At 41.0% G+C, this 109,422-nt stretch overlaps 7 protein-coding genes, 1 long non-coding RNA gene and 6 other non-coding genes across 15 annotated transcripts; 2 read left to right on the forward strand and 12 right to left on the reverse strand.

Annotated features, from left to right (window-relative positions):
• Positions 1 to 4,137: 4,137 nt before the first annotated feature.
• On the forward strand, positions 4,138 to 4,886 carry gpha2 (glycoprotein hormone subunit alpha 2). The gene is made up of 3 exons (XM_033610310.2): positions 4,138 to 4,266; positions 4,463 to 4,647; positions 4,740 to 4,886. The coding sequence occupies exons 1-3, from the start codon at positions 4,146 to 4,148 to the stop codon at positions 4,842 to 4,844; spliced, it is 411 nt and encodes a 136-aa protein (XP_033466201.1). The 5' UTR covers positions 4,138 to 4,145; the 3' UTR covers positions 4,845 to 4,886.
• Positions 4,887 to 7,007: 2,121 nt separating this feature from the next.
• On the reverse strand, positions 7,008 to 9,249 carry LOC117246494 (glycoprotein hormone beta-5-like). Its single transcript, XM_033610436.2, has 3 exons — positions 9,193 to 9,249; positions 8,057 to 8,258; positions 7,008 to 7,280 (listed from the first exon to the last, which is right to left on the reverse strand). Exons 2-3 carry the CDS (start codon positions 8,255 to 8,257, stop codon positions 7,092 to 7,094), a joined length of 390 nt encoding a protein of 129 aa, XP_033466327.2. The 5' UTR covers position 8,258; positions 9,193 to 9,249; the 3' UTR covers positions 7,008 to 7,091.
• Positions 9,250 to 15,677: 6,428 nt separating this feature from the next.
• On the reverse strand, positions 15,678 to 64,237 carry ppp2r5b (protein phosphatase 2, regulatory subunit B', beta). Its single transcript, XM_033609751.2, has 13 exons — positions 62,790 to 64,237; positions 39,163 to 39,359; positions 36,594 to 36,695; positions 35,289 to 35,381; positions 34,601 to 34,731; positions 33,032 to 33,091; positions 28,738 to 28,846; positions 24,162 to 24,215; positions 21,185 to 21,235; positions 20,828 to 20,947; positions 20,505 to 20,632; positions 19,375 to 19,476; positions 15,678 to 16,789 (listed from the first exon to the last, which is right to left on the reverse strand). Exons 1-13 carry the CDS (start codon positions 62,980 to 62,982, stop codon positions 16,552 to 16,554), a joined length of 1,578 nt encoding a protein of 525 aa, XP_033465642.1. The 5' UTR covers positions 62,983 to 64,237; the 3' UTR covers positions 15,678 to 16,551.
• A 7,360-nt stretch (positions 64,238 to 71,597) lies between these two features.
• batf2 (basic leucine zipper ATF-like transcription factor 2) lies at positions 71,598 to 79,889 on the reverse strand. The gene is made up of 3 exons (XM_033651856.2): positions 78,034 to 79,889; positions 76,562 to 76,678; positions 71,598 to 74,738 (listed from the first exon to the last, which is right to left on the reverse strand). The coding sequence occupies exons 1-3, from the start codon at positions 78,109 to 78,111 to the stop codon at positions 73,623 to 73,625; spliced, it is 1,311 nt and encodes a 436-aa protein (XP_033507747.2). The 5' UTR covers positions 78,112 to 79,889; the 3' UTR covers positions 71,598 to 73,622.
• Positions 79,890 to 80,534: 645 nt separating this feature from the next.
• Positions 80,535 to 84,045, forward strand: arl2 (ADP-ribosylation factor-like 2). The gene is made up of 5 exons (XM_033651798.2): positions 80,535 to 80,754; positions 81,063 to 81,173; positions 82,829 to 82,991; positions 83,224 to 83,304; positions 83,424 to 84,045. The coding sequence occupies exons 1-5, from the start codon at positions 80,690 to 80,692 to the stop codon at positions 83,556 to 83,558; spliced, it is 555 nt and encodes a 184-aa protein (XP_033507689.1). The 5' UTR covers positions 80,535 to 80,689; the 3' UTR covers positions 83,559 to 84,045.
• A 1,169-nt stretch (positions 84,046 to 85,214) lies between these two features.
• Positions 85,215 to 90,313, reverse strand: LOC117272661 (uncharacterized). The gene is made up of 15 exons (XR_004502957.2): positions 90,251 to 90,313; positions 89,626 to 89,659; positions 89,332 to 89,363; positions 88,958 to 89,007; positions 88,720 to 88,776; positions 88,491 to 88,536; positions 87,937 to 87,987; positions 87,661 to 87,705; positions 87,400 to 87,455; positions 86,926 to 86,971; positions 86,528 to 86,589; positions 86,291 to 86,353; positions 86,021 to 86,068; positions 85,611 to 85,664; positions 85,215 to 85,382 (listed from the first exon to the last, which is right to left on the reverse strand). It is a non-coding gene; the product is annotated as an uncharacterized LOC117272661 (long non-coding RNA).
• LOC117246535 (small nucleolar RNA SNORD31) lies at positions 85,449 to 85,523 on the reverse strand. The gene has a single exon (XR_004500743.1). It is a non-coding gene; the product is annotated as a small nucleolar RNA SNORD31 (small nucleolar RNA).
• LOC117246537 (small nucleolar RNA SNORD31) lies at positions 86,137 to 86,209 on the reverse strand. The gene has a single exon (XR_004500745.1). It is a non-coding gene; the product is annotated as a small nucleolar RNA SNORD31 (small nucleolar RNA).
• On the reverse strand, positions 86,419 to 86,494 carry LOC117246536 (small nucleolar RNA SNORD31). Its single transcript, XR_004500744.1, has one exon. It is a non-coding gene; the product is annotated as a small nucleolar RNA SNORD31 (small nucleolar RNA).
• On the reverse strand, positions 87,178 to 87,304 carry LOC117246538 (small nucleolar RNA SNORD22). Its single transcript, XR_004500746.1, has one exon. It is a non-coding gene; the product is annotated as a small nucleolar RNA SNORD22 (small nucleolar RNA).
• LOC117246534 (small nucleolar RNA SNORD30) lies at positions 87,529 to 87,598 on the reverse strand. Its single transcript, XR_004500742.1, has one exon. It is a non-coding gene; the product is annotated as a small nucleolar RNA SNORD30 (small nucleolar RNA).
• Positions 87,818 to 87,882, reverse strand: LOC117246533 (small nucleolar RNA SNORD29). Its single transcript, XR_004500741.1, has one exon. It is a non-coding gene; the product is annotated as a small nucleolar RNA SNORD29 (small nucleolar RNA).
• Positions 90,314 to 92,367: 2,054 nt separating the features above from the next.
• Positions 92,368 to 98,506, reverse strand: LOC117272688 (uncharacterized). Its single transcript, XM_033651710.2, has 3 exons — positions 98,355 to 98,506; positions 95,919 to 96,672; positions 92,368 to 93,826 (listed from the first exon to the last, which is right to left on the reverse strand). The coding sequence occupies exons 2-3, from the start codon at positions 96,606 to 96,608 to the stop codon at positions 93,671 to 93,673; spliced, it is 846 nt and encodes a 281-aa protein (XP_033507601.1). The 5' UTR covers positions 96,609 to 96,672; positions 98,355 to 98,506; the 3' UTR covers positions 92,368 to 93,670.
• Positions 98,507 to 103,025: 4,519 nt separating this feature from the next.
• On the reverse strand, positions 103,026 to 109,222 carry b3gat3 (beta-1,3-glucuronyltransferase 3 (glucuronosyltransferase I)). 2 transcript variants are annotated; one of them, XM_033651626.2, is made up of 8 exons: positions 109,044 to 109,222; positions 108,538 to 108,645; positions 107,288 to 107,459; positions 106,979 to 107,162; positions 106,666 to 106,827; positions 106,444 to 106,530; positions 105,867 to 106,070; positions 103,026 to 105,588 (listed from the first exon to the last, which is right to left on the reverse strand). In XM_033651626.2, exons 2-8 carry the CDS (start codon positions 108,629 to 108,631, stop codon positions 105,490 to 105,492), a joined length of 1,002 nt encoding a protein of 333 aa, XP_033507517.1. In that variant the 5' UTR covers positions 108,632 to 108,645; positions 109,044 to 109,222; the 3' UTR covers positions 103,026 to 105,489. The 2 variants fall into 2 exon arrangements, with proteins under 2 accessions (XP_033507517.1, XP_078020276.1); XM_078164150.1 differs by having other exon boundaries at positions 108,538 to 108,637; positions 109,044 to 109,183.
• Positions 109,223 to 109,422: the final 200 nt, after the last annotated feature.

Below are 109,422 nucleotides of genomic sequence, written 5' to 3' on the forward strand. Positions count from 1 at the left end.
GTACAGGCGAACCCCAGATTGTCTCTCATTTGGCATTTCATCTCATCTCTCTATATTTGCATTGTTTTATTTTTTCAGCGCTGTGTCCCATGGATGCCTGCTGCTTACAGTCTGGCACCTGGCCGCTACCTTTTTATAAAACCCTGACCTCACCTGAGTGCTACAGGAGTACACACCCATAAATGTTCTGAGCACAGAAAATAAGAAGAAAATTAAAAAATACAGGCAGTCTCTGCAGAAAAATACACCACCACACACTTAGTGACTCATAAGTGATGATTGAGAGGGATTACTTTTTTTATGAATGTAATGTATACATTGTTTTTCAGAAAATCCTACATAGTGTATCTTTAAGAAAATAAGGTTTTAGGACTGAAATGTGGACTGATTTTTTTGCAGTGTAGAAAGAAGCTTAAATGCATCAATCAGGTCCTATTGTTTCCTGGATGAATTGCTTATTACAGTACTGTTCCTCTGGGAATTGTTTAGAGGGTTCAGCTTTTGTCATTTCACTTGATTAAAGGTCATAACGAGCATCTGCAGCTTGCATTTAGGAGCTGCTGCTGTAAGTGAAAACATACAGTGAAACAATGATGGTTATTGCATCTGCGATCAAACCAGTATAGTAAGTTTAAAGTAAATGTGACGTGCTGGTTTGCCTACTGATTTTATCATACAGCGAGGTCTTTGACCCCTTGAATCAATTCTCTTGGCAGTTTAACAACCTCTGTCAGAGACAAGGATGGTTATTTTAAAGTCAAGTCATTCATTTTTATAGCCCAGTATCAGAGGGCTGTAGTGTCTCAGTGGGCTTTAAAGACCCACAATGGCAATGATTGCCAACCCAGCCCAAATTCTCCTGGGAGACATTAAAAAACCCATTGAAAAACCAAAAAGTAACCTCAGGAGGCTCTGACTCTTGCTGTTCCAGTAAGTAAAACATTTGTTCCTTCACCCTGAACCCACTTTCTTGTGGATACTCACCACAACAAGAACAAAGGACACCCACTCTGGCTCTTTGGCAACACTTTTTAAGTAATCTGTGGTCTGATCTGGCAGTTTGTGACCTTTGTGACATGTCACCAAAGTGTCCAGAAAGTGCTGCAAATGGCCAACAAATAATCCAAGAGTCTATTAACGGAATGTCTTTACCCGCTGGAGTTTGGACAGGGGTGGTTGCTAAGATGACTTCCTCAGTTCAAGACAAGAAAGATGAGAAGCAGAGCCAGGCAGGCGTTCCCCACAATATACCCATCATGTGCCACACACACACACACACACACACAGTTGACCCAAACCAACAATATCTTCTGACCCGACCCTGCCCTTCCTCCTGCAGCCACAAATGGAAAACCCAGGCCCACTTTGTGTGTGCATGTGAGGTCTCCCATTCAGTTTATGTATTAGTTCACTGTATCAACTGGCAGCCGAGGCCCAGAATATTATTCTTTTGTGTTCAATTTTACGTGCATGCATAGAAGTGTACTTTTCTGTGTGTGCGTCTCTATGCATGCGCGTGTGGTAAAGCTGTGTGTGTTCTTACTATTGTGGCGGTGCGTTGATGGAAAACCTATCTAGTTTTCCTCTGTGTCACAGCAGCGGTCCCCCTAAGGTTGAAAACAGAGAGCGAGGAGGGGGAGGGCGGAGGGACAGAGAGACACTAACACACTCCAGGAGAAAGACGTTAAAGAAAGAAAGTTTAAGGGCATTTTTTAAAACAGTTTTTAGACAGTTTCCCCTTTTTGTGCAGGTAAAACGAGTAGAGAAGAAAGAGGGACCTGTGGGGGGAAAAGATTCACACACACACTCAGCTCTCTAATTGTGGGTGTGTCCAGAGCTATAAGTGCCTTTGCTCTTACCTGTGTTACTTATATCCCTGCATGAGGCTCAGAACAGACACACTCACACACACCTGTCAGTCGACACACCTGCCCTGCACTCCAGAAGCTGCACTCTACTCTGCGTCCTCAGGTAAGACTGAGCTCCTTTTTACACCTAAAATAAAATATAGTGCATCAGTCTATATGTTGGTGGAATAGACCTTTAAATCCTGTGATATTTAGGCTATGATCTTGAGATTGTTGCTTTCTCTATTTTTTAAAAATGACAAGAAACTTTACTATACGTCAGATTAAGTTGTAAATTTGGAGGAAAATACACCTTTAATTTTTTATCGGTCCTTTTATTTCTTTACATTCAGATTTTTTTCATGTATGTTTATAATAATAATCATATTACCACTTTTTGCACATGTGTAATTTGTCCATACTAAGACCATTTACTTGTTCTTGAAAAATGCTTATGTTTTGCCGTGTTTGGGAGATTTTATTTTGCAACTCAGCTGACTTTTGCTTTCATCATAATACGCATATTTGTAAAACTAAGCAATATTGTGATTAAGATGATAGACTAGATTTTTTTTTATTATTGGAACATTATGACAGTGACAGATGAGACAAATTAAAAATCTTGTCTGTGGTATTTCTAGACTGTATTTTCCCTGTCATTAAGGCTGTTCACTTTTTACACTGGTACATATAATGTACAACATGTAAAAAAAAATATTACATCATATTGGCAATTAGTGGAAATTTCAGGTTCTTGACATTGCAAAAAAAAAAGCAGATTGCACTTGAAATCAGCAGATGGTCCAAGCTCCATTTATATAACAGTAATTTTATAGTTTTTAATTCAAATAAAATTGTCTGCTGCGACTTCTAAATCAGCATCTAGCCTCTTCTGAATTGTTTAAACAATGAAAGTTCAATTTAGGAGGTCAGAGGATCATTTGGGTGTTTTACACTGAAATATATTTCCTCTAATACTTGCAAAATGCCTGTGCTTTTAACTGTTTTCCGAGAAAGTCTTGGTTCTTTTTAGCAATATTCAGTTAAACGGCAGTTTTTCCATAAGATTCTTCTATGCAGTTATACAATTACAAGAATGGTCCACAAAAGGGGGGGGGGGGCACAGCACTTACATAATAAGAGACACAATATGGTGAAGTTAAATTAACTGATGATTTTAAGTTTTTTGTTTTCATGGAATATTTTTAAAGATCCTACATAAGGTATATGTTCTTTATGCTGTATTGGTGGTCCTCCCACTATCACTTCCCAAAGCGGGGTGTAGCATATTACAACCCACTTTCCTCAAATACAAACCAAACCTTCAGGCGTGGAAACCCCACATAAGAGGAAAAAGCCGGGCATTTCCCCTGCCCTACCGGCTGACATGGGGTTAATGGCCTCACACACACTCACACAGTCCTGACCCGTTAATTTGTCCGTACCAGCAGCGCTAATGGCGTCCCCAGGGCCGTTCCACCATCACCACAGAGGCAGTTCCCAACGCTCTGGTCTGGGGGTGGTGGTGTGGTGGCGGTGGGGGGCGGGGAGCTGGAAAGAGCTGCCATTTTAGAGGTCAAGGGTCAGGATCACCAAATTCCCAGGAAAACATGACTTTATTGTTTACACACGTGTGGGAGTGCATGTGCAAGGGGGGCATGAGCACGTGCAAGCATCGGACACTCGCTCAAGATCATGCATGCATGTGTGCATGTAAAACGCACACAGGGTCCTTCAACCTTTCTGTATTTTAAGGAAACTTTAATTCATGTATAGCTTCTGATGTGCTGCTTCGTGTACGAGTCGGTGTGAGCTGTGTACGTACGTGTGTCAGCAGGTAGCTGTTAAATGAGGCACGTTGAAAAGATAAAGACAGCATTGTTTTTATTCACATTAGCTGTTACTCAGCTGAGTGACACACAGGCAGATGTGAAGGGTGGGAAATCACCTCGGTGGATAACAGAGGGGGCTCTGGGCAACGCTTTGATTTAAGGGGAAAGTTCAGCAGGAGAAGATCACCTCGGGTTGAGTGCTTCTTCACTTTCTTCAGTTCAGAGAATTAATTAAGATTTCCTCAAAAGCCTGGATCACTGGTTTCCAAGCTTTTTGATTTGTGACATTTTATAGCCAAGCAGTGCCTCCTCATGAGCTCATCACAGATTAAAAATGATCTGTGAGCAACCAAAAAATCACTCTTCTTCATGGTCACATGACCAAAAGCAAGGATTTGAGAAAAGCCCAAAAAGAAGTTCTTACATGCTTTGTTGTTCTGTTTGGACCCTCTAGGCTGCCATCCAGATGTCGCTGTGCATGACCTCACATTTCTGCCTGCTGGTCCTACCAGTGATGTCACTGCTGCTGCTCTTCTCTCCTATCGGTTGGAGCCATGACGGCGTCACCCCAGGGTGTCACCTGCATCGTAAGTAACACGCTGTTTCAAAATGCATTCACAGTGTCCCCTACAAACAGCATCCAGACCATTTAGGTGCATATTATCAGGGAGTAGCAGGGCTTATGGGAAATGTGGTCTTGAGAACAGCAACAGCACTCGCACACATACAGTACTAGTTTCCCTTCACCTTCACTCATCCTTTCATCTTGTCTCCTGTCTCCAGCCTTCAACGTGACCATCCGCAGTGACCGTCGTGGCACATGTAAGGGCACCCACCTGGTCTACGCCTGCGTGGGCTACTGCGAGTCCAGCGCCTTTCCATCCAGATACTCTGTGCTGGTGGCCTCAAACTTCACTCACAACATCACATCTGCTTCCAGATGCTGCACCATCAGCAAGGAGGCTAAGGTGGGGGGAACTGAAAAAAAGGGGGGTTAACTACTGCTTCTCGTTTTAAATCATGTTTGCTAGATGCTCATGTCCTCCTTTTCTCACCAAAGGTCAAAGTTCCCCTGGACTGCCCTCAAGGTCGTCACCATGACGAAATTGAGATCCTGACAGCGAAGGCTTGTCGCTGCGACATGTGCCGCAAGTCCCGCTACTGATACATCAAGATGATATGCTGCATACCAAAAGTACACCAGGATCAGAACCAAATTTAGTCAGTTAAGCGGTACAAGCTCTGGTAAATGATTGAAATACAAAAGCTTTAGTGATGAACCACTAACTATCCTTTCTCTACGTATATGTCGACTTGTTATGAATGTTGAAGAAAATCTTTAACTTATTTAATTGAAAAAGAATCAGCTTTCTGCCAAGTTACTGTCAAAACCAGGGTTTCCTTCATTTGTGTTCTCAAAGGATGGTGGACAGAAAAGGCTCAAAGGCAGAGTGGCACCTGCTCTGGATCAGTCGCCCACAACCTTCACCCGCTTTGATTGTTATCAGCCCACTAAATGCCTGTTATCAGTTGTCATCACAAGCATAGATATGAGGTAGTATGGCCCAACTCTACCTCTCATATTTACCTGTAATGTTAGGCTGTGACTTCTAGTGGCCAGAATAATTGTGGTGGGAGCAAAGGAGTAAGTTTGGTGATGTAGTATAGAGAGAAAAAAGTCTGCAAAGAGGAGGTTGGGGTGAATACATGGGTAAAGCAAACACAGGACTTTTACCCTTCTGGCCTACTAGTATGTGCAGTTTGCACCGTCTTAAGCATTATAACGGTAGAGATAACAACTGAAAACGGCCATTTAATGGGCTGATAATATTGGAAAGGGGTGGTATTTTAGGATTGAAATTAAAATGGAAAATTCACACTTTTAGATGTCTCTAAAGATGTGTGTATGTTTGTGTGTGCATGTGCATGTGTGTGCGAGCCTGCGTGTCTTAAATGTTATGTAAGGGATGTTTTTCTCGAAAACTTGATTGATGCACATTTGTGTTAAAGGTTGTATAAACCATTCTGTCACACATACGTCGAAAAAACTGAACATTTTTATTTTATATTTTTTCCTTTGAGGCTTGGCTTGGCAGACACTTGACTTTGTAAGCAGCTACAAATAAGAAATAGTCACATCACCCTTCATATTTAGTTACTCAGTAGCAAGTGTAAGTACACAGAGACTCCAGGATTATAATCAATCAAACTCATTATCCAAAAATATACTGTCAAACTTTGGAATCAATAAAAAGGTCATATATACAGTTTCAATCTTTGCAATAACCACTAAACACAGACAAGAGACCAAAGAATGTACAAATTTATTTATATTTATGAATTTGAATTAAAGGACATTTTGTAAATAATATGAAACCAAATAATGTTGGAAATGTCAATGAAATGAAACGAGAAAGAATGCACTGTATACTTTGTGATTAATTTGTTTTTCAATAAATTTCTATTCTGCAACTGTAAATTCAATAATGTGGACATTTGATTTCTCTTCTTACGTTATACACACACGTGAACTTGTTTCCGTCACTTAAGGGGACATTACTTACCTCAACCTATAGTATGACCACCACATGCCTAACCCTTACCTCTAATATCTGACTTTATCTTAACCTTAACCTGAACCAAGTCTTAAGCCTTAAATGTAATGATAAACGTTGTAAGCTTGACTTTGTCCCCACAAGGGAGATGTGTCCCCACAACATCATTGTGGGTCCCTGTTCACCTCATCACCACCATCTCTCTGTACAATGTGAATGCATCATGTCACCTTCAACTGAACTACTTAAACAGATTTTTATAGAAATATGCACCATGTGAGTACAATAAAAACTTGATGATTAGTTATCAATTGTAAAAAAACAAACCCAAACAAAATTGTACTGTGTCTAATTACAGTAAACTATAATCACAACAAACCCAGGGCTTTTGGATCCCTCAGAGTGTTGGGCCCCAGGGTTCTTTTTCACTTGGTTTGGTTGGTAATCGATACTATACAACAGCTGGAATTCAGAATGTATGTGATGCCAAGATCTATAATTTTAGACAAGAATCATAACTAACCATAGCTGCAGTTGATATGTACTTCAATTTGTTTATGACTTTATCTTTGTGTTCTTAAATTTACTATTGTGGCCATCACAGCAAAGAATCCCAGAACTCTTATTTTGAAATGTAATGCTTGCCCTGTTATTTCTCCTTTCTTACATTAAGACACATTTAACAGATATATAACTATACACACGTTTTCGTCAGTCTACAGAAAGACTCATTTTTAGGTTACTAAATGTCAAGTATCACACTTACTCAAATGTTTTGATGTCATCATTTTATTCAGAGTCATTCATATCAGTGATACTGTTGATTATATTGTTTGCTGAAAGCAGTGTCCTGCCCATCAGAAGGTCTCACACTCCGTGTCCTGTGTGGAGCAGACGGCACAGTGGCAGTGCAGGGCCATGGGGTAGTGGTAGAGAGGGGAGATGTTGGGCTGGCAGCCCGGCAGGCGGGCGGTCATGTGGCGGGTACGACTGTACGTACACACGCGGTGATGTCTGTGGATGTAGGGGGGATCTGGCACAGGTTTCTGTGGGGTTCAGACACACACAGGTGGTACACAGGTTACTTTGCTCTTCATTGATAGGAGTGAATGCAACAAGTTTGTGAGATCTCTACATCTACCAGACATTTTCGATTACATTTGTTCATTCTTGAACTCAGAGTCCACTTCCTAGCTCTTCCCTAAGCTTTTAACTATACGTCTCACTGTCTTCTGTGGACAGAGGTATGTGGACGCAGTTGAAAACTCCACCTACTAAAAAAAAAAAAAAAAGAAGTTAAACTCTAATTGTGATGAGGACCATGAGATGCTATTGAAAGTCTATGAAAAAGTAATTGGTCTCTGAGTTAAGATCTTTTTAATCCAACGTGGATTATAAAATCTAACACTGAACCTCTGCCATGTGACTGACTCAGCTCTGTTGCTGCTGATTCAGAGCTTTCTCCTCTAAAGGCTTTGAATCTGACCGAGTTCCCCTAAACTTGGTTTTTCAATTAACTCAGAGGTGAAATCTGAATCCCTGCAAACTTGAATGAGTTCGGCTAAAGTTCAGTGCCTGGAGGGATTTAAGCACTTCTTACGACAATGATGTATTGGTCAGAGCCGAGAATTGGTCATCGGCCTTCTTATGGTTTGGGTTGAGTCCTGGGTCATTAATCATTTATTTGATGTCTCAAAAATCCAGTATTATGGAACTTTTCAGAAATAGCAACAGAGAAAAAAGTGGGACTCTTTCATTGGCTGAATGTAACTGATGCTCACTTTACTGTGTGTTAGTGTGTGTGTTTGTATATGAATGTTACCTCCCAGGTGTGACAACGCCCCCAGCAGGCCTCTGTGGTGATGCGCAGTCCCTTGCAGCCAGGCTTCTGGGCCACGAAGGAGAACTCTCTCACAGCGCAGCCCCGGAAACCGTGAAGTGTGGTTGTCACAGTAACGCACACCACGGCTGCCCCGGCAACCAGGAGGAGAAAGCAAGAGAGGGACAGGGGATGGAGATGCATGCTGGGAATGATGGGTAAAGAGAGAAAAATTAAGTATGTATGTATGTGTATTTATTATTCCTCAGCTACAAGTGACCTTCTGTACCTGGGTGAGATACAGTTCACCTTAAAATAAAGATGTCCTGTTTTTGTCATGTTTACAGATTAAAATATTCAGTTTGGCCTCTTTAATAAAATAGATAATGAACTTCTGATGGTTTTATTGTCAACATTTTATATCTAAAGATGGAGATGATCCACAGGAGCTGGCACAAGACTTCCAGAGCGGTAAACTGTGACATTCAGCATGACTCATAACCCCCTCTAGTGTTCATTATGGCTACCTCAGACAATAGTACCAGAGACCTACTGCATACACTGCAAAAAAAAAAAAAAAAATTTAAAGGGGAAATTAATAACTTAAACTAACTTTCTAACGAAAAATAAACAATAACAAAACATTTTTAGTGACAAATGTGAAATATAGTTATTTAATTTCACTTCCATGCATAAAAAGCTCTTTTTCTTTTCTTGTTTCAATCAGAATCAAAAGTCATTTCTTTAAAACTACTGGAGACATCTGCTTAATTCCTCTTCCAGTATACCACTTAAACTGTACTAAACTGGAATCATCTTAACTCAGCCAGACTGCAAAGTGCTTCACTTGTATTAAGAAATATAACACTGAAATAAAAATACTTTCTGCATGAACACAATGATGTGAATAGTTTTATAGGCAGTGTGACCACTAACACCACACTGTCTTCACTGAGTACAATAACTCCAAGTATGCTATACCACTGTATCTGTGGTATAACATAGCCTGCTAACACAATTATGTATACTCTTTGTCTTTAAAGAAGTATAAAATATCTTAAAAATGAATTAATAGTAAAAATGACTTCTACATACCTGCCCTGCATTACATAATGGATGTTTAAAGAAACACTTCTCACCTTTTCAGCTGAAGATCTTGCAGAGATTTGAGCTGCTGGACTCCGGTGTCTCTCTGCCCGGACAACAAGCAGTGAATGGAACCAATCTGTCCTTGTTGTTATTTTTTGGAAGGCCATTAGGGCGGACGGACACTCTGACATCATAGCAATTACAATGAAATACCATTAGAGACCCCAAGCCAGAAATAATGGAGACTCCCTGGAAAATACTGATGCTTGTCTATGTTTTCTTAACCTCAGCCTGTATCTCTCTGTGTGAGTGTGTGTGCAGTTCTTTATCCAACTCTGGTCTCCTTTCAGTGATGCAAGGATTGTCAGTATTCAACTTGACAAAGGACTGGTAATATGAACACAAAGGACAGAACTTTTAAAACTCTTACTGGGTAATTTAAACCCCTTGACACCATATAATTAGACAAAAGGTACACTGGCTGTGACTTTAAGAAGCCCTGTCAATTCCAGAGTTAGGGGATTAATCCAGATACTGTGAACTCATCTGAGTAATTGTCTCCTCCGCTGTTAAAGTTCCATACCATACCAGTGTAGTGCATTTTTTTTTAACCCATTTACTGAAGCTTACCTATACTTTATATCACAGTTTCCCATTTTCCAAACCATGCTGCTTTAGATTTTTTGGGTGTACTTTTCCAGCTGTTTCATGCAGCCACTGGTTTCCATTTACTGCTCTATCATACTGCAATGAAATATCAGGTAATTGGTCAAACTGTTTTGCAGATTTGATGTTCATTGTGATGAATTCCACAACTTGATTTACACGTGAATTACACAGTGATCGATTTTGACACCATATGGAAATTAATGGGAAAAAATGGTGACCATGACCATGGTGTAGCCTGCACTGAAAATATTCAGCAAAAATATAAAAAAAAAAAAGGTTTGTAAAAAAGGAGTTAACACCTACATGTAATTCAAATACACTTATTAGCAGATTAAAGCAGGACTTTTTTCGCCAAACAAGATTGACATATTATCACAGTATGGCTAATGTACAAGTTAACAGTTGATTATTAACACATCCAATAGATACAAACATCTTTTTTGAATGTTTTCAACCCATTAAATGTCCAGTATCAGTTGTTATCACTACCATTATAATGCTTCAGACTGGGCATATTGCACCAACCAGTTGGTACCAATGCTTGGTTAGGTTTAGTCACCAAAATTACTGGGTTCGGTTGAGGAAAGGGTCTTGTTTTGGGTTAAAATGAGTACTTTTGTTGCGTGACATAAGTTATATACGAATGTTAAGTACATTACATATATTATGTAAGAAAACTTACATAAGCCAGTTAAAGTAAGTCAAAGCTGACTTGGGCTCCTCGCTGGTCAAATATAACGATCTGTTGGGTCAAAGTCTTGTGTTTGTTTGACCCATCCATCCAGCCTTACCTCCTCCTTACATAGACTTTGTCACTCTTTTAATATACATCACCTGACTTCCTTCTTTGCTCCCTTCATGATTACTACGGCCACTAAAGGTTGCAGCCCAACATAGAGGTAAATATAGGAGGTAGAGTAGGGCCTTACCTCAAATCTATGCTTCAGATGACAACAGCCATTTAATGGGCTGATAACATCTGAGGCAGGTAACACAAAGCAATATCAGCATTCATCTTAAGTTGGGTTTTGTTGTCGGATGAATGTTAATCCTACATTTACTCTCCTTTTAGCTCTGCTTTGATCACCACCAACTCACAGGAAATTGAGCTTGTGGGCCCAAAAAACAAAACAATATTCTACAAGTTGAAGAATTGAAAAGTTGAAAATTCTCAGTGAGTTTGTAATACAAGCGACACACTGTCGATATAGGATTATATATTGGTTCAGCTTTAAGTAACATGAATTATGCCTGTTGATCAAAATACCAATAAAAGGAAGTGGAGTTAATATTACTGAGATCATTATTAAGACAAAAGAGGTGACACACAAAACAGCACAGACTCTCAGAGTGTTTTCTCAAAGTGAAGTTTCATTTTTAGCACATAGTTTTTTTTCTCCATTCTACACCCCCCTGTAATGTTACGTACAGTAGTAAGCCTCTCTACATTCAAACCCCCCACCGCTGTGTTGGTCCCCAAAATATACATCTTCTTCTTCTTCTTCTTCTTCTTCTTCTTCTTCTTCTTCTGCATCGTCTTAATCATCTTCTCTAAGGTTTTTCTTCAACACAACAAACACAGACCATTGGGCAGACAGTGCAAATCTAGAAATTCAGTGAAATTGCTACGTAATGCAGTTGTAGGTTTCGGTAACATTATATTCTCATTCTGTTACTGTTGCTCTGACTTATTGCCATTCTATCGTGTCTAACTCTACGTCTTTTCTTTCCTCTGTCTTTCTCCTCCTCTGTTTTGTAATCTTCACTGGCTGCTTTCATCAAGTCCATTCACACCACCCCTCTGATTTAAAGCATACGTTTACACTTGGCCACATGAAAATGGCCACAGAGAGGAAATGTGACAGTGAATGAAACCAGCGTTCGATGGCTGTCTGTGAGGCGATACCCAATCTCTCTACGAACACTCTCTCTTCTCTCGCTTCCTGTTCTGGAGCAGTTCTAGAACGTACGACAGAATTCTAGATCGAGGAATATTACTATTAATCAATAAAAGTGAGAATTCGAGAACAGTGGGAGCTGGGGTTCTGTTTTTCCCGAGTCAGCTGACTGACTGACAATAACAATCAAGAGGGTTTGTGTGTAAGCGAGCCAAAACAAAAATCAGAAAGTAAGCTGAGTTTTATGACAGCGAGGTCAAGTTTTGTCTCTTTTCAGTTGTGTTTTTTGAGTGCCTGAATCAAAACGTTCGAAATCCAACCAAATGGATTTTTTTCTCTTCAGCATGCCAGCCAGATGGTGTTTGCAGGTGCAGGTTTTGAGGTGTTTTCTGGTATGAGGCTGCTATTACACCTAATCCATCATTGCATTATCTGTGGCTGCCATGGAGCATCGTTCATGCAAATTTGTGCACTTTTCTTCAACACTCCCATTGTGTGAAGAGAGAAGAGAGGCACATGTCAGTGGTTTCCACCCTAAGGGTTGGGGCCCCTTCAGGGGTCCTGAGATAAATCAGAAGGGTCACAAGTTAATTAGAAGAACGGGAAAACAAAATAAGACATTTTTATATACATAAAAGTATATAATTTTTCAGATTTTCCTCTTGCTCTTTCGTATTTCTTCTGATTTGTATTTTTGAGGTTGAGCACCTAATTGTAACACACACATTATTTCTTTATTAATTTTTAAATTTTTTCTCTTTTCTTGAGAAATACTGGAAACTTTTACCTCTTGAGGCCTCTAAAAAAAAACGTACATTCAAAACTATTTAAGGAGGGAAAACACTCTTTGGTTGAACTGCTTGCAACTCATGTCCTTATGAAGGTCAGGGGGACGTTGTTTGCTCTAAGGGGTCACAAGCCAAATAGTTGGGAACCACTAGCACGTGTAATGATGGTAACTCAGGTTCGAATTTCTAGCGTTTTCTGGAGCTTTCAATCTTATCTCACAGTCTTCATCAGCAGATGGAGTTTACTAGGGATGTCAGTTTTGGTTAAGTTTGCTTTCAATAGCCCCTAACCCTAACCCTTACCCAACACTCAATACATGGGAACTAACTGGTTGATTTTCAAGCAAAATGAGTTCATGCGTTCTGTTAACTCACTGAGCTTTAGCGCTGCATTTCATGCATTATCGATTTAAAGGGTGGTAAAATTGTATGTTTTGTGATGTAAATGTCTTTCCCCCTATTTTTTACTATTGACTTTGCTGACAAGATAGATGGCCAATCACGTTAACTTGCTGAAACATAGTGCTCACTGCCCGACTTCCAGTTAGCTAGCCTTGGCCGCTCTGCACTGCGCATGCCCTGGGTTGGGTGGGAACAAGCTAACAGCATCACTCATTTGGCATTATGTATGAAAACATGGTGGCCACCCTCCAGTCCCCGCCTCCAGGTAGCCCCGGTGAATAAGTGGTTTCATTTTGAGCCGTAAAACACCTTTAGCATTGTAAACTATATTAGCACCACACTGCAGAGCTAACGGTGGGTGCTAACAATACTAAAGGGGGTTTGCGGCTCAAAATTGACCCACTTACTCACCAGGGTGACTCTAAACACCTGGTACAAAAGTTCCATACTTCAGTCATATAATGACTACTGAGCCATCTCCAGGACAACCGAGCAATGCCATCCCAGATGAAGACCATGACATGTGACAAGCTGCAGAAAGTTTGACGTTGTTAATGTCACTACAACTACTGTTTCCAAACTCAGCACCGAACTTTTATGCACAAATTTGAAAATATTTGGTTTGACTGACAAACGTGTTGGAAGTTATACCCTGAATGTTGAATGCAACATCTGCAAATGAAATGAAATGCAAAGCTGCAGTGTCAATGTTTGAAAGCAACAACCTCTTTTGTACAGAGAAGCAATGGTAGATTGGGTGTGAATCAGTCATCAGCAGCTCAATAAAACTTGAAATACCATTTTGAGGGCTGCAAGTCAAATGGATTTCAAAACCTTGTTGACTCAGGCATGATTTGAAGTGAGTGTTTTGAAAAACTGCTGGTCTGAAGGGTTTCTGAATGTTTGGTTACGAAGCAGCCGACAGGTAGCTCTGCGTCTCAAGCGTCAAAAAAACAATCAATCGATTTGTTTCACTATACATTCGGATTCAAACCCTGTCCCTCAGGAAGGAGAGAAGGAGAGAGAGAGAAAAAGAAACAAAGAGAGAGCTGCTTTCTCTCGTTCTCTATCGCTCTGTCTACGCACATCTCCTGCTCACTGATTCACTCACTGGATACACACCGATGCGTGCACACACACACACACACGCACACACATACACACACACACAACCTGACCATCTTCAAATAAGGTTACATTTCCTGATCAAATAGAAAATAAATAGCATCAGTATCAGTTTTCCACAAAATGAACAAGATCATACAAAAACCAAGAAAAAAAACAACATAATTACAAAGCAAAATCATTTTTCATCAAATAATTTTACACAGAAAGTACCTTTAAGACAATGTGAATATCAAGGACGCAACAGGAGTAAAAACAAGAGTGGGGGGTAAACATTTGAGTGTGACACCCACTTCCTGTTTAACCCCCTTAAAACACACAGATTATCCTGAAAGAATGAAAATATTGCTAAAATAATTTTTTTCTGTTTTATCCCACCCCCCCACTCTTTATCCCGTCACTCTATCGTAATGATCAGACAAGAATAAACAGATTTTTCTTGGTTCACACCGAAAAAAAGTTATCATCGTCATGGTCGCCATCTAGCAGCATCAGGTCTGCTGAGCCTAAAGGAACAGACGCTCCGGGTTCAGAAATCCAACTGGATTAATGTGTTTTTCTTTTGGTCTGAAACACTTGTGGTGCGCTTTATTTGTCCTCCAGTAACCTCTGGGCTGGGTGGGGTTTACTCGTCTGCTTGGATACATTTTTGGTAAGAAATTGGGGGGTTCTAAACTTCAACTTTGCACAATGTAACCTAGGAAAAATGAATGACTTTGTAAAACTTTTCACCCAAAAGTCGTCACTTCTTTAAAATTAAAGGTGCCCTGTGGCATTTTTGACCACTAGTAGTGCTATAGAGCAATGTTTTTATGAGCAGGTCCCCATTATGTTTGTATTGCGCTAAAGGTTTCACATGTATGCACATGGGCACATGGGCACATGGGCGATGCACTTGACTGTTTTTATGTTATTCCACTGATTTGAAACTGATGGCGGTAAGGTGCAAAGAAACTTTTCAATATGCCAACAAAGGCAGGGAAGAAGAGAATTGCGAGCAAGTAAACATTTATGTAAACAATGCAAGAGTTAAAATAATTTAAAAAATCAACTTTACATATGTCTTATGATGAAGGGAATGCATTCAAGACATACACAAAATGTGTTTTGGTGTGTAACACTGAATGTAAACATAATTTTGTTTGCAAAAATCTCCAAAGGGCACCTTTAACAAACAAATAAATAAATAAATAAACCTTTAAACATGGAATGTTTTGGGATATTTTTTTTTACGCAACACCCCTTTAGAATTCACCCAACGCACCACAAACACCCCAGAATTTCAAAATAAAAGAAAAACAGCCACAGCCAATCCAGTTCATTCCTCCCCTCTTTAAGGTCTGTTAAAGGGGAATTCCGCTGAATTTCAGCACTCACATTATGGCCTCATACAGTTAACATGTGATGTGAATCCAGAATTCAAGCCGGCCTTCCCCTTTATGGTATCTGCTACACTAGTGTTTCTCCCATAATACACTACAGAAATATCCAGAGACATATGTATATATATAAAAACATTATCATCATCATCATCATCATCATCAGTAGTACTTAGAGTAGAGTAGAGTAGTAGTAGTAGAGTAACAAGTAAGAAGAAGGAACAGTATTGTACTTTATATCATTATCGTCATCTTCAACAGTGGTTATTTAACCTTGAGGGACTTTAGGCTCGTCCTTTGGTGGAACCCGACAGAATGGGAGAGTTAGCGCCAGAACCAGCGGTGTGTGTGAGTGTGTGAGTCTGTACGTATGTGAGTGTGTGTCTATGTAAATTATTTAAAAAAAAAAAAGTTTGAAATATTTTGGTGCGTCAATCGAGTGTTGGTGTGTGAGCTTCGTTTGACCTGGATACACTTTCACTCTGTAGCTCTGTCTACTCACATTTACAGTAAATATGTACCTGCGTCGGTGTGTCTGTGTGTGTGTAACGGTTTGTGTGTCTGGTCTGTGCGTCAATAGTTTTGGGACATTTGTGTGAAATTGCTTCTTTTGTTTATTAATGTATTGTGCTATCCACGCAAGAAATAAGCATCTCTGACCAAAAGATAAATACAAGGCCACAGTACAGACTCAAACTCGGTTGGTTAAATATCAAGACGAGTTAGACACGTGTTAAACTTTGTTAGTGTTGCACCAAAAGAGAAGTTTCATCTCTTATTTTGAGGCTGATTTGAAGCAGGCCAGCTACCAGTTTTGGATACTGACCTGCAGTTTATAAACCAGCCACTAGTTAAAATGACAGTCTGCACTTTTGGACAATATTCATCTTCTGATCTGCAACATAATGTGTGTACAGCAAAAAGTGAACCAGTTTCACACAACTCTGTCAGAAAAAAAGGTGCAGTCTTTACCTCAGATCACTGAGTTTGTGCGCTTTTTAAAAAAAAGCCACGCCCTCGATGATACAAGATAAAAAGAACAGTGGATTTGTTTTGTACCTTTTCTCTCCCAACACTTTCACCATCAGCCTCATGTCTTCTCCCTGTCCCCTAACCCCCCGTGCTATCCAATCTGTGTGGAGCAGCACCTAGGTGGCGCTCTCCCCGGCTCCAGAGGAGGAAGAGGAGGCCCCGCTGGGCTTGGGCTCGGGCTGGTCGGAGTGAGCCGTCTGCGGGGACGAAGGGGTCGGTGGGTCCCCTCTCTCGCCTCGCTCCTGGAGGTTGCGCTGGTTTCTGGCCGCCTCGGTGAGCATCTGCATCCGGCGCTCCTGGTGCTCCTCCAGGCCTCGCCAGAGGTCTGCACGCTCCCTCTCTCGCTTCAGCTCCCTGGAGAGGCACATTGAAGGGAAGAAGAGAAAAAGGAGGGATGGAGAGAAAGGAAACAAGAAATGAGCTGTTGGAAAATGTTTCAGATATGCCCAAGGATCTTTATTGAATACTTCAATTTAAAGAGCATTGTCTGAAGACTGAACAACTTGAGCAATTACTAACAGGAAGGCATTAAGTATAAACAAAAATCCAAAGAGAAAGGATGGAGTGAGTTGGAGCTACCATCACACTTTTTCCTCAAATGTCTTCTAATGTAATTATAGTTGTAATAGACCACCAGCTGTGAAGGATGTGCTCTTTGATCATTTATCTGACATTGTAGAACACAATGGATGGATAATGAATGTAATGAAATTCTTAATGGGCAATTTTAATCTTAATTAGTTAGACAAAACATGTAGGAAGAAAATTAAAAGACAACACTAATTGGTTTCAGTTGACAGAAATGGTCATAAGCGCAATACAAATAACAACATTCCCCAAACTGTGCTGGGTATAATTTTCATGAAAGAAGCAGACCTTCAAAGACATAAAATCTATTAACAGGCGTGTAAGATCATAATCTCACATTAGTTGCAAGTAAATTGTCTAAGGTCCAGTATAGAAACACATTTCATATATTCCAAAGAAAGACTTTGAGAATGCCATTAATTATTTGAGAAAAATAAGGCAAAGTAAATGTAATATTCCAGTTTTTGGTTTAAAAAATGTGAACAACAGCTCTAAATTAACTATAAACTAGTGCTAGAGTGCAGATCTCTGGCAGGTGTATCGGGGAACATGTGGGTGGGAGCAGTGAATATCCTTGACAGTAGTTGAATGAATGGGAGCCAATACACAGGTTACATTATCAAGGTCTAACCAGAGTAGACAGGAGACAGGCTATAAGGAGACAACCCTCAGACACAATGTCCAACAAGACCCCTCTCCCCACCTTCCTCTCCCCTCCCAAACAAAGACTTGAATCTTATTCAAACTTCCTAACAGTCGAGATGGCGGCAAGGATAACAAAAACAGCAATTTATTCATCTCGTAACTGGCCTGAATTTAGAGGATCAAAACTTATCAGGTATGGAATTACTCTGCAGATGCTTCAGTTCAAAATATAAAAAACCTTTTCTATGGATGTCAGTTTTTTTAGCCACAACAAAGGCCAAAATGTGGCCTGCTACCTACAACCCAGGGACAGACTTTCTGACTGAAAAATGCAGCAAATGCAAAGTGCAAAAACTGCAGTTCCTCTGACAGCCACTTGAGGCTGGCTCCAAAACAGAATAAATCCCCATATTCATCCATGTTAAAATGCCCAACTTTACATAAGAAATAAACAAGTTCACAGTCTGGAGCAAAAAACACTTTTGTCTCTGTAGCTAATTTCAACATTCATGACCACTGATGAATTTTTATATAACTTGCCCATTAACATTGTATTACGGCTTAAAGTTATGCAAATTTAGGGTGGGGCTGCTGACATGCCAAACTCAGGACTTCATAACAGCAGTCCACAAACCAATGGGTGACATCACAAAAGCAACGTCCATTATTATATACAGTCTATGCCTGCAACAGACTAGGTAAGGCTTATTGTTGACCACTTGCAATAAAGCAGGTTTTTCAAAAATTGTGAATCAGTGCAACCACAACAGGTCTTTGAGCATACAATCGTAAAATATGCACAAAAAATATTAGGCTGATTGGTCCAGTAGTATGTGAGATTAGCTGCGGACAGATAGACAGACAGACAGACAGACAGAGAGACAGAGAGACAGAGAGACAGATACACACACGTAGGCACACAAATAAACCCATGACCCCCTCCAGGCTTACACCTGGTGGAAATAATAAAATCAAGCTTATCTAAACTAAGTTATTGACAACGGCTGATTGACAACCTATGGCATTTGATGACGACAAGAGATGCAGCCTTGAAAAAATTAATCAAATTAAGTTTTGTAATTGAAGAGTTCAAATATAAAGGTCTTAAGACAAAAAATTGATTTGGCCTGAACTGCATTGTAAGTGGAAGCATGAAAAGTGCAGTTTTATGAGGATACTAATGGTTGCTGCAAGGCTAAATCAAACAACACAGGCCATGTAAATAAGTCAGCTTTAGAGATGTTGGTAAGCATAATTTTTAAGCTTTGGATAGAGCAAGGCTAGCTGTTTCCCCTGCCTGTCTTTATGCTAAAGTTAACCACACCCTACCTTTTACTGAATTCACAAATATGAAATTGATATTGATCTTCTTATCTCACTCGTGCAAAGAAAGCAAAAATGTTGAACTGCTCCTTTAAGTTTTCCCAAGTATCCACTATCTTGACTTTGAAAACAGAGTCATGAATAAGTGGAATCATGATGTGATCCATGTTGAAAAGATGACCTAAGCGATACATGCTCACAATGTGAAATATAATGTGATGGATAATGGAACAAATACCGTTTAAAACATGACTTAAGAGCCCTCTGTTTCTTCCTCTTGTTGTCACTGTTGTATCCAGTGACACAAACACACACACACATACACACACACACATACACACACACACACACACACACACACAAAGAGAGTGAGTCACACTCACTTCTGTTTCTCCACTTTGTAGGAGGCAGTGAGGTCATCAAACAACTTGCTGTTCATCTCCATGAAGGTCTTCAGCACGTTGTAGATCAGAGACACAATGGTCCTGAAGAGATGGAGTGAGAAGTTTAATGAACCTGGACTGTCACCAGTCCCGTGGCATTACGGGTCACGAGATAGAGGTTAGAAAAGCTTGTGTTTTGGAGAGATTAAGCCATTAGCAGCCATAAGTGTTGCCTGGATAATAACATGAGGGTCATTCACGTGTCCCTTGTAGACTATTAGCTCGAATGCTAACTTTTTTCATACACTGTTCGAGAATAAAAGGCTTGCACATATTTCTCAGTGTCAGGAAATAAGAGTTTGCAGCAGCTGTGAAGCTAAATGCTGAGTGAAATTGTTATGCATTAGCAGTGGTGGAAAATAACTAAGTACATTCACTCAAAGGACCAGTGTGTAGGATTAAGGAGGATCTAGTGGCATAGTCATAATCATGTGTATAATCACCTGATAGTAACAATTGTTGTGTTTTTGTTAGCTTAGAATGAGCTCCTCATAAACACATAGGGAGCAGGTCCTCTTCCACAGAGCCCACCATGTTGGACCACCATGTTTCTACAGTAGCCCAGAATGGACAAACCAATCACTGGCTCTAGAGAGGTGCCTTTTGCATCCCTAACTTTTAACAAGATCTGAATCACGGTGGTGTGACGAGTGTGTGAAGATGAAGGAGCTGCCAGCTCCAGGAGCTCCCCACCCGTCCACCAGCCAAAATCCATTTCGCATCATCTGACAGATTTTTGCTCACGGCACAGGTGGGGAGCTCCCAGCACTGCCAGCACGGCGGGGTAAAGCCAAACACCATTCATCTGCACAAACTCCCCACACCATGGTGACACTGACCTGGTTGAAAATCAGCAAAGTATCCCTGTAAGTGAAATTCTAAAATCAAGACTTTTAGTCACAATGCAGAATTTTTACATGATAATTTTAATTCAAAAAAGGGATCCGAATACTTCTTCCACCATGCAATCAGTAACAGCTTGAGGTTACACCCACACTGACGCAAATCTCAAAATCAAAAGCTCTGAGATATGAGCTGTATTCATTTGTATGTTTGTGTGAGCCACTGACTGGTTCCAGTGCTCCTTGGAGACTCTGTAGAGGGTGGCGAATACCAGCGGCAGGATGACTTGACAGTTCTCCTCTATCAGACTGAGGATGTATTCGTTGTTCCAGAAGTAAAGAGCCCGCTCCGCTACCTAAAACAAACACACAGACAGAAGAGTTTAAGAAAGCTGTAACATGATTCTTGATGTGACATGATGAATTTGTAGGCGGGTTTATTACTCCCAAAACTGTTTTAGTTGGGGTTTTCCACTATTAAAATACATGCTTTAGATGATATCTTTTCAACATTTCAGCATTGTTTAAATGTAGGAAGGTACATTGTATACCTGGAAGTGAGGGCTGGAGATACAGGCTGCGATCTGTTTGAAGAGCGGCTCCTGGACCCGGATGAACTGAGACGGCTCGATCACATCCAGGATCTCCTCAATCTCCCCCAGAAACATCACCTACATACACAGACATTTTTATAATCGATACATAAAGGACAGAAAAGACATTCACATGACTCCCACAACACTTTGAAAAACACCTCACACTATAGTCCTACAAGAGTCCTGCAAGAGCAACAAATATTTAAGAAATCACAGTATCACATGAGAAAATATTACAGCTGTTTTTGGTCAGTGACTAATGAGAGAAGCTGAGAAACATCAGCGTCTTTTTTTAATTATCTGCTGTCTCACCTCTTTCTGCGTGCAGGTTTTTGGCCAGTATTTGAGCAGCCCTCTGATGATCTGCAGAGAAAAATATGAAGCGCATTAATATGAATAAACACTGCAGCCATTAGCTCAGCAGGGTAGCTGGCTGACGTCCATCTGCGCCATCTCCATTAACTCATATTCATACTCTGGATAGTGCATTAAGAAATATGTCATTAACTTTGTATTGAGTACTTATTTTGTAGTTTTGGCCATCATTTCTGTCAGTTATGATAACACTGTACTCACTGAGGTAAATGCTGAGATTCAAGATTTTGGTAATAGCTCCTCATTGCATGGGAAAATTACCTACAATATGTCAAAGTTGATTCAGGGAGTCATTTTGTAACTGTGAGGGATGTTTACAACACAAAGACTGGGTAAAAATGTTACTGTTCCACCTTTGTTTTCCAAGTGATTTACTTCTGAATAACTAATTTGGAGCAAGAGTTCGTGCAGTAGAAATCTGTGTGGAATAGAGTTCTCGCCCATACTTCACTCCGATCAATCACATGCAGCATTGTTGATTGTGAGCTGTCAATCAGGACGTCAAACCCCCTTTTACAGCATGAAATAATTATTTAAAACCATCCTTATCAGAAACACAGACACTTGAACATACAGCAGTGTGTTAAATAGTACCTAAAATTAAAGAAATCATCTCTGAGAAAAATTTATTGTACTTTGATCTTTGTGTACTTTGATCCCTGTTGGCCCATGTCCCATCTGCTAACATGGAGGAGGTGGGCTTTACGACCTGTACTAAAGCGAGCCACCAGATGCGATCGAGATGTTTTAGGGAGCTGTTATGTCGTCCATTGTTATATACAGTCTGTAACTGTCACCAATAGCAGTTCAAGGCACATCAATGTAAGCACTGCCTGATTTTGCAAGTTTGGCACATCGTGCGCCTGGCGCAGCTACTCAGCTACTGAGAGTTTACTCAGTTTGCCATGGCAGAAGACAGCAGCAGCGTCAGACAGCCAAACTTCTCCCAGGAGGAAACTGATGTTTTGGTCCGGGAGGTCTGCTCGCAGTGTCCGAATATACAGAACTGCGAGCAGACCTCTACTGGCTGATGATGCAAAGGTAGCCTGGGAGGAGGTCACCACAACTGTAAATCAATGTTGCGTTTCTCTCGTGCACGCGTGTGCTCTCTTTCTTTCTCTCTCGCAGTCTCACTCTGTTTGTTTTCTTTTGACTTTTCTAAGATGACAGATGCTGAATATATTCTCCCTATCTGATGCTGTGGCTGTTTGTGGTTGGCTGAGAGGGATGTGAACTCATTAGTTTGCAGCTGTGTTAATCAAATCAGGTTGGGTTTCCATTACGCGTGCCAAACGTGCCAAATGGTGCCAATCCCCTTTGATCTGACATCAGATGTGACAGGACAGTCGATATAGAGATACATTTATGTGCTGATTGCAAATAGTTGCATTGAATAGTGGTTTTGTGGCTATTTATTGCATTGTTAATGTGCCTGATATTCTGGAAACCTGTCTGTGAGGTTTTGGTGACATGTGCGCACTATCCGCTGGTCAGTCAAACTTCGGCTTACACCGGCTGCGCTCCGCCTGCACTGACAGAGACCTGATTTCAGCTGGCGAGCTTTTAGCGCACCTTTGGCAAAGCCTTTTGGCACGAAACTGTCACTGCGCCAAGCTGGATCTGTTGACACCTCCCCCTGCTGTGCCGCCACACCCATCTCAGCGCACCTCGGTCTGCCAAACTACCAAACTGAGTGCGCCTCGGGTTGCGCTGCTTGAAACTAGCTCTGCGCGGGGTTCGCCACCCTGCGCCACCCTGCGCTACGCCGGGAAACTAGAGCCCAACGCGTTACGATGTATTTTGCACAATGAAACACAGGAGCAACATGTCCACAGAAGTGCTGATAAACAACTTTCACTACTGTTGATGCATGGAACAGTCATATTGGATTTTTCATTAGGGGTTGATGAGGTTCCTCCAATTTTCCGAGTTGAAAATCTGACTTTAGGGGCAATCCAGTCTCACTGGGTCTCACTAAGTCGTCGAAATTTGGTGTTTGGGCAGTGACTTCCTGCATCAGACACCAACAAAAAAAGCTGTCCTTTCACATTGGCATGATACATGGTCGGTCACTGTTATAGTTTAACAGCGCCAAGAAGCATCAGGGGGAAACGTGACAGGACAAGAAATAAAGTTAAGGTGGCAAAAGTCCAAGTAGGGTGAGCGGGAGGGGTGGTAGATGGGTCCAACAACCACCTGACTGTCACCTGGGAGGGCGCAGTTTGTGTCCCATAAGACTGTAAAGCCAAACCTTGTTCTTTTTTCCTCAAACCAACCACATGATTTTGTTGCCTAAACCCAACCACGTATGTGCATTGGCAAAATGAAACAATGTGCATTTGTTGTTGAAGGAAGAAAAATGTCAATTTGCAGTGTTGTACCGATTTAGTGTGTTTATCTTGAAAGAGACTGTATGCACACTGTACATTTCCTGTGAAAAAAAAAGACAATGAATGTACCAGGCAGAACTTAACATGGCGTCCCAGAACCTCAACAACCTTGCACGTCATATCTGGATATGGAAAGTCCTTGACCAAACATTAATATGTGACGAGGTCGGAGTGAGAATGTGTTGTTAGGGGTGTTCCAGTTGAAATTTCTGATTTGGAATGTCAAATGGAATGCACCATAATTCTCTGTAGGTTTGTCACCACGTGAGACAACTGTCAGGTTACATGTAGTCATGTGAGCCACTGTCAAGGCGAAAATACTGATTAGCGCAGCTACGTATAGGATTATTTCTTTCCGTGTCTGACATCTTGTTAGTGATGTCACCATGGTGCAATATCACAGCAGTTAACTTGGCAGATAGAAACGGTGGCCAAAACTACAAAATTAAGAACTTATTAACCTTTAGATTTACATAGCAAGTGGCTTGTTGTAAGCACAGTAATGTAATGAAAAAAAGTCTTACATATTCAGTCACTGTAGCATCTTTCTCCATAAACTGCACCACACAGTAGGCCAGCTATAAAGACAGAGGAGACCTGGTTAGAACACACACACACACACCAACACATAAAAACACTCACACATTCCCTGAAGCTGTCAAGGAGACAAGAGGGATCTTAGCACTTATCCCTCAGGATTACACTCTGCTAAAGATCGGAAAGACAAGTTTTCCAAGGGGAGATGTGTGTCACGTGTGTGTGTGTGTGTGTGTGTGTGTGTGTGTGTGTGCGCGTGTGTACTTCGACATCAGCTCTTGTCTCCTCTTATATGATCTGCAATCATTTCCCATTATTCAGCGAGTGTGTGTGCGCGTACGTGTGTGCGTGTGCATGTGTGTGTTTTGCGGTTGCCCCCTCCGCCCAGGCCGGTTGCCGTGGCGAGTGGGCACCGTGGCGACGGAGACTGTGTGTGCGTGTGTTTACTTCGGAAGGAGTGATGTCACACACACGAAGTCCCTTAAGGGCAATGTGAGATAGAGTTTAGACCTCTTGTCTCTGCCTCTCTGTCTTTCCTCCTCCGTCCTATTTATACCTTTGCCTTGTTGAAATTATTACTGTACTCGTCTATTTTACAACTTCTAGATAAGTAAGTTCAAGTGTCATCAATATAAAAGTGTGCTGGATTCTCCAATTGTATAGCTGCAGACAGTAGAGGTTGTGTACTGTCAGACTATTGATGGTTGTTTTCGAACTTTTTGTAGGACATCACTTTTTACTTTCTTTCTTCTTTTTTTGTTGTCTCTGTCTTTGTTTCACTCCTGACCTGTAGCACTATCGTCTGTCTCTCTGTCTGTCTGGCTTTCACATCTTAAACAGCTTTCATCTTTTTTCCCGTCTAATCCCTTTTCCTTCCTGCGGAGCACCTTTCTTGTTTGTCTTCTCCACTCGCTCCATCCCTAACTTTCCTGTCCCTCACTCGCACCACAACATGGTTACAGAGGCAGAGGGAAAGAGGGAGCGGAGGCTAAAAAAAGGGACTGGTGAAAGCAGGGATGTCAAGTTTGAAATAAAAGTAAAGTAGGAAAAAGAGGAGGATTAAAATAAAGGTGCTGATCGGTCAAACTATTTAAAGTATTAGCGAAGCATTAGAGAAACTGCTTGGGGTAAATATGATGTTGGATTCTGTTGTCAGGCCGGGCTTTGTGAGTGCAGGAGGCCGTTGTTAGGCTAAGGATTATGGACACTGTAGTCTTTTTTGGGCTGAGACTTTACCAATATTGATCTGTCAGGGTGACAGGTCAAATTAGGGTCTATATTTGAGTATGAAGTCATTCGAGAGATCTCTAATGTTGGCCCTTTCACTGTAAATTTGTTAAAATCTGCACATAAAAAAATGCTTTTAAACTACTTTTAATTATGCCGGGTTCACACAACACAACATTTTTGTCTGTTCCGATAGACACTATGTCAGATTACGTGATTGTGGAGTCATAAAATTGTGCCATGACTTGGCCGACAGACATGACAGACACGATGGTCCATGACGAATAATTCCTAGTCGTCTTTTACGTGTGATGTCATCGAATTATTCTTGTCCTAGTTTTATTATTATTTCAATTATTTCAGTCACTGTGACTGTTCATGTGCCAGCCAAACTGTTGTTGTAGTAACGTAAAAAAGACCACCAGATGGCAGGAACTGCATCTGAAGCACTGCATGTAAACTATGCAAGTCACTGAATCCTCCACAACACAACACAAAAGGGGCTTTGGCATTTTCTTTTGCTCAACTTCAACTGCGAGAATGAATTGCACTACACCAGACCAATAAACGCTTCCACTGGTGGGTGGCGTAATACGAGCTTGGCCTTTTTGTCACAGGAAACAATATGGCAGCCTGCTGGTATGAACAGTATGCCAAAATATGTTCCTAAAAACATTTCATTTGAGATGTAGGCAACACAGTAACAGAATTTTGGTTCATATTTTATCCGCACAGTTAGTTTTATCATTTGATCTCAGTATTTTCAGCCTCCATTTTTACAATATGGGAAACAGTATGGCATCCACTTCCTGTTCACAAATTCTCACATTACAGCCAAACAGTGCACTAAACTTTGCTTCTGAATACATTTTAGCTTAGAAATAGGAAACACGATAACAGAATGTTGGTTTATATATGATCAGCACTACCTTGTATTACAGTTTGATAGTAGTGTGGGAGCGAGAGAGAGCAGTGGCTAGTTATCTTAGTTTGCTGTTGCTTTTACTGATTCCCACTAGAAGTTACATTTTGCTTGTGTCATGTCATTTGGCAGCTCCTGCACACTCAGTGTTGTGTTTGTTCCACATTATACCATGAAGGGGGGCAAATCAGTGCTGGGTAAGTGGAGCAGAGTGTCAAAACTGACCACTGTCGCTGCAGAGATGTAGATGAAATTGAAATACCTGTATGTTCTTTTTAATAATTGCAGTTTTAAGCAAATCAGTAGATAAGTCAAACGAACACCAAGGATATACTGGGGTCTTGGCAAAAATTATTATTTCAGTTCAGATATATAGTAAGGGAGTCTGATATGTTCTTTCATACATAATCACTGCATTTGCTTTTTGATATTTGGAACCATGATGTGTAACCATGTTGTGGCTACAAAACATAGCTCCAACTGCTGTTACTCTAATTTAGTGGCATGAATATAAATGAGAAATGCCTTCATAGGGCTACAGGAAGGATGATTCAAGTGTTGAAAAACCTTTTAGATGAAGAAAAGATGCTGCTTTGATATTTTATTTCGATATTCAGATCCAGAACTGGGTCACTTCCGCGCAGCCACACCTACTGAGCACAAAACTGCTGTCCACTCACATGTGTCCCCCGTGACCCCGTCAAACTGAGTGTGTGTGTGTTTGAGTGTGTGAATAATGTATGTGTGTGGACCACAGGGAGAGAGACGGGGAGGAGAAATGTAGGGCACGGTGATGCTGAGACCCAGAATACACACACACACACACACACACACACACACACACTTGCACACATACCTCTATAAAAACCCTACCTTGCGCATAATCAAATAATGAGTGGCACAAATAAAATGCACACACACGCACACACAATAGACTGGCTGCCATCTGTGTCATCAAATATTATGATAACCCAAACACACATACTCATACACAAACACTCACAGACTGAAAAAACCAAAGGCACCCATGCTGAGTGTGATTCAAAGGTGAGCGCATTTCTCTGCAGTACTATCTGTGACCAAACTCTGCCTCCTAGTGGTACATTTGACACATTGCAGGAATCCCAAACTATCATTTGAGACATGTTCCTGTATGGCTGATGTTTCAGTGTAGGAAAAACATCTGGAGCCTCATTACAGACACTTCCTGAAATCCTATCTTATCTCAGTTTGGGATGACATTTAGGGTTTCTGGTATTACAGAAATATGTTTCCTGACCGCATTTAGGAAACAAATCCTATCTTACTCACAGAACCTAACTGCTAAAAATGGCAGCAGCAGTGTTGTTGGTTCTTTAAGGCAATGATAATGGAGATGGGGAACAAAATGAACCCTGAAATATAACGATTGAGAGGCTACTCCAACTGTAGCATGGCTCTTTAAATTTTAATAAACAATTCAAATTAATTCATTTAATAATTAATCTAAAAAATTGACACGATTAGTGCGTCTGACTTCTCGTAGCTAAAACTGAACACCCATCTCTTTTTGTCCATGACAGCAAGCTAGCTATAATAAGCAACTGAGAGCCTATGATATTATGGTTGTCCATCTTAAGTAGCACACTGATACATTCAAATCAAAGATACAGGCAGTCTCATGTAAGTTACACACGGATACTGGAAGGAAAGGACGAGTGGGCATCGAAGAATCAAATTTGCAGTTATAGTCAGGATTTTAAGTTAAGATAAGAGAGGAGGTCTGAGATAGGACACAGCAATGAGTTTAGGTATTGTGTCTGTAATAGGAAGATCTTTTAAGATAAGACCAGCAGTAAGGATTATTTTCTATAATCAGGCCCCTGAATATCTTCTTAGTAGAGAAGCCAGAAGATAAACTACACCTCAGTGTGAATCTGATACTTGGAGGAGAAAGGTCTCTAAAACCTACAACAACGCATGCCTCAGTCAGAAGAACTGCAAAGCCATTTGATAGTTGTAGCTTACTGAGATCTAAATATAGTTTCAGTGACGTTTACACCCTGGCATAAACATAATTCAGTGTTTGGTTGCTTAGTTTGAAAATGGGGAAATTACAGTCATAACAATAGTACAATATACCAGTAAACGGGATCAGTGTTGGCCTTCATAAGCACATAAACACACATGAAAAACAGTTGTAAGGTACAACAGACTTTCAAATACACATATGTCCCTGCATGTGGATGTAGGCATGGCATCAAACTATATCAGGAACTGTGTAAACTGGTGTTACACAGGCTAAAAAATGAAGGGGTGTCAAAAGTTTTTAACTTCAGAAAAAGAAACTGGTGGTAATACTAGAGATTACGAAGTAGTGTAATATACAAACAAATACATTTAAATAGTGGATGTTGCAGGAGAATGTCACAGACCTGTGCGTGGAAGATGGAAAGGGACTTTGCCGTGTGTAGCGGGATGAGGACCCGAACCAGGAACTGCTTGTGTTCGGCCTTCAGGGGCAGGGCAAAGCCATTTATGATGCTGGAGGACAGGAAAGGAAAGTCACAGTTATATAGGTGTCACTGAAACTTGGATATATCTTGGACAGCGTCGTGCAACCATATTATTCTTTCTCTATATGCTCATCCGGCAGAGCAGAAGACTCTGGCAAACAAAAGGAAGGCAGAGGCGTGTGCTTTATGATGAATAAGGACTGGTGTGACAGTGGGAGTGTGAGGTGCTATCCTGTTCCTGCTCGCTCTGGGTCACTGTTAAACGCTGTTCAGAGGCAGCTGCAGAGCGTAGTTGCTGCCTGTGTTCAGTAGGTGCAACCATGCAGCCATCTTGTTGAGGTCAAGATATGTATACGAACTATGATGCATCCCCCCAGTGGCGCAAGAGATGGATCCAGTTTGAGTTTGGAGCAAGTTCAAGGATACCATCATCCTTTGTCACGGATGACATCAATGAATTCATTGAGTCTGTGGTGGATTTAACAACGGATGCAACTGTACCCAAAACTACAGTAAAATAATTCCACAAGCAGAAACCATGGATTACCAGAACCATCTGGAAACATGGACAGTTATAAAGCAGCAGCCTAGAATTTAAGAAGAGGCAAAAAAGGCACTGAATTGCGATATACAAGTTGAAGGAGCTGACGGGATCGCATTTAACTGAAGTTGTATCTTGCATGACGTTATGTGACAAATACATGATTACAAGTGACGTACTTTCACTGTGTACCATATGAACTCTTCTTTTTATCAAGTTTGTGTTCTTCCTGGCAAAAAACAACAAGCTGACGTAGTTGGTATTTTAACTGAATAGACAGCAGCAAAACTGACATGTATTTACATAAAAACATCACGTGCGCACATGTGCCTTTGTCTGTGTGGTGGAATCTATTCTTGTACTGTGTCCATTTCCAAGTGAATAGACAAATGCGTGGTCTGCTGTGCTCATTGCTACACTGACTGACATAGTGGTAGTTCAGCCTACGGTGGAAAGAGCATGAGCTGTGGAAGAGTGGGAACTAAACTTGGAGAGTACGACTCTTATTTAGCAGCACTTAATTTATCTGTTTGTCTCTGTATCAGTCTACCTGTCTGTCTGCCGTCCTTTTCTAATAGCATCTTTGTTTAATTTCTTCAGTATCTCCCTCCTGCTGTTCCTCTAATCTTCCTCTCTGCCTCCTGTCTTCTTCCTCTCTCTCTCTCTTTCTCTTTCTGTACAATGCATCCTCCCTCACCCATCTTTCTCTCCCTCTCTCCATGTGTGGGAGGAGCTATAAATACCTCTGTTACCACCAACATGAATACAAACCTCTCTCTCTCCTCTCCTGCTTCTCCCTTCTCCTTCCTCCACTTCTGACTCACTGTTAACTCACTCGTCCTCTCTCCATCTCTCATCCCTCCTTTCCTTCCTCTTGTTTTCACACCTTGGATTCATCCTCTCCTCGAACTCCCTCTCTACATTAACCCAAAGCTCTCAACCTCAAAAGTCAGCGTTCAGTTCTGATTTCACTTTTTTTTTGGATCAGCTGACATGATGATTGTGGGTGGCAAAAAGGTTTCAGATTTTGTATGAATCTCTTTAACCTTTATTATGTTGGCAAAAACCAAAAAAAAACCAAAACAAAACAGTATAAGTGAGAGTCCAGTCTCTCCAAACCTCTCTGAATTCATCCCTCTTTTTAACTCTCTTTATTTTCTTCTATGTTTAACATCAGTGAGGATTATTTGAAGGCACCTCTGTCTTATTAGTGTCGAATAATGAAGACAAAGACAGAGGGCACATGCTAGAGTCAGCCACCAGAACGCCCTTGAGAGAAATTAATATTTATTGACTCTAATAATGATTTCTTTGTTTGCTTTCTGATTTCCCATCTTCCATCGTCTTTTGTTTATTCTCTGTCTCCTTCCATCTCTCCGTGTCTCAATCTTTCCGCACTATCAACATGTCTGTTTATGTAACAGAAGTATGTCATAAACTAATGTCATTGCTAGTTTGGAGTGATAAAGCTGTGTTATATCTACATCTTAAATACTTTTATTTGCTTTCTCTGAGAAAGAAACTGCAACTGCCTTTTCCTTTTATCTATGTTAGCATGACAAGGCCATGACCTAGCTAGCCAGCTAACTAGCTAGGTTGTCATATAGCTTGGATTATAACCCTAACCTATTATTCAGCATCAAAGTAAAAAGCCAGTGTTAATGACATTTTGATTTTTGAAATGTTCATAAGAGGAAGACACAACTCTGACAGGAGCAAATAGATTTTGTACTCATGCTAACCAACAGGAGCTATGGCTAAGCCTTGCATTATACCCTAATGCCCTCCTTTTATTCCACTTATTCTATGTAGAAAATTAATTTTAAAAAAATATTTAAAGGCATTTCTGCCTAAATAGTGTTGAATAGACTTAATCACAATGTTTAATTACAAATATTTCCGGCTAGAAAATCCTCACATCGCATACATAAAATGTAAGTAAGTTAGTTTTTAGCCATCTAAAAAATGCCAATATCAGCTTAAGTGTACACTATCTTAAAAATATTTTCACCACATTAGACAGCCTTTTAATGGGGAAATGAAGCCATCAAATTAAAGCCACCAAACTACATTGACAAAAGCAGTCATTTAACTTAGCAGAACACTGAAGTTGCTGTTCTGCCGCTGTGTGGAATAGTTAGTGTGTAAGGTGAAGCATGGCAAATATTCAAATAGAATGTGCACTTACACTAATATTGATTTTTTTTTTTTTTTGGTGGCTAAATTACGCTTTGCTGCACCCGCATCCACAGCAGTCCATTGTTTAGCGTCCGTGCCGGTAGGTTTAGTTTGTTAGAGATGATAGCAAAGCAACAAAGTATATAAAATAAGCACAGCAGAAACGTCAAATGGGTCAGACGACCGTGTTAAGCTATATATCTTTAAACGTTACAGTTACAGCTGAAAATGAAAACAGAAATCAACAAGTTTGCTGATTTCACATATCTCTGCTATTGTCGTCATTAGCGATGATTAAGTCTATAATTAAGCACAAAAGTCACAGCAGATTTTAGCCATTAGAATGTCCTTCAATGAAAAGCAATTATTCACTGCATTCTTCTCATTAGCTAAAGCAAGTAAGTACAACTAGCAGTAACCAATTTTTCAATTAGCTAAACATGGACACATGCTATGTACAGGTGGCTAACTACTTTAGCTAGGGCTGTGAAGTGAGCTTAGATTATTAATTAAAGTGTAGAGCCAATGTTAGCTGCACCCGGCATCTGATGTTTTCAGAAAATGTGCCTCAAAGAAAGACAAATTATGAGAAGAGCTAACAATCAATGCTAACACTAGCTCTACACTGGATGCTTGCGCTCACAACCTAGCCTAGCTAATTAGCCCATTTGTGGTTTAATCAAATAATTTAGATTATGTAAACAAGACAGCTTTAGAGGTGCTGGTGAGTATGTCACAGAAAGAAATTAAGTTATTCCTAAAATGTTGAACCATCCCTTTAACATGATTTTGTATACAGGGGAATTGAGGACATAAACTAGATGACATCATCACTCTTGTTTGTAGTCATCCTCCATTTTCTCCCTCCCTTCCTTTCTCTTTATCCATCTTTCTGTTCTTGTGCCCATTGATTTGTGTATGAGCACAAGCAGAGAGCAAGACATGTTTGTTTATCAGTTTGGCTTCCGTCCTTGCTCTCGCCTCATTTCTATCTTGCTCATATTTCTTTTACTGGCCTCAGAGACACAGCTACAAACTATACAAACCTCTGAATCATTTCTCATTTGTGTCTTTAACCCCCCGTCTTGTTTACGTCTCTCCTCCCTGTCACCCCCCACGTTTACTCATTTCCCCCCATGCCTTGTAACTCATTTCTCACTCCGACAGGCTTTACACTGTTGTGTTTACCTGATAAGAAGGAAGGATGATAATAAATAAAAAATAAATGCATATTGTTTTTTGTGCTGAGCAGTTTCAGTAGTGGTTATGCTTTGTCGCCATTTTTCGTAGCTGCTTAATTCATTGGGTTACCAGCTGTCTCCTGAATAGGAGCAGCTGGCCAAGTGCAGTATGTGTGTACATAAATGTGTGTGTGTGTGTGTGTGTGTGTGTGTTGAGACTCAACTCCAAGTGCATTCATTAAGCCATGATATACTACAAATTATGCTTTCCTCCAGTGCAACAAAGTTTGCTCCAAAGTGTGTGGATACGAACCTGCCGAGGATTTCCAGAAGCTCCGCGACTCCATTGAAGTGCTCAGTTTCATATATGAACCTGAAGATCAGACACAAAACACACACACAGAGTGATTTGTAATGATTCATCAGTAGATCATGTAGCTGTTCTAATCAAACAAAAGTAAAATCAACTTAAAGAAGGACTGCAAGTCTTGAAATAGAAAACATAATCCGTTAACTTAGTGTAAAATTACCAACATCATATATCATGATGTATACTATGTCTGGAATACAACTCTGTTACTTCTGTGATGTCATCATGGGAGAGAGAATTGAAGTACAATAACAGTAAGGGCAGATTTACGCCTATACTGCATTTTTGAGTTGTCAAAATGAACAGTGATACTGAAACCAGTTAACTGAGGCAGAAACATAGCGTGTTGCAGCTCTCCAGTGCTTGAATTATTATTGCAAACACAACAATCCAGCTGCGCTTGGTGAAGGGAAAGATGAAACATGAGTTTGCATCGCAGCACTCTTGTTAGTCAGAGCCGTTTGATCAATTATTTGAGGAGATATGTGTCACCACACGATGATTTATCACTCAAGATAGATGCAGAATGGAGATACATTGCTGATCTGGTCAGTGTCAGGACTGCAAACGTGCACAGTCATGTTTGAGCATGTGGTGGACTTGTTTGTGTGCATGAGAATATTATCTGAGCCAGAAAATACTCCATGTGGCACTTTGTGCCTCCCAAAAATTTAGACAACATGTCCCTTAAACCCTCTCCAAGTTCTCATCTGTGTTGATGCTTATGCCTCATTGACATCACATTGTATAGACCATAATTACGAGCAGCTGTGTGGGAAAACTGTTAAAGGCACAGTTCAAGCATCCTTCTGCGCGGTGATATGTTTGGTGGGTGTAGTTCAGTAGAAAGAACATAGTTCCTACATGAAACCGCTCACAACGAGGTTTGTGGATTATCTAGAGTCATGATTTTTGGAAAGAAACATTGCTGTTGAGTTTTTCAAATTTATTTTTTTTGGCACTTTGAGTACCACAAGCTGAGTGCCATTTAGCTCTATCTGAGAGAAGGCAGACATCTCTCAGCCAATCTCTCCACTCTGCAACTCACACCAAAACAAACCAGAGTGATAAATAGCATTACAGGTCAAAGGAAAAATATATATTTTATTCAGGGTTGAAGTGGCCCTTTAACCCCAGCCTCCTGGGTATAGTTCAGAGTCAGTGACAGAACTACAGAAGCATCCACAAAATGATGTCCAAATAGATGCAAAGCCATAACAACTGGAAGTTACAAGAATCCAGTATTATATAGTATTGATGCAGCTAATTAAAAAGGAGCTGTACGCTGTCTGTGTCTTGTTTCACTTGTTAAGGAACCACTCCACAATTTTCCCGTTTTGTGCTTTAAGATCATCATTAATTAAACTAAAAACATGCATTACAGAAGTCATAAACACTGCCTTCCTCCCTGCTGATGATCTTTGTTGGTTAATGTTTGATTTATTGACGTTACGATGCCATAAATAGCACCCGTAAATCCTGTGCATTGGATTGGTGGAAGACGGCGTGTACCTGAGGAAGATGTTGTTGATCTGTTTGCGGATGTAGGCTCGGAGGCCCAGTAGTTTTCCATAGACACGGTGCAGGATGGTCTTTAGGTACTCCCTCTCCCTGGGGTCCTCACTGTCAAACAGCTCCAGGAGCTACACACACACACACACACACACACACACACACACACACACGATAATTACAGACACAAGTACGGTATGTTTGCATTATAGTTCTTGTGAGGACCTTTTCTGAATGCATTCATTCTCCAACCTCCTCACCAAATCAAGACAACCAAATCCTAACTTTAAAGTCATTTGAACTATTCATAAACAGTAATGTCTTTGTTCTACTATAATCTGTTGTACTTCTTTCATCTGTAAGAATATTTCATGGTGTTTTTTTCCATTCACCACGCAAAATTAATATTACATAAACTGTTTTTTTCCCCGTCAATTTCTAAAATAAAGCAGGATATTAAACGTAAAAGTTGTACGACAGGGACTGCGGAGTCTTTTAGTCAATTTTTTATATGTGCCCCGACTTAGATAACAAAATTGGAGAGCACTCCAGCAGGGATATTACGAGGTTCTGTGATGGCTGCAGTTTCAAAGAAGAGCTTCATTTATTTATACCTTTCCATTTATCAGGATTTTAGAGACATCTTAGGGCTTTGGATTTGACAAACTGCGAGGAGAGAGAGGATTACCTGCAGGACAAACTTCTGGTCGACATAGCGTTTGGCCATGGAGGGCTGGAAGTCCGGGCTCTCCAGGAAACGCAGAAAGAACTCGTACACCAGCTAACGAAGGCACAGAAAGCAAATGATTAGACATCATTTAGTGTCTATGTTTGTCTCCTGAAGGAATAGTATGACATTTTGGTAATTATTCATTTTCTTGCCAAGAGTTAGAAAAGAAGATCGATGCCATTCTCATGTCTGTATGCCAACCACGTAGCTAAGGCCAGCAGCAGTTATCTCAGATTAGCACAAGGACTGCTTGTACACAAATCAATTAGAAGATGGCACAAGAATGAGATAAATTAGTGATGAATTAGTAAGATTTAGAGGTGCTGGTAGGCGCTTTCTTAATCTTTAGACAGAGCCAGGCTAGCTTTATTACCTGTTCCCAAGTCTTAATACTAAGCTAAGCTAACAGACCACAGGTTGTGGCTTCATATTGACTGGGCATATGTAAGTATGGTATCAATCTTCTCGTCTCAGTCTCAGCAAAATAGTGAGTGAGGGCAAACTATTTTTTCAAAGCTGCTCTAGGCAACACAGCATGATGACTGCTCCAAATGGCAACAAGACGTGACTTCTGTGAGAAATATCTGAGCTTAAGAAACCAGGATCTACTTCACTTGCTGACTCAGTGCTCAACTTTATAAAGAGTAGAATGCTTTACACCACAAAATACCAACTGAAGGGAAAAAGATTTTGTTTCATAACAGTCTGGACTTCACGCTTATATTTTTGACTCATCTCTTCCTGAAGGTGCAGAAGTGACTGTACACCACAAACAAATGTCATCTGGACAAACATCACAAGTATTTTTAGAAGCTGTGACGTTCTCCTTTTCTAGAGCTCAATCTTGTGATTCCGAGTGATAAAAAAGTTACATTTGGGCAAACAATGTTGCTTTCAACAGCAGATTTAACTGATCTAAAGGACCTCAGGCTCAGGTACAGTATGTTTATGTGCAGATAATTGCTGAACGCTGCATTCAAAGCAACACCTGGTGGGAGTTGTGTGCATTATGGCATTGTCCGCCCTCCCAAATATAGTATATAATATATAGTAGGGCCCATTTTTCATGGCACTTACTGACACTGCATTGTGTTTCACTATAAAAAACAAAAGCAAGTACATCTCAACAATTCCCAAACTGTTTTTTGCACAAAAAAGACCAAAGTCAACATGTTTTGCTGAACATATCTTTTCCAAGAGAAATTGTCCTTTACCTCTGCAGGGGGAAAATGCATGAAATTATGTAAGTGGTGTATGTTGTACCTGCAGATGCGGCCAGGAGGCTTCGAGTGTTGGCTCATCTTCCTCAGGATCGAACTCTGGATTCTCGCTGGGTGGAAGAGTCCGGAAGATATTTACCGAGATCTGGAAAACCACAGAGGAGGAGAAGGGAAGGAGAGTGATGGGAACAGGAGTGTGAGGACGAAAATAGGAAGAGGGAAATATGAAAATGAATGAGAGGTAAGGAAGGATGTTGAAAGAGGAAGGGGATAAGGGGAGATGAGGGAAAAGTGAAGTGGAAAGGGAAGGAATTGGAGAGGTAAAAAAGGCGGATTAGGAAGAGCAAAAGGACACACAGCACATTCCTGTTAATGTTATGGATATCCTTGACATAATCTCAGGATTGAAAGAAAAAAGACAGATGTGATAGTTATATTTTCAGAAAAAAACTAGGTCTATGACTCTCTGATAAAATAACAAGTCTGAGCAAAACATCCTTTGAGTCATTTCTAGACTCCATCATGCTGATATTTCAACATGATGCACGTCACAGAGTTGTGTCACTAAAAGCTCAATAACTCTCAGGATAGAGCCAGGATAAATAGCTGGTGTTTTTAAGAGCCCTACATTAAGGGGATAGTTTGGATTTTTGAAATGGGGTTGTGTAGAGTGTTTACCCATGGTCATTGTATTACATACAGTACATCTCAGTCAACACACCCCAAGTTTAAAGAATAAGGCTGGAGTCTAACATGGAAGCTGAGCAATGTACTTCTGTGAATGGGGGGGTCAGCAACAAACCGTATTTTAGCCAACTAAAAAAAAGTCCCATCTAAAACAGTCAATATCAGTTTAAGTATATGCTAAGGTGAGAATATTTTCACCGCTTTGTATTTCCATCAGACAGCATGTTTTGACAGAGAAGGTGTTAACATCTTCAGTTCCCCACTAATGCTCTTGTCATAGCCACCAGATTCCATTCACAAAAAACGTAATTTTACCTTTCTGAACATGGGAGCTGCTGGTCTACTGCTGCTTTGATCGGTTAGTTTGTGTTGTTGTGTGACTTTGGTGAATCAGAACTAACCATTTTATATGCAAAAGACACACAGACAAACCACCAGCAATGTTAAATCACTGTTTTTCTCAATGGAGTCTGGCTTTAAAGAGAGCTTTGTAATAGCTTAATTTTCCCAATGAAAATCACTGTCTGACATTAAGTTAAAGCAGTGACAGTATTCTAAATATAGTGTACACTTATACTATTATTGAATTTTTTTTTGGTGGGACTTTTTTCAAGTGGCTAAAAACGTTTTGTTGCTGACCCCTCCCCCACAGTAGATTGCTTAGTTTCCATGTGAGACTCCAAACTGGGGGCGTGCCGACTGACATCTACTGTATGTATTACACTGTCTATGGACAAGTATTTCATACAACCCCACTTCAAAAGATCTGAAATATCCCTTTAAAAGGACAATTACGTGGGTTTCTGTCAACTACATCAAGCAAATACAATCACTTCAGCTGTTATCGGCCATTTCTGAAGCTGTTCTCAGACTGTGTTTGAGAAGAACAACTGGTAAGCCATGCAACCTGGCTGCTTGCAAAGTCATGATTTATTCAACAAATGTATTTCCACTGGCCATTTAGTGCATAAACTACACTGCAAAAAGCAAATGTGGTAAATCCCAACACCCCAATTCAGCATTATCGTCTTCTCCATTCTTCCCTTCTCTCCATTTGTTTGCATTAGTAAAACTTCTCTCTGCAGGAGGATACAGGCTCATTTCACATTAATATATAAATCTTACTTGATTTAAAAAGGTCCAAATCGTTTGTGAGAGAACAACCATTAGACCAGAATTCCACAATATTTCTACGTTTGGGAAATATCATCTGGGGATTGTTGCTCTGTCCTTCCTTCGTTAATAAAAATTAAGCTTTTTTTTAACCTTGTGGCCACACATTAAAGCCTTTGCCCACTTTTCTTTCATCCCACCCTCTGTCCTATCAGCGTTTTCACATCCTCTGGGTATAGTGACTCTATAACATAAGCTATATCCTCTGCTCGCTTCACCTTCTGTCCTCAATCCCTCTTTCCTTTCCTCCTCTTTATATCCTCTGGGACCTTTGGTGCTTTGTGTTGGTGTCCACACTTTTTTCTACCACACTCCATCTTTCCTGTCCATCCCTCTCTTTCTCGCCATCTGTGCAGCCTATTGCTATTTAGCACCCTTTGCAAACAGTCTATCTCTCCCATCCTATCTATCTATCTATCCCTCTCCTCTCTCTCACCACCTTTGTTTATCGTCTCTGCTGGAAATCACACTGTCTACCTTCTCTTTCATCCATCTATTCATTCTTCTTTTATTATCTATTTTCTTGTGCAGTTTCCAGGTGTTGAAAAGATGAGGATTGATTCCATGTGGAAATATTGTTCTGGCTTTCTTTGTTCATCCACATTGACCATTGTTTGTCACTGTCTGTTCTCAAAAGTTCATTTTTTGACATTAAGATACTTAGCATTGTCTTTCATTTCTATCCTTTCATCAGTGCATCCTCTAGTCCATTATCTCCACCCCTAACCTCCACTCTCCTCCTCCTCTCCTACCATCTTTATAGCCTCTGGGTACAGAGGCTCTATGAGGACTCCTCTGCTAGTGGCCACGCTCTCCACCAGCTCATTGAGCGCCGCACGTTTGATCTCCTTCCCCTTCAGGTCGGCCACGCAGTCCAGGAAATCAAACAGCACGCAGCACTGCTGCAGCTTCTTACAGAACAGGTCATGTAACTCTGCCACCGGGGCGTCTGGATGATTGAGAGTTGGGAAGGAAGAAAGAGAGAGAAAGAAAAAGAGGTGTTTTAGACAAATAGGTTAAAGGACAAAAACGGCAATGCAGCTTGGCCAAATCCGATGGCGTTCCTGAAAGATGCTTTGTGCTTAGAGTGTTGTAGTATACAGAGATGTATTCTACAGGCTAGATCTTCTCTCAAAGGTAATGAGGGAAAGAGAGCAGACTATTACTCTACACATTTGTACACACCCACACACACAGGGACTTGCATCCATACACACACACACACACACACACACATGTCCACACACACCTTCCTCCAGAGGGCTGTGTTGTATCTCAGTCCTATTACCTGTCAGATTCGTTCTCCAGGCCTGTTCGTCACAATGAAACAACCTGCTGCCGGCCGTCAGATTAAAACCTTGTACCTCCAAAAAAAATTCACCACTTTTTTGCAGATGTAGAGAAAGTGGCTGATACCCATGGATTACTGAACACATGCAGTGAGTTTTAAATTGATTCCACGGGCCTGAGGGGGTGTGAAACTTAGCAGCTTGGCCTGTAAAGCATCATGCAAGAAGTAAAAAAATGAAGCAAACACCAAAGGAGAGAGCTACGGGCTTTGACAGCAGCCAAATGGGAATCCTTGGGTTTTTTCCTTGGTAACCAGATGATTGATGACTCAATAGCTAAATATAGCAGTGAAATATCCAAAGTTTAGATTCCTATATAAGTGAGATGTGTGTGAGGTTTGGTCTGAACAATAATATGCTGATTTACATTAAGATAAAGGATATGAAAATACACATAAGATCCTCTTTGCAAAGGCTTTTGAGAGATCTCAGCAGAATGTTGCAGACTGTATGTGTATATTTATGACATGATGCCAAACGAAATTTCGTTGTGTATTTTTGTACAATGACAATAAAGCTTCTTATCTTATCTTATCTTATCTGATATATGACCTATAATTGCTATGGAAAAAGGAGATGATCTGGAAAGACATCACAGACAGAGTTTAAAGCTTTGAATCCTTTTCCAGCCATTGTTTGTTTGATACACTACCTTACCTTGCCATGTATGACAGACCCTACAGGAACTCAGTGGACCTAACTGGTTCTATAATTTGATTTCTACATGTAACTAAACACGATGAGAACTGATGGGCAATCTTGGGTTGTAATCAATGTGGAGTAAAGGAGTGGTAAGTGGTGGCCATAGGCACTACAGGCTTAAGCTTGGCCACCAATTGGCCACCACACAGCCCATTCTGAGTCTGAATTAAGGGCCCCAACACACCAAGCCAAAAGTCGGACATAGGTCAACGCCTGGCTGTCAGTGAGCGTCTGTCTCCCTTGTTCTTGCTGTGTGTCCTGTATCCTTGGCACTAGTCAACCCTTGTTGGCTGTTTTTGGCCAACTGAGCGTGCTGAATCAGTGTTAGACCCAGAGGAGCTTGTCAGTGAGAGAAATCATTCTAACGAACCGCTAAAGTCAAGAGGGTGTGAAACTGAAACAAACTTGTTATATTAGGTCAGATTATTTTCAAGCCATTGAGCTCTTAAGCAGAAACAGTTCAGAATGGTTTGTGTTATTGTTCACTAGCGCACGGTAAATATAATTTGTTCCTTCAACATCAGGTTGTGTTGTTTATGTGCTAACTGGCTAACTAGCATCTTGAATCCATTCTGTCCGTTCCCCTTTAATTGTTTACTGTTTATTTGGATCCCTATTAGTTGTTATCAAGCCAAAAGCTACTCTTCCTGGTGTCCATGTGAAATGGCAGATACGAGCTGCCTGCTAGTAAGGAGAGTTATTTCCTCTTAGGCTGGTGCTGAACGTACGTCCTAGTTAGCCATTGGCTGTAGCCTTTGCAGTGTGCTCATGCGCAACATCTTGGCTGACACACAGATGATGTGAGGCAACACAACAGTCAGCCTTTGTTGCCGCTAGTTCTTTGATGTCACTTTGATGTTTTTAGGCCTTAAGACACAAACTCCTGTGCCACACCAAAGAGAAACTGGTCTTAGCCTGGCCACCATGATGCAAATTGTTTGCCTCCACTACTTGTTGCACTGAGTGCAATTCTTCTCTTTTTTTTCAAATTAGGTAGAGGTAGAATTCAAAAGTATAAGGACAAAGAAAAGCTCTGTAATAGAAAATTGTTTAATAACATAAATCTGTCACATTTAATGCAATCCAATACTAGAGCACAGCTAACTACACCCTAAAATGACCATGGAGTAAAATGACTATTGACTCCTGTCTAAGCAGTGTCAGCAAGAAATGTACTTTAGTCTTGAACAAATAATCTCTTTATGTCAGAAAAAAACAATGCAGCTTTACCAATGGCTGGGAAGCAGTCTAGACTGACTGTGCAGTTGGAAAGAGGATGATCCAAGACTCTCACAGACACACTCACTCACACACTCGCACACACACACGCACACACACACACAGCAGGAGCGGATTAGATTTAACCCTTCTTAACCCCCAGGTGGGAAACAGAGGAGGAGTAAGGGAGGGGGTGACTGGAGTTCTTCCAGCCCCAGACCCCCTCACCTCTTATGGGCACACCATGACCATCTGCTCCCTTTGGCAAAAAGCTACATGACAATAGACGAGAGCCGCCCTTTGCTTGATAAGTCAGGTACACACTCTTTTGAGATCACTGAAAGTGGCCTTTTACTCTATCAATTATGACCAACTGTGCCTTCCATAATTTGGATGGTGATGTGACAGAGTATCTGTATTTGAACAGGATTTATTTTAAGTCTAACACATAATGAAACTACTAAGTTGCTGTTTGATAAAGTCCCAGGTTGATGATATGGAAAAACTTTACTGTAAGATTATGATCCTAATTTTCTGACTTACAACTTTATCTATTTGGGGTTACATTTAGTTTAAACTCACAACAAGACTGTCTTCTATTGGGGAGAATATTCTCTAAACTTTGACTTGTCATATATGCAGACGATTATTTGTTGTTTGTGTTAAAAGGATCAGAAAACCAGGACTGACCCGCTTCTTGTTTTTTTTTTTTTTGTTTTTTGGGTTTTGTTTGGTTTGGTTTTTGACAATTCAACATGCATGACATAACCTGTAAAACTTTTTCTGTGACTTTTCTTTAGCCTTCCTTTCTGCCCATTTTACATCAGTGTTGCCATCTATGGGACTGCCCATCGAGCTGTACTGAGTGGTCAATTTGTTCTTGAATTGCAGCCATTTCTCAGTGACTGGACAAACGTGTGACAGACAAGATCACACAATTTTCTGACTATTTGTCACAAAAAACAAGTGTGAAAAGTTTTTGAGAGTGAACTATTTCTTCTGACTTTGCTTTGAGAAAGAATGTGAGTCTAAATCTGCGAGGCAACCACCTCTGTATTTGTGGCTCTTGGTTAGTTTGAGATAGCTGCAGCTTCAGTCCTTTTATCCACCTGGTCGCTCATCACTCTTGTACCATCCTTTCCTTCTTCTCTCCACCTCTCTGTTTTCCTTTCCTTCCCAATCTGCCCCTTCCTAACCTTTCCACCTCTTGCCTCCTTCTCTCCTGATTTCTCATGGCCCCCCTTTTGGCCGTCCACTCCCCCCTCCTGTTCCCCCTCTGTAGACACACTGTGAAGGTGAAATCTAATCCATTTTTAATGGAGAGTAATTGTATGAAGATGTGCCGTGCTGGGACTGAGAAAAAAGAACAGAGAGAGGTGAAAAGATGACGGGAAAGAAAAAAGCATGTATGTGTGTTTGGGACACAGAGAGTGGGAAAGGAGGTGAGAAAAAGAGAGGGAAGATGAAGAGACTTGGTGGGTCATGTGACAGCAAGTGTGGGAGAGAGCAAAGGAAAAAAATGACAGAGAAAAAAGAGTGTCGGAAGATGACAGGCACAGACAGAGCCACAGTACATATTTTAAGGCAAAGCAAATGGGCTAAAACTGGTCTTTGGTTGTCTGCGTTTGCTAAACTGGCCACCAGTATTACCTTGCTGTCTGTTATCACGTCTGGCACTGGCAGAAAATGCTCACATTTGAATGGATAACACAAACTCGGTGCACAATGAAGCAGTGGAGAAGCCAAACTGAGGTAATACTGAGGTGGATTTTAGTTTTCCTCATGGCTGTGCTATTATTAGGTCAATGCAGGTCGCTCCAGACCCATTCATTCAAATCAGCTTTTAATATCATGTCAGTGCAGTGATTAGAATATTAACTCAGATCTTAATCACAGCAAGTGAGTCATTTATGACTGAGCTATTTTCATGCTCCTGACAGTCCAAATTGGTGTGTTGAATGGGTAACAAGCTGTGGCTATAAAATCCAAAACATTAAATGCATGTAGTTAAATTTTACTACTTTATTTATTTCATCTTTATTAACTGAGAAAGTCCCCTGAGATTAAAACTCATATCGTCTACATGTCACATCATTACCAAAGTTACATTACCACAATTATAAAAGCATGTTAAAACAAACAGAAAAGCAATTACGCTCTACATTTATTTTTATATATAAAGAGCAGGCTATCTGTGCTAATACAAAGTGCTTCAAGCTTTGCGTTACTCTTCCTTTAATCCTTTGTTCTTCCTCATGTGACTGTGCAGATAAAGGAGCTTTTCAAAATGCACATGCACAAAGAATGATTAATTTCCCCTGCAGTCATTATCTGAAAACGTTACAGTTCTACTTTTTTCCTTTTTAAAGCTATACCAATCAATGTTTTTATATTAGCAATATATCTAATGACTGTGTAATGTGAAAGAGGTCGCTCGTAGTGGCAAACACACAGGGAATTATCACCAGACTCTGCTGCTCCTCTCAGCTTTACAGTGTTTGAGTGTTTTTCAACTTAAGAAAGTGATCACATGTCAGTGTCACGTTCACGGCTTGTGCCAATGCCCCCAAGAGTAAAAAAAAAAAAAAATACATATAACAACTTCTACTTTAATGTTTACCATGTTACTAATAGTAGACTTTCTTTAACAGAACATTTTAGGGCATTGATGGTTAACCACTTAGAATATTTTTGACCAGTTACCTATGTCGGTGTATAGGTTAACTTGCTACTCGTCAGTTTACTGCACTGCGCACATACCAGGTCTGGTGGGAGCTGCTCATTCGGTGATTAACACTGTGAAAACATTTTGCCTAACCTAGACTTTATCCCCATTTGCCCCAGTTAGTAAGCAGCTCAGTTTTGAACCACAAACCCCCTTTCACATCTTCAACTATGTTAGCTCTGTTAGCACAGTTGGCTTTGTCGGCACGGCTAGTGGTGTTAACATAATTAACAGTGCTACACGGGGGTCTGTGCTCAAAATGAAGTCGCTTACTCACTGGGGCCACCTGGGGGGGAGACTGGAGGGGGGCCATCATGTTTCCGCAGCAGTGCTGTCCCGTCACTGGGATGGCATTACCAACGGTAATTGCCAAATTTGAGTGGCACTGCTAGCTAGGTCCCACATGACTTGCGTGGTACATAGTGCTGAGCGGCCATGGCTAACGTTAGCTAACGAGTGGAGACTGTAGGGTAGGCAGTGTGCATTATGTTTCCATGAGTTAATGTGGCTAGCCGACTATCTGTGAGCGAAGCCAAATAAAAAATAAATAAAAGGCAAGACATTTACATCACATAACATTAAAACTGCACCACCTTCAAATGGACAGCACTTTGAAATGCAACGCTAAAGATCACACTGAGTCGATGGAGGGTCAGAGAAAAAGAGAAGGCCTCTTGTATTCACTTCATTTTGTATTTTGTGTTGTTTTGTTTTCTTAAAAATTAACCAGTGAGTTACCAGTAAATGTGTCAAGTTATCAAAAGCAAAATTAACCGAAACTGACATCCTTAGTAAATTTTAAGTGGAAGTCATTCATGGGAGATTACATTAGATTACACTGGAAAATAGTAATGTCTTCAATGAAGCAATTTGTTGTGTAGGTGTTGATTCTGATGAGGCGTTCTTAAAAGTGTACCAAAGGGTGGATCGCTCACTGAAGGCCAAATTAATAAAGGCTGTCTTAGCTGTCAGCAAAAGTCTGTCCCGAATGTCAAGTCATGTTTATTTGTAAAGCCAGATATCATGCACGTACAATGTCTCAACAGTTCATAAACCAGCCCTGTAGTTGTCTAAGAAGAGTAAAAAAAATCTTTGGTGCATGAGTAAAAAATAATGTGTGAAACCTCTGGAGAGGCAACATGATGAGAGATTCCCTCTCCACGGATGGCTGGAGGTACAATATAAGCCGTAGGTGGTAAAAAAGCAATTACATAAAATGAAGAGAAAGTTGTAATCATAGAAACAGTCCAATTGAGACATACTACGACAAGACCAATAATAAAAAAAAACCTGACATAAGTCCCAAAGCACTTCTTTACATACTGTATGCAGTCTATGGCTACGGGATCATTTTAAATTTTGCAGATACTGAGGACTGCTGTATGATGTTATTGGCCGATAAGGAAACATTAAATTTCCAGAAATCTAGTGGAGTGTAATGAGAAATGCTCTCCACTCCATTCTGCCTTGCTGTCTCTCCTTTCAGCGACATTCCCACTAAGCCCAGTCGCCAGAAGAACATGTTTGCACTGCACACTTCTGCAAATCAAAACTACATTACATTTGTAGGCTTCATACCTATATCAATGTTTTCAAAGTGACATAGTATAAAAGTTGATTTTGTTATTGGGAGGTAGAGGGGTTGATGGATGGTAAGACACACAGGCGAGACAGCTGCTAAGCTGCAGACCACTACACGACACGCATTGGTTTATTAGCAACACTTTGCAGAGTTTACACTGGCGTTTGAGCCACCAAACCTGTGTTTTTCACCGACCAGTCCCTGTTTTTCCAGCAGTTTTTGTGCCAAAATTAACCATAACCTAGTGTTTTTTGTGCCTAAAACTAATCCCATCTTCCCCACAGTGCTGAGAAACATAAAGTTTCAACATATCTGCCACAAAACAATGTACAAATCTAATATATCTGTGGTTTGCACAAAGGTACAATGCAATATTACACAAACATTTTTTTCTAGCCATTGGGTTGTCCCATTTCCCCAGGCCCCTGCATCTCTATTAATAAACTTTACTGCATAAGATAAACTATCTCAGATGAATTATAATTCATACACAGACCCAGTCAGCCCTAAGCCTATTGGTTCCTACAGAAGACATCTAAAGAATCTTTATAAACTGGTCACAAACATTAAGTTGTTTTTTTTTGTAAGTGTAAGTAATTTCCTAAAACAGCTGGGCACGGTAGTGTTTAGGAAACAATAACAGGAGTAAATAGAGCATTTGTTGGGGACTATTTTAGTGGCGGATTAATACACACTTGGCACACAAGTGAATATCTGCAGCAGCAGCACTGTGTGTGGGACAAAATAAACTACAGTGCTCATGTTCACTGTATCAAAGGAACATGTCACCCAGTGCAGCAATGTGGCTCATGGTGTGTATTCATTGTGTTTGGACAACAATGGAACAGAGTAAAAAGACAGATTTGGCAACACTTGTTCATTGCATCAATTCATTGTTGGTTTTGGTCTTTTCATCGGATCTGTCGACAAGTAGGAAATGAAGTCGTATCTCCAGACGTATTCTTTAAATACACTGAGGAAGAGGAGGCTGATGAAAAAAGATGACTTGAAACAATAGAGTGTGACGTAGAAAAGATGGTGAGTGCAAGAAGAGGGAGAGGGGTGAGTGGGTTTGGTGAAAGGAGCAGTAACATATAAGAATGAACAGTGCCAAGCGCCTTGCAACAGCATGAAAACACACATACACAGCTGCACAAATCTAAATATAGTCCTGCTGGAGAGAGACACTTAGAGGAGAGGAGAGGAGGAAGAATCTGGGGAGGAAACAGGGAGGGAGGAGAGGGGAGCAGTATAGGGTTAAAAGATGACATCATCCCCTTCGTCGTCCTCCTGCTTCTCTCTCATCTTTCCATCACTAGGGTACCTCCCTTCTTTTCCTCCCTCTCCTCACTCCCTCCATCTTTCCCTTCATCTACTCCACCCATCAGTCTCTGCGTGGCTTTATTTTTTTCCTCAAATGAGCGAGTACAGTTCTAGTCTTTAAATAACAGTTATTCTGTTTGGGGCTGAGTGCGTGTGTGTGTGTGTGTGTGTGTGTGTGTGTGTGTGTGTGTGTGTGTGTGTGTGTGTGTTTGTGTGAAAGAGAGAGAGACAGAAAGAGAGGAGGACAGCTTCTGTTTTAGCCACCATGCAAGCCGCACCTCTGTCATTAAGAACACGCACACACACACACACACACACATACACTCATGCTCAATTCACAGATAGTGACGCAGAGAGGAAGCAAGGATGGAGAGGGAGGGGGAGAAAGAGATAGAAGGGGATAGAGGCAGATAAAGAGAGAAAGCAAGGGAAAGACAGGTATAAATAGGAGAAGGGAGCATCAGCAGTTATCAGAAGTGAGACACCATACAGTGCAGAAGTCAGGGCAGTATAAATATCACCTTAAGGGGTTTAAGTGACGCTTTAAGTCCATCTCTAAGTAATCTAATCCTCCTTATAACACATCCACAAGACAACAAACTGTCTAGGAAACTTACAACACATTATCTTGCTTATAAACAGCCAGATTAGAAAGGAAAAATGAGGAGGGATGTTGTCCCATGTGATAGGCTACATCCCCCTCCTGTCACCTCTCTGAAGATTTTCAAGCAGACTGAAGAGTAAACAGCAATTTACCTGCTGAGAAAGAACAGGACAATTCATCCCACTGCTTTAAATTAGAGCAGGAAATACTTGGAAGTCGTCACTTGGTGATGGTACCGAGAATAGGTAATAAGACCGGCTGGGTATTAGCATTTAACGTGTAAATAGTGTTGTATGTGCAGTCTGTTAATGGTAATGAAGCCGGACCTGCTGACAGAAATCTGACATGTTTATGTTCTCTGCTGAGGACGTTATGTTTTATGCCTGTCCGTCTGTCTGTCAGCAGGAGATCTCACCAAAATATGAACAGATTTTCATTACATTTGGTGGACAGATTGGTCTTGGGCCAAGGAACAATTCAGTATATTTAAGTTTTTATTTGGATCTGGAATTTTTACTCAACTTACTAAAATAACAGAAATACAGACTGGTTTTCAAATTCTATGGTTCAAAAAAATATATCTCACCTGAAATGAAAATGATGGTGTTTTGTGTGTTCTGTTATTTTGAAAAGTTCATCCTCAAAGTGTTGCTCTTTGTGACAACCCCAGAGAATTATCACCAACTCTGCAGCCTCGACTCAACAGAGAATTTCAGCGTCTTCTAGCTCATTGTTTTGGTTTTACAGCTCACAGCTTTAATGTTTTGGTTCAGTCTCAGCACTCTCAGCTGCCTCCTTTCCAACTGCAGGACACTGTTTTCAGTGAAAATGCTCCAAAAACCCACTGTGTGCTACCTGCTTAGCACCAAATAGCAGAAGGACAAAGTGAGCAACAAGCTGGTAAACATAGTGGAGCATTTAAGCAGCTAAAGAGCCACATATTTGCCTCAGGAGTTAGTTGAGACCAAAAAAACAAGCTAAAATAAGCCTGGATATTGAGCTTACATTTGCTAGACGAACAGAAACACAACTCCAAATGAATCTAGTTGCCAAACTTTTAGCTAAAGTTAGCTGTAACAGGAGACTGCCATTGTTCTGATGGCCAAAAACGGACAACGGACCCAACTTCAATTTGCTGAAGAGGACTGTGAAATTCCATTGAAAGGTAGTGAGTGAAGACGCTTGTAAGTGGACCTTTAGTTTAAGCTAAATTAATTCACTTTTTCAACCACTTTGCGGCAGTGGAACTACCTTATATGGTTGTTCTCGGGTGCCTTGCCATTATTCCGAGAAATGTCCACCTGGACCGAAGCACACTTCTCTGTTAGCCCAAAAGGAAACATTCATTTCTCTGAAGTCCTGTTTCTCCAAAAATACACACTCCCTGCAGTTAGACAACCCAATCATCAGAAAAAATGATAGCATATTTCTATGAACCACCGATACATTACGTTTGTCAACAATGCTGTGGTGAAGGTGTGGTAAGTTGTAGGCACAAAAACCATTTGGTTATGGTTCGGAAAAGGCCGTGTTTTGGGTTAAAACACCCACATTCGGTGGCTAAAACACCATTAGGAAACTCAGCAAAGGGTGGGTGAAAACACCCAGGATCGGTGGTTCAAATGCCCCTGGGTCACTGAAACTAACTGCAGGGAGTGTGTGTTTTCAGAGAAACAAGACTTCGGAGCAATGGCCATTTGTTTTTGGGATAAGAGGCTGCTTTTGGTCCAATGGGACATTTTTCGGACTGATGGGGCTTTGGCACAATGGCATGGCACCTGAGAACAACCATATATGGTAGTTACATTGCGCCAAGACAATTAAAAGAATAGATTAATATAGCTTAAGCTAAAGGTCCACCTACTAGCTTCTTTACTCACTACCTTTCAACTGCATCTCTTCTTCCTTATTTTTCTTCTCGAGCAAACTGAAGTGGGGTCAGTTATCCTTAGTGAACTACCAATGACCATCTGCCATGTGATTACAAGTGGTCATATAGATGAACCAACTTTAATCACTCATGGAAACAGACTAAAGCACAACTATGAAAATCTGAGCATAAATCCAGACATAATTATAAGGACAGTCTCCAGAGTTTTATTCCAAATTAAGACGGCTACCTTCTGAAAAATACCAATGATTGAAGTGAAAGTCATTACTGATTAACAGTGAAAGTGACAGCTACTGTGTCTGAAGACCTTTGCTTCAAAACAGCATTGTAATTTAATGGCAGGGGATTTAAAAACATGGCAGAAAGTCTTTATGTGCTGCATTCAAGGGACGCAGAGACGGTAAAGTCCCATTCTCTCTTTAACAAAGGCACTGGGAGAAGGCTAAGTCATGGCAAAAGATTAAGTGGCGCGCTAAGCCCATCTTTAAATAATCCAATGATACTAATAATACACATTTCCACCACACAGCATAATGAACAGACTGTAGCTGGGTGTTACAGGCTGTGGTTTTTATCTGTATGCTCTGTTGCCTGTAATTTTTTTGTCGCTTGCTCTCCCTATAATTACCTGAATCACTATCAGTAAATATATTTCAATTAGCATCAATAAAACAAGACTATTTCACAGGTCCTTGGGCTATTGGGCCTCTTTTATCTAAGAGTCCAAAATCTCCTTGACCACAGAGTGACTTTCAGGAATTTTAGATGTTGGAATTCTCCTCTGAAGGTAATATTTGCTGTGCAAAATGTAAACACAAATTGGAGACAGTTAGTAAACAAATATGGGAGACAGTTATCCCAGCTGGAGACATCCTCCAACATTTGATTAGCAGCTTTGTAACCCTCACTTGTTGAATAATAATGTGTTGGTTTGCTGTACATGAGGCACGGTGCTTTCCACACTGCTGCAGAGAAAAAATAAATCTCACATTTTCTTGTCCTTGATTAAGTCTGGGCGTGATTTTAAAGGCATATTTTCTGCTTTCAGTATCTCTTTGCATCTAAAACAAATCTTCGTTCTCTTCGCTACTGATTCACAACATGTCACTTCTGCATGTCCAGTATTTGATTTTCTTTATTTACTTAGCTTTGCACTGCCTCAGAACCACAACGGCATATTTAATAGTGAACACCCACCAAGGTGAAACTACTGGTTATTCAATCAGAGCGCTTATTTGCTCAAGCATCTGCGTATTCCTTTAAGAATCAACCCTTTCCTCCATGACACAGCAGTGGTTGTGCTTATTGCATCGCCAGCCGTTTCATTACATCCTCTCCCCTGCAATATCCTCTGCCTTTCTTTTATTTTTTTATCTCGCCATCTCTCCTCCTCCCAATGTTCCTCCTCCACCTGTCAACTTAATGTTCAGTCATTTCCTCTTTCCTCATCCACTCCATTTCTTTCATCACCCCCCTCACTTTCTCCTCCACTCTCCCTCTTAATTGATCAGAGGCCGTCATAGAGCAAAAACTACTCCATGCCTACTGTAACCCAATACCAGGCCCATCCAGCTGGCCTCTGCCTTACCCACACACACACACACACACACACACACACACAGAGTCATCCAATCTCCCACATACAATCTGTGAGAGAAGGTGACTGTTTTACAGTAAACAGCACATTTAAAACAGAGCCTGCCATAAATTCATTATTATAATGTGGACAAACACACATGCTGGACAAGCAAAAAGGAAAACACATCCTCTCAAGTAAGTTAACGTGTGACCTAAATCATGAGACTGAGGCTATGTTACATGTTGCATAGGCTATTTGTCATTTTTGACAAGTACAGACTCACATCGTGGCCTGGAGAAACAACAGAAAGCACATCTAAACGGGGAAATACACCTGAAATACAATGGGCTGTTTGTCAGAGGCAGCTACTTGTGGCAATTTGTACCTAAAGAATGTCTGCAGTATTTCTCTGCTGCAACAAACAGTACACTACAATTGTTTCGCTTTTGACATATTTACGTTGCTCTAAGCAAGGACGCCTCAGTCTTAAAGCGAGACTGTGTCACTTTAAAAAGAAGAAATAATACACACTTCCTCTTACAAATGAAAAGTCTACTTTATTTGCTCAGTTCAAAACACTACGGTTTTGCTGCTACAGCTTTATTTGGTCTAATATGGCCAAAAACTTCTGCTGGCTTATATTAGCTAATGCTTGCAAACTTTAGGTACAGCAAATTTTGCTATATAATGGACATTTCTGGATCATTTTGTTGACTTCATTACTCTTCTCAGTTTGTGCTACTGTATATTATATTTTAACCCCCACCACTAGGTCATCCATGTTCCTCAGGTCCTATGTTCTTGATATAAACCAACATTGTAAGAGATTAATATGGCCCATCCTTAAAAGAAGAGACACTGAAGTTTCAAATTCAGTCAAAAACTGAACCGAAAACTGTCTTGTCTGCAAATTTGAGGACGTGGGGTTAAAGGAGTATAACGGCTTCTAGCTTTTAACGGCTTTGAGGGTGATTTCACCCAAGGAAACATACATTAAACATTTAACCTAGGAAAAAAACATTGCTGCAAACAAAAAATCATTTGAAAGGTTTTGTGTCATTAAGAGGATATTAAACTGGGGAACATAGAACCCTGGCAACATGATACGCTCCCTTTACCAATTTCCTATACACTTATGTCTGTGTTTCTTACATAAGTTTGCTTTAACCATCTGCCTACTGTAGCAGAACACAGTTAGCACTATTAATATTTCTCATTTCTCAGGCATTTTTTTCTAAAACTAAAGTCTGAACATATCAGAAAGTGGTGCAGCAAAATTAAGCCCTGCGTCTTCACAAAATATGCGGTTCTACAAGCTTGTGACATGACTGCAGGCACGGTTAGTTGGTGAACTAGTGTAGCTAGCTGCTAACTAGCCAGCCACAAAACTATCTCTCGGAGCTAACTAGATTGCTAAGTGTCAGTTGCTTGCTAGCTAATGAATTTAGCAAAAGCAGGTGCTTATAAGGACAATAAGTGAACACAGTTTATACAAGAGGCGTATTCGTATGTGCTCCGGTCTCAGACCATGCCTCTCTTGTAGAGTAGAGCACATTATATCGAAGTGGATGGCACATCATGGCTAATACGCTGCAACAGCTTCCTCCATTTTCAGCTCTACATTCCCTCATACATTTCAATGCTACATTTTTCTGTCTTAATGGTGGTGTGAACAATCCTTCACAGTGAAAGAGCAAAGTGAAAACATAATGGGATTCATTTTAAAATTCAAAGAAACTGCCTTATTCAATTAAATGACGGTTCAGGGAAGAATGTGTGAAGTTGCTAGACATCGGTGCAACCTTGGCTTTTTCACTTCAAACACAAGTTTTTACATTCAAAAGCTCACTTTACAGTATTTTGCACCTCTATAAGGCAGCATATCCTTCAAACGATGCTCCCTCATCACTCTGATATATTTCATGAGATAGTCTTTAAGATTTCATAACGGGCATGTCTGACGGCATGTTTTCCTTCTAATCCTTTCATTGTTAGCAGTGAAAATGGCCCATTTCTGAGTAGATTACGAAACACAAACGGCAGTTTATTTTTGTTCTTTCACAGACAGCAGTGGGAGCGTTTTAAATGCATTTCCTATCGTTCCATAGAAACAGAAGGCTTGCGAAAGCACACTCTGACCTGTTAAACAGCATCCAGTGGGATGATAAATGCAAAAAGATTGACTATTTGCTGGTCTGCATTAGGATCATTCTTTCTTATTTAAACGGAGGTTATGAGCACATAAGCAATAAGCGATACTTCACATTACTACTTTGTCTAAAATGTCTAACAACATTTAATTCTTCCAGTTATCTCACTCTGGTTCAACTCACCATCTGTTACTCTGTGCAACAAAGCTCGATTCAATTACATTGTCTGCAGTGCTCGTCTTAAATCTACAGGGTGTTTCATGGCTTTTAGAGCTGCTTTAATGCTAACGCCAACCAGCAGGATGGGTTTCGTGCAGGTACGGGAGATTTAACACTCTCTAAGCTCACACAACATCCTTTAGGGCCTTACTTAGTTATTTGAAGCCACTCATCAGCCCTCTGAAAAGCCACTTCTGCTGGCAGCCACCAATGGAACTGTCAAGGACAGAAAGTATGATGCATAGCTATTTTGTTGTATGGATATTTCTTTTGCATGGTTGAAACAGCAATTAGAAATGCTGGTGTTAGTTTGCACGCTGAAGGGTGTTTGCGTGAAACATCTATCAATTACTTGATGGGAGTGCTTTCCTATTAATGATTTTTCTGTTGAGCTGTTTTGAGGATTCAGCACCCAGATGAACATACCGGAGCCAAGCATGTTGATTCATTTTCAAAACAGCAATTAGGCCCTGCTGCTCTCCTGCTTTCACATTGGTGTGGGAGATAATAATAAACAACTAGGTATCAATTTTTGATGAGAAGAAATCCAACACCACAGTTGACTGTAAGAAACAGCTGTGGTAAAAAAATTGGACTATAATTTTTATTTTTATTTTTTTGCATCATCTGCTGCTGTTTTCAAGATCAGATGAAGCGCCTGACAAAATTTAGTTTTCTTTTAACTAGGACGACAAAACTAGAGCCTCCCGTGACACACAGTTTACAGGAATAGTTTTAGTATGATCATCTTGTGACTTCCAAATACAGATACATGTATGCTAATGCCCTCATTTTAAATTTAGAAAATGAGGCCCATTGTGGAGATGTCTTTTTTTTTTTTTTTTAATAAAACAGGCATACAGTGACCTTTTTAACTAGCTCTCTTATCATGTCATCTTAAGTCTATACTATATTACTGTGGTCACAAATGCAATGTGAGCCCAGTAGAACTGTTCAGTTGTGAATGTTGGCAAGATGTGCCGCTGGGCCAAGATGAGCAGAAAGTCTGTTTTGTGTGTTTTCTCTCTGAGCTCCTGCTGAGGTAGCTGCCGGCAGCAATGCTGTTCCTCAAGATCTCAAGATAGGCTAGAAAGTGTCCCATGATTACCCTGCATACATACATGCTTTACACAATCACAAAGACAGGCCTCAATAAATACTTGGTGCCTCTGTATGATTTTATCCATCACTCGGCTGAAAATAGAATCGCTAACCTACTGCAACCACAAATGTCAAACCCATTCCCAACCTACATCCCTTATCATGGTTATATGCTATACAGGTCAAATTTCTATTAGTAATTACATTTCTATGTACGATGATTATATTCCTGCCCAGTGGTGCACCCAGAAATTTTTTAATAGGGGTGGCTACTGACCTTGGGGTGGCACACCAAAACCAAAAGCCATACCTGAATTTCTGGGATTCGCTTATGCCATTGTAGCACTTTGGTTTCTTTTATTCCACAACAATCCTGTTTAAATATATTATGTGTCTGTATATACATGTGTTCGGTGATTCATTGTTCTTCAGATAGGCTGGTTATCGTTTTCTTTAAAAAGACAAAAATGCAGCTTTAATTTTAGTTAATACATTGATTCAAAGGAACAAAACATTTACTATGAACAAGCCTTCTCATGTTTAGGGGAGACTTCTCGGTACGCATAGAATCCATTTTCATTTACATATCTTGAGGTGAGAGCTCAAAGGACCCCTTTGAAAATGGCCATGGCAGCTGTTCCCTTGCAAAAATGTAACCTAACTTTGGAGCATTATTTAAAACCCGTTGCCAGAAACTATGAAGACATTGTTGGTACCATTGGATGCCTTAGGTTGTCCTGTTTAACAAAATACCACTACCTTTGCACAAGCTTAAACAATAGCCACTTTTATACTGCCTCTTAAAGGCATGGATTCCACAGCATTATGCTACCTTGCCATTCTGTTTAAAAGGTAGGCTACAATCGCGGAAAGGGGGGACAGAGTTGTCTCGCCTTTAGGCGGGCAGCGGAGGTAGTAACAGCGCCAAAACAACTTTTGTGTAAAAGGGACAGGCATAGACAAGACGAAAACTTTTGGCAACGTGTTATGTGTGTGACCCACTGCCGGAAGATTTAAAAAGCAGGTGGTAGCAATTAGCAGCTAACTCAAAGATGGCCAAAAATGTCTGCAAATTGGGAAATCAGTGAGGTCCAGGAGCTCCTTACCCTCTGAGCAAAGGGCAAGGTCAGCCGCCATATAACAGGGATTGTTATTTTTTTTAAGCCCTGACAACGAGTATGTAATATGTCACACTACAGGCTGATGCTGTTGTGTTACATGTCACGCTGGGCATGCCCAAAATCACACACTGGAGTGGCAAGATGCAGTCATTGTTTGCTTCTGTGTAAAAATGCAAAGGCAGCATAAAGAAGGGACTTTGTAACAGGCCTATGGTGCGATCTATGTGTAAAAAGAGCTAATGAGTGCACCACAGCCTCTTTCAGACAGTAATATCAGCCTCCAATTATTTTTGCCCGGGGGGGCAGTGGATGGAGCCAGCAACTGTATCAAGGGGGCCGTGCAGTGAATGTGTTTTTACTCATAGTGACGATGTTTCTATCTGCAGCAATGTAATTAAATTTCTACTTACTGTTTCTATACACAGCGATAGTGCTTCCACTATGACGTTATTAAGGTAACAATGTTACTACCTGTTGTTACATTTACATGTAATAATGTATTTCTGTCCTTGCTGATGACATGTTTCGTCCCTCAAGTGTATGCTTTTCACAGATACAGTCACACTGTGTAGAACACATTTTTACCTGGATGACTCATACTTACTGTCATCAAAATGCAAGCCTAGTGGTCTGGCTAAGCAGATCATATTGTGATTGCTGAAGTGCTTATATAACGTGTATTAACATGTGTTTTTCATCATACAGATAAGACTCGGATGTAATTTGCATTTTAACATAGAGTGTAGAGAGAGGGCAGCGGAGGAAGGAGGTGGAAAAGTCAACAAATTAACTACAGAAGGATTTGAAACTGAGCATATCTCAAGGTCAAAGGCAAGGAATAGTGCTGCCCTGTTGGTTGCAGGAACTTCCTCTATTGATAGACAGAGAGTGTTGGTTCAGTCTTTGTGTGTTTCAATTTTAAAAGATCATCCTGAACTGCTCTTGTACAAACTGTCTTTGGTGTGCTAACAAGGCATAAAAGTTTGTTGTAGATGTTGGGCAGGAATGTGACCTTAGTCTGGTTAGCCTGCCAGCGACAGCACAGCATCCGTGACTGGGAAGCCTGACTGGTGACTGTAGCCCCAGGGGAGAGCATCGCAGCTGGGGAGGAGCACTGAGCTAACAGCCTGTTCTCTGGTTAGACAGAGAGCTGCAGTGTAACTGAAGACACGGAGGACAATCGGGTGAAAGCCAAGGACCAACTCAATAATCAACTCTGATAAATCTGCAGCAAACATCTCATATGATAAGCTAAGAGACATAATCGATTTCACATCAATTTGGCAAATTCAAGCCACTATGATATCAAGGCTGACATCATGGGGGAACTTGTCAACACTATTTATTTTTTTAACAAAATATAACTTACTTGTTCTAAAGACAGCCAGTTAGCTCTACTGGGCTAGTTTCCAGAACCATTAACTCCCAGCATCATCTTTACTGGACACCATCATCAAGTATTTTATTATTATTTAATGTGATGATTAGTGTAGAGAGACCGGAAAGGAAAGCTTTCACTGTGTCTGAAAACATTTTTGCTTCTCATCTGGTGGTGGTTCTGTAACTGTGTGATAGCAGATATTAAATATTTTAATTTGCCTAGGTCCCAGAGAAACACTAAGTTTATCGAGCCCTGGTGCCTCGGTGTGACTTAATCGTCAGCTCATTTGGGGCCCTGTCTGAAAATCTTCAGCAGTGCTTACATTAAAGCTCCATTTAGACATTTAGAACATTTCTACAGTGGGAAAAAAAGAGAAACCACTTGAAATGGAGCGGCCGCTAATAGCGGTAAAGGCAGTGATCAATCTCTTGAGAATAAACAGCACAAATGCCAACTGAAAGACGAGGCAAGGTTGACTTTCACCAGATGATTGCTGTGTTTCTATTAAACAGACCTTGAAGCATCAACTCACCGTGAATTCTATGTGTGAAAGAAGTATATCCACTGGTTTAGACATTAAGTGTCTGCTGCAGTACAGTGCCCAACACTAGTCCAAGAACACAGTGTACAGAAAGAGGTGATATGCCTGTGCATGTGTTTGCTGCAGGCCTGTAGCCAAACATGAATACACTGTAGAAAGGATTATAGGGATCCTGTATCCTTCACCCTTCATCTGTGAATTCATAAGGTGCCTTGACCATCCCTGCTGCTCCTTTATTGGTCAGTTCAGTTCTCCAGCTGCATTTAGAAGAGGAATTGACCATTGAATTGTTTTTGTTTTTCCAAACTTCTATAAACCTGCCTAATGTACTCACAACGCAAAAATGCCTCCTGTTCTTTTTCTTCCTCTGATTACAAAACAGTAACTTTTGAAGGCTTACATGTTTCACACACTACTGATGACAGATCTGCAAAGATGCAAGCTGTGACTGCATTCTGATCAATCATAGCTACTGATAATGGGGAAATGAGTGTCTCGTAGATCAGGCAACAGCTAGATAACTATACTGAAATCTTTACATGACATCAAACCATGTAAATAACTTCCTATATTTTGCATAGTACGTTTTTCAGGTCCAAAAAAAGATGATGTTTTAGGACCTTTACACATCAAGCTGACAACCTAATTTTTGCGATGTGTCCGTCACCATTGGCACCAGTTGGCCCTCGTTTGCTTTTTTCAGCAAATCCAACATCTTGAATCTGCGTCGGAAACAGCACAAACGCAAATCAAACAACTAAAGTCAAGAGGTAATGAGATTTAAAAAACTTATTATTGAGGTAAGATTATTTCTTAACCACTGAGCTCTTCGGTAGGAACGGTTCATAATTGTTTGTGTTATTGTTCACTAGCACACGGCAAATATCATTCGTTCTATCAACATCAGTTTGTGTTGTTAATGTGCTAACTGGCTAACTAGTGTCTTGAATGTAATGCTACTGTTTTCCTTTTTGAATGATGAATACAGAATACTGAGAGTTATTTCCTCTCATGCAGTCACAGAATGTACATGTTGATTAGCCCTCGACTGTAGTGTGTAGCGGTGCTCAAGTGCAACTTCTTGGCCAAGACACAGACAACGTGAGGCAGTGCAACAGTTGGTCTTCATCACCATAACTTCTTCCATGTTGGTTTGGCTAGTTCTGTTTACAAAACAGTAACTTTTAAAGGCTGATATGTTTCACACAGTACTGATGACAAATCTGCAAGATGCAAGCTGTAACTGCATTGCATTCTGATCGACTGAGGCTAGGAATCAGTATGTCTGCCTCCTCCTGCTTTGACTGTTAAGATTGGTCCCAAATATTGAGGCTCCTGCTCACTCTGAGACTTAGATCTTAAACTCTATGATCACTGTTGGCAATTTCAGGCATTGCCTTCAGTCAAACCATTGTAGGTGAGCATCAAACAATGAAATGACCCATAAGAGGCAATGCTCATCACTAGAAGCTGTTTCTGGACAGTGTTTCAGGGTGGATTTTACCTTTAATGGCACTTGTTAGCTTTTTCTGTTCACATCTTCTTCATTGTTATGCGCCATGTCTTTCTGTGTATTTTATGTTTTATACTATGCCTGAAACTGCAGAATGAAGCTTTGCACAGGGCATGAAGTGAAAGAGATGTGCCATTGTTAGCAGGAGGAGTAGTTCGAATTAACAATGGGAAAGTGATCCCTTGAGGGCAAAACACCCACAAGTCTGTCTACACTTGGCCTACATACTGCCCGTTACAGACTTCCCCACACCAGGCTTTTCTCCTGCGCTGGTGCTGCAGGATCTTACTATCAGTTCCTCCTGGGGATCCAGAAACAGTGCCGCAGCGGTGCAGCAGCCATGTGATAACTGGGACTTCTGTCTATGAAGGCTTCCAGCACATATGCACAGAGAGCTCTGAACGGAAGGTGCTGCAAAGATGCTATGAAAACCCTCCATCATCATGCTGCGCACGTCCTTGACTCACGGGCCTGAGAGGAAGTTGAAGCTGGTGAAATGAGGTGTAAAAACATACACACAGCTGCACGCACCTCATACACTGTCTAAAAGCAGAGAGGTCTTCTCTTCATAAAAGGGTTGATGGGAAGAGATTGAAGGCTACATGAAACGGGGGTAACCTTATAAAAAGGGGTCAGAGGCATGAGAACTTACAATGTGCCCCTGTACTGCACACACAGGTTACAAAGAAAGATACAGAAGGTGAGGAAGAGGCACAGATAAATGGATAGAGATGCTTGAGAAAGCATATATAGAAAAGAGGAATGTGAAAAGATAGGTCTTGTTTACTGTGTGGAAAGAAAAGGTAAAAAACATTGATTTGGACCTCTCTCTCTAACACGACAAGTAAATATCTCTTAGGGGTTAAAGCAACTGTGTGGTAAATGCTAAATGATTCCACGCTGAGCTTAAGTTTGCTAACATCAGCTAACATTAGCAGCTGAAAGCTACTAGTCATACCAGGTAAGGCTGTAGCACCTTGTTTGTTTTTTGATTTATCAATTCATCATTTAGTGTTTAATTCATCTCTGTAAACAGATATCTGTATATGTATGCAAAATCTGTAGGCAATGGGAAGAGATTTTGGTATCGAAGGCATTCTGGTTTCCAATTGTTGTCTCAACAAGTACGAGAAGTAACAGCCAATCACATTTGAGCAACTAGAGTCCATGTGGAGAGAAAACAGTGGTGATCCTTGAGCCTAGGATCTAGACTCTTGGAGGGCCCCAAGGAAAGAAGCCCATCGAGGCCCCCAAACAGTCCCTGGTGTTGTTTTTCCTCCTTGTTTCATTTCTGGTATGCTTGTTTCACTGTGCTGACTTTAACACCGAACATGACAGTTGCAGGTAAATGGCTGACTGTCCTTACTAATGATATTCAGCTGTCAACTGGTAGCCATAAAGAGTACCGTATAGTTACTCTTTATGAGAGGTTTAAGGGGATTTTATAATTGCAAAATCTGCCAATTTAAGGGGCACCCTTCTTCCAAAACTATCTGGGGGACCCAAAACATTTGCCTGGTTTGCCTCTTGACTATGCTCCCCTAAGACCAAAAGAGGCGGAAATGCCAAAATACAATCTCAGAACCTATCGGCTATCGTCTGAAAGTTTAGGGCTTTATTAGCTTTTTTAAATATATTTATCTGCAGTCATATGCAGATATCTTTTTATAGAGATTAGCTGAAATGACTGCCGCACGAAAGAGGAGGTCTTGGCCCGGATGTTCGCTTGCTACACCTGAACCCCCAAAATATTAACATCTGTCCCCAGAGGCTTATTGTCATCAGACTGATAGCCAATTGGTTCTGTGTTTGGTGTATAACAGGTCTGAAAAGGGTGGAAATTGTTCAACGCAAGTGCGCAGAGTCCAAGGTGACAGGTTAAAATGTCTTGTTTTGTTGCTCAACCATCCAAAAACCCTAAGCTATTCAATTAAAAACTTTATTAAACAGGAACAACTTCACATCTGTGTTTGACATTTTTACTAATTAAATAGCTCTAAATACTAATGTCTGTGGGCTGAGCAGGTGCATCTGTAGGAAAGTACCACAGTATATCTGAAAATGAAAGCCAGTGGGTTCCATGTCTTTACAGCCTTGTGCCTTCATTCTGAGAGAGGATGCTGAACAAGCTCACATAGATCAAAGTGGTCTCTGTGTAGTAACAGCAGCTCTGGGATTAGAGCTATGGCAACAACAGACCTGCAAATAGTGCAGCTTTGACTGCTTTTATCATGGATGTCAAGATCTTTACTTAGCCACAGTGTGTACTAGTATGTTTGGTACTGGATATAGTTTTGTTTGAGGTTTAATGAGGCAATTAAGGCAGCAGTGGTCTGTCAAGGAGAGAGGCCTCATAATGGGGAGATGCTTCTACCATTTCCCCATCAACAAATAAAGGAGACAAGTTGATATTGTGTTTTAATGAGTGTGTAAGTGGTCCACATTAAGCGCAGTGACTCTGCACACATGGATTTGAACTTGAGCGTTTGGGCAAACTCGTCCTTTGCCACAGTTGAAGGCATGTAGCAAGTTTCATTGACAATAATACTGCAAATTTGTGATCAAGTTGACGATTGTTGCTAAAATTGAGGATGACGGGAAGGAAAATTTGCAATTTCTTACTAATCTGATCCTACAGTGTCATTTTTTAGCTATATACCCTTTGATCTTCACCTGCTTTAGCAATAGTCAAATTGAGATATCAACTAAATGAATAGACCTGAAACTTCTCAATCAATCAATTAGTCGAGTGACAGAAACCATTAAAATACCAAATGTTCACTGATTTTAGCATCGCCAAGGTATGGATAAGTGGCTTTTCTCTGTTTTAAATCATCTTAAACTTAATTTCTGCAGGTTCTGGACTATTTTTCAGACAAAACAAGATATCTGAAGACGTCACCTTGGACTTGGGGAAACTAGGATGGACATCTTTCACTCTTTTCTGTAATTTAATTGACAAAATGATTAATTATTCATGAAAATAACTGATAGCTGCAGTCCTAAAACCAATCATTCCAACAACCAGCCTTTACAAGAATCCAAAACCAGACTGGCTCCTATCAGACAATAAATCAAAGCCATTGCTATCACCTCTGTCAGTTAGGAAGGACAAGGACAGAGAGGACAATATGTATCACTGGATACCTATCAGTAGAAAATACAATACATCAATAGCTCTTCTCCACAGTTCTGATCAATGGTTGGCTTATGTAAAGTCAGGTGATGGCATTCATTATCATCTAGAAGTGTTTAAACAACAAGGAATAAATGCATAAAGTGAAAGCAGAGACTTTATGGTGACCTTGTTGGACTCTTCATCCCTATGGCAGGCCTATCACTATGATATATTGACCCATGGCAGTGAAGCAGTGTCTCACCTTTGAGCAGGGGCAGTGGGGTGAGCTCCACCTGGGAGCTCTGGTAGCGGAACTGGGACGAGCTGTGGGACCTCCTCTGCCGGGCTCTGCGCATCGACCTCCGCGGGAAGCCGTCCACCTTCTCCGCGGACGGCACCGAGAAGCTGGTGGTCGGCGAAGACGGGCTGGACGGAGGCAGCTTGGTCGTCTCCATGATGGCTGTAGATGGCGGTGGTGGTGGTGGTGATGCGGTGGTGGTGTTGTTGCGTGCGTGCTTTGCGCGTGTGAGTGCGTAAAGAGACTGTATGGGTGAATGGAGGAGAGGATGGAGGTAAGGATGGAGGAGTGGGTGGCTTTCTGAATCACAGATGGATTATCAATTGATCAGAATGAATAGACGCTCCGGGGAGGTGGAGGAAGAGGAGGGAGGAGGAGGAGAGGGGGGGAGAGATAAAGGGGGGAGAAGGTGCAGAGGCGGAGGAGAGGTGAGGAGAGATATTTTCTGGATGTCCAGTCCCGTGCTGTGCGCCTCGCTGTCTCTATCAGAGCCGGACAGGAAATGGCAGCAGCATCAGCAGCATCCCTGATTCTTCAGTTTTTCACGCACAGATGAAAAATGGCATGTGTATCATCCCAGTGGAGGAGTAGCCTGTGCAGCTACCAGATGATGCTCAGACAGGCGCGTCTCCTCACACATACACACACGCCTCTCTGCTGCTGTATTGGCGTCACACACAGACTAAGTCATCGGCCTAAATTTGGATATTTATTTCTATAATTGATCACAAAGCTCCTTATGTAAAGAAATCACTGTAATCAAGCACCGATTAACCTCCTCCTGTTTATCCAGCTCAAAAACAAACAAACGGACCCCAGGTCAGTTTATAGCTTATTCTCCTCGATGATGCTCCTTATCAATAAAATCAGTGATCGGTCCTGGCGGTGGATGATGATATCATAAAATCATCAATCTGGGCCCACCTCGGCTGCCGCATCACTGTTGTCCTTCTCGCTCGTTTTTAACGGATCCTTTTTCGACCGTTCAAACGGCCGCACCTGCTTGTTTTTATTTATTTATTTATTTTCTCTCGGATGTGGGTAATGTTGTTCTCGTCGCGGTTTGTACCCCTCCACACAACCTCCACCTCCTGCCGTCCTCCAACCGTATCAGGGCGGGGAAACAAGCGCTCCCTCACCGCGCCGACATGTGCAGGTCCTCCGCCAGCGGCCGATGCAACACCGAGCCCCGCTGCCGCGCTCCGTCTCTGCCTCCGCGGTGAGAGAAAAACGAAAAGAGGCAAAAGCACAACAGAAAGCAGCCGCTCCTCCTGCAAGCCTGGAGTGAAAAGACCGAAGAAGGCCCGTGTTATACAATAGCACCCCGTCTATGTCTGTCAGACTGACGCGTTTTGCTCCTGTCCCCCTTCTCGGTTCCCGTTATCCGGTCGTCCTACAGCGCCTCAGCGAGCTGCGTCAAGGAGCACGCAGTGAGTCGGGAATACACAGGAAATCAGGCAACGCGACTTTCAAAATAAAATACAAGAGAGCGAAAATAAAAGTGTGCTGGTGTTAACATAAACAGACGTACTGCCAGAGTGACCTGGGGCAAAGATTAGATACTGGGTCCAAAATAACCCCTCCATCCTTATTGTGTATTATTTATTATTTATTGTCATTGCATTACAAGTCTCAAGCAACCCTCAAGTCTTTGCACCTATAGGTCATAGGTTATTTTTTGTAGACTAGCCTACAGCATAGTTTTGTATATGCAAGTGAAGTTATCTTTGGTATAATTTTTCCAACAGTAACGTAATGTTAGTTCTTCATGGTTCTCTCCTGCAAGTTTGTTGGATGTTGTAGGATTGGTTTGAACAAAGTGGATCTGGGGATTTAAACGTTGACTTGCTGGGACTGAACAGCGCTAACGTTAATTGATTCAGAAAAAATGAAGGGAAATTAATTAATTCGTGGCACACTTTTTAAGAAACATTCTTTTTAATCAGTGGGCTTGGGGGAAGGTATCAAGTATTTTCAAGTCAAAAGGCTCAAGTCCAAGAGAAGTCACCAGTCATTGGTGTTAAAGTCCAAGTCCAGTTGTAAATCTTTTTTGATTTTGTCAAGTCAAGTCCAAAGTCATTAAATTTGTGACTTGGGTTTGACTCGAGTCCAAGTCATGGGACCAAAGTCCACACCTCTACTATGCACTACATAGCCCTTTCCTACAGTGTGCCGTAGGGAGGTCACCTCAGGTTTGTTGTGTGGTAACTTGATTAAACACAAACTAATTTAGGAATATGCACATATTATTAAGGCTTTAAAGGTAGATTTCAAGACTTCCAAGACAGGGCCTAAAGACCCACAGTCACAGAAATTCATGAAATAGACATAGCCTCTTAACAATGCATCTCGTGTTGGTGGGCACAAATTGTGTTAATACGTGCATACAAAAACAACGCCAGACAAAGTCTGTTATGACTGGTCACAGTTTCATTGTGAAACAGTCAAAGCTTGGTTACCTTTAGGGGGGAACTTGGTTAGGTTTAGAGAACAAAGAAATACTTGGTTAAGTTTAGGAAAAGATTTTGTTTTCAGTTAAAATAACTACATAGGATGCAAGTGACATAAAATTACATACTTTTTGTTTTTTACTTTACGTAAAGTAGTTTGCGTAGTTATGTAAAGTCCATAGGTCATGAAAATAGTCATGTTTGTTCGACCCCTCCTACCTTTCGTAACATATGCAGACTTTCTCACTGTATATAGGCTACCTACTTAATTTTTGTGTCTACCACTAGATGGATGGAATTGTTTTCTTGTTGCCAGCACGTAATTTATTGTTTGTCTTGTCTTGTCTTGAAATGGACACACGTCTTTGTGTCCATTTCACATATTTCCAAGACAGCAGGCTGCAAGACCAGATCATAGACTAACATGAAGGCTGTCATCATGGCAGTTGATATTTTGCTTTAGTAATTCCAATATTCCCAAAGAAAATTCTCATTAATAAACTTACCAATTGCTGCATTGCACCGTTGATACCAGCATTGAACAGGCCTAATTAAAAGAAAATAAAACAGACAAAGGTGTCAAACATTTGTCTACTACTTTAAATCACAGCTATTATTTTGTCCATTAGCACATATTTATGCTATTTGTGCAAATACAACTCAAGCGTTGGAACTAATTCCCACTGACAGTGAATGTGATTTTTTTTTTTTGAAAAAGCTAAATGTAGGAAAAGTCAGCACTGTATGCTTTAAGTCCCCTGATAGGGGGGTAAACTTGGTTTCTGCAGTGTGTAGGGCTCACAGACATCACAAGATTTCCCAAGAACTGAAGAAAACACATCTTTTTAAGTGAGGTGCTGGCTTGCAGGTAGACATCAAAGAAAGGAGGGGGAAAGTCTCACACTCAGAACTCAAATTCAATCTTTTTCAAAATGCCAGAGGTCAGCGTTTCGGCACCAAAAGATAGCAAGATGTCTCAAAATGCTGATCTCTAGAATCCATAGTGAAAAGATTACACTGGAGCTCTGCAAGGCAGATTCTGCAATCAATCAGCAGCAAAACAGCTGAACATGTAGCCTAGATTCGAAGGGTCAGGTTAAGACAGAAATATTTGTTGCAGGATCTATTAATAATCTCACTGAGCAACAGAGCATGAGACTGAACCCTGAACAAAGGCTCTGCTCAGTATTGACTGAGAAGAGGTCAAGGTCATCTGCCAAGAGACAGTGGACATAAATGGAGAAGGATCAAGGGCATTTGTTATGTTTTCCATATATTGAATTTGCATTAGTTTGCAAACATTTCTCTCCATTGTGAGAGTTGTGGACATATTGTTGTAGCCTCCTCTTGGTAAATAATTGCAGAGCAGTTATTGTTTATATCCAAAATAGACACCCATCTCTTCCGCCCACCATTTCTCCTGGTGTTCTTCCAAGATGTACAAAATCTTGGTCAGTTCAAAATGATGTTTGAAAGACATGCTCCATTTCATTGCGTATAGCCCAGAATTTTTTCAACCCAGGGTATGACCAGAGATGAATATGGCTATGACTTCTTCCACAGTCCTGCCAACATTTATATTAGAACTTGGTAAATGGTAAATGGACCTGCAATTGTATAGCGCCTTTCTAGTCTTGGGACCACTCAAAGCACTTTTTACAGTACATTCACACACACATTCATACGCTGGTGGCTGAGGCTACCATACAAGGTGCCACCTGCTCAGTTTTTAACACACTCACACGTCGATGGAACGGCCATTGGGAGCAATTTGGGGCTCAGGATCTTGCTTAAGGATGCTTCAACTTGAAGGCTGGAGGAGCTGGGGATCGACCCACTGATCTTCCGATTGGTGGACGACCCGCTCTACCTTCTGAGCCACAACCACCCTCTAAGTAGTGATAAACAAACTGAAGTGATGAACAAACACACCTCGATTTTCATAATATGAAGATCCAGGTGTGATTACTACATTACTTTCCTCAAAAAAGTGAAAGCAGGTGCATGAATTAAGCTTTTATTTTGAAATGTGTAACCGGATGCTTACTCGTCTCACTCCGACAGCCTTGCCACTGGTCCCTCAGCTTAAAGGTGGTGCAAGGAGAGAGAGGAGTGAGGCTCCTCAATGCGGATGACGCTATAGGATGGATTTATTTATTTATTTGTCTTTATTTATGTGGCCTGGCTCTGCCTCTTAAACCCTGTTAATTTTAAACAGATGCGTCATTAGTGCCCCGCGCGCCTCTGCTGTCACTGCATCACCTCCGCCAAACCTCTGGCTGCGGTCTCATCCTGTTATGAAATATCCCCCCTCTGTTCTCCAGCAGCGCACCGCTTTGACGCTCATCAGTGTTCCTGTCTGACTCCCCGCCTCCCCCCATTCCTCCCCTCCCTTTCCCCCCATTTTCCTCGCTTCCAATTTGAGGTGAGCGCGCGTGCTGATTGCGCGTGTACGCGGGGTTGTAGTTGGCTTTGAGGATCAAGTCCTATCCATTGTTCTTGTCTTCACTAAGCCACTTGTTCTCTCTCTTGCTCTCGCACACACACACACACACACGCTCGCGCACTCAAAGGCACAATTACCACGCGCTTTCATCCCCCTCTCAAAGTCACACCTTGGCTGGCGGTGAATGTGTTTAGCGTGCTCGCTGCCAGCCTTGAACCCTCTTTACTGCTCCTCTCACCATAAACACACTCCAGCCTTATAATGTTATATTCAACACAAGGGCGTGCGTAATACCACGCGCCTGCGCCCCCTTTTCTCTTCCTCCTCCTCCCCCTCCTCTGTGTTGTGTCGCAGATGAGCTCAGCCGGTTGCCTTCTGGGAAAAATACCGGGGGGACCGGCAGTCCGGTAAGTGGCTGGGAGCACTGCTGGTCTGCATCTCATTTGCTATCACCGGAGGGTGTTAATACTGGCCTGACATTTAGAAACCCTCTGCTTATTGCATGTACTCTGAGTCTGCAACAACTGTGAGCTAATCTATCAAAAATCTTCTCATGTCTATTTTTCTAAATCCTAATAATAAACTGTATCATCTTTAACGAGACTAAATAGCAGCGGCTCTGTGAGGCTGTAGAAACACAGCTGTGCTTTTAGCAACATGCTAAAACTGGCTGCAGACGTGATCACAGTGACCATGCTAACATACTGCGCCCTCTCAGCATGCTCAGTGTGCTGAGGTTTCCTAGTTGGCTCAAAACAAGTGCAGGACAGCTGAGGCTGATGGGAAAGTGAGTTTTAAAAGGTATCTGATCACATATCAAAGTATTGGACAAATGAATAATTTTGGCCTGATGATGGCGCTAGAGGAAAAGTCACAGGATCATCAATGTTATTACAATTCTACCTGAGTGCAACATGAATGTCTGAACCAAATGTCATGGCAATCCATCCAACACCTGTTAAAGGGGAACATCACCCAAATTAAGAATTGCATTATGTTGTCTCCATGGCAAAAGAGAGTTCAATCAGTATTTGTGACCATGAGCTACTCTCTCTCAAAGCCAGAAACCAGATAAGTAAAACTCAAACTTGTGATGTCATCAAGTACAAAGCCTGGAGCTGCTTCAGAAACAACAAATGGGAAACTGATTTTGTGGACCCACAAAAGGTTAATTTTCTTTTTTATACCCAAGTGAGCTTTCTTCTATTGTAAACTTCTCAGTCGTGACATATTAAATGTACTCATACACTGGTTGCTTTCAGTGTCATCTAAAACAAGCCATTGTCTGTGGAGCAGCTCCACACTTTATACCTATATGACATCACAAATTTGAATTTTAGCACCCTAGTTTTGGGATTAGGGAGAGCTGTGGAACTTATATTTTTGGACTGTCTTAGACCAAAGGAAAAACATGTAGGAGTGGGAATTTCCAGACACCTCATGATTCAATTCGATTATGATTCAGAGGGCAATGATGCAATGATTAAACAATTGTCAGTGCATCACTCTGCATCAAAAATGTTTGATTTACTTGATACTTTAAAACATAGCATACTGTATTTGTAGTGATCCATAATAAATAAACAGATTAATTTACTTGCATACAATCTGGCTCTTGTCCAGGTCACATTTCCCTTCAACCTTACAGCCAAAATGCTCCCATACCCCAGGCTTTTAAACCAGTCAGATTGGATCCATCTGCCGCTGCTTATGGTAACCCATTGTGGGATATTTTAGCCAGCATAGTGTGCAGTGTTTACATACTGTAATATTTTACCGAAAATAGTTTGCAAGTCATAAACTGTTGAATAATAAATGGTTTGCAGCATTTTTATTTTAAAAGTTAGCTGCATTAATTAACAAATTAATTGATACTAGTCCATACCCATTGGAAGTTTTGTCACCTTCTACCTATGCCAATCCTCAATGCCTATGTGCAGTTTCACATAGATTGACCGCGTCAGTGAGTAGAAAAACGTGGGACAGACAGAATGACTGACTGACAGAATGACACACTGACAGTTTCCGTGATTATGTACAGCATACCATACCATGACTTAGTCATACCAAAAATTAGAAAAAAACCCAAAACATTCGGCCACAGGGGGAGCCACAGTGATCGGGCACATTTTAGCCATTTTAAAGAATTTTTCTGTTGTTATAGCGCCACCCAGTTGCCAGTTAGAGGTGAATTTCTCCAGTCACCTTGAGGCGTCCTGTTCTACATATCTACCAAATTTAGTAAAAATCGATATGGCGGTTAGGCCTAGATGAGAAATTAGCTCTCTAGCGCCCCCATTTTGTTTGATCGGGTCAATAATGGAGGGGTCCCTTCAGATTATGTGTGGTCATATGCCTACAAAGTTGCGTGGTGATCGGTGAAACCCTTGTGATGTTATACACCTTTATGTGATGAGCCACGCCCTCCGCAATATTCATTGCCTTATAGAAGTTCAGTTTTAGTAAGTTTTCCAACTTTTGCCAAGAGGGAACTTTAGATATTGGTCCCTAGATTATGTTCACTGAGTTTCATGCAGATCGGTCAAACTTCCTAGGAAGAGATCGATTTTAAGTGTTTTTCAAAAAATTCAAAATGGCGGAAAATCTATATCACCAGAAGTTATGGGTTCTTGGGGCAAATTTGTTCCTCATGAGGAGAGGCATCTCTGTGGAAAGTTTCATGTCTCTACGACATACAGGGCATGAGATATGCCCATTCAAAGTTTGCAATTTCAATCGGTTGCTATAGCACCCCCCTTTGGCCAATTGATGTAATATTGCTTCATTCACATTCTCCCATGACCCTCTACCACTGTGCCAAATTTCACATGGATTGACCAAGTCAGTGAGGAGAAAAACGTGGAACAGACACGCAGACACACACACACACACACACACACACACACACAGAGTTTTCGTCATTATATAGTAAGATGAAAGCACCTTGCAGTCTCCTGCCTGTATAATAATAAGAAAATAACGGGGAGGTGCCGTGCTCCGGTGTGTTGTTTTAATGTGTATCAAGCAGTGGAGAGCAGCTTCTCTGCAGCACATAAGCTCTGGGAAAAGCCAAGACGCTGAGGCGCAGTATACATATACTTCACATCCATCTTGCAAATGTAATTATTTAGATATGAAATTAAAGGAAGTGTGCAACTGCTGACTTTTGTGAAGAGGGATTACAAGTTAACTGTAGTGTGTCGATGCTGAATTGTCTGCGTCCGCATCGCGATGGATCTAAGAATTGATTATTTCCCCCACCACAAATAATATGTACGAATTTTGAAAATGGGCCTAGTTCCCCTTTAAGACATTTCATTTAAGAGCACATGCCAACCTTATGGTGGTATTAAAAGAGAAGTCAGATTAAGGAATTAAGATTCATCGTTTAGGATCATGAATATCCGCACAAATACCATGACAATCCATTCAGTAGGTGCTGAGGTATTTGGATGGACCGATGAACAGACTGGCACTGGATCCGGAGCGCCACACCACTAGCATGGCTACAAATTGCCCACATGTAAGCAACAATCTACAGTATTGATGTCCAGTTAACAACAGTTTACAGTCGATGAAAGTAAAACTATGTCACTCTTGTTGTCACAGATGTCACTTGTGGCCACCTAACAGTACAGAACAAGTATAAAAGATTCCTAAAGTCTGCAAAGTCAGCAATGTCAGATATACAACAGCATCTATCTAAAGTTTGCTAACATTAGCCACCATAAGCTAACTGTCATGTCAGAACAAGTTGCACCAAATATTGTGAGTGTAGCAAACTGATAAAGGGTGCAAAGTTATGCAGCTTCACTTTCACTGTAGTTAGACATTAGAATATTATATTGATCAGAATTATAAACTGAACAAAAATTATTATTTTAATAAAATGTTTTATTTGTAATGCACTTTTCAATTGCAACCACAATGTCAACATAAATATATTCATCTAATGCATGATAAATACAAAATAGTCATAATTCACACACACAAACCCAAAGCCTCGCACTTAATCATAAACTTTTCGGTGGAATACAGGCTCATATAATATCCTACATACATACATACATATAAATTGTACATAAAAGCAGAATAATCTACATAAATCATTCTCTGAAAAAACAAAATCGTCATATTAATTTCCTTACAGCAGTCTGAGCCGCCCCTCTTATCATTAGTTACAGGGAGAGAAAGTCAAATGGAAAAATCCAGTTATTTATCTCATTTGATTCACTTGAAATGAACTCAATAAGGGAATTATTAATTACACAACCATTCTTATCATGTTTAAACCCACATGATGAGGGGTGTCATTGGATTTTTGAGTTGTCACATAAATTGTCCCTGTGATCATGGCTGAATGTAACCACTAGGGGGCCCCAATGCAGAGCTGAGGGCCCTTTGACACCCCCTGCTTGAGGTTATTCACATTTATTTGTGAATATGAACTTTGAAACAGGCAGATAAGACAAATAATATTGATACACAAACTATTTATGATTTGCAATTAATTAAATTACCACACACCAACACATACACATTCAATCTGGGGACTCTAAGGGCCCTTGAGGGTTTGGGGGTCCTGGGCAGGTGCCCACTTTGTTTTATTGTGGATCCACTCTTGTAAGCAAAGCCTGGCAAAACACTTTAATTAATAAGGAATCAGCATAATTACGGTAAATAAAAATAATGCAATTCTGTTATTTAAATTGAAAATGAAAGTACTGTATCATCTGAAATGTAAAAAAATAAATAACTGTAGCTTAAAAAAATAACAATCAGCAAATAGACTGATTTAAATGATCAGTAGCAGCAAAATATGTTAGACTGTGAAGACAGTTTGATTATGTATTTTAAAGAGGTGCAAATAAAAAAGACAGAATAAACTTTCCTTGTGTTAAATCATAACTCATATGCAGCCAGGCGCGCCCTGCCTGTGTGGTTAACTTTGGTGCCTCTTACGTTTACACATGTGGCCCCTGCCACAGATGGAAATTTCTCCTAAACACACTTCCATTATGTTGCAAGGAAGTGAGCACTCCACCCCATCTAAAATTACAAGTCAAAGTTTCGAATGTTGAGTCAGTTTTTCTGTGTCCTGTCTGTGGATAAAGGAAGGGATGACACCTACCTAAAAGATTTCTCAGAAACTGTAAAGCATGACACCGCTGGATTTTACTGTATGGTTAATGTCTCTCTACGTATAGGAGCTTGTAAACTACGGACTCACAAGAAGCTCATTTGTTGTGCAGAGTTATCCAGCTAAGTCAGACCCCAGTCTCCAAAAACCGAGGCTAAGCATTATTTGCCCTTGTTAAAGGGAAACTGCACCAATTTCTGTCATGACAGTTGGGTAACTCATCATGCGGAGGACTACTCAGCCTGTGAAAACAGTTGTTTAATGCCTTCTGTGGCTCTGGAGAAGGATTGAGACAGTTGAGAAAATATCCCCAGTGATGATATAGTGATGTCATTGGGGTTTTTCTGCTTGGGCTTGGAGGTTACAATTTAGAACAGGACGCTTGCAAAAGATGCTATTAGTTGCACTGCAGGATCTAGTGTTTTTGGAGCTTGACCCATACTAGGAACTAAAAGTTGGGATATCTCCACTTCTACTGCATTGGCTTTGACCATTTTTTCTTTAACCTGGCACTTGTGAATCCCCCAACTCAATACCAAATCAAAAGAGTGTCCTTTTATGAAGCAGAAAGCTGAATATAAACAGCTTGGACATTGGTTTGGCCCTTATGTCATAATGTGATGTCAGGTTTTCCATAGTTAAACCTGTCTTCTTGTATTTTACAATTATTGCTATAGCTGCTCAGAAGAGTTTGATTAAACTTGCACAAAATATAGAAATATATAAATTAAAGGAAACTGGTCTTCCTTTGCTATGTAGTGCTACTCATAACTAGTCCCACTTAGTATCCAATCATTGACTTCCAGGAACTCAGAAAGGGAAAGATCTCTTGAGGGCTCCTCTAACGTTGGTAGCGGGGGCTGAGGTTGAGAGAGAGGTCTGTCATAGCTGCTGGAGGTAGTATGAGGCACATTAAAGGGACTCGGGACAGTGAGCAGGGAGAGCAGAGATGCAGGATTGACAGTGACTTGTTGACCAGAACGTGGCTTTAAGGCAAAAGCAGAGGTAGGTGTCGGCACTAAGGGGGGCTGAAGAGGAGGATTTCGAAGAGCTGGGGGTAAAAGAGACGCACTTGAATTGATTAGATTTCTGCTGAACTGACTTGGATCAAGCTGGGGCACATTCATGGAGCAACCCTGTGCTACTAGACCTCCATCTTGTACAGCTGAATGGGAGTAAAGGGGCACTACATTAGATGGCGCAGTTAGAAAAGAGTCTTGCTTCATTAGAAAGGCATCCAGTGCACCAGGATGAAGTGGAGGGAAAGAAGCAGTGGCGGACATTGAGGAGCTTTCATGGATTGGGCCTTGCCTAGATTGAAGCTGAGCAGCTGTGGTAAGAGAGCTGGAGGGTACAGGCTTTGACACAAGGCTTGTGCAGACAGGCCAAACATTTGCTGGCCTCAGCGTGATTAGAGATTCGCTAAACAAAGAGTGAGGAGCTGGAACTGCAGAGAAAGAGCCGGAGTAAGGAGAAGTTACAGAGCTAGAGGAAGTAAAGTGTTCAGCAGATGAGCTGATGGGTGAGGCTAACGTTGCAGTCGTTGGAGGAGTTGAAGATGAGAGGTGTTTACTTTCAACACAGTCAGGGGTTTGAATGCCCAGGATGGAGGTTAGGGAGGTAGAGAGTGAAGGGGCAGGAGCCAAAGTTGAGCTTGAGGCTCGGGGAGGGACTCCAGGAGGACTGGGGCCAGCCTGACGGTCTGCCGAGGGGGAAACTGAGGGGCAGGTTGTTGGGCTGGAGCTGGATGCAGAAGCTTTGACGTGACAGAGAGGCTCGTGGCGCTCCAAAGCCGTCGTGTAGAGGTGGAGGTCCTTTTTCAACGCGGCAATCTCCTTTTTAAGGGCTGAATTGGATCGCTCCAGGCCCTGGAGCTCCTAAAGAGGAGAGGGTGAAGGGAAACAGAAATGTAGGGTCAGACAGATAAGGGAGAGACGATATGACAAAGAGCTAATGTCAAGTTGAGTCAGGTCTATCTTTATGATCCCTGAGAGTGGCACTCATCAGCCATAAAAACTGATTACAGACATACATCAAAAGACATCCCACCCACATAATATCTCACCCGTGCTGCAATGAAACACTGCAGCCAAGCAATACTAATGACACTCTCCTTTAAGACCTTTCTCCGGTGCTGTAATAGAAAGCACAACAGCCGTAGAGCGGATGATGCACGGCTACAGTCGGAACCTCAAAGGAGAACTGAAATATTGCTCTTAAGCTACAGTACTGCAAGTTCAGCATGAAAGGAGAGGGTAGGTGGTGGAGAGAGAGAAAAAGTGATCCCCTGCTGATCAATGCAGAGTGGATAAGTTTCATTTGTGAAATAAAGAGTCAAAATTTGGCTAGAAACCCTTGAAAAATAAAACATTAGAGTTTCTAGAGTTGTTTTCTCGTGGGTTTATCAATCAACTAAACTATCGCTTTCCTGGCCTCATTGAGTTTCACTGCAGTCTGAAAACACTTATCCTCCATAGCAGCCAGAATTCATCCTCACTGAGCACCAGCAACTGCAAATACAGACTTGAATAACACTCAGAAGAATACTGTTCTCCTTCGGTAAGATTACATTTTCTACTCTATTTTCCCAAGGCACAGAGATCACAGTGAAAGTAGCCGTGCTATGCAGCTGCGCGTCACGTGTGCTGACCCTTTAAACCATAAACTGCTGACACGGACTCCGTATTTTTCGTGAGTCAAACTGGTTTGTAGCAGCGATGCTTCTTCAAAAGTAACCTGAAGGATTTCCAAAGAGCAGAACTGAAAGAGAAGACGAGAGAGAAAGCGAAAGTCTGGACTCATTCCACACAAAAGACACATAGGCCTACACCCATTCATAAATTCAGCAAACACACACTTATCCAACCAGTTATAACAGGTAAGATATGATCATGGAGGACAAAAAGGTCGACTGCAATTAGTGTCAAGGAGAAACGTCTCCAACCTTGAAAGAACTACAGGTTTGGTTTTCATATTGTCAAAATGAGAGCCATATAACACATTTTATAATGACACAAAAAATCTGATACAAAACAAAACTTCAATATCAACAAAAATGCAAAGCACTGTTTGTACAAAATGTCCTGAAAAGAACCTCTTGCTTTTTCAGAGGAATGACCGTGTTCTTGCAGGGAGTAATTTTCTCACATATTAAAAGAAATATATACATATTTCATTTCCAACAGTGCATGTTGTGAAGTTTCTGAGTGCGGGCACCTTTTGCTTCGTGACATCTGATCTGAAAGTTGGCTCAGTTCTTCGGGAAGCCCATTATGTGTGTGTGTGTGGGTGTGTGTGTGTGTGTGTGTGTAACTCAACCTGTGGAATTTGCCCCTCAGGAAAAAAAACGGCTGAGAGGCACGGATGGAAAAAAGGAGGCGGGTGGGTGTGTGTGTGTGTGTGTGTGTGTGTGTGTGTGTGTGTGTGTGTGTGTGTGTGTTTGTGTACAGTACAGAGGAAAGGGAAGGCCAATAGGGAGGGCGCACCAGAGGGAGTGAAAACCCTTCTCCTAAAGCAGGGTATTTACAAGAAATGGCTGCGAGCATGTTGACAGATTACACAAGACAGGCACACACCACTAGTCACACAGCCTATGTGCATGTGGGTGTGAGAGTGTGTGTGAGACTGCAAAGGGAGACAGAAAGTCAGAGAGTCACTGGGTAATGGTGTAAGGGAGGAGTAAGGAATGAACGTTTCGAACCTCGTGAAGTTCGTCTGCTCTCTCCGTTTGTTTTCTGCGGCTCTTCCTCGCAGCGTCTCTATTCTTCTCTTGTCTTTTTCTCCCTTTGCCTCCCATCTGTTGCCCCTCTTCTCTCTCCTGTACAGATGAATGCAACAGTTCACCACACTCATCTAGAATTAATTACAGTAGAGTCTGTGTGTGTGTGTGTGTGTGTGTTTTTCAAGGTCACACTTCTCTTGTGGCATCCCCTACCGCCCTTTAAGGAATCTTTTTTTTTTCCAAGGCAGATCTTAATAACTTTTTGATGTTGCATTATGTTTTGAAAGACTTCATGGGTCATAAGGTCATGAGACAAACCTATCACATGAAATTACATGTGGTCTCTTAATTAAAACAGGAAGTAGTGTTGTAGGGTGTGATGTTGAATTCAGCAGCTGGGCAAAGAGCCTAAAACTAACGAAGCTTCCTAACGACTCCCTCCACCACTGTGTTTGATTCAAATGGGACAGGAAGCATTAATTATTGTGTCTAATGTCCAAAGCGACATACAGTGAGTGCACTCAAACTCAACAGAAACAAGAGCTTGATGTCAACAAATTGGAGGTGCATACCCTAAAAGCATATTCATTGCTCACTTTTTAAGATTTTAAATTGTTTTTGTTTACAATTGCAATGTAGATAACTGCACCTTTTCTTCACCCATAATAGAGGATGGGTGGATGGCAGCCAGGCTTTAGCATGCTGATGGCAGAAATAGGAATCAAGACTGAAGCCAAGTGACAGTCATTGGTGCCAACTATTCTAACAGTGCCACACATTAGGCTACAAGGTAGAGAGGAACACTTGCATGTTCAAAACTTGGAAATACAATGTTGTCTTTCCAGACTTATTAGACCTCTTTAAGGTGATCGGCTGATACTATATTATTTTTGCTGTTATTTGATAGTGGACAGTTGAGGGTTGACCGAAAACAAGGGGAGACACGGGGGGGGGGGGGGAGGGGGGGGGGTAGTAATACAGCACTTTCAAAACCAAGTTACAATGTGTTAAAAACATGAAATGCATGGATCAAAGTGGAATACAATGCACATACCAATAAACGGTTAGTTTGGACGACTATTATTACACAATTTCTATAATATTTACAGGAGGTATCTTACACTTCTGGTACAAGAGTTACAAGACATTTTAGTGCAGTCATAGTTATAAAATGATATGAAGTCATATCTGTTCGTTGCAACATATGCATGTCTCCCCCAATAAAATCATAAAGTAGCAGATGTCTTTTATTTTGTCAAGACATTTACAGTAGAAATTTGTGCAGGAAAATGATGCATGAAAAATCACCAGAATGCAGAAAATTAGATATCTGGTACTCAAGTATTTCTGGTGAAGGACCCCCAGACCACCTATTTCATATGTGCCCCCCAATGCTGAGACGAAACCTACGCCCTTGCTTTATTATATGATTGTCAAGGAGGGTAACTCACCAGTCCAGCGGAGTTGCTCCCCTCATCTGACACTGTGACAGGGCTGTTGTACCCGGTGTCCATGAATAACGGGGACATGTCTTCCTCCGTCCTGCAGCTGACTGGCTGGCCGGTTGGCTGTCTTAGTGTCCACCGGCAGGATGTGGCTACCGTCACCGGATCATCCGAGCTGTGCGCCCGTGAGTGAAACCGCTGCCATGCAAACTGTAGTTGACGCACACTCGGCGCCGCTCCACAGCTTGGAGTACACTTTGAAAGACTCTGGGTGACAGGCTGCTAAACAGGTAATGCTGTATTTCCGTGGTGCGGACTAATGTCTGGTGCTTTATGACGTGTTGTCTCTGTAAATGTGTAGCTCGAAGTGAAGCGCTCAGTTGGTGTGTCTGGTGGCTTTTGAGCGCATGAGGTTTGGCATCAGGCTGCCGATGATGCAACATAATGCTGCGGCTGCTTTCAGTTTCTCTTTATTTTAAACTGACCCGTTGCTGGTTAACTGCTGTGGGGTCTGTGCTGCCTTCACGTGTAGTATGTTAGTTTCACTATCGGTACAAAATGCTGCTGGTGTTTGCTTCAGTATCGGTCAAAATTACTTTTACGCAGATTGCCTTCACCTAACCTGTCTGAGTGTCTCGATTAAGCAACAATTGACTCACCGATTAAAACCTGGTTTTCGAGTTCCATTATACAGCTACGTTGCATTGCATATTTTCCATAGCGCCTGAACGCATCACAATGAATGGATGGGAAAAGACGGTGAGGGACAGGAACAGCTCAGGGCTGGATGACCATATTAATGAAAAAGGTTGTGCCTCCCTCACGAGCGGGGAATTTCTCAATTTCTTTTGCCAGGAAACAAATGGCCGGGCCCCCAGACGGGGGCCAACAGGGTTTACCGGCACTCTGCAGGATATGATGTAACCTAAATTATAAAAAGCAACATTCTTTGAATGTACATGACTTAATCTCCTCTCAACAAAGTAAAACAAACATACCACACTAAAAGGTTTGTTGCTTTTAACTAAGGTTGTTGATGCTGATAACCAGGGTTAATTATTTATTCTGATATGAGAGGGAATCCTCATTAATAATAACTTGGTCTTCCAACTTTGTGGAGGTAGTGAGGATATCAGTGTTTAATGATAATGTCATAACTCTTGAAATATCTAGCAAACATAAAACGTATTATTAAAATTGATCAATGTTATAGCAATTTATAAAATCACAAAAATAACACCTATCTTGTTGAAAGCACCTCACTCAACTTATAAAGGGACATTTATTTTACTTCTTAAATTATACTTTGTAATGCTAATATAAGAGGCTTAAGTTTTGATGCTACTCTCTGGTACGGTGTGTAAATTAAAATGGTAAGATATCATTGATTCTGAAAGAAAACTCTCTGATACAAGAAGGTTTGTATGAATTAGGAAAAAATGGGAAAGTTCTGGTTTGCGGGATGTTTTGCACTGTTAAAAGTGATCAGAAGGGAGCTGACAGAAATACCATGTCACCAAAAAGTTGTTTCATCTGTCTGTCATTCCTGAAACAAGAACACAATGTTGCAGCAGCTTCACTGTGTGGCATCACATTTGGTTTATCCTCTCCACTGATCAATTCACACCCTGGAATTTGAATATACTGACCCAAGTGAATAGCCTGAATGTGATGCAGTGATCCACATAAAAACACACAGGGTCTACTTGTTAGTTTTTCTCTAGAGCTATCAGCTGCACCTCATGGATTGTGCTCAGACAGATGCAGTTGAAAACTCCAGGAAAAAAGTCTTATGTTGGTTGTTTTTTCAAACTACTATTTTAAGAGTCAAGAGTAAACTTTTCAAGCTCACTTGCCTATATGTATGTAAGTTTAATTTTTTAGGAAAATAATATTAATAATAATAATAATATATATTGTATTATTGTACTGGCCGAATGCACATATTCAAGGATTTATGGTCTGACTGTCAGTATAAAATGCAAGATTGCACAAGGTAATGTAGTTACTGCTTCCTCATTCATGCTACAGAAAATGTATTGAGATAAATTCAGGAAATTAAGATTAAAATTGAATACAAACAACTAAATAGACAATATAATATAAAACTAAAGGAAAAAAATAAAAAAGGAAAACTAAATTACATTTACAAGAATATATATAGTATTTATACAGATATATACATACAAAAAATATATACAATATGTGTAATATCAGGTAACATGTGCGTTTTGAATTATAATGAAAATACAAAGATGTTTTATTTTTAAAAATACAACAGTCTATATTATGTATATTTTTGGGAACAAGCTTTGACAGGCTGAACATTTTCAGATTGCGTAAATAAAATATATAGTTCCCACAACACACACACGGGGGCGCCAACCCGACAAAAACGCCTCAACAGCACAGCCACACCTTACAATGCTCACTGGCCAATCAACCAGAACCGGACGTCTCCAGCAACCAATCAGCGTTCGCTGTGTACTAAACAGACCAATTGGTGGCAGCGGGGGGGCGGGATTAGCGTCACAGCCTCTTCCTGGTTCGCAATGCTGCTTATGGATGCTAAACATCTTTCTCACAAAACTACAAATTAATAAAATTAGCTATAGAAGTTACAGAAGGAGATATAACTGCAGTTGAGCGGGACACCGTCGCGATGGGTTTGCTGACGATTTTAAAGAAGATGAAGCAGAAGGAGCGGGAGATGAGGCTGCTGATGTTGTATCCTGTCTGTAACTGTTTGCTAGCTTAGCTGGGAGCAAAGTAGGAGTCATGCACCGACGTTATTTTAACTTTATTTATGTCAGCAACATAATAGCTGCAGCAGTAATTTATATCCGTGTATGGTTAGATAATATATAGAATAACGCATGTATGCTTGTTAAGTTTGTTTTGCGTATTTTGTGCTGTATCATGCTACCTTGCTAACCTCTGTTAACTGACTGTGGGTGAATAAGAGTTAAATTATAACTAGAATATTTAACAGTGAGGTGTGTGTGAGTGTTTCTTCTTTAACCTGACTCGTGCAGAGGTCTGGACAACGCGGGGAAGACGACCATCCTGAAGAAGTTTAATGGAGAAGACGTCAGCACCATCTCCCCAACCCTGGGCTTCAACATCAAAACACTGGAGCACAAAGGGTAGAGCGCGCACACACACATTCACTCACACGCATGCACAGTATGCAGTGATGGAAAAGGTATTCAGACCCATTAGTAAAAGTGTTACTACCACAATGTAAAAATACTTCACTACAAGTAAAAGTCCTGCATTCAAACCCCTATATAAGTAAAACTATGTCAGTATGATTAGCTAAATGTACTTAAAGGGTTACTTTGGTAAATTTTCAGCCTGGAAACTGTTTCCCATATGTTTCTGTCTTTCTGACTAAAGGGAACAGCAACTTTTGAAACGGCTCCAGTATTGAGCAACAGGACATCAGTCTGCACAAGTGAAACAGGCTGTAATGTAATCACTTGGGGCAATCGTGCACCCTCAATGTATGTCCAATAAAAGTGCTTATTTTTACCACAGACAGGCTCAGACTCTTGTTGTAAGTCTAATAACATTATGGAAAGGCTCCTTACAGAGATAGACTGTTGTGTTAAAGAGTAAGATCCTTTTTGTGTGACCCGAAACAGCCCTGAAATTGCTATTGCCAAACCCACCAGACTCCATTTAAATAAACTGTGATTTTAGAGTGTATAAAACCAGCATATTTCCACATCTCATTGAATGAATAAGGTTTTATTTCAACCAAAGTAGAGTTGGTGATTGTTGGAATAGTGGAAAGACAAATTAAGATGACTTTTTTGAGTTTTATTTTGTTTTTGTGGACTTTTAATGAAGTGCATTTTACCATGATAAAATTACCGTTTATTTCGAGGGAGTCTGGTGGGTTTGGCGGTGGCGATTTCAGGGTTGTTTCTGATTAAACGAAAATGATTTTAATCTTAACAAAAAAGGTCTATCTCCCTGGGGATCCTTTCCGTTGTGTGGACAGACATTTAGAATAACAATCTGAGCCAGTCAGTGACAAAAACAAACACTTTTGGTGGATCTACATTGACGATGGACAATTGCCCCATATGGTTACATTGCAGCCTGTTTCGCTGCTGCCAGCTGCTGTGGTTGGTATCACATTGTAGTCATTAGGCATCTTTTTGTGTTTATGTGTCTCCTTGTTGTTATTTTGTGTTTTTATGTTGTCATTTTGGATCTCTTTGAGGTAATTTTGTTTCTTCTTTTTTTTGGTCACTTTGTGCCGCTTTGCAGTCATTTCGTGTCTCCTTGTGTTTGCTTTGTATCTGTCTTCCATTTGTGTCTCTTTGTGATTGTTTTACCGGTTTTCGCAGTTATTTTGTGTCTCCTTGTAGTTCCTTTGCATCTCTTTGTGGTCTTTCTGTGTCTCTTCCTGGTCAGTATGTTCATTTCAGTGATGACTGTGACAAGTCAAAATGTCTGAAAAGGGGCTGTAGCTTAAACACATTTAAAGACACACTGCTGCATTTCCTCAAAACATTCATACTTGTCTTGAAAAAGGCCCTCATTCGCTCCAAACGTACAACTTGTTGTGTGTCAATCTTGATTACCTGACTCACATACAGTCAGCCAGTTATGAATTATCTCTTAAAGCCAATTGAATCAAAACACAAACAAGAAAAAATACAAACCCACAAATTTAGGAAAGTGTCAGTTATTTGTACATACTCTGTTTTTATTGAACTCCAAAAGCTATACTTTCCCTTTCCTACTTTACATTCTTCATGTTCTCCTCTCACTCTGTGTTTTCCAGGTTTAAATTGAATATATGGGATGTAGGGGGTCAGAAGTCGCTGCGCTCCTACTGGAGGAACTACTTTGAGAGCACAGACGGGCTGGTGTGGGTGGTGGACAGCGCAGACAGACTCAGACTGGAGGACTGCAAGCAGGAGCTCAGTTCACTGTTGCAGGAGGAGGTACACACACATATACACACATGTTGGGTGAAGTGGTTATTTGCAGATCTTTCATTTTGGTTTTATACCCACATTTTTACAAATTTATGGATCCCCCCCTTATGTCTCCTCTCATTTTACAGTCAGCCACAAAGAGACCGTATTGGATAACAGCAAAGAACCATCTTTATAGTCTTGCTTTGTATTTGTTATATCAATCTCTGTAGTTGACTGTATCCTTTCCTCCATGCAGAGGTTAGCTGGTGCAACACTGCTGGTGTTTGCCAACAAACAGGATTTACCAGGAGCCCTGTCAAAAGAGGCAATACGAGAGGTGAGTTTGAATCCTACATTGCAGTGATAAAACTTTTCCCAGAAATGTCAGATTACACTTGCATTATCCAGACATTGTACCTTACAGTGTACATGCTCTCATTGTGTGTTCTCTTGCAGGCGCTGGCCCTGGATGAGATCAGAAGTCATCACTGGTGTATCATTGGCTGCAGTGCAGTAACAGGAGAGAACTTGTTAGCTGGAGTGGACTGGCTATTAGATGATATTGCTGCGAGGATCTTCACCGCCGACTGAGTGTGTCTGTTTTTTTTGTTTGTTTTTTTTAAACAGCAGCATCTCATGTTGGGTGAGCCCTGACACAACTCCAGGCTCCTCACTGGACTGCAGATCCTACTATCAAAATAGAGGTCAACGCTTGGTTTTTTGTTCCATCAGCTGCTTGAGGTCTCCAGACATGCAGACACCTGCGCTGTCTGGATGCATGGTTACAGGAATCACACCTGGCTTTTATAGATGTTTTTATTTACTATTGACAGACACAGTTGATTCAGATATTTTGCAGTGGGAAAAGATGAGCAGTGTGTGATTCTATCAAAATGTCACACGCACTGAAACCTAAATAATGCTTGTTTACAGCAACGTAATGACTGACATGAACCTCTTTGCTCCCACTTTTATACTATGTGGTACATCAGATTGTCAGCTGATGATTTGTGCTTTGTTCAAAAGTGTTTTAACAAATTTAAAATGCCTTCTGAATAAAGATTGCTGTCACTATTGCTATCTACAGGTTCATAAACTACAAGTGTGTCATATGCTCACCCACAAACAAGTTTATACTAGTATCTCACATTATTTTGGCAGTGTAGTCCCAGTCTTTTGGTCACAGTTTTACTTTAATCTGGAGGCCGGACAAAAGTGCTCTTTCATGACTATAGGCAACTCAGCATTTAATTTGATTCACTGCCTGATATAACCACCCACATTAACATGCACACTAATATTCCATTATTATTCTAAATATAACACTGAATTTAATAGGGGTCATGTAAACAGCTTATTCTGTTTGGGCCTTCAGAATTAGGCTTTATTCCAAATGTAGCATTTTCCTGATTAAGACAAGTGACAAGCTGATATAATTTGGGTTTTAGAAGCATTCTTTGGACATGTATACAGCACATTAGGTATATGCATCTCAATTCAGGACTACAAGGCTGAACACCTAAAGGAAAGGCTCACATTTCTGGTCAGAACAACACTTACAACAGGTTTTTAGGTACTTATGCAAACATCAAAACGCTGATCCCTCCAAGGTTGTGGTTGAAGAAATAGAAGGTGGCGGCTGTGGCTATGTTTGCACCAACCAAGTCTGCCATGTTGGACATTTTTTGGGGAAAAAATAACTTGATGCAAAGATAAGTGGCTTCAGCTGTTTTCACTTCCATTTTGACATCACCATGTTGGAACACTCAGTCTACACAGGTGCATGTGAATCACCATATTAGTGGTACATGTATTTTCATGAGTCATGTAAACAGCTTAGTAATCTTTTACAAGGGCAAAAACTGAAATTTTGTGCGCATGTAAACAACACCCTCCATGCCAGTCATGAAAATAGAATCCAAATCTCCAAATGTAGGTTTAGTATTTCCCACCTAGCAGGCATCCTCAATTGGTGTATTGTGTAGAATACCAGTTCGTTCAGTTGTCATTTTACTTTTGTAGATCTGCAGTGATCAGTTCAGACATTAGCACTTTGTGCATTAATCATTTATACATTTGATAGTTCGCACTAATGTAGTTAAGGTTTAGAATGTTCTCGTTTTCTGATGTAATGTTCCCACAAAGTCAAATATCAGTGGCAACTGTAGATTACTGATCTCCCCCACTGCGTACTACTATACATGCCATTTTGTCAATGGATACAGTATCAGACCACACAAAATAAGCTGTACTGAAAACAGTGCTTTATTTGAAATTCACACCATTAAACCATCCCAGATATCTTTACACAATTCAAATGAGAAATCACTGCAACATGAGGAATTGAAGTCATCATGCTGGCAGCTGAACACAGCTGATGGATCTTAATGATGGCACCCAGGTTCTGTCTGGAGTCTGCAGAGAAAGACCAAATCTTAGAAATGGTGGCAAAAACTTTAACATTTTCAACTAAAATGTTAACTTTGATCAGAGGGGATACCAATCAGTCATGAATTCTCAGACTGGGGCGGTAATAAGTCACTCATCACTTCTAAACAGATTTAGATGTTCAATTGGAGACCAAGTATACTGACACTCAATACCTCCCACATCAACCACAATATTGTTCTTATAGTCACCAACCTGAGCTGATGCAGCACAAGATCCAGACCCTGTGATGAGTTCACGCTGCCAGACCTATGAGAGAAAAAGAGTTCCATGTTCAAGTTCAATGGGCCAAGCTTTTTATACACATTGGAAAGTATAATTGCAACATTTGCTTGTCTACATTTTGCAATGTAGGACTTTGCTTCTGGGATGTGATCAGCCATTTTTCTCAGTCACCCTTACAGCCAGCACTCCCTCCATCAGAACTCCAGGAGGTCACTTTACACCTGCGGAGGTGGGATCAGGGTTCTCAGTGCCGTACTGGGTCAACAGGAAGGGGAGGCCGACGCAAGGATTAAGGGATGCCTGTGTGCTGACACCCCTTGACTGAAGCATAGCATCGTGTCATCATGTCACAATCCCAGACACATGATTTGCTCATTTACCTGCAGCAGTGCTAGGTGTTGGTGCAGTTCCCGACACAATCATGAAACCTGCAACAAGGAAAACAGGTTTATCAATCCAGTTTGAGGAGTGTGAAGAACTACATTTCAATTTTGGTGTGATCAGAGGGGATACCAATCAGTCATGAATTCTCAGACTGGGGCGGTAATAAGTCACTCATCACTTCTATTTTAAGAATTTGGACATTAATTGGAGGTTAAGTATGGTCCTCATGACTGCAATCCCAGAAACATGACTAATTGCTAGTTTACCTGCAGCAGTCGCAGGTGCTGCACCGCTCCCCCACACTGACGAATTGGATGGCATCACCTAACCTGCAAACAGTGACAGTGGTTAGCCAATCCAGCCTGATAAGCATCATAGACAGTCATTAACTCTGGCATGATCAGAGGGGATACCAATCAGTCATGAATTCTCAGACTGGGGCGGTATTAAGTCACTCATCACTTCTACATAAGTAAACAACTCTACACTGACAAGGCACCTACCTCGACTGCGAAAAGCCTGTCAGTCCCGATGCCTTTGTCCTCAGTTCTGCATCAATGCGGACCTTTAAATAATACAAAAAGTTAAGATTAACGGTTTACCTGCCTGCTGGTGCAAAGAATTACCATTTAGGAATGTGATCAGCATTTGGTTTTCAGTCAAAACTTCAAGGTTTCAAACAGTCCAACCCGCCAGACCGTCCATTAGGGAGCCGATGATCACTTTACACCTGAAAGCTCGTTCCAGGGTTCTCAGTGTCTGGTCGGGCCAACTGGAGGTCTGACGGGGCATGACTTGGAAAGTCTGGCACCAGGAAGGCAAGCCGACTGCTCGCTCGGACAGTCATCCTCCCACACTCCACAATGATAATGATGCTGTGATGCTGAAGGTTCAAACATACCCAAGTCATCGTGTTTCAAATGATTCCTCCGACAGGCAGATCGGCCCTAATGGGTGAAAATGAGGAATTGTTAGAGCACATCACTGCAGGTGATTCAAGTGTTTCCAATCATGAAATTTAATGTGATGCCAACACTCCAAATGCAGTTCTGAAACCATCTAGTTGGGTCCTCTTCTAGACTTCAGTAATTACATCTTATTGGGCTCTTAACACCCCCTTCACATAAAATTCGTCACATCCATGTTGATTGTTTCCATTCAGACTGTTGGTAACCCCAACGGGTCTTCCCCTTATTGCCAAGGTAACACCAGTGGGTTCACCTTCTCAGGTTCTGGCATTGATCCAAGGCGTAAGACATGTGCGAGTGTCATCATGAAGGAAACAGTGACATCTCATTCAGGTTCTTCGGGCCACGTGCTAACTGTGCACAACCACAGCACTGACAGTGATGTCAATGCGCAAGGGCTCACTCACCTGTGCAAACACTCATGTCTGGAGAAGCATCTTCTACAATTTCCAAAGCCAGGTACCTGCAATAGACGAGACGGTCAGCCCTGAGCACAAGGTGGTTAAGTTCTATACTATTTAAACATTGACCTCCACTGATGTCAGATATTCCATTTCTCAACAGCAGTTCAGACGAACGAGATTCCAAATATATCTCATCATTTTCAGCAGGTCTGGAAATAAGGGCTATTGCTACCATATTTCTGAAGTAGTTAATCGATATCTTACCTTTGACCAGAACATCCGAGTATGCTGCTGAGGTACTCAATGGACCTGTAGGAAGACGACATTTAATTCACCACACAGTATTCAAAAGTAACCCAACTTTGTTTCTTAACACCAATTTGCAGGATTTTTTAAAAGAATGAAAATTTAAGTAAATGCAGTTGCTCAGCTGTTCTTGTCGTTTCACATCGGTTCAAAGTGAGCTAAGTATCATCATCATTGGAACTGCATTGTGAAAGGAAATATGCATTAAAATGAGGGGGAAAAAAAAATCCTTACCATGAGGCTTCAATGGGAGCTTCCCTCTTCAAGAATCCACCGCAAACAGCCCTGCACAAGAAACTGGCATTTCAGTAGAACTCAACAATGACATGAGACATATTGAGATTCAAGTGTTTGATCAGGGCTTTGGTGACAAACTGCCATGTGACATTAGTCGTCCAGCTGTTTGATGGGTTTTACCCCATTTCATCCTTTCAAACTGTCAAACGTTAGCCTCTTCACTGCCTGTTCAAGACGGAAATATCACACTGTTGTGCTGCCTCTGTGTTTAAGGGACAGTCACAGTATGGGGACAGAGTGGTCGTGCTTTTAATCTACCACAGGAGGTGATAACAGCACTGAAACAGTCGTATAAACAAGATGGGATCATGGGTGGCACATGGACAGGGACTTTGTAGCAGCCCTTTAACGCAATCTCCGCATAAAAGGGCTACTGTTGGGGAAATCAACTCTAAAGTGGTGATTAATTTCTCTGCAACCAAAATGACTTCAGCTTCATAGAAGGAGAGGCTTTTCTACTACTTCAATCCCACACTCATGTTAATACTTACATGTACGATGTCCATGTGGCATCCTTCCTCAAACGTCATGTCCCAGCTAGGAGATAAAAAGCAGTGTGTAAATCACCTATAGGCATCAAATGTGTTCTACCTTTTCAACTAAGGGTAATCAGATAAAGGCTGACATCACTGGAATCAGGCATATGCTTGTCAATTGTAATCATCATCATGTTTATACCCCTAGACTGACGAAACTTTAAAATATACATATTTTACTCACCTCTCTGCACTTTCCAGCTGCTTTGAAGACTTCAGTGAGTTGACCATGGGGACCAGCCTACAAAGACAATCAGTGGTTAGCCAGAAACAGACTAAATCTGAGCTTCTGTTATTTCAAGGGCTGATCAGATAAATAACCTAGCATCACAATAATCAGGCATATGCTTGTCTATTTTAAAACTCATCAGTTATGGCCCTTGTTGGATTGAGCTTTCCCCGTTAGCTTCAGTTAAGCTCACCTGCCAGAGTCCTTCATTCTTGTTCTTCATCTTTGAATATTCTTGAATATCTGAGGGGAAAAGGTAAGCCACTGATTAACACAAGGACCCTTAATAGCTGATAAACAATTGACTTTAGTGATCACGTGGCTCCATGTATGCCATTTCGACTATAGAGTACACAGACAACTAGTGTTGTACAGTGCATTATGTGGTGCTCATTTGCTACTCAGAATCTGGTAAAGAAGTTTCTTCAAAGGCTGATTCGGTAAGAGAGAGTTCAGGGATTCATCACAGCCGCAATGAGCTCATGAACAAGTGCCGTGCTTTGCAAATCTACTGAAATTAACCAAGATGAGTCTGAAATACACAAAAGGTTCAAAAAAAAAAATTACCTTATGTGGAGAGTTCCAACCTCTTCTCTCACCTAGAAACAGAAAAATGCATTTCATGGGTTGAGAGTCAACTTGACATATGCACACTAGTAAGATTAGTTTCATGCTACTCAGAAATAGAGAGATAAAGCTTCCTCAAAGGATTTCAGTGAGAGAGTTCAATTTAAACATCACTGTAGCATGAGACTCCATGTTAAACCATGCTATGCCACTAACAGCCAATTTGTTTTTATCTGATACGGTAGTGTGCCTAAACTAACAGTGTAAAGGAGGCACGTAAAGTAGAATAATTACCTTTGCAGCAAGCAGCTTCTGGATCTTTCTTCATCTAAAAAAAACAGGTAGAAAGTATAGCTTTAGCAGCATGTTGCTAGCAGGCATTTTCGCTGACCGGCCAACACGTGACCGCTCCATGCAACGTGCTCAGGACGGCATGAGTCAGTAAAATATATATAATTTAAGTGTCTCACATCAGAATAATTAAGTGCAGTCACAGTCATTCAGTACAGGTCTGTGTAATTATCATCACTGAGAGACACTTTTAGCAGCCAGACAGAACCAGCAGCGGCCATTTCTGCACGAGTTTACCACGAGTTAAATTTGCGTTAACCAATAAATATTACATGCAGCATTTAGCAAACATGTTGTTATTCGTGTTATAAATACTCAGGAGTGTAACATAATGTGTTTTGATGCCGGATGGTTCAGGATTGCGGCCCGCTCTGATCGGTGCGGCACTGAAACGCTGCACGTAAGCTGCAAGCTAACACACAACCTTAGCTTGTATATAGGTTGGAAAGGGTGAATCCCAATTGCATATTAACTGTATAGTCAAAGCAAGAGCTTTCTAAAGTTAACAACATAATAAAATAATGTTTGTAATGAATTAAGTGTTAAGGAGCAATGCGTATGATCTTACCTTCGACAGAGTAGAGAGGGAAGTGAACGAGGAAGCCGGTCCGTCTGGGCTTTATGTCCGGCTGGAGGACTCCTCCCACCCGGGAAACTTTTACCGGGAAAACGACTCAAACCTTTATCAATATTTAGCTACGGACAAATTAAACTCGACAGAACAAAATGTTTTATATACGATAATCTCAACGTCTGTGGAGAGAGGTGTTTAATTTACACACGGGGACGAATTTAAAGTAAGTGCGCAGAGTTCATTTTACTACGTCATTTCCGTTAATAAAAAGTAATATTCTTAATATCTACACGGTGGCAGCAAAGACACCGCACCGGCAAATAGACCAGCAGACTGCTACCTTACAAAGATTTAAAGTTATATAATGTATGCAATAATAATATAATAATATATATAATAATATAGTTATAGTTTTTTCAATTATTATTATTAAAATAATATTATCAAGAATATTAACTATGTTTCCTTTTTTTAGTTTTACTTATGTTTCTGTTGTAAAAAAAAAAAACAAAAAAAAAAAAACATTTTATCACCTGTCATTAAGCTTCTTGTTCTCTGTACCATTTAAAAAATACAGAGCAAAAACTGAGCAAAGATATACCTATATATATTTGTAGGATAAACACAAATAAATATACACACATAGTCACTTTAGATCATTTCACTGCTACCTGGCAGTGGTGATCCTAGACTCTGGGGGGCGGGCCAAAGGCAAAGAAGCCCATCAAGGCCCCACACTCAAATAAAACGCATGGTCAATTGTGCTTGATCAAATGTCATAATTATTTATTTATTAAAAAATAACAACACCATTCACACACACACACACACACACACGTGCAGGGTAGATAGAAAAGGCCCCACTTCACAGTTTCAGCATTCATGTGTCCGTGAGAGTTCGCTGTGGCGTAATTCTCATCATCCACCCATGTCAACAACGATCTGCTCTGACCCCAATTTTTTGTAACTGTGTGGACTGTGTGCATAGCAAGCGTGCTGACCGTGCATGCTCCAATCTCTTGTTCGGCACTTTGGTCCAGTCCAAAACACTGTGGTCAAGCCAGCTGCAGCTGCTGCACTGCAGCAAAGTATGTTTGAAGTTGGATATTTGACAGACAGTCACTCCTGACCCAACAGCAGCTTCGTAGTAGCTGAGTTGAGTTGAGTTGAGTTGAGTAGTAGGATGGTAAGTTCACAGTCCTCCAGTTTACTGCCGGGGGCTGACACAGACCGTTGATTGTCCAATGAACAGAACTGCATGCGCGTCTGCGTGACAGTAGCTATCAGCAGATGTTGCATGCCGAAAGTATGTCCAAACCTTTAGAGGGGCTTTGAGGCACCAGTGGTACACCATATAATGCCTTTATGTGAGGTTCAAGTGGGTTTATAGTTATAGTCATTGCAAAATGTGCCAATATGTGTGGCCATCGAAGGCCCCTTTTCACAAATTTTTGTTGAGGAGGGTCCACATGTTTGCCTGGTTTGCCTCTCCTGATGGTGCACACCTGCTACCTAGTACTGTATGTATTGTATTGTTTTGCATATGCATTTTATTTTAATTCAGACTCAGATCTTTGCAAACACCTCTGTGCATGCTGTCTTTAAGTTTTCATGTTATTTATATCTTTATGTTTTTGTTGGTTTTCATTGTAGACAGAGAGTAAGGATGTCTGGCACAACTTCAACTACCTTTAAGGTGTATTGAGATGGGAAGCAGTTTTGAAGCACCTGTGCTCCAGCAGTACTTGTAGCCTACTATAAAGGCAAGGTAAAACATGTCTGTCATACAATGAAAATGTTCCCTTAGGACTGGTCCCATAGAAATATAGTTTTATTTTAGATTAGATACCTATATTTAAACTTAGACACTACATCAAAAGTCAGCAGGTTAAAGCTATATCTTCATCTTGATTTAAGTGTTTTCATAGCTCACTTATTGACTGCTTGTAGTGTCATAGCAACAACTGCTAGGACACGATGTGATGCTGCCTTTAACATCTAATTCAGTCTGATTTAACCTTATAACAATGACGCTGACGTTAGTGTATTCAAATCAAGGCTGATTTATTTATACCGTATTCATCCTGAAACACAAAAACACGACCAGGTCAATAAATTAAGTCTTTATTTACTCAGAAAAGTGCTTCTTGTTACGGTTCATGACTTCAGAAGCTTTGATTAGGATACAAAAGAATCTTTATAAAAATTAAGACATTCATTATGTACAACCACAAGTTTCCCCACCTATTCAGTCTGGTCTGCAAGAGAACACTTGAGGTAATAAAAGCCAAATACGTAGCGGACAACAGGAAATTACAGCATTTACAGCAATTACAGCTTGGTGTTAACATTGCATTTTCCATTTTAGCGAGGGTCTGTCATTCATACATTGAAAAATTTCCTGGATCACTAAAATGTGTTTAATAAACATAATGTACAGCTGCAATGGCGAAGAGTCTTATTACTGTGTTTAGTGCTGATTTATGACCAGGCTATAAAAAATATCTGTTTCTCTTTCTCCTTTCTGTTTAACACTGTTGTACACTCCCCTGCCCTGTCCCTTCAGGTTAAATAACCTTCACCAGAACACACAGTGAGGAAGTCAAACACTGACAAGCTGTGCACCTCTGTATTCCTGTGCGCACACAGATGGAAAAGCCCTGTTTATATAGGTTAACATTGCTAAAAAACTGCAGTCTCTCCACAGATATTAACATACTAATGTGTGTTAATCACTATCACAATCACTGATTAGCTGTGTGTTTGTCCTCCTCTCATTACTGATTAACTACCAAACAGCAATAAATGGCACTGATTAACATACAAAAATGTGAATATCTCCAGAACTAAAGTCCACTAATCAGTCATCGTGTTCGCAGTTGAAAATTTCCACTCCTTTTGGCTGCACATCAACACTTTGGTAGTTTCATAGTGCTAAACCAAAGGAAGGACGGATTATTTGTGCTCTGAGCTCCTAATAGTGGACCAAATATAAGGAGCTAAAGACATAATCTGAACTTAGCAACATAGTAGAGGTGAACCAGGAGCCGCTGAACTCAGTCACATAAAGACCGGACTTCTCCATTCAAGTCCGTCCCATAGACTTCAATGTAATATAAACAGCTTGGCTCTCCCAAACATAAAGTAAAACTGAATACCCTGCAGTCTGTGTGCAAACCAAAGTGCACCACAATGAGACAAGGCAGTACATTTTATGATGAGTAATTACGACTCAGTAACCTACATAAATAATTAATGCTTCTGAGGCCTACTGCGTGACTCAAACACATCATGTGACTATAACAGTCCCTAGTGAAGGCAGGACCGTCCGTCACAACACAGTGCATAATCATGATTTGAAAAAACTAAATATTAGAGAGGGGGTCGTTTTATTGTCCATGTCACTCTCCAGTTCTACCAACACTCGGCTAGCACAGAGTTGTTCTGCTGTTTCTTCTTCGACAAAGGTGAAGAAGATGTTGGTGAGGATGATGTCACAGGTGTGAGCGTGACGCTGTAGAGGTTGGTGATGAAGGCCTCCCAGCCGCGACGAAAAGCTCGGTCCAAGGCCTGATAGGAAAAAGAGCACATATATGGTCAATATATGGCTAGTGTGGCCAAAACTGCTGAGATTTGTAATCGTTCCTCTTGACAGTTTAAGCCTTTCATTTTTCTGTAAACTTTTATTCGATGGGTCTGTATTTTTATATAAAAAATCCACTAATTTCCTTAAAAGGTTTGTGGAAACAATTTCACAGTTTAGTACTAATTAAAGGGAAAATAGGGAATCGGTTCAGAGACTTTTTTTGTTAGAATATTCTTACTTGTGCTGAATTTTTAAGCAGTTGTAGATTTCCTTGAACAAACGTATCTGTTTAAAACCACCTAGCTATTCATTAATATTTATTTATTAATGGAAACTTTCATTTCCATTTATGTATTTATATTGAATGGTTTGCTTCCTTGTAGAGGAAGGTCACATTTTTGCATGTTCAGCTGACCTGCTGTGTACTGACTAAAAGGCTCTTCAGTTTACACTGGCAGTTCACTGGAAATAAGCAGAAGTATACAAATGTCTCTCTTGTCTCTGTGGGTGATGCAAAACTATGCAGTTGTTGCAAGGAACTTCCTTTAAAATACAGTGTTGACCACTGAAACATGTAGGGACCTGAAAATGTGATGGTTTTTGTAGTGCCATCATCAGAACGATCAGCCCAAAATTTTGTTTGAGAAACGTTGGTATAGGACTTATAGGACCTATGTGCAATGTTTCGTTTATTTACATGCATGGGAAGGTAGATTTCATGGTAGAAAGAAGAAGAAGAAGAAGAAGAACAAGAAGAAGAATAAAACCAGGACCAGAAGGAGAAGAAAAACCAATACCAGAAAAAGACAAAGAGGGAGAGGCAAAACCAGAAGCAGAACCAGACGGAAAAGAAACAGAGGAAGAAGAACCAGAGGAAGAAGAAGAGGAGAAGGAACTAGAACCAAAAGAGAAAGAAGAACCACAAGAAGACGCACCAGAAGAAAAGGAAGAACCAGACCCACAAGAAGAAGAAGAGGAAGAACAAGACCCAGAAACAAAAGAAGAACCACAACCAGAACCAGAGAAAGAAGGAGAAGAGGAGGAACCAGAACCAAAAGAGGTAGAAGAAGAACCAGAAGAAGACGAACCAGGAGAAAAGGAAGAACCAGACCCAAAAGAAGAAGAGGAAGAACAAGAACCAAAATCAGAAGAAGAAACAGAACCAGAAACAGAATGAGAACCTGCCCGGCCCCGTAATGAGCCAATGTATCACAAGCAGAGAGCAAAAACAATAAAAAAGCTCTAAACCTGTTGCTATGGTTACTGGTGATTTTATGTTACTCAGGAATATTAAGCTAGAACTTACAGACACTGAGCAGCGACAGGATGCTCATTTTCAGTATGTCATGGAGTTATTCTGTGCACACTCACTCTTATACATAAAACTAATATTGTGGAGACACAAACTCCGAGGTCAGACTGCGAGGTCTGCGGGCGGAGCTGATTGGTTAACAGCAGTGGAATGTTTTTATGGTGTGAGCCTAGTAGGCGGGTCAGCACTGCCATACTTCGTTCCGCTGATCAAAGACAATATAGGAGGCTCAGAAATGTCACCTCTGTGCATGTGTTTCAAAGGAAGCAAGAAATCGGTGGGAACTTGTGAATCAGGTGAGGGTACACGCAGTCCATTGATGGTAGCGCCACTCTACTTGTACAGCTAAAAGCCTTTTTAGTGAAACCTCTGTTCCAGCTTCATTTTCTCATGTCATTAAATATGACGCAAAGGAAAAATATCCCATCAAAGGAAGTAACCTAATGAGTTGGTGACATGCACCAATGGCTGCTGTACCTTGACCCCGCTGGCAGTCTGTTATTAAGGTGATAGTTTCCATGGTGATTAATAGCCCACTGTGCAGTATGTGGATGATGTTGAAGGAGAACTTTACCCCTTTGTTCCACGAAGTCTGAGGACTCGGTTATGTAATATCGAGGGGCTTAAAGTTTAACCAGACGGGGTGAAGCTCAATGTTCAGATTTACGTAAATATAAGATACAGAAAGCAAAAGTTCATTTAAGTTTGTTGAAATATGTTAATAATAAATCAATAGAAACCAACTAAGGCTCTTTGTCTCTCACCTTGCGGTAATTTTTCACTGTGTTCCTCTTCACCATTTTCATCCCCTCCTCTTGCTCCCTCTTCATCCTCTTCTCCTCTTCCCCCTCCTCTTCTCTCCCCCTCTTCTTCTCTCTGATCAGGACCTGGTCGTCCGCATCCTCCCGAACCGGGAAGTGCACAAGTGTCGACTCCTTCCCCCTTCCTGCCTTCTCTTCCTCCACCTTCTTTGCTTTCTCCATCTCTACCTCAATAATCACCCTGGTGTCCTCCAGGACGTCTGGGTCAGCTGGACTCTCTGTGCCCAGGCTTGGCCTCTCATCCCGGACTGCTTCCCCATCGGTTTTCCCCTCCTTCTGCTTCCTCCTGGAGCTTCTTCTCCACCTGCTGCTGCGGCGGCTGGACTTCCTCTGGAGGAGAGTCTCCCCGTCGTCTTCCATCATTCCTTCGTTGAAGTCGAACACGGCGGCCTCTTCCCTCTCGTGTGACCCAGAGTTTTGCATCACACTTGAGCTCTGGTTGCTGCCCTGTGTGTTGCTTTCTTCCGTACCACTCCACCTCTCCTCCACTTCTTTTCCCATCACCTCCTCCCCTTCTCCGGCAGTCTCAGGCTCATCAAGGCGACCGTAGAAGCCATTAGATTTGTCCAGGAACTTTGGGGCCCGGATGGAGCTCCGCACAGAGCTTTTCCTGGAGTTCTTGCCAATTGTCATCTTTTCTTGTTTTTCTTTCACTCTTTTGTTTTAGTGCTTTGCAGCTCCTTTTTTTTAATCACCTCTGAAAGATAGGGGCAAGAGAGATTAGAGATTAATGTCGTTACATGATCCTCACCCTCACTCTTTGGATCACCTTCTTAAAAGAACATAAACATATCCTTAAACATTACAAAGTAGCCCCTAGAGAATTTCATATGAGCCAAAGTTCAGGAGAGGTTATAGATGGAAAAAAAAGGGTAAGTAGAGTGGAAAGAAAATGCCATGAAATGAGACCATAGATGGAAGATAATGTCAGAGTCATGGGTTTGTGTGACATGTTTTATCTGTGTAAATGCTGCTGTGAATGGTATGCACTGAACTACTTATAGTATCTGCCGAGCAATCCATCACAAGATGTTTATGGAACAAAATAACAGACTTGTCAGTTTCAGAGTTTTGCACCAGTAGTTCTGCTTCTACATGAGTGTGCGTGTGTGTGTGTGTGTGTGAGTGAGTGAGTGTGCACACGCAGGTCAGCGTTATCAGGGTTGTGATGATAACTGGATGCCAAAGCTAAAGACACAATGTACTTACAACCCAAGACAAACACACATGCACACACACAGACGCAGACTTTGACACTAATTTAACCAGTTGGATGCTGTACAGCTGCCAAAATCAATGACCTCATACGGACTACCTCTCCATGCCAAAGTCGGCATAACTATTAGCTCAATGTCAGTACTGTATAAAGGGTATATAGGATCAGATTCACCAGTTTTGACAAATATAAGAGAGTATTTTCATTGTCAGAGCAGGTTATTTTTCCATCAGCCACCAAGGATAAAACAGCTACTGTGATATTGATCAGGCCGTCACCAGACTTGGAAAAAAGCTGGATTCAGTGGTGATAAAATCTTTTACAATATAGCCTTGCAAAAATGAAGTCTGCACAAATACCATTCTGTTGGAGTACACTTGATATTTCCTGCATCAATCTACATTTGACTACAAGCAAATTAAAGAGAAACATATTTATAGTGTATAGTTTTCCCTTATGCTAATGTGTTTTACCCTCTTCTCTTTAACTTTTTTTTTTTCTTTGCAAAAACTTGGCATGGCAGCTTAAAAATGAACCAGCCTATTAGCTTCTGCCTGAATATTTGCCTGCCAGAGCTTCTACAACAAACTAATTATATCTCATTCATATCTTCATTCAAAAAGCAGGTTGTGATTTTGAAGGAGCAGTGACTTACTGCCATCCTCCAGGCTAGCTGTGTCCCCCTGTTTTCAGTCTTTATGCTAAGCTAAGCTAACCGGCTGCTGGCTGGACCTTCACATTTACAGTACAGACACGAGAGCAGTATGAGTTTTGTCATCTAGTCCTGGGCAGGAGAGCAAATACTATGTCCTGTGCAGTGACCTTTGTGTAAATGTGTGCTTTGCAGGGTACAGATATTCTAGTTGTAGGTAATGTAATATGTCACATAATCTGTTCAAAATCACAAAGGAAGAAAATGGAGGGTGAATATGAGAAGGAAAGCAGAATGACAAAAAGATGTCAAAAATTGAAAGACACAATATGAGAAAATCAAACAAACAGTTCTGAATAATGAATTTAACATCCCTCTTTTCATTGTGAAAAGAAACAAGAGAGCTATGACTTGTTTTCTTACATAAACTTGTAGAAACATATTTAATGTTAAAAGAATGACAGTGTAGCAATAACAAAATTATTAAATAAGACAGAGTTGCAGGTCTTACCTTGTCTCTCGCTGTTGCCTCCTCTTCCTCTGTGTGTGTCTGAGCACCAGTGAGCAATACCTCCTCCTGTGTGTGTGTGAGTCTGAGTGAATGACTGAGAGTCTGGAGCTCAGGATACTGCCCTCACACACAGCGTCACACACACGCCCACCCTGCCCCAACCTGCAGCTCTGTCGTCACCAGAGCAAATACACACATTCAAAAAAATGGCACACACACAGGCAGCGGAGCACTCTCACTCTCAAGGACTCTTTGTCCGTCTTTCGTTCTCTTCCTCTGAGTCGCTCTTCTTAACCACACATACACACCTCTTCTTTACATGCTTAAACACACACTGACTCAGAGGACATATCAGAACTTAAGTTACACGTGCCTACGCAGTCACACACTAATAAAGGCTAAAACAGACCAAGTGTTTCAGCTCACAAAAGGTCCCAGCACCCGAGGCAAACATCCTACTCTGATATCAGTGGATGTCAATCATTAATCATGAGTGTCCTCAGCTGTCACAGATAAACCTGCTGAGCAGAGATGTGACACTCACTTCAGCTTTAACCTCAAAGACTGAGCATTCAAGCACCTTCAACATACAGTCCATCTTCTACAGTCCATAACGTGGAAATCCATTAATGTGTTAGGCATACACACGTGACAGTATAACTGTACCTAAAGTCCTACAGGTGGCACTTCCACCTGTATCTGTATGAAACACAGTCTATTCATCAATTTCTCTTTAATTCATGTCAAGGCACCTTAAGGAAGTTATTAATAGAAACAATATCTGCTTATTTTATTATGTAATACAATTTTCATAAAAAGATCTGCCAAAATGTTTTCCCTTAAATTTACACATTTTTAAAAAAGACATTAGCCTGACAAAAATCCGCTGAGCCAGTATATCACCTGATATAACCTTACTGCATATCTTTCAAATACCTGAAAAACTAACAGAGTTCCCATCAGCCTCAGCTGTTCCTTCTTTATATTTAATGCCCCATATCACTCTTGGCTAGTAAAAAGCACTTTTACCATTCTGTATCATTTATAGTTGATACAGAACTGTACAATTGTTGGCTAAATAAATACATTTTGTCATAAGTTAGTATCGTGGATCATGTTGGCTGGTAAGCTAATTTGCCAAGCTAGCTAATTGACATAGTCAACTGTGTACAGTCTGTAGCACAGTCCCAAATAGGAAATGTTAGCATGCATACATGCTACGACTAAGCTGGTGAACATGGTAAACATTATACCTGACTAGCATTAGCATGTTAGCATTGTCAATGTGAGCATGTTAGCATTTAGCTCAAAGCATGATAATGTAGTCTCGGTGTTCCTAGCATGGCCACAGACTTAGTCATGTGTTTGAACTGTAAAATGTCTCACGCACTAGGCTACATAACTTGGGCACAATACTTTTAAAAAATAACTTAAGGGATCCTTCCTAAAAATACTCATATATCTACATTAAAGTAGATATTTAAGTTTGTTTGTTTTTTTGTTTATGTTTTTTTAACCTCCAAATATCAACACTAGCCTCTTAAAACTGGTATAAATTTGTCTCTAGCCAACTTATTGATATATTTGTGATAACCCCATTGGCTGATAATATAAGCTCACTGATATAGTGGTGGTGGCAAGGTGGTTAGCATTGTTGCCTCACAGCAAGAGAGTTCCTGGTTCATACCAGTGGGGAACCCCTCCGTGTGGACTTTGCATGTTCTCCCTGTGTTGGCATGGGTTTTCTTCTGGTACTCCAGCTTCCTCCCACAGTCTAAAGAAATGCAGGTTAATTGGTGATTCTAAATTGTCCGTGGTTGTGAATGTGAGCATGAATGGTTGTCTGTTTCTATGTGTCAGCCATGTGATAGTCTGGCGACCTGTCCAGGGTGTACCCCGCCTCTTGCTCAATGTCAGCTGGGACAGGCTACAGCCCACCCATGACCCTCAAGAGGATAAGCGACTACAGAAATGAATGAAATGATATAGTGGTCTAGCTAGAATTAAATTATCGTAATCTTGATAAAAAAAATAATCTAAGTTTAAAGGCATATCAATTGGTTTATGATGTTTGAAATTAAAGTGCATAAAAGTGAATAATTTTAATGCAGTAAATCCAACTTTAATCTGACTTAACAACACAAAACGGAGTAGCTTTAATTGTAAAATTGATAGTTCATTTGTTTTAATTTTATTTAGATAGCCCAATATCTCAAATGACAAATTTGCCTCAAGGGACTTTCTCATTAATTACACATTAATAGCTCTGCAAACCATCCATCAGTGTCATGAAAAATCCTGCAATTGTATCCAGTGTTGGGAAAGTTATGTTTGAAATGTTATGGGTTACAGACTTTTTGTTGCCTTGTTAAAAATGTAATAAGTAATGCCACTATTTCAAGTACATCAAAGTAATCTAAAGATGGCATTCCTTCACAGTGAACAAATGCAAAGCAGCAGAGTGAATGTTGTATTTCACATATACTCAAAAGAATATATTTGGATGTATCCCTTTTGTAATCATCAACATTTTGACTAGTAATTGTAATTGAATTGCGTATCTCTTCTCGGTAACTGATTACAATTACACATATCCCTCATGAATAAATCCTTTCTTTTACACTATCAATAATTAATCATAATTGAATGAAAAAAAAAATAGATTGCATTTATGAGATTAAAAAGGTGTTTTGGTTTGAGGCATAGTGTTATCCAAATTCAAAATGGCTGCCTCTGTAATAAAGTCAATTGTCTCCTCTTCATATCTACTAATGTGCCTAAAATACTGCTCTTTACTGATAAGCTGGTATCCCCTCATGGAAAATATGCAAGTAAATAGATAAAATGAATTACCATGGGTCACTGAATGTTATCTTACTGTTTGAATGGTAAACACTGTGTCTAGGTGGGACAGGGAGTGGGTGCTGCTCAGCTATGTGGGTGTTGAGTAATTGCCCACATGGTCTTCTTAAGTCAGCTCAAGGATGTATAGTGCTCACACACCTTGTACATGTACACACATGCATAGCGTGCAAGTGCGAGAACACGCCAATATCAGGAAAACACACACATACACACACACAGACATTAAGTGGAGTGAGGTAAGTGTTATTTAAGGGTGAAAGCATGACAGTATAGATGATGATAGTGTAAAGGTAGCGGTAATGAAACAACTTTCTAGTGTCACAAGTAGTCTAGTCTACAGGTGTGTGTGTGTGTGTGTGTGTGTGTGTGTTTCATTGTAGATCAAAAGATAGTGTGCCTCTGGCTCTATGACCTCAGCTACTCTTACTCACCACCCAGTGTGCCTCTATCTCACAAGTCCTGTGTGTGTGTGTGTGTGTGTGTGTGTGTGGAGGTGAGGTAGACTCACACCTGTATAACACTCCATATATAGTCACCCAGCAGGCAACTTCACCACAGAGAGGGTGTAGCAGCTGTCAATCAAACAGGCCTGTAAACACCTCAGCTGTGTTTGAGGTCAGAGAATCCCCGCCTATGTGGGTAATCTTTCAGGTTGCCATGGTCACCGTCAAGCGGGGACAAGTTAGAGTTTTGGTGCTGTAGTTGGACTTACAATTTTAATGTGGTGAAATCACAAAAGCCTAAAACATGAGGGATGTTGGTGGAACATGCAGAGGCAGACACAAATGATAAGTCAGACACACTAGATGACTTATCTGTCAAGTGTGACACTGGTACTGTAAGTATCACCTGACGCACTCAGAGAACAGATGTGTTGTTGGCCGCGTTTCAAATTAAGCAGCAGACGAGACAGTCATTCAGCTTCTTTGTCGAGTCAGCATTTCTAAACCAGACGGGGTCAAAATCCAAAATGTGCTGCAAGAGAAAAGGCCTTTGGACAACCGCAGCAACAAAAATATGGTATGGTTACAGTTCATCTGCAGTGGTAATGGAAAAAAAAATCATACTGTATTAGGACTTTCAGCTTTCAGTAAATCCCCATTTTGTTGAGTTGTGTACTTGCATTATCCCAAATGTTTACGACACTCTTAAACCCAGAGAAATATGGAATTTTAATCCAGGTAATAGTGCATTTCATTTGGTTTTTATATCACCTTTACCCCCTCTCGCTGCTATAACCTCAGAGGAAACAAGGGAAACACCAGATGATACATCAGGGAGTGAGGAAGGACCAAGCTTATGCTGTGCTGCTATGACAGTGGCTTGTGCCCGCTACCAAGCTAATGCGTATGGTAACATAGCAATTATTACTTATGTTTAGTATGATTGTTTTGATCATGGATGACAGCACTGGGCTACCCTGTGACTGAATTCGCCACCTAACGTTAGCTACAATAGCTGTATGAGTCATTGACTCATTAAATGCTAATGCTAAGTGATCAAGTAATGTTGTTAGTTAGCATTGCTTGCAGCTATTTCATTAGAATGAAATGACATAATGTTAATGTCTGTGAACGTGACTTCTGCCTGAGTCATGTCAGATAGATTTTCATGGGCAACAGCAGCTGTTTACCAATAATGACAACAACTCCCGTGATCCTGCACTACCTAATGACATCATCATGTAGTTGTTTTGATTGAGACTGCTGGCAGCAGAAATGACATGCTGTATGTTTAAAGGGCAAAGTCAAAAACAATTGAGAGATAAGGGTAAATAACTGAAGTTTAAAAAAATACAATGACATGTTTTACATTATCTAGGGTTTATTTTCAAGGCCAAGGACAGACATTATCACATTGTACAATATAAAGAACAATATTACAGTAATAAATACATGATACACCGATAGAGAATTGACTTACAGGCACTAATTACACTTAAGCAGGCACTAGCTGTTTTTACAGTATCATACAACAGTAGCTGAGGAGCACTTGTTGAGCTGTGATGCTATTTCGCTCTTTATTCTTCCAACTTCTGAGGAAGTCATGGAAGATAACAGAGAAGTGAAGTCCCTCCCTCCCCTTCTGGTGTCCCTATAGGACCTTATTTTGGAAAAAAAATCCTGTTTGAATAGTGCCATGAATTGCGCGTTTGTGAACTTAGAAGGTAATTTTGCAAGTAAAGAAGCTGCAGTTCATTGTAGCGCCATTTAGTTTTGTGTGAAACTGCTGGGTGAACTACTTCACTCCTCTCACCACCAACACCAATGTGGCCATTACCGTGGCACACTTTACTTTGTTCTTCCAGAGGGAGGGCATAAATATTAAAAGAGGTGAACGTCATTACAAGTCTGGCCATGACGACAGCAGCAGCTATGAGAAAGGAGAGTTAGTATGTTCAAGACAAGAGAGAAAAGTTTGTTTTATGACATTAATCACGTGACATTTAGGTGTGTAGCCTTTCTAATTATGCATTTTCATAGTCTTGTACTTCAACGGTTTTACAGTTTTACAACAAACTGCAACTTTCTTTCCTTAAAAAATTATCTTCTAAATTATCATATGTGTAATTTGTTAATGGGTAATTTTGGTTGTGATATATTGGTATTAGCGATAATTGTATATCTAAATCATACACATATGAGAATAGCATGTAAATTATGCAGCACCTCTTAAATCACATTAGTTTCTTTCCTTCTCACTTTGTCTTCCTCTCCCATCGCTGTCTGGTAGGATCAAAAAATTCTTTATCACTGGCCGATGAATGCCATACATATTTTAATCTGAAATAAGGTCCCATGGTGGGCCACCAGAAGGGGGGGGGCTTCTCCTCTCTATCAAGCACAGCACGAGTAGTTCAATTTATATCTGAAGCTGTTCTCAAATATACCTCTGTAACGCTGCTACTGTAAAGTACCAGGGATTTCCTGCCTGTTAAAGGCAAATTCAAGTCTTTTTCTTGTCATCAGAGTGTGAAAATGTAACATGGACGGCGTGTTTTATTTGTTTATTGCATAAGGGATTTACACGAGCGTCAGTAGCGTTCTGCCCACACTCAGGGCTTCTAAATGGATTCCACAAGCCTAATGGGTTTTAAAAAGCATCACTAAAAATATTAATATAAAAAAAGCTGTCTAGAACTAGCTGTTGTTATGATACTACTGGAAACCAGCAGTTGCGCTCTGAGCTTTAACACTAAAGTTACACTGGGTGTGGAACCATTACATCTCCCCATTTGTTGTTGTCCATGTTGCAGCACAGTGTTGCGAAGCTGCAAGTGTGATACAGATGTATGAGAGCATAATAAATACAGGGCAGCAACTATTTAGCACATTTCTTAATTAATTTGTGAGCTCTGTGGCTTTTGTATGTTATGAATATTGTTAACTGTCAAAAAAGCACCTTTGCTCCACAATACTTTTACCTTGATAGCAAATGCAGACACTTTGATTAGACAGGCTGTTTGAAGATTATTATCATGCCTATGACGGTGATGTTCTTTGACATGTGATAAAAAAACATCTATGTGATTGAATACAGTCTTACAGATACTAATCACGCAAAAGTAGAAGCCATGCATGAATAAAGTGCTCCGTATCTCGGTCAGAAATCAGTCAAGTTATGTTAGTGGCTGCACTGATGACGCTGGTTGCAGATCAGATCAGAGACAGGAGGCTGGAGACAGGTGTAGCTGAGCCATAAAAATATCTAAGTACCATCGGGATCGTGAGTTACACTACAGGATTTAAACTGAGCACAAGTAAACATGTCAAACCCTACAACTGATGCAAGCATGGACGCCTATAATCAGATGCATCATTCCTCCAGCTTTGAGGAAAAATGTCATGGTGGTTTGACAGCATGGCTTTGCAAAATTTAAAACTGGCGCCCCCAGCAGGCAACTGTTTAAACTCCAGCATCCGTATCCACTGCACTGCTGGACAAATACACCTAACTCACTAAAAAGCAAAAAAAAAAACAAACAAAAACAAACTCCAATACACATACTAACTTACACTGTTGGAACAACACACACACTCACCCAATATATATACACACACATACGTTTTACTACCTGACACAAAAAAAGACCAGATAAATTTAAATGTGACCTCTAACAGATATTTTTTCTGTTTTACAGTATTTACAACGCAGAGTTACATATGCAGCATTAAACAGCAGAATACGCTTTACAGTGTGTGTGTGTGTGTGTGTGTGTGTGTGTGTGTGTGTGTGCGTGTGTGTACGTGTGTGCGTGTGTGCGTGTTCCTCAGACCTCCACTGCACGGTCTGAACCCAGTCCCTGAGCCTGCAGAGCCTCCTCTCGCTTCATTTTGGGCTTCTCTGTCCGTGTGTGCCACACCAGCACCTGCAAACACACATAAGTGATAAGTACTTCCTGGTTTGTAAGAGAGAGTCTGAATGAACCAGTAATAGACGTGGAAACAACATCACCACCTAGCCGTCTGCCTCATTACTCCATGGACACCATGTCATCATCCAACCAATGTTTGCTTGGATATGACGAAGGTTCTTTTGTCTTACGACACATTCATATCATAGAAATCTGTCCCTCATGCTTTCAAGTCATCCCTAGGTCTTTATCTTTCTCATTCTCCCTGTAACACACACATAACACACACGTACTTTAGAGCAGTTGTCCGCTTTGGGCTCCAGCTCATCCATGGTAACCAGCCCCTGAAGGAAGCTGCTCTCCAGGAAGCCCATTGGTGCATCTCCGTCAAAACAGGCCTCGGGATTGGCCAGGACCAGTTTGAGGGACACAGCAAAGCCGGCCATGTCCATGGGGAAGGGGCGACTGGGACGCCATCCAGTATGGAAGCGAACCACCTTAAAAGACACACAATATTCTGTACTGGTAATCATTTATCATCATCATTTGAAGTGGTTCCGATGAGACATTAAAAGCAAAGCAGTCAGAGGAGTCACACAAGATATAATTATTTTTGCTGTGTGTTATTTGGCCAATAAATTTGTGGTTTTCTCAATCTCTGATCCCATCAGTTATCATGTGATGACAATAAGCCTCTGGGGGCAGCGGACAATATTTTCAGGGGTTCCGGTGTAGCCAGCGGATATCCAGGCAGAAGACTTCCTCTTCCCTGCACTGCTCAATGTTTATAGCTTGATTGGCAACTTGAGACAGACATACGACATTTGGGCTCATCTTTATAGTGGTTCACAAGGGTTGAGCTGTACCTACCTTTCCTCCTTCAACCACGGGCCTCTCATATTTCATCCCTCCAACCAGCCCCACCGGCCACACTGACACCCGCTGAGTATTCCTCATCTGACACAAGACAAGAGGACATTTGCCTTTACTCTTTAATCATGGCACATTTAAAACACTCTTCGTCAGCTGTAAAATTTGTAGACATCAGTAAAAAAACGACAACTGCTACACATAATAAAAATAAACACCAACCTCTTCAAATATCTGCAGGCTGTATGTGTTATCGTCATCAGCGAAGTAAACCACTCCCTGCTGGTTGTCTCCTCCGGGCTGAGCCCTTCTGTCCTCTCTGAGCCACCGTAGACCCTCATTCCTCTGCTCCACCCCACGAGGCTTCAGCCAGCTGGGGTCACCCTGAGGTGGAGAGAGAGCATTCAGTTTCAAAACACTCTTTAGTTCATACTTGAATAAAGACAAATACTGAATACCAAAGAACTTAAGAAGACACAAATGTGGACAGACTGTTATTATTGTCTCCACAAATGGCAGCCATGTCTCTACCCACCTCCTGCAGTTTGCGGTCCTTGGCGGTGGGCATGTGTAGGTGTGTGTAGGTCAGGCCACTCTTCACCAGGAGGTCAGTCACCAGTGGCGTCTTGTGCGGCGAGTCCTCAACCAAAATCCAGTGGAGCTGAGGAACATGGAGGAAGGTCTGGGACAGACGAGTCAGCTCAGCCTTCTGCACCAGCCTGGACAGGGACAGACAGAAATCAAAGTGTGTGAATGAGAAATGGACAGTAATAGAGGAGGGCAGAGAGAAGACGTGGGTAAGTGAGCAGGAAATGAGGTAAGGAAAGCAGCCTCCCTGGGTTACCTTGCATATGTTGGGGTGATGACAAAGATGGTGGGCTTTGCTTGCTGTTTCTGTGGTTGCTTGGTCGCCTCCGACTTCCTCATCTGCTCCTGAAGACGGTGCAGCTCCCCCCGCAGCCGAGATATGGTGCGGTCTTTGGGCATGTCGTGCTCATGGCAGTCGCAGCGCTGACCTGCAAATTGTTTAGGATGCAACAAACAAGATAGTTTAAGGTACAAAAGCAAAAACGGGATTTTTCTTCCCCAGACCCTCCTATAGAGGTCCAGGCTAAGCCCCAAATGTACTCAGTTCCTAGAAACATCTCTGAGTATACCTGGGGTTGTGTTCACAATGTTTCCTAGTGCTAAGAGTTGCTCCTAGTTACGAAATTCTAAGAAATTTCTTAGAATTTCCCCTTAAAGTTTAGACTAGGTCCTTGTAAAGATAAAACTTATTCACAGGGCATCTTAGACTTTAAAAGAGCTCCTAAGGTGAAAAACTGTTAGGAGCAGGGAAGAGGACTTTTAAGAGCTTCTTAAGCAAAGGAGAAAATGGTGGAAACAAAAGGGGTCGGAGAAATATTCTCAAAACACTGGATGACAGTGACTTAATGAAATCCTACAGATTAGATGGTGCAGGAATAATATGTGTGGTTGATCTCTTTGTGGATGCACACACATTTCCAACCTATCACTACAACACCAGAAATAAAGTGATCACACTAACAATATCAACATTTTCACAGTCAGCAGTTCATTTCATTTCCACTGGGTGTCCACACCTTGCAGGCTCAATAAAGGGCCAGTCTGTGACAACCAATCACAACCACACCTCCTCACTAAGATAAGGCATCCAAGAGACACAGTGCTGAAAAAAGTTTAGTGCGCATATTTACAAACAGTAAATGGCAATCCTGCATAGTATACCTTCAAGTTTTTATCCTAACCATATCTGTTGTATTTCAGGACTGACTGACGGCCATCTTTAACTTTATTTTTATTTCTAACTATCCATCTATCTATCATTAACACAGCCTATTACACTGATGGATCAAGTATTTATAGACCTTCTTTACAGCAGACATGTCTTGTTAAAGTAAGAAAAGCACAGGTGTATTTAACAACTTCCTGGGGGAAGGTCCCTGTATTGCAGGCACCTATATTGGGACACCTTAGGAACACATTAGGCACTGAGCCAATGCTATTCCTACTATGACAGGCACAAATATCTGCTGTGACAAGGTCCACAGAGACCGTGTGGTGACCACTTACCAAGCTGCATCAGTGCATAGACGAGGCCCATCAGGGAGACCATGAAGTAGAGCACAAACACAGTCTTCAGCTTCAGCTTCATCCTCGTTGCCATGGTACCCTGACCAGCTGAAAGGATGACAGTTTGAGACATGGAAAACATCACTAATCACGTGTTACGGTAAGTGTTTCAGTATAAGGATCCTAATTATTTTCTATTATCAGCTATTTTTGTCTCGAGAATGTGGAGGTTGTAACTGCTGTTCAGATGTGCCAACATTTAGTTTCTCAACTGGCATTCAACATTTAGCTAACTAGCTAAGAAGGTTAGCATTCCCAGTCAATATTAGACTTAAATATTCGGAGGCTAACTATAAAACGTTGGAGCTGAGGATGTGTTTGTGTACGCTATACCTGAGAAGGTCGGCTAATATGAATATGCTTGCTGATAAACCAGTGCTAGCTAAGCTGTTAGCCTGACTACTGGTTTTAACAGAAAATAGCCCACGTCATTTTCGTGCACTCACCAGAGGCGGGAGATCGTGGAAGACAGGAGCGTTGGAGTTTAGTTATGAGCTTAAAGGTTCATGTCATCTTGGACAGTCGAGAGCAAAGGCACCTCAGTGCATCAAACATCCATTCATTCGGCTTAGCTAGGACATTTTTTGCAGCAGTGTACCAACAACTTCCGGTTTCAGTGCGACACAGTAAGGAGTCCCACCTAGAACGTGTAGACTCACAAGTAGTTCCACAGAAATCCTATACAATCGCAAATTTAAAAAAATATTCATGCCTTGCAAAGGACGAGCAAAAACTGTTAATACGTTCATTTTTATAACACATGAAAACATAACGAGTTATTACTCTGGAAGTACATTTACACCAAGACAACATGAACTTCTTAAA

Source organism: Epinephelus lanceolatus, chromosome 22 (genome assembly GCF_041903045.1).
Source record: "Epinephelus lanceolatus isolate andai-2023 chromosome 22, ASM4190304v1, whole genome shotgun sequence".
NCBI classification, from domain to species: domain Eukaryota; kingdom Metazoa; phylum Chordata; class Actinopteri; order Perciformes; family Serranidae; genus Epinephelus; species Epinephelus lanceolatus.

Bases quoted from the DNA above. Each gene is read 5' to 3' on its own strand.
- batf2 (XM_033651856.2), bottom strand. From the start codon at position 78,111: ATGTCCCCGTTATTCATGGACACCGGGTACAACAGCCCTGTCACAGTG. The intron at 76,679-78,033 runs GTGAGTTACCCT...TCATCTGTACAG, and splicing joins GGAGCAACTCCGCTGGACTG to GAGAGAGAAGAGGGGCAACA. The intron at 74,739-76,561 runs GTTCGAAACGTT...TCTCCTCTTTAG, and splicing joins GAGCAGACGAACTTCACGAG to GAGCTCCAGGGCCTGGAGCG.
- arl2 (XM_033651798.2), top strand. From the start codon at position 80,690: ATGGGTTTGCTGACGATTTTAAAGAAGATGAAGCAGAAGGAGCGGGAG. The intron at 82,992-83,223 runs GTACACACACAT...TCCTCCATGCAG, and splicing joins GTTCACTGTTGCAGGAGGAG to AGGTTAGCTGGTGCAACACT. The intron at 83,305-83,423 runs GTGAGTTTGAAT...GTTCTCTTGCAG, and splicing joins CAAAAGAGGCAATACGAGAG to GCGCTGGCCCTGGATGAGAT.
- LOC117272688 (XM_033651710.2), bottom strand. From the start codon at position 96,608: ATGACAATTGGCAAGAACTCCAGGAAAAGCTCTGTGCGGAGCTCCATC. The intron at 93,827-95,918 runs GTGAGAGACAAA...TTTTCCTATCAG, and splicing joins CAGTGAAAAATTACCGCAAG to GCCTTGGACCGAGCTTTTCG.
- LOC117246494 (XM_033610436.2), bottom strand. From the start codon at position 8,257: ATGCATCTCCATCCCCTGTCCCTCTCTTGCTTTCTCCTCCTGGTTGCC. The intron at 7,281-8,056 runs GTAACATTCATA...TGAACCCCACAG, and splicing joins GGCGTTGTCACACCTGGGAG to AAACCTGTGCCAGATCCCCC.
- gpha2 (XM_033610310.2), top strand. From the start codon at position 4,146: ATGTCGCTGTGCATGACCTCACATTTCTGCCTGCTGGTCCTACCAGTG. The intron at 4,267-4,462 runs GTAAGTAACACG...TCCTGTCTCCAG, and splicing joins CCCAGGGTGTCACCTGCATC to CCTTCAACGTGACCATCCGC. The intron at 4,648-4,739 runs GTGGGGGGAACT...TTCTCACCAAAG, and splicing joins CCATCAGCAAGGAGGCTAAG to GTCAAAGTTCCCCTGGACTG.
- b3gat3 (XM_033651626.2), bottom strand. From the start codon at position 108,631: ATGGCAACGAGGATGAAGCTGAAGCTGAAGACTGTGTTTGTGCTCTAC. The intron at 106,828-106,978 runs GTGGGTAGAGAC...TCTCCACCTCAG, and splicing joins AGGACCGCAAACTGCAGGAG to GGTGACCCCAGCTGGCTGAA. The intron at 105,589-105,866 runs GTACGTGTGTGT...GTGTGTTTGCAG, and splicing joins AAGCGGACAACTGCTCTAAA to GTGCTGGTGTGGCACACACG.
- ppp2r5b (XM_033609751.2), bottom strand. From the start codon at position 62,982: ATGGAGACGACCAAGCTGCCTCCGTCCAGCCCGTCTTCGCCGACCACC. The intron at 24,216-28,737 runs GTCTGTGACATT...CTGTCTTTATAG, and splicing joins TTTCCATCTTCCACGCACAG to CTGGCCTACTGTGTGGTGCA. The intron at 20,948-21,184 runs GTGAGACAGCAG...CTGTGTATGTAG, and splicing joins AAACCTGCACGCAGAAAGAG to GTGATGTTTCTGGGGGAGAT.